This window comes from Nesoenas mayeri (genome assembly GCF_963082525.1).
Source record: "Nesoenas mayeri genome assembly, chromosome: W".
NCBI classification, from domain to species: Eukaryota; Metazoa; Chordata; class Aves; order Columbiformes; family Columbidae; genus Nesoenas; species Nesoenas mayeri.
In genome coordinates this window covers 14,619,318-14,763,496 of record NC_137553.1, presented here as the reverse complement: position 1 = coordinate 14,763,496, position 144,179 = coordinate 14,619,318, and the positions used below count along the sequence as shown (strand labels likewise).

General features: G+C 41.0%; 2 protein-coding genes across 4 annotated transcripts in view; one reads left to right on the top strand and one right to left on the bottom strand.

The window, feature by feature from the left end:
• Nucleotides 1-30,526: 30,526 nt before the first annotated feature.
• Nucleotides 30,527-96,131, bottom strand: LOC308051373 (zinc finger RNA-binding protein-like). Its single transcript, XM_080361770.1, has 20 exons — nucleotides 95,993-96,131; nucleotides 94,903-94,987; nucleotides 77,718-78,000; nucleotides 75,128-75,272; nucleotides 69,138-69,356; nucleotides 67,608-67,852; nucleotides 66,440-66,631; nucleotides 64,810-65,110; nucleotides 62,748-62,935; nucleotides 60,207-60,326; nucleotides 52,979-53,124; nucleotides 52,422-52,584; nucleotides 50,605-50,810; nucleotides 50,212-50,362; nucleotides 48,592-48,733; nucleotides 41,912-42,009; nucleotides 41,006-41,101; nucleotides 33,849-33,960; nucleotides 33,640-33,737; nucleotides 30,527-32,869 (listed from the first exon to the last, which is right to left on the bottom strand). Exons 1-20 carry the CDS (start codon nucleotides 96,027-96,029, stop codon nucleotides 32,690-32,692), a joined length of 3,207 nt encoding a protein of 1,068 aa, XP_080217896.1. The 5' UTR covers nucleotides 96,030-96,131; the 3' UTR covers nucleotides 30,527-32,689.
• A 38,803-nt stretch (nucleotides 96,132-134,934) lies between these two features.
• Nucleotides 134,935-144,179, top strand: part of LOC308051446 (activated RNA polymerase II transcriptional coactivator p15) — a 19,312-nt gene continuing 10,067 nt past the window's right edge. For 2 of the 3 annotated variants that reach the window (XR_013923503.1, XM_080361881.1), the window contains exons 1-3: nucleotides 134,935-135,033; nucleotides 135,587-135,659; nucleotides 137,185-137,304. Coding sequence is in view for 2 of the 3 variants with exons in the window: in XM_080361881.1 (XP_080218007.1) it covers nucleotides 135,588-135,659; nucleotides 137,185-137,304 (192 nt within the window). In the remaining variant the exon portion in view is untranslated. Of the gene's footprint in view, nucleotides 135,034-135,569; nucleotides 135,660-137,184; nucleotides 137,305-144,179 lie in introns of those variants that run through there. The other variant, XM_080361882.1, reaches the window with a different exon arrangement.

The window sequence follows — 144,179 nt, the reverse complement described above, 5'->3', positions numbered from 1 at the left end:
TCACCTCGTAGCGCAGTCTGAGGAATCTCGCTGCCAAGCATCTCCTCAAGCTTTGGTGTGCCATCCCGCTGCTCATCACTGACTGGTCTGGTACTGGTCTGTGGCGGCTTTTGTTTCCATTAAGTAGCTGCAAGCTTGGTGTATATGATCAGAACTTGAGCTGTATGTTGTAAAGATTTCAGCAAATTTAACTTACTAAGTAACATGAAGCAGACAGTATATTAAAATCACACAACTATATAATTTTAAGTGATTTGTTCTATTTAAAATGCATTTACTTAAGCTAAATTATTGATATGAAACTTAAATTGGGCTCCTCCACTGATCTGTGAGTAGTAAAAGATCATTGCCATATATCATGCTTGTTTAGTAGAGAGAGCTTAATGTAGTCTTACCCAGACTTTCATATTTATGGAATAAAGTGGTTGGCTTGTAGTCAAGTTGGATACAGTGGGAATGGTATGCAGGAGACTCCTTGCACCCAGGACTTCTGGGTGCTTGCTCTGCTGCTGCCGGAGCAGTGCTGAGCTTTGCTGGGGAATTCAGAAACCCGCAAGGAAGCAGAAAGGCACACTGAACACTGATAAGTTGTGGGTGCAAGGACAGAAGTTCTACTCATCAAGCACACAAGGTCAGTAAAAAAATTAGTGTGATGTATGTGCTTTTTCTACAGACAGCTGCAAGTCACTTGAGCGTATTTACATTTAACTAATCTCCTCGCCAATCTTGCGCTACGTTCCCATACAATCATCTTCGTGGCTCTGCGCTGGACTCTCTCAAGCAGTTCCCTGTCCTTCTTGAACTGAGGGGCCCAGAACTGGACACAATATTCCAGATGCGGTCTCACCAGGGCAGAGTAGAGGGGGAGGAAAACCTCTCTCAACCTACTAACCACACTCCTAATACACCCCAGGATGCCATTGGCCTTCCTGGCTACAAGGGCACAGTGCTGGCTCATGGTCATCCTGCTGTCCACCAGGACCCCCAGGTCCCTTTCCCCTACGCTGCTCTCCAACAGGTCATTCCCCAACTTATACTGGTATCTGGGGTTGTTCTTGCCCAGATGCAAGACTCTACACTTGCCCTTGTCAAACCTTCCTTGATAACCTACGGCTTATCCATGGAGAAATGATGATGGCTCACACATTTTATTTCCAGTTAGCCCTCAAGGACAATTGGTGAAATTCTTAATAGATACGGCAGCACAAATTTCAACACTAACACAAGATGCTGAAAGGCTGGGGGTGCAATCCGGATGCCAAAGAGTTAAGATTACCGGTGTTAATGGAGTGTTGTGTGTCAAACTGCTAAGATTAATTTATGGCTTCTGGGTGAGAAGCATATGTTTTCTACTCACTTTGCAATCAAATACCATCATGAAAATATCTTGGGGTATGATGTTTTGAACAGACGGACCTGGTGCTTACTGAATGGCAGTGTGTGGTCCTTGAGTTCAGTTGTTGAACTTAACTCAGATAAAAGTCGGGAGGTGTGTGGGAATAGCACAAGAGTGGTGAGGAAGAGAATTGTAAATATGCTCAAGCAACTGCAGCTGGGGTGTAGAAAAACACATAAATCACATAAATCTCCTTAGATTCCCTCTACAGACAGCAGAAGAAATAGGCTCCTTCTGAAAGTAATTGGGGTAACCAAATAAACTCTTTGTTCAGAAACAGCCTCAACAGACTGCCTGGTGCTCAGAGCACCTTGGTAAACCAGCTTGGCCAGGCTTAAGTTGGCTTTTCTGAGTAACCTACTTCCCTGCCTTTTGCCTTTATGCTCCTTCTATAGTCATCTACTGCTTCTTATTTATGTACTTATATGTTAACTTTTCTGTTATATTCATGTGTATTCTCTGTCGTAGTTTAGCCGTAGCCCCGGCCCCAGCTGGCAGCTAAAACCACGTGCGGCTCGCTCACCCCTCCCCCACCCCCAGTGGGATGGAGGGGAGAACCAGAAAACCAAGGCAAAACTCGTGGGTTGGGATAACATGAGCTGTCTTCCTGTCGTGGGGGAGTAATTTAGGGTTCTGCTTGCTGCAGAACAATGTTTAGATTTCTTAAAGAGAAGCGCGACCTTAAAGAGTTCGGTGGTGGGTTTGCTCTATTATTTACTGCATGGGGGAGATATACCAAACCAGATATCGCTTACCTTCTTTCCAGGCGCATGTATTCGTTCACGAAGCAAACCTTCAGGCGTCTTCCCTCCCTGAGGACTGTTCGCTCCAGGGGCTGTGTTTTGAAGCTCCGGAGCCAAACTCTCAGGCGATGCATATATCCATCATGATGCAAATGTTCAGGGTTCAGGTTCAGGGTTCTTCTTCCCCTGATAACCGTTCGCACCTCCACAAAAATTACACAAGCAGGCAACCCAGAGGGCTATAAAGGCCCACCTTGTGCAAGCGACGTACACCCACCATCCTGAGGACGACTCTACTCACCAGCCTCACCGCATGAACTGAACAAGACAACAGAGGATGCCACACATCACTGGAAATGAGACCACGAACTCCATCACACATAAAGCGGAACCATAAGGATGGTGAAATCTTTCTCTCTCTTTCCTATACTTCTATTCTTTTGCTTCCCTTTTTATAATATAGTAACATAAGATTTACAGCCCTGCATATGCCACAAACTTTTTTTATGTTTACCAATTGAACCTACAATAAGGTAAACCCTTCTGCCCCCAAATCATGTGCTAATTGGGCCAAGCCGCAAAATAAAAGCCTTTTGTTTACCGACCTTAAGTACTGTGTGTACTGTTTTCCAACCAAGGGGACCCACGAACCTGAGTCACTTCTCCCCCCCCCCCCCCCCCCCCCCCCGCCCCGACTCATACCTCTGGGCAGGACGTGACATCTTAAATCTTAGAGGTGCGGGAGCAGGCTGTCCCCACGTGCTGAAAGATGAGCCAACAGGGAAGAAAAACGGCCTGGCTGAATAGAGAGCTTTAACTGGAACTCAGGAATAAAAGGAGAGTTTATAACCTTTGGAAGGAGGGGCAGGCTACTAAAGAGGATGCTGTGAAGTTATGCAGGGAGAAAACTAGAAGGGTCAAAGCCCAACTAGAGCTGAGCTTGGCTAGTGCTATAGAAGGGGACAAAAAATGCTTCCATAAATACACGAGCAACAAAAGGAGGGCTAAGGAGAATCTCCACCCTCTGGTGGATGTGGGGGGAAACATAGTGACAGAGAATGAGGGAAAGGCTGAGATGCTAAATGCCTTCATTGCCTCAGTCTTTAATAACAGTAAGACCAGTTGTGTTCTAAGCACACAGCCCCCTGAGCCAGAAGACAGGGACAGGGAGAAAAACGAAGCCACAGCAATCCAATAGGAAATGGTTAGTGATCTCCTACATCACTTAGACACACACAGCTCTATGGGGCCATCCAAGGGTACTGAAGGAACTGGTGGAGGTGCTCACCAAGCCACTTTCAATTATTTATCAGCAGTCCTGGCTAACCAGGGAGGCCCCAGTTAACTGGAAGTTGGAAAATGTGACTTCCATCTACAAGAAGAGCCAGAAGAAGGATCTGGGGAATTACAGGCCTGTCAGTCTGACCTTGGTACTGAGGAAGGTCATGGAGCAGTGTGGATGGGTTTCTATTAGATGGAGATTTGTTTTTGAACTAGCCAGGCCCAAAGGAATTTCAAGGCCACCTTGGAAAGCTGAAAACAGGATCTGCTGTGGAAGTAAAACAGTTCAGCAGCTACAAAGCAGCAACATGATGTAAATCAACAGACCTATCAGCAGTGAGACTCGGGTGCGTGGACAGCTCGTGAACATAGACAATATCCAATCAATTAATGCATGCTTGGAGCGTGGACGCATGATCAGGAAATAACTGCATATATAAGGAGGCTTGTTTCTGTAATAAATTGTCTTCGTTTGAATTCACACTGCATTGTGTGGAGTCCATGATTTTTCACCCTTGCAAGTGGTGACCCTGACATGATTCGCAAGGAGAATTTACAGCAAGGGGATGACTGCTGCGAGGAACGAGCCCTGGCTGGAGACGGCGTGGCTGGACCGTGACTGGGATGTGGTCTTCGGGCTGCGTGCCTCCCGATTGATTGCTATGGAAGCAACGGAGGAGGAACAGAGGATCTGACATCGTTGCAACGTTGCACCCAAAGAGGTGAGCAGCTGGGGGAGAGAGGAGATGGGGCAAAATATATCTAAAGAAGAAGCAGCAATGCTGTGTCTTCTCTCGCATATCCTCTCTAAGAGAGGGGTGAAATATGAAGAAAGTAACATACGTAGACTGTTAGTTTGGTGTAGAACTAATGGCTACCCGTCAGAAACCGAGAAGGCTTTTAAACTTGAACTTTGGGACGATATAGGGCAGAAACTATGGGATAAGGTCAGCAATGGAGATAAAGAAGCTAAATCATTAGCAACTACATGGAAGCTTATAATTACTACCTTAAAAGATTTTAAGGCTGAATGGTCTGCTGCTGCTGGAATTTTTGCAGCATTGCAGCCTGATAAGAAACCTGAAAATCACTATGAAGTTTACCCGGTTCATGTCTTTGATACCTTCCCTATTCCATCCCCTGCTGTGCCTTCGGCACTCCCAATGGTTCAGGAGTCCAGGGCGAGGGGAGGAAAAATGCCGAGTGGGTGGCATCCTATACCATTACCCAACCCTGGTGAGAACAACAAGTCCAAAGGATTGGAGTCAGACAACTTGCCCAAAGAACCTGTGAAAGCTGAGAATGCTAAGGTCGTACACAAGTGTACTATCAGTCCTTTTACAATTTTGTATCCGCCTTTACTGCCTCTTAATCCTCCAACTTCCACGAGAGAGCAGAAGGAGTCACCGGATAAGAACTGGACAAAAGAACTGTGTGAAAGATAAGATCAGCTAATAGCGAGTTGTAAGAGCGAGATAAGGACTCAGCAAAACAAGTCGATTCAAAGTGAATCACGCTAAGCCATTTATTACAGAAACAAGTCTCCTTATATACGTAACTATATTCTAATCATGCGTCCACGCTCCAAGCATGGATTCGTTAAATGAATATCGTGGGCTGTCCGTGCTCTGGAGTCTCGCTGATGATACGTCCGATGATTCATGCCACGCCAGGACCCCGGTGATTGTGGAACGCCCCTCTTTCTCACAGCAGATTCTGTTCTCGAAGCGGCCTTGAGATACCTTTAAGCCTGACTAATTCAGCAACAGATCTTTATCTATCAAGACCCGTCCACACTTCCCCCTTTCTTTTCCTGAATTAGTCAGGCCCCTTAAACCGCACGGTGCATCATTTTTGAAATATACTGCAACATAGAACACGTGATTAACAACATAATTACAATTACATATAATGCAGTTAAACCTCACTTAATAAGATCAAACAACTACCTGCCTATTCTTAAAACCTTAATTCTACTATGACAACCTTATTAACACACTATTTTAATAGAGTCAAAATAACCAGACAAGTTAATACAATATATTCTCTTAAATTCCTAAAAAATCTATAACTGCGCAGTTTATAGGGTAACATACTTAATACCATCAGTATATACTAATAATTGAATTAATATCTTAAAAGTTATCTCAACCTATTTAAAAGATCAATAGCTTAACCTTAATATCCCTTCTAAAACTTTATCAGTTGCTAAACTTAGATTACTATGGTAGAGATATCTCATAATTTTACCTTATCTATGCATTAACTATCTAATCATAATATCACCCTTTTGGATCTCCTGCTGATTGTTCAAATTGCCATTCTCCACAGAAGGTACACCACCTGCTTGCTAATAGGCTTCTAGACCACCAGGTCTGCGAGCATCTGTAACACTGAATTAGGATCCATGGTTTACATCTGAAACAGTCCTCACAACTTATCTCCCTCCTGTCCATCTGCATCCGTTGAATCTTTGTTGAATCCACTTCAGTCCTCGGCCTGTAATGACACAAACATAACCTTTTCCCCAGGTTATCAATTGATGTGGCCTTTTTAATCGACTAGTGATTTGACCATAACTAATGTAGGTTCTTTCTGATTTAGCATGGTTTTGGGTCATACTTGCAAAGTATTTCATCACATACAATGCTTTTGACAATTGTTTTTGTGGTGTTTCCCCTACTTCCCCCCTTTCTTTTAAAAACAAACAAACAAACAAACAAAAAAAGTTCAGAACCAGATATGTGCCTTGGATCTTGACTACGTACTCAAAATCACAAATCAAATTTAGAGGTTCCTCCTTAAAAAGCTCTAAGTAATGTAAAGCTGTGCCAAGTTCTGCTAATTGGGTTGAACCTTCAATAATTTTTACAGAATGACGACAATTGTTATCTTCACACCAAACCACTACAGCTTTATGAGACTTCCCAGAACCATCAACAAAAACTTTGCAAGTATGTAGGATCAGACCAAATACAAGTATGGCCTATGACCTGATGTTAAAGGCTTGCAGGTTCTGCAGCAATTTACATTTAGGCATGCCAAAAGCTGTGCTGTTAAGAAAACCAGCTAGTGCAATTTATAAAGACATAGATTACAAATAAAAAAACAAAATAAATCAGAATTAAATTTCACAAATGGTACATATATGACAAAAGGATCATGGCCTATTAAGGCTTAAATTCATTCCCTGCATTTTCTTGATTAGAGTGACAATTGGTATATAACAGTCGGTATATCAGTTTGCTAGCAATCTCATCATACTGTCCCACAATAGCCACAGGTTGTTTCTATGTTGTAGCTATAGACAAATCTGCAAGTCCAATCAAATGCAGTCAGCCTGTAAGGTTGTCATAAATTTATTCCTCAAAGTTTCCAGCTCCATTTTAGCTGTCATATTTATTGGATATTGTTTTCCCTTACCGGATCGAAGTCCTGTTTCAGTTCTATCAGTGTAGTGTTTGCTTTATCGAAACATTGGCTGTTCATACTAGTGGAAATAGAGCATTCAAAATTTCCTTGGAGATTTCTCACTTGAAGCAAGCAGATCTGCACCATCCAAGCAGCTTCTTGTAGGCCATGCAACTAAACAGAATTCTCAGAAAACGTTATTTGAGCTTACAATTTACTTAACAAATCCTAACCTAAGAGAGGTATAGGACTTTCTGGCAACTACAAGAATTCATGTATTAAAACTTTGTTCCAAATTTGGCATGCTATTGGTCTCAAAAAAATGGCCTTTCTTTTGTTCTCTCCCATGACCTCAAAAACTAGCATGGTGAATTTACTAAGAAGTCTCTTACAACTAATTACCACAGAATAAGTCTATCAACAAATTTTTGGTTTAATTTTCCAGTTTCATTAGAACTATGGGTCTGCTAAGGATGCCTTTAAACTTCACCCTCAGACTGCTCCATTCAGTATTACATCGCTGCAGTGGGGGGGAGAGAGAACCCCCCTCTCACTGCTTTAAAAGCAAGCAGCCAGGTTTTTCCTTTTTTTTTTTTTTCTTTCTCTTCTTACTGCAGTTCAGATCTAACCAAGGTCACGCAGCTGGCTGGTACGAAGTGGGAGGCTCTGGGAAACTTTGCAGTTACAATGAGCTGCACACAGGCCTGGGATGTTTTCCTCTTTTGTTTTTCCATTTCATTCCAGCCATAATACACTTTATATGCAATTTCAAGTAGCTCAGCAATAGTTACATTCCTTAGCTCCATTTACCTTTTACAATTTAGAGATGTCAAAAAACAGTATAAACCAGTATAATAAACATCAATCCATTAGTCTATTTTCCTATATCTAAATCAGTTAATATTCTAGCAACTTTTAAATACAACCTCTTCCAAATTCACATCTATCATAGCATTTTAACAATTTAAATGCTTTTCTATCAATATAAGCAATTACTCTAATGTGTAAGGATGCATCCTAAGGGGGAGCAAGGTGGAATTTTAGCAGTGGAACCGGTTCCCATTTTGTAATTATCTCCCCAAACAAGATTCTTTTGGTACCAAATATGAATATGCAAACTAAAATACTGAGCTCAGATGTGAAAACCAAAGACCCAGTTCAAATATGCAGATGGATCACAGTCACACTAATTTAAGACAATATCTCAATTTCTGCATTGCACCTTTGGGCCGCTTACTGCTCAGCCAGGTGGAGGTACCTCTGGGTCTCCCTGACAAAAATAGTCAGTGTGCGCTGGAGCCCATTGGCACTCGCCCCCCCGCCGCCGCAAGCTAGACTGGGCAAGGCTTCTTTATTTTTTTCTGTTTTGTTTGTTTGCTTTGTTTTGTTTTGGTTTTTTTTTAGTGTCTCATCTGGTGCGCTACAGTTGTTATTCCAAAACCAGGATTCTTTACATGGTGTGCATACAAGAAAGCCAAATTTAGTGCACCGACATGAGAGACAGCCTGTCACAGAGTTGCGCAAGTCTGAATGCTGGAATAAAGGTAGCATGTTGGAGAGAAAAATAACAGCCACTACACGCAAAATTTTACGATCACATTCACGCAGTAAAGAACTAAATTACTCATGATCTTCTGAATTATCACAAAATGCACATTTTGAGTCAACGGATTCTCATGATTTAACCGACTGTGAACTTATCGTACCATATAGCACAGACCTACCAAAATTGCAACATACTTAAACAGATACCCACAAAGAAAACAGGTTAATAAAGAAAGCATCTTGCAGACATTAACAAGTTTTCTGTGACCTGTGTGTTATCAGTGAATTCTCTCTCAGCTTGTTAAAGTTCAAAGCACCCCGTCTGTAAAACTGTCTGAAATGATTTAATGATTTCTTGTAGGGATTTATTTTGTCCTGATCTTCTGGCCTCAATAAACAACATTAATCGCAACAAGATTCTATTTTCCAGACACTTTTCCCAATCATTTAAGTTATACCGCAGCCATCATTAATTACAATATTTTACAAGATCTTCCTTCCTTATAATTCCGAGTGCTTTCCTAAGTTTTAAAACACCTCCCAATACTGATTTTTTAGGAACACAACTGAAAACAATTATTCCTGATCCCATCTTGCAAGTAAAAACCTTGAGAAGGCGGGGGGGGGGGGGGGGGGGGGGAGGGGAAGGAGGGGGAGGAAGGCACAAGCGGGGAGAAGGTTTTACGGCGCACTTAAAAACAACTAGCAAAACAATTAACTCACATTCCTGACAAGCTGCTTGATTTTCAGAGAGGCAATAAACAGGAGCACATAATATGTACTGTAAAACTCGCAAATAACATGTTGATAGCAAACATTAGCATTCTCTACTGCTAATCTCAACACTAGTGCTTCCTTAGCTTCTAAGTTTTCAACCTGCTTATTGATGGCCTCTTGAAGATGGTCAATAAATTGCATGTAATTCTCATTGGGACCCTGATTAATAGTTGCAAATGATTTGGCTGCTTTGTTGGTTTCAGGCACCTCTCTCATAGCTTGATATGCAAGATCTGTTGACTGCCTCAGGATTTCAGAAACTTATCGTGTCTGTAGTTGCGGTGTGTCAATTAGTGTCTCTTCCAGGAGTTGTGGGATACCTGCCCCTTGCGACGAATCCCCATTGTTCTGTCCTAAATGATCTATAGCTGTTATATTTCACACAGTTCTTTTGACAAATTATCTGACTCCAGTTCCTTGGACTGCTTGGTCTCTTTAGGGTCGTGTGATGGTATCGGAGGCCATCCACTCGGTAATTTTCCTCCCCCCGCCACAGACTGCTGTATCAGTGCCGCCGGCACAACAGGGGATGGAGTGGGGAGGGGGTCAAAAGACACGATCCGGTAAACTTCACAGTCATTTTCAGGTTTGTTATCAGGCTGCAACGCTGGAAAAATTCTGGCAACGGTAGTCCGCTCAGCCTTAAAGTCTTTTAAGCTGGTAATTAGTCGCTAGTGATTTAGTTTCTTTATCATCTCCATTGCTGACCCTATTCCATAATTTCTGCCCTTTATCGTCCCAAAGTTAACGTTTAAAAGCCTTCTCGTTTTCTCCCGGGTAGCCATTAATTCTATACCGAATTAATAGTCTACATATGTTACTTTCTTCTTATTTAAGTCCTCTCATAGAGAGAATAGGCAGGAGGAGTTTAACTATGTCTTCTTCCTCAGAGGATATATTTTGCCCCATAACTTCACTCTTCCCTCCTCCCGCTCCCAGCCGCTCACCCTTTACGGTGACTTCTTCAACAATTAATGCGGAACGTCCGTACGCCTCCACCCGGTTCTCAGTCCAGCTGATCCGCCTCCGGCTGGGCCGCTCCAGGCTTTTCCCCAACTTCAGTGGTACGCCATTCAGAGTATCACGTCGGGGTCACCATTTGTAAGAGCGAGATAAGGACTCAGCAAAACAAGTCGATTCAATGTGAATCATGCTAAGCCATTTATTACAGAAACAAGTCTCCTTACATACGTAACTATATTCTAATCACGCGTCCACGCTCCAAGCAGGGATTCGTTAAATGAGTATCGTGGGCTGTCCGTGCTCTGGAGTCTCACTGATGATACGTCCGATGATTCATGCCACGCCAGGACCCCGGTGATTGTGGAACGCCCCTCTTTCTCACAGCAGATTCTGTTCTCGAAGCGGCCTTGAGATACCTTTAAGCCTGACTAATTCAGTAACAGATCTTTATCTATCAAAACCCCTCCACAGCGAGTGAATCCAGCAGTTGGCAATGCGGTCATGCTGATCGTGATGGGAAAGGGGTGCGCCTGGGGACTCAGTTTATAATTGGCACACCACAATTACAGACGCTATTAGTTTCTGAAATCCTGAGGCAGTCAACAGACCTTGCATATCAAGCTATGATAAAGGTGCCTGAAACCAACAAAGCAGCCAATTCATTTACAACCATTAAACAGGGTCCCAATGAGAATTACATGCAATTTATTGACCATCTTCAAGAGGCCATCAATAAGCAGGTTGAAAACTTAGAAGCTAAGGAAGCACTAGTGTTGAGATTAGCAGTAGAGAATGCTAATGTTTGCTATCAACGTGTTATCTGCGAGTTTTACAGTACATACTACCTGCTTTTCTGTATTGCCTCTCTGAAAATCAAGCAGCTTGCCAGGAATATGAGAAGAGCAGGACAAAATAAATCTCTGTAAGAGATCATTAAATCATTTCAGAGAGTTTCACAGGCGGAACAGGTTGAACTTCAACAAGCCGAGAGAGAATTAACTAATAATACACAGGTCATAGAAAACTTGCTGAAGTCTGCAAGATGCTTTCGTCATTAACCTGTTTTCTTTGTGGGTTTCTGTTTAATCATATTACAGTTTAATATGCCTTTGCCTGTTATATGGTACAGTAAGTTCACAGACTGCTAAATCATGAGAATCCGTTGACTCAAAAATGCATATTTTCTGATAACACAGAAGATCATGAGTAATTTAGTTCTTTACTGTGAGAATGTGAGGATAAAAATTTGTGTGTAGTAGCTGTTACTTTTCTTTCTAGCATGCTAGCTTTATTCCAGCATCCAGACTTGCGCACCTCTGTGATAGGCTGTGTCTCATCTCGATGTACTAAATATGGCTCTTCTGTATGCACACCAAGTAAAGAATCCTGGTTTTGGAATAACAGTTGTAGCGCACCAGATGAGACGCTAATAAAAACCTTGCCCAGTCCAGCTTGCTGTGGCGGCGGGGGGGCGGGTGCCGATTGGGCTCTAGCACACACTGACCTGTTTTATCAGGGAGACCCAGCGGTACCTCTGCCTGGCTGAGCAGTAACTGGCCCAAAGGTGCAATGCAAAAATCGAGATATTGTCTTGAATTAGTGTGACTGTGATCCATCTGCATATTTGAACTTGGTATTTGGTTTTCATATCTGAGCTCAGTATTTTAATTTGCATATTTATATTTGGTACCAAAAGAATCTTGTTTGGGGAGATAATTACAAAATGGGAACCGGTTCCATTACTAAAATACCACCTTGATGCCCCTTAGGATGCATCCTTACACATTAGAGCAACTTTTTGGGGAAATACTCTGATAAAAGAAAACTTGAAATGGTATTGTACTCAAATGTGGCTTAAATGTGGAATTCTGGGTTTTAGTGCTGTATTGCAATTAATGTTGTTCTGCAGAACTTAGGAAAAAATTGGATGAACTACAGTACTGTAAGTTAATTTGCTAATTTTGAGACCAGAAAAGAATTTAAATTGTTAAACTCTGATTCACACTGAAAACAAAACAAAAACACAATCAAAGAAACAAAAAACCCCACAACAAAACAAAACAAAACCAAAACAAACAACCAAAAAACCAAACCCACGTAAATGCTATGATGGATGTGAACTTGGTATTGTATGAGGTTATATTTAAAAGTTGCTAGAATATGAACTGATGTGGATCTAGGAAAATGGAATAATGGATCGATGTTTAATACACTGTTTTTTGACATCCGTAAATTGTAAAAGGTAAATGGGGCTGAGGACTGTAATGACTGTTGAGCTATTTGGAATTGTGTATAAACTGTATTATGTTTGGAATGAAAAACAAAAAAGCAAAATATCCCAGGCCTGTGCTTGAACATAAATTTCAGGGCTGTGTCAAGCCGAAAGATAAACTCAGCTCATTGTAACCGAGGAGTTTGCCAGAGCCTCCTACTTCGTACCAGCCATTATGCCAGCTGCGTGGCCTTGGCTATATCTAAACCACAGCAAGAAGAGAAAGAAAAAAAAAAAAAAATAGAAAAACCTGGCTGCCCACTTTTAAAGCGGCAAAAGGGGGGTTTTCTCTCCCCCCCACTGCAGTGATGTTGTAATACTGAAAGGAGCAATCTGAAGGTGAAAATTAAAGGCATTCCTAGCAGATTTGTATTTTTAATGAAATTGGGAAATTAAACCAAATATTTGTTAATAGACTTATTCTGTGGTAACTAGTTCTAAGAGACTTCTTAGTAAATTCACCGTGATAGTTTTTGAGATTGTGGGAAAGAAAGAGAGAAAGAGAGAAAGAGAGAAAGAGAGAAAGAGAGAGAGAGAGAGAAAGAAAGAAAGAAAGAGAAAGAAAGAAAGAAAGAGAAAGATCATTTTTTAAAATCCAATGGAATGCCAAATTTGGAACAAAGTTTTACCATATACATTCTTGTAGTTGCCAGAAAGCCCTATACCTCTCTTGGGTCAAGATTTGTTAAGTAAATTGTAAGCTCAAATAACGTTTTCTGAGAATTCTGTTTAGTTGCATGGCCTACAAGAAGCTGCTTGGATGGTGCAGATCTGCTTGCTGCAAGTGAGAAATCTCCAAGGAAATTTTGAATGCTCTATTTCCACTAGTATGAACAGCCAATGTTTCGATAAAGCAAACACTACACTGATAGAACTGAAACAGGACTTCGATCCGGTAAGGGAAAACAGTATCCAATAAATATGACAGCCAAAATGGAGTTAGAAACTTTGAGGAATAAATTTATGACAACCTTACAGGCTGACTGCATTCAATTGGACTTGCAGATTTGTCTATTTATAGCTACAACACAGAAACAACCTGTGGCTATTATGGGACAGTAAGATGAGAAGGCTAACAGACTGATATACCGATTGTTACTCTGATCAAGAAATGCAGGGAATGAATTTAGGTCTTAATAGGCCATGATTCTTTTGTCATATATGTACCACTTGTGAAATTTAATTCTGATTTTTTTTATTTGCAATCTACATCCTTGTAAATTGCACTAGGTGATTTTCTTAACAGCAAAACTTTTGGCATGCCTAAATGTAAATTGCTGCAGAACCTGCAAGTCTTTAACATCAGGTCACAGACCATACTTTTATCTGGCCTGATCCTACAGACTTGCACAGTTTTTGTTGATGGTTCTGGGAAGTTTCGTAAAGCTGTAGTGGTCTGGCGTGAAGATAACAATTGGCATCGTTCTGTAAAAAATTATTGAAGGTTCAACCCAATTAGCAGAACTTGGCGCAGCTTTACATTACTTAGAGCTTTTTAAGGAGGAACCTCTATATTTGATTTGTGATTCTGAGTATGTAGTCAAGGTCCAATGCACGTATCTGATTCCGAACTGGTTTTTGTTTGGTTTTTTGTTTGTTTGTTTTCTTTTTTAAAAGAACAAAAAGGGGGAAGTGACTGCACTACTCCATATGACAGACTGAGCAAAGCATTGTATGTTTTGAACTTTTTATGCCTCCTCCAAGGGTTCGATATTCCACCTATGATTCGCCATGGAACAAGTTTAAAAGGTCATCTGACAGACCTTAGGGAAAATCAGTGTCAGGTCAAAGTGCGCAATGGTGTTACAGGTGAATGGGAATGTCCTTTCCAATTAATAACTTGGGGAAAAGGTTATGCTTGTGTCATTACAGGCCAAGGATCGAAGTGGATTCCTGCGAAATGGGTCAAGTCGTGGCTGACTAAAGACAACAAAGATTTAACGGGTGCAGACGGACAGGAGGGAGATAAGTTGTGAGGACTGTTTCAGATGTAAACCGTGGATCCTAATTCAGTGTTATAGATGCTCACAGACCTGGTAGTCTAGAAGCCCATTAGCAAGCAGGTGGTGTACCTTCTGTGGAGGATGGCAATTTGAACAAACAGCAGTAGAGCCAAAAGGGCGATATTACACTTAGATAGTCAATGCAAAAATGAGGTAAAATGATGGGACGTTCCTACCATAGTATCTACTGCACTCTTTCTCCCTAGTCTAGCAGCTGGTAAAGCTTTAGGAGACATATAAAAGTTAAGCTATTGGTCTTTTAAACAGGGTAATCTAACTTCTGAGATACTAACTCAATTAATAGTACATGTTGATGGTATTAGGCATGCTACTCTACAAAATCGTGAAGTTATATATCTTTTACTTTTAACACTAGGTTATGGTTGTGAAGAATTCAAGATAATGTGTTGTATTAACTTGTCTGATCATTCTGAATCTATTCATAGTGTTTTAGACAAACTAAAACAGCACATCGAGAAGACTGTTGTAGTAGATTTAGGGTTTGACAAATGGTTTAAAAGCTTGGAAATAGGTGGGTAGTTGTTTGATCTTATTAAGCAAGGCTTAACTGCATTATATGTAATTGTAATTGTCAAGAGTGATGTTCCCCAGGGCTCAGTATTGGGGTCAGTTCTGTGTAATCAGTGGTTTGGCTGAGGGGACTGAGTGCACCCTCAGTAAGTTTGCAGATGGCACCAAATTGTGTGGGAGTGTTGATCTGCTTGAGGGTAGGAAGGCCATACAGAGGGATCTGGACTGGCTAGATCAATGGGCTGAGGCCCATTTGAGTTTCAACAAGGCCAAGTACTGGGTCCTGCAGTTGGGTCACAACAACCCCTCACAACTCTACAGACCTGGGTGTGTTGATTGAGAGCTGACTGAACCTGAGTCTGCCCAGGTGACCAAAAAGGCTGACAACATCCTGGTGTGTATCAAGAATCTTGTGGCCAGCAGGACTAGGGAAGTGGTCATCCCCCTGTACTCGGCACTGCTGAGGCCGCACCTTGAATACTGTGTTCAATTTTGGGCCCCTCACTACAAGAAAGACATTGAGGTGCTGGAAAGAGTTCAGAGGAGGGCAACGAGGCTGGTGAGGGGGGTCTAGAGAACAAGTCTTATGTGGAACAGCTGAGGCAACCGGGGCTGTTTAGCCTGGAGAAAAGGAGGATCGGGGGAGACCTTATAACTCTCTGCAGGTATCTGAAAGGAGGTTGTAGCATGGAGGGTGTTGGTCTCTTCTCCCAAGTAGCAAGTGTTGTCCCAAAACCAGGATTCTGTCACCCAGTGTGGAAAAAAAAAAAGCCAAACTGTAGCACACAGAGACAAGATATTGTTTGTTACAGAGTTGTACAATCCTGGATGCTGGAATAAAGCCAGCATACCAGAAACAAATGTGACAGTCATTATTTACAAAAACTTAGCACTACATTCACACCCTCAGGGCAAGTCCTAAGAGCCAATTGGTTACACATTTGCATATTGCATTACATAATCCTTTTAACATATAATGAGCAACATTCAGCTAACGGACACTATATCCAACAGTCTTGAGATGTGTTAAAGCAAGACTCGACTAATTGTGCGGGCCTCAAAATGTCTAAAGCTGCAAGGTCAGTAGTGTCTGTAGTTTCTGATTAGGTGTTTTGCAAGTCTTTCTTGTCTTTGTTAGAGGAGCAGACTGACCTAAAACTGAAAGGCATCAGCACCTGGTGCTAGAATCAGGGAAGCATCAGCGATAATCATAGGGTAAGGATATATTTCATGATATATGGATATATAGAGTATAAGTGCCGGCGAATATGGATCTCGAGGTAGCCCTAGATTTATTGCAGTGCTTTTTAGAAAAGCGGGGAGTAGATTGTATCAAGCATTTAACAGGGTTAGTAACGTTAGGTAAAGTTAAGGGTTGTTTTCAGAATCCGGATTCTCTTTTTGATGTTAGTGAATGGCGAAAATTAGGGGATGTGTTATGGGATATGGTTATAGATGATGATAAATCAGCAAAGAACCTCAAAAGACTATTAACTTGGTGCAGAGGCAATGGGTATCCTGCTGACCTGTCAGGAGTTTTTCAAATAGAGACTTGGGAAAAAATGGGAACTGTGTTGTGGAAGGCAATTAGTCACTGTGAAAAATATATTCTCGGCCTTGTAACCACCTGGAAACTGATAATTACTACAGTGAAGCAATTAAAACCTGAAAAGACTGTTACAAGCATTAGTGACTCAAAACTTGAACTTTGGGACAATATAGGGCAGAAATTATGGGATAAAGTCAGCAATGGAGATAAAGAAGCTAAATCATTAGTAACTACGTGGAAGCCTTTAATCACTACCTTAAAAGATCTTAAGGCTGAACGGTCTCCTGCTGCCGGAATTTTTGCAGCATTGCAGCCTGATAAGTATCCTGAAAGTTGCTGTGAAGTTCACCGGGTTTGTGTCTGCGATACCTTCCCTATTCCATCCCCTGCTGTGCTTTCGGCACCCCCGATAGTTCAGCAGTCTGGGGCGGGGGGAGGAAAAATGCCGAGCGGGTGGCCTCCTGTACCATCATCTAACCCTGGTGAGAACAGCAAGTCCGGAGGATTGGAGTCAGACAACTTGCTCAAAGAACCTGTGAAAGCTGAGAATGCTAAAGTCGTAAACAAGTGTACTATCAGTCCTTTTACCAATTTTACCAATCTGCTTTTACTGCCTTTTAACCCTTCAACTTCCACGAGAGAACAGAAGTCGTCACTGGATAAGAACTGGACAACAGAACTGTGTGACAGATTAGATCAGCTAACAGCAAGTGAATCTGACAGTCGGCAATGCAGTCATGATAATCGTGACGGGAAAGGGGGTGCTCCTGGGGACTCAGGGTATAAAACTTAGAAGTTAAGGAAGCACTGGTGTTGAAATAAGCAGTAGAGAATGCTAATGTTTGCTATCAACGTGTTATTTGTGAGTTTTACAGCACATATTAAATGCTTCTGTGTATTGCCCCTCTGAAAATCAAGCAGCTTGTCAGGAATGTGAGTTAATTGTTTTACTGGTTGTTGTTAGAATTGTTTCTTTGTGGTATAAGTACACCGTAAAACTTTCTCTCCACTTTTCCCACTCACGCTGCAAGCAGCCCTGTGCTTTTCCATGGGGTCAGAAATTACTGTTTTCAGTCATGTTCATAAAAAATCGGTATTGGGAGGTGTTTCAAAACATAGGGAAGCACTTGGAAATATGAGGAAGGAAGATCTTGTAAAATATTGTAATTAATGGTGGCTGCTGTATAAGTTAAATGATTGGGAAAAGTGTCCGGGGAATAGAATCTTGAAGTATAACACCTTGTTGCAATTAATGTTGTTTTTAGGGCGAGAAGAGTAGGACAAATTAAATCCCTACAAGAGATCATTAAATCATTTCAGACAGCTGAGAGAGAGTTAACTGATAACACACAGGTCACAGTAAACTTGCTGAAGTCTGCACAATGTTTTCCTTATTAACCTGTTTTCTTTGTAGGTATCTATTTAAGCATATTATAGTTTGGTAAGTCTTTGCCTGTTATATAGTACAGTAAGTTCACAGACTGTTAAATCATGAGAATCGGTTGACTTAAAAAGTGCGTTTTGTGATAGTACAGAAGATCATGAGTAATTTAGTTCTTTACTGCGTGAACGTGGTGTTAAGATTTTGTGTGTAGTAGCTGCTATTTTTTTTCCAGCATACTAGCTTTATTCCAATATCCAGACTTGCGCAACTCTGTGACAGGCTGTCTCTCATCACGGTGCACTAAATTTGGCTTTTTTGTATGCACATCAAGTAAAGAATCCTAGTTTTAGAATAACAGTTGTAGCGCACCAGATGAGACACTAATAAAAGCCTTGCCCAGTCCAGCTTGCTGTGGTGGCGGGGGGGGCAGGTGCCGGTTGGGCTCCAGCGCGCACTGACCTATTTTGTCAGGGAGACCCAGCGGCACCACTACGTGGCCGAGCAGTAAGTGGTTCAAAGGTGCAATGCAAAAATTGAGATATTGTCTTGAATAAGTGTAACTGTGATCTATCTGCATATTTGACATTGGTATTTGGTTTTCACATCTGAGCTCAGTATTTTAATTTGCATGTTTATAATGGGAACCGGTTCCATTGCTAAAATTCCGCCTTGCTTCCCCTTAGGATGCATCCTTACACATTAGAGTAATTGCTTATATTGTTATCTAGTAATTTTGAGACCAGAAAATAATTTAAATTGTTAAACTCTGCTTTGAAAACAAACAAACAAACAAACAAACAAACAAAACCAACAGAAACAAACAAAAAGAAACACCTAAATGCTATAATGGATGTGAACTTGGTATTGTATGAAGTTATGAAGTTGTATTTAAAGGTTGCTGGAATGTGAACTGATTTGGATCTAGGACAATAGAATAATGGATTTATGTTTATCATACTGGTTTTTGACATCTGTAAATTGTAAAAGGTAAATGGAGCTAAGGAATGTAACTATTGCTGAGCTACTTGGAATTGCATATAAAGTGTATTATAGTTGGAATGAAATGGGAAAACAAAAGAGAAAAATATCCCAGGCCTCTGTGTAGGTTGTAACTAAGAAGTTTCCCAGAGCCTCCCACTTCGTACCAGCCATTATGCCAGCTGCGTGACCTTAGTTATATCTAAACTGCAGCAAGAAAGGAAAAACCTAGCTGCCCGTTTTTAAAGCGGTGAAAGGGGGGGTTCTCTCTCCCCCCCCACTGCAGCAATGTAATACTGAATAGAACAGTCTGAGAGTGAAGTTTAAAAGCATCCTGAGCAGACCCGTAGTTCTAATGAAACTGGAAAATTAAACCAAACATTTGTTAATAGACTTATTCTATGGTAGCTAGTTGTAAGAGACGACTTAGTAAATTCACCATGCTAGTTTTTGAGGTCATGGGAGAAAACGAAAGAAAGGCCGTTTTTTGAGACAAACGGAATGCCAAATGTAGAACAAAGTTTTAATACATGAATTTTTGTATTTGCCCAAAAGTCCTATACCTCTCTTGAGTCAGGATTTCTTAAGTAAATTGTAAGCTCAAATAACGTTTTCTGAGAATTCTGTTTAGTTGCATGGCCTACAAGAAGCTGCTGGGATGGTGCAGATCTGCTTGCTGCAAGTGAGAAATCTCCAAGGAAATTTTGAATGCTCTATTTCCACTAGTATTAACAGCCAATGTTTCAATAAAGCAAATACTACACTGATAGATCTGAAACAGGACTTCGATCCGGTAAGGGAAAAAAATATCCAATAAATATGACAACCAAAATGGACTTAGAGATTTTGAAGAATGAATTTATGACAACCTTACAAGCTGACTGCATTCGATTGGACTTGCAGAATTGTCTGTTTATAGCTACAACACAGAAAAAAAAAAAAAACAAACAAACCTGTGGCTATTGTGAGACAGTATGATGAGATTGCTAGCAAACTGATATACCGATTGTTACTCTGATCAAGAAAAGCAGGGAATGAATTTAAGTCTCAATAGGCCATGATCCTTTTGTCATATATGTACCATTTGTGAAATTTAATTTTGATTTTTTTTTTTATTTGCAATCTCTGTCTTTGTAAATTGCACTAGCTGATTTTCTTAACAGCACAGCTTTTAGCATGCATAAATGTAAAATATAAATTGCTGCAGAACCTGCAAGTCTTTAACATCAAGTCACAGACCATACATGTGTCTGGTCTGATCCTACATATTTGCACAGTTTTTGCTGATGGTTCTGGGAAGTCTCATAAAGCTGTAGTGGTTTAGTGTGAAGATAACAATTGGCATCATTCTGTGAAAATTATTGAAGGTTCAACCCAATTAGGAGAACTTCGCGCAGCTTTACATTACTTAGAGCTTTTTAAGGAGGAACCTCTAAATTTAATTTGTGATTTTGAGTGCGTAGCCAAGATCCAACGCACGTATCTAGTTTCTGAACTTTGTTTGTTTGTTTGTTTGTTTTTTAAAAAAACAAAAAGGGGGGAGAAGTAGGGAAAACATCACAAAACCAATTGTCAAAAGGATCGTATGTGATGAATCACTTATATGTATGTGGTGCAGCCCAAATTTGCCCTGTGATGAAACACTTATGTGATGAAATACTTTGCAAGTATGACCCAAAACCATGCTAAATCAGAAAGAACCTACATTAGTTATGGTCAAATCACTAGTTAACGGTCAATGGAAAAGGCCACACCAATTGATAACGTGGGGGAGAGGCTATGCTTGTGTCTTTACAGATCAAGGGCCGCAATGGTTGCCAGCACGAAATGTGAAACCTGTGCTATCTTCCTGACAATGATTGCTGCAGCTGTTGCCTTTTGGATGCCTGCAGAGACAAAGACTAACATGTGGATTACTTTAGCCAATATGACTGACTAAGACTCTATATGCCTGGCTATAGTATCTCCAGAAAAACCGTTCCACACATGCTTGGTTGGCATCCCCCTTGTTGACTACAGCAGCAGCACACAGCTGTTTCAAAATAGTGGTTGGTGCAGAGGCATTGCAACAAACTGTAATAATACTAACATGGCACTTTGGATTAACTGTCTCCCGGAAATAGACATTGAACCACAGGAACTGGAACTGTTGGCATCTATGCCCATGGATGCTTGTATCCAGCCGGTTTGTGAAAAGTGTCAGAACAATATACAAGAACATGAATGGATAAAACTGCAAAATGTTAATGCTACCCTTGGTGACTACAGAAATGAAACTCGATGGTGTAATGCCTCACAGAAGAATCCAAGGGATGTCATTGATAATGTGGGACAGCGACCCCAAAACCTCCTGTATGGTGTATTCTTGATCTGTGAAGATAGAGCCTGACCAGGAATTCCTTCTAATGCTGTTGCAGGACTGTGTATTTTGGGACTAACTCTCTTAACGCCCAATGTGACTATGATAATAGATCACAGAAGAGCAAGATGAGAAAAACACTTTTTGCGTGTATATGAGTCAAAATGTGATGATAATGTAGATTTTTGAGGATCAGGGTTAAGGGTTTTAGGATCTCTTGTATCTGGTGTTGGCATAACTAAAGCTTTAAATACTTTAGAAAAATTAGGATGCTGGCTAGTTAAGCAAACTAACAGAACTTCTAAGGCTTTAAGTGGACTTTTTGTTAGATGTAGATTCTGTAAGACATGCTACACTGCAGAATACAGTCGCAGGAGACTTTTGTTATTAGCTCAAGGACATGGGTGTGAAGAATTTGATGGTCTCTGCTGTATGGACCTAAAAGATAAATAGATTTCAATCCATAAGGAAATTCAACAACTTATGGACCACTCCCAAAAGATTCAAAAGGATATGGGGTTTTTCGGCCTAGAAAGTTTGACGAAGTGGCTGGGACTGGGAGAATGGGTCAAAGACCTTTTGCAAAGTCTGTTAGCTATTGTGGTTATTGCAGTTATTGGGCTTTTGTGTTTGAGCTGTGCTTTATCTTGTATTAAGAGAACATTTGAGCGCACGTTGGGACAAGCTCTGCTCGTACAAAAAGAAAAAGAGGGAATTGTCAGGAAATGGCTCAAAGATAATGGACATGAATCCATGGAACAATTGTACGATCAGAGCTTGTTCTGATAGAGATAAGTTGGTAGCTTGACATGACTCAGGAGCTTAGCATAACTAGGCCCCAGCAGAAATTGCTGATCTTAAGAGAAACGGCAAGGGCACTGTGACCTTGACAAGTTTCCTAAACAACTTTGAAGAAGTGAGAGCTGAAAGAACAAGGAACTTGCATAGCTAGCTAACCGCAAGTAGGAGGACCATGCAAATGTAATCATTAGAGCTTAAGCCAATTAGTAAGTGACTAGTAAGCATAATTAGTGTAACCTGTATAAATATGTGCTGTTATCGTTAATAAATCGAACTATGCTTTATCACTCATATTGAGTCGTCTCAGCTTGTTCCTCCGCCGCTCGCACAAGCATATCCCCTTCCCCAGGTTATTAGTGACATAGGACCTTCCCATTGTTGTGTTATCGGATCAAACACACTAACCTTAGGTACATTTTCAGAAAAATCTTTGACATTTTTGATATGGTGCATAACAACAGGTTCCATTTCAGTCTCACTTTTAGGATTAAGCCAGTTCAGCACAAACAATGCCTTCATCAAAACCTCTTCTGGAACCACACCAATTCCCCCTTGTTTTTTCAAAATGGACAAAAGGTTTTTCAAGCTGCGGTGTGCGTGCTCAATAATTGCCTGGCCAGTAGAATTATAAGGGACTCCGAACAGGTGTTGTACCTTCCACTGGACGAGGAAGGTTGCAAGTGTGTCAGAACGGTATGCGGGGCCATTATCTGTTTTGATCTGTGTAGGAACTCCCATGACGGCAAAAGCTTGTAATAAATGATGCTTTATTGCTTTTGCATTTGCTGAGGTCAAAGCTGTAGCCCACAACAGTCCTGAACAGGTATCTACGGACACATGAATGCACTTCTGTCAGCCAAACAGTGCAAATTCAGTAACATCGGTCTGCCATAATTGGCCGGGCTGCAGGCCCCGAGGATTCACTCCCTTTTGTTGCAGAGGCACTATGCGGGCACAATCAGGGCAAGCTGTGATAATGGATCGAGCTTGTTCCTTGGTAAGAGTAAACTGGTTTTGGAATGCTGCTGAGGATTGATGGAAGAATTCGTGAGCTTGTCTGGCTTGTTCAAAAGGAGATACATCTGTCACTGCCACGAGTTTGTCTATAATGTTGTTTCCCTCAAGTAGCTCACCTGGTAGGTTAGAGTGGCTTTTTATAAGCACTGTAAATACTGGCGCTGTCCTATAGTCTAACACGTTCCACAAATCTAATAATGCCTCAAACAACAAGGGGTTGGAAACTCGCTGCAAAAGCGCTCTATGTATTCTCCGTACAACTCCCACAACATAAAGGGAATCTACTACCAGATTAATTGGGCAGTTATGCCATTTTCGTAATGCCACTATCACCGCTTGCAACTCTAAAATTTCCACGAGAAGAGGGGCTTCGGCCTTTCATGGCAGGCTTAAGTGCTGCAGCCAAGGCTGCACTGTGGGCCTGAGCATGTATTTTTGCCTTTTCTGCTTCCTGTTGCAAAATCGGTACCCGTTCTTGAGAGATCCGGAAGCTCCTGGCAGCCCTTGTGAGAGCAGCTGACGTGGATTGGTCATTACCGCGGCGAGGGCGGGTGATTTAAAAGCCGTCGTAACTCAACACCAGCACTCAGTTCCTGAGATCAGCTGATCGGAGGCAGCTCGGGGGGGGTCCCGATTAAGTGAAATCTTCTAGGTACAGAGAAGCCTTTTTTTTGTTTTTTTTTTTGTTTGTTTTTTTTTGTTTGTTTGTTTGGTTTTGTTGTTGTTGTTGTTGTTGTTTTTTGTTTTTTCTCTTAATCGGGCACTTTCGTTCTCAAGAGACCCGGAAGCTCCCGGCAGCCCTTGCGAGAGCAGCTCACCTGGAGTGGGCGTTACCGCGGCGAGGGCGATCACACCCCCACCCCTCGTCTTGAAAAAGCCTCAGGGAGCTGCCCACCAGGTGCTGGAAGGGGCAATTGGGTTGTGGCACGGGTGAGTAGCACCCACGCTGTGCTGCAGCAGTGGGTGTGGTAACTCGTGCACTAGGGTGTAGAGGTTGTCACATTTTGCTAGTTAGACTCTCTCACCTATTGCCACTGTCTCATACTGTTGCTGACCATGGTCTCGACCAGAAAGAGAGCTTGTCTCAAGAAGACTGTAGCAACTCAGACAGTCTGCCCCAAACCGTGGCTATTCAGGTTTCTGGCTGCAGGGAGTGCCAGAGCCTGCTGCTGCCGGATGACGATGGCCAGCATCCCACCTGTGTGAGGTGTGAGCAGGTGCACGATCTGCTCTACATGGTTGCGAAGCTTAAGGAGGAGACTGAGATGCTGAGGACCATCAGGGAGTGTGAAAAGAAAATCAACTGGTGGAATAACTCCCTGGCATGCCACTCAGGGAGGCTCCAGGGGGATACTCCCCAAAAGGTGATGAACCCCTTGACCTGTCGGGCAGAGGGAGAAGACCTGAGACAGCCCCTCCTCTGTCGCTGTCAGGCAGAGGTAGGGGAGAGAAAAGATGATGAGGATTGGAATCTAATTCCAGTTTGGGGCCATGGGCAACCCCCCTCCCTACCTGCTTTGCTTCCCCAGGTGCCCCTCCATAACAGGTTTGAGGCCCTGGACAGGCTGGAGAGTTGGGCAGGGAAAAATTTAATGAAATATAACAAGGAAAAGTGTAGAGTCTTGCATCTGGGTAGGAACAACCCATTGACAGCAACTGGCAACAATTAGTAACTGTAATGCAAAACTTAACAAGACTTTAGCAGCAGAACTTACAATGGTATTACTTTATATGTTTAAGAAAAAGGAAAAGAGAGACAGAAGAGGAAAATTAAGATATCAGAAAGAGAAAGGGAGAGACAGAGAGGGAGAGTAAGATGTCACCACTTCACAGGTGCATCTGTCCCGTGACGACCTCTGGAGGGGCGAACGCATTGAAGATTTACACGCCGCCAACCTGTATCATACATGAGGTTGTTTTATAACCCAGTTCATTTACATGCAAGATAGGAGAAGGTGGTTTGTCTCCTCCCTCCACTCACTCTTCATGCTAATTAGGAAGACTCTTCTGGAAATGGGTCTGGGATCTTCAAACTAGGGGAAAGTATTGACCAGAAGTGAGTTGTCTTGCCTGTCAGGGGTAGCTGTTGGTTCGTGGTTTCTTCTGGTAGTTGGTTGTCTGACAGATGGTTCATCTCTATCATCCCAATTAGGCCATAAGACCTTTTCCAGTGAAACTGTTAATTGTCCTTATCTTCCAAGGTGTCTGCCTCCATGTCCATAAAACTTTGGGAAAGATAAGATGAGGTGTCATCTGTCTCTTCCTCCCAAAGTAACAAAAAACAGATGTTTAAGGCATAACAAGGTCTTTGTTCTGCTAAGCATGGGGGGAGTGCTTCAAGGTTGTCACAGCTCCTCAGGAGTGAGGTCCAGTTCCGCCCCCTCCCGTTCCTGTTTTCCCCGTTTTTCACATTCCCTGCCGATTGCCTCCAACCCGTCCTTAATTGCATCTGACGTCTTTTTATATGCTTTTAACTGCAAAGCTGTGGAAACATGCTGCAAAAGCACTCTATGTATTCTTCGTACAACTCCCACAACATAAAGGGAATCTACTACCAGATTAAATGGGCAGTTATGCCATTTTTGTAATGCCGCTATCACCGCTTGCAGCTCTAAAATTTGAACTGATCCTTCAGCTACAACAATCTGTGAATGCCACTGACCATTCTCAAACCATACAAAACCTTCTTTGTGTGAGCGACTGCTCACATCTGTGAAAATGGTTATCGCATCTAATGGACGCTCACTAACAATTGACATAGGCTCCAAGGGGAGGTTGGTTTTAAATACGGGATGCGGTGGATAATGATTGTCCACCTGCACCGGAATCCAGGTAAGAGCTAAGGCAAGATCGTCATGTTTGAGAAGGATCTGTTGAAACAGATTGAGAGAAATGGGGATCACAATTTTAGCAACACACAACCCAGACAAGGTCAGATATTGGCTTAGTCCTTTCACTACCACTTGGGCAATGGCTTCCCACCTCTGAATGATGGTTTTTTGTTTTTGATTGTTTAGAAATATCCATTCTAATACTAACAATGGATCCTTTTTTTCCCTACTCCACTGGGCCAAAAGTCCTGCCACCTCCTTATTGGTATTATATCAGGCCACGAGAAGAAGGGCCTCGGCTTGTCATGGCAGGCTTAAGGCTGCAGCCAAGACTGCAGCGTGGGCCTGAGCATGTGTTTTTGCCTTTTCTGCCTCCTGTTGCAAAATTGGTACCGTGTAAAAGCTTCCACTGTCTCTGCCAGAGAAGCAGTTTTTCCCAAGCTGGCTAATATCTGTTTGCATTAGGTATTTGCATTCATCATGGCCAAATCTTTCCCCACAGCAGCTTTTGCCTCTGGAGTCAGGTTAGGAGAAGCTTCTATAGCTTCTTTTAAATGGTCCACAAACTTCATATAGTGTTCCCCAGGGTCCTGCTTTATCGTAGAATAGGGTGGCACAGGGGTACCTATATTTGGTAATTCTTTCACTGCCGCCAGGGCAAGCCCTTGCGTTTGATGTAAAATCCTTGGATGAAGCACACCGTCTGCATATTGTCCATGACCCAGTAATTGTCCATGCTAGCTAATCGTAATGGATCATCAGCTGGTAAATTAACTTTTTCTAGTACTGCCAATTCCACCTTCCCCTGCCACTCGTCCAAGAACATCAGATACCCCATTGGGGGAAGTAATAACTCCATCAATGCCCAAATATCTGTCGGAGTTAGTACCTGCCCCTTGAAAAAGGAATTGATTAGCTGCATCACATGCTTATTATCCATACCATACTGCATTACTGCACTCTGCAGCTGCTTAACTGTTTTCCAATCAAAGGGCGACCACTGCCATTGTCCCCTATTAGCTATACACACCGACATTGCTGTAATACTGCCAGGTAACATGATCCCTTCAATGGTTGCATCCCTAATTATCCCTTGCCAGCATTGTCCTGCATTATAAGAGTGATCTCGAGGAATATCTCTACCCTGACGCACAGGAGCATCACCCAAATTGTCATCACTGTCACTACTATACAATTCCCTTGTGTTTCCCTGTGGATCAGTGAGTAGACGCATATCCGCGAACCGATCTGCTGACCCAGTCTCTAGCCCTTTTCCATATCGCGCTCGCAAATATTCATCTGCTTCCCTTGTTGACCACATCCCATCTTCTACACATTGCTTTGTCCATGTTTGTATTTGCTCCTTTTTCATTTGGAGCTCCTCAGGAGTGAGGTCCAATTCCGCCCCCTCCCGTTCCTGTTTTCCCTGTTTTTCACATTCCCTGCCAATTGCCTCCAACCCGTCCTTAATTGCATCTGACGCCTTATTATATGCTATTAACCGTGAAGTTTTCCTTGTACCCCCATCTAGCCGCTTCATTGTTTTTAACACTTCTTGCATCTGCGTCTCCTGCTGTCTCAACAAGTCCTTCAGGCTCTGCAAGTGTCCCTCATGCTGGAAGTCAGGGTGATTTTGTTGTCTGTTGCGGTGATCCATGGGCTCTTCCGGAAGAGGTACATCAGCTGAATTAACTTGTCCTGGGTTGTTGAAACTTGCTGGTTGCTGCCGTTCATCGTCAGAGGCAGGTAATGGCTCAAAGGGCACAGAGGGTATAAACGACTTGCCGCCTCCCCAAAACTCCAAGTCTGATACGGGGCATACCAGCGGCGTTGGCTTTTCAGAGTTCTCAGAGGAGGCGCAGCTCGCAGTGGGCAGCTCTCGGGGAACGGCACGCACGTCTGGCTCCCCTGGAACTTCCTCCATCAGCAGCCTGATCTCCCGCCACGGTCCGGCGAGATCGCAAGCCTCGCGGCTCCCCCTTGTGACAGCCTCCCATAGTTCAGTCCCTATTGCCTCCCATATATCGGCAGAAAAAAGCTTGTCCGTAGCTCGAAAACACCCCTTCCGTTGTGCAAATTGTAGGAGACGCTCGACAGTGTCTCACTCCAAGTTTCTTTCTGTTCGTGCAGCCAGCTGCAGAATATCTTTCACTATTGCTTTTTCTTCCACGGATGCCGCATTTCCCATGCCCCCTGATTCCCTGTAGGCCTACTTTCCGCTAACGTTTGTGATTCTCATGTAGAAACAAGAGTCTTTTTGTTTCCCTTTTAGTGATTAAGTAACCTTTTACTGTAGAAAGTGTGATTTATTTTCTCTTGGTCAGCTATTCCATCTTACATTTTTTAAATACAGGAAACTTCAAAAATACAGAGGTTTCTTGATACCGTTCTATGTTTCTTTGGATTTAGGATGTCAACATGAAGTAGGATTGATGTAGAATATATGTGAAAGTATTTAAGCGAAGCTGAGCCTCTAAAAGGCTTTAAACTATCCTGCAATAAATTAATCACTGGCTTCGGAATAAATATAAATGGCCCTGGCTTTGCAAAATAGTTTAAGAAAACATACGTATTAAAGAGGATGACCCTTAATGAGAATCCTTGCTAATGTAGATATGTTATGTTAAGGCTGCATTAAGTGGGAAAGTGTGCACTATGCAGGATAAAAATCCTCAGCAATAACTGCCAATCAGATATCCATGAAAAACATTGAACTTTACCCTATTAGGAACTTTATACTTGCCACATATTATTACGGCAGCATTTCTTAAAATGCAAACTCTCAAATATCAGAACCAATAACTATAAATTTTCTCAGTACTAGGAATATATATACACATTTGCACATTTTCATAAAGCCAAATGAGAAAATGGAATAAAATGGGAGAATACAAATTTACATGTTTACAGAATTAAGCCTGATTTTTATTTGGATGTAAATCAAAACCATTGTGATAACACCTGTAGATGAAAGTCCTTGGGATTTTTTTCTTCCTCAAAAGACTAGATGTCTGTTTCTTTTTAAAAAGGCTGAAATACCACACCTCAAGAAAACAGAACTCTTGAGAAGATTTATAAAAGAATCCTTCAGAAGAAATCAAATTTGCTAGCTTTTTTGGCTAGGAAGCTGTAAGCTTACAGCTTTCAGAGTGAGAAAAACAAAAGGAAAACAGATGTTTTGGATGAATCTGTCACTGTACTTTGTAAATCTATGATGTAAGTGGAAAAAATACAGATTGTCAATTATGCCTCCTCATTTTGTTTGTTTGGGTTTTTTGTTTGGTTTTTTTTTGGTGTGTGGTTTTTGGGTTTTTTTTTTTCTATTACTGGTGCTATGTTGATAAAATCCTTTTGGGTAGTCCAAACAAGTCTTAATTGTTTAATAAAGAAATGAATTTGGCATTGTGTGAATACTTAACAGATTAATCATCAGCAGATATTCAACAAGCAACAAGAATGTTAAATATACATACAAATTGTTATAGGAATATTTAAATTGATTCCAACTCTCAGAAAGATGCTAGGTACAATAATCTTAAATGCTATTAAATCACTTCTGAGTAGTGAAATAGGTCTAAAAATAGAAGCAGCAAATGAACCCATCACATTCAAGTTTTATAAGATTATCAGTTCATATAGAGTTTTATAACAGGGAAAGAAGTTGATGGACTGTGTCCAAAAGACTTGCTTTTGTGGGAATATAACGGGAGACTGGCGAGGAGAATTGTAAACACACTCAAGTGACTGCAGCTGGGGTGTAGAAAAACACATATATCACACTAATTGTTGTTTGGCCTTGTGTGCTTGACAAGTAGAACCTCCATGTTTAAGATAACATAGGCCTGTGAAAAACTTAAAGGTACCTTATCAAACATGCCTGAGATTCCTGCTTTGTTGTGAGAAAGATCAAAGCACAGCAGAAAACTATGCCTGCTTGAATCCTTGAAATACAGGTGAAAACGGCAGGTTCACATATTTTCTAGCAAGGACTGAGCTCTGTGGTGCCTGCGTTCCTGCTTGTATGCCTCTGCCCAGGTGCTTGGGTGCTTTTTCAGAGATTCCCTGGTTTGCGAGGTACTGAAAATAAACTGACTTTTTGCATTTCATCCATGGTTTTTGGTTGTTCCTGTGACCTGCCTGTGTCAGTTCACATAGCATTTCTACCAATGTCTATATACAGAAACCACACTGCTCACAGACAGGACGTACTTAAAAATTAGGCTGACAAGTCAAAGCTTAAAAAATATTTAAAACAGAACAGCTCTTATTTTACCAAATTGTTCCTCTAAAGTGAGTACTGAGGGGAAAATTCTTGCTTTGTACATTTCTCTTTTGTGTATTATGACTGTAGTGTCTGGCACTTTGAGATTTAACACACAGTGTTGCTGAAAAAAAAGGCAAACACTACTTATTAGTAAACTGCTAGCATTATCAAAGCATAGGATATTATAATGATTACTTGTTTGTAAATTGATTTCTTGATCTTAGATTTGTCTTCCTAAGTGTACAATGTAATATTTTAAATCAAAGCTAGCTCTGTTCTTTTTAAATCTTTGTTTTTCCATTTTTCTTAGCTTAACAAGAGTCAGAAGTTGCATAGTTAAAATAGTCCATTAAAATGGGCAGGAAAACCAGAAACAAACTGCGAATTCACTCTTCACCACACAGCACAAAAATCATGGTCACAGCTTCATATTTAATGTGGAATCACTTTAAGTATACAATAGTTCAAAAGATCCAGAAACTGGTTAAGAGTTAAAAGCCAGTAGAACAAAAATACATCTTTGACCTTTTAAATGCTAAATTTAGGCTCACATGCCTGAATAGGCAAGTTTGCTTTATGAGGAAAGAATCTTTGGTATGGAGATGAACTAGCCACATGAATAGCACTTGTAGCTTTCAAAATAAATAGTAAGGGCTAACTACATACCATGGCAGCAAGATATCCTCTTCAAAAAAGACTAAGAACAAGCTATACATCAAGGCTGGACAACAGAAACTAGCATAATATTTTTGAAGTAGTTTTAAAGCACATGTTAATTATTGTATTTTTGATGCTGAAACTGGTAAGAAATCTTTCCTACAATGAGAAAGCTTTCCTTTTATTTGCTAACCACTAATAAGAAAATTGCACTCTGATGCTTGAAGAATACTATTTTAAAATATTTTATTTAAGACTCTCTCTATTTTTCTAAAATATTGTCTTTTAATTCCACTGGCCCATGCTGTTAGCAGTAGGTGTTGCAAACAAAAAAAATCCCCCGACTCCAAGAGCTATTTATTAAAAAGGTCAAAGATAAATTCAACCTCAAAATGGAACAAAAGGGTTTTCTACAATAAATTGTACCAGAAATAACAAATTATCTTGGTCATTTGTGATACTCTCCTACAGCATCGATAAAGTAGTTACCAGACTGTTGTGTTAATCTGTGCATTTTATGAGTTTGCAACAAAGCATAATACACATTGAACAGAATTAATTAAATTTCAGTTTCCAGCATATAATGAATTTTAGTCATTTAATACATTTTAATTTTTATTTGCGTATTCAGCTGTAGTGCTGTGACAAATCACACTTATGTACCAGAGCATACATTAACAGTAGGATGTAATTTTACTACACCACTGCTATATTTAGCTTTTTCAAAGAGACGTAAGCATACACTATGGCCACATCAAATAATTTTCTGTTCTGTTTTGTTGGGGTTTTTGTGTTTGTTTTTCTCTCCCTTTGATAACCTTTACTTTTTCAGTAATACTTCTTAATATTTGAATTATTGAAAAAAAAAAATCACAGAAAGTTTATACAGGAATAGCTATAAGCAATAACCTCACAGGCACTGATATGACAAACATTTATTTTAAGGGCTGAGAGGCATTAATATCATATAGAAAAAGCTGACTGAAAAGAACTACTAGCTTTGTCTATATGGGAAATGCCCACTTGTATGTTGAGAAAAAAAATTTATAAAGTTATTTTTTGGCCTTGCTATGTCACAAAGTCAATTGTACAAAGACCTATGCATTTAACCTAAAATGATAGTTTTAAATGCCCTTCTATTAAAAACAAAATCATCATGCAAAACTTTGATTATGCATCTGCTTTAAAACTGTTGCAAGACCATACTGTATATATTAGCTTTTATACTGCTAATGCACAACTAACAGCAAACTTGATTAGATTAACACAAATTTGTCTTAATTACACCATTATATCACACTAAGGATACAAATGCCACAAGACTGGCAAAAACATTTAATTCTGAGCACTCAAATGGCAGGATAATTATCTGTTGTAACATCTTCGCATTTAGGAAAAAAAAAACCCACATAATCCTGCAGTCTCACTTTACAAAATAAAGTTCTGTAAAATATTAATTGAGAGGGGAACAGTTTATACTTTCTAACACAGAGTAACTTAGAACTAGTGTCAAAAGCAAACAAAAAAACTTCTAAATAAAAAGTCAAAATACACATAGCAACAGAAGCAAATGCTCCATTAAATGCAGTCAAGATAAGACAACGAACTTGTTAATAAAAAGACAAAAAAAAGAAGAAAAGTTACTGAAGTTAGCAACACATTTAAAGAAAATGCAATGAGGAAAAAAACTCAAATTATTTTTTCCAATGACAGGAGTTTCCATTTGCAATTTTTCCATCCATAATTTGTCTGATACAGTACATCCATTAAAATATTCAGAATCTCACACAAGAGCTAGATCATTCTCTTCCAAATCTAATTACCGAGTTGGTTTTGGACATTTTAAGCAGACATTATGTCCATTTAAAAGCAAGGCAACAAATGGACTTGGGATCACCTTCAATATTAGCACTGATGGTAAACATTTTTAAAAGTTATCATAATCTTTTTTGTCTTTTTTTCCCTCTGCTTCAAATCCATCAACCCCATCGCTGTCCCTTCTCCTTTTACGATTATTATGGATGTTGAAGCGTTGATTCACCTGTGGTAACGGATCCATTCCTAAAACTTTGTGTATTTGACGGAATGCAAGGAGTCTCAATGCAAACTAGAAAAAGGGTAGAAAGAAGATATTTCTGTTAGAAACAAATGTCAATTTTGAGTATCTTGTCAAACAATCAATGAAGAACATTAGTGGTGTATGACATTATCCTTAGCTCTTTATTATCCCCTCTTCCTTCTCCTAACAAAGTCAACACAATAAAATGTATATGTCACATTTGCTGCTTCTGTACAAAGTAAATCATCTTAGATTAAAAATAAATACATATGTTTTAGCTGCTGGACTTGCACTGAAGCAGCCAAGGCTTGTCACATGTCCCATTATGCATTAGTAATCTTTAGCAAAAGGACTGAATTAAGAGGTAGAGGCAGTAACCTCTTAAGCTAAAGCTTGAATGGTCAATACTGTAAGTTGATACAATATATACTAAAAATTAAGCTTACACAGATTTATTTATAATATATTAAATGCCAATGTAATTTTAAATCTAATAACATACTGCTGTAGAGTGAGCATCTTTACAGATATATATAGATGGGAGTGCTTCAAACTTTTCAGGAAAATATGTTAATTTTAGTGCAAAAATGAACACTACTATACATCCTCTGTTGTGACATTTTCATTGCCTAGCTTAAAACTGATCATCTGAAAGACCGGACAATAGTCTAAGAAAGGAAAATTCATGTCTACCATATAGCTCCATTACAAAAACAAACAAACAACAACAACAAAAAACACAAACACACACAAAAAAAATCCACCTCAAAAAAACCCCAGCCATCAAATTTAGCTAATTCACACATAATTTTCCTTACCTGCGCACTTGAAGTAATATCCTCTCGTTGCTGATCTGTCATTACAGCAAGTGTATCAAAAGGATCTTTCTCACAAGGGTCCAGAAGCCCAGGACCACCTACAACGGTTAGGCAAATTAGTAGTACATCTCTCCCTTATTTCAAATATGAGTACAGATTTCACAAGAGTTAAGTCTATAGTATACACACACTGATCAAATACAACTTGCCTTTAAGGATGATTCCTGAAGATATACACTCAAAAACTCTTCTCAGTGCATCCCCAGGACTCTGTGGTCCAGTAGCGCTGCTAATTGCTTTTTCAACAAGCAACTCCATAGCCTAGACCAAAAATAAGAAAACCCAGCCATTTTAGAAGATTGATTAAAACAAACAAAAAAGCCACAACCGTTGTTCAATACAGAACTTTTGATACTGGAATTTTGAAGAACATTACATCACAAAACGCTTTCAGTTACAGAATGACAGAATGGTTTGGGTTGGAAGGGACCTCTGGAAATCATCTAGTCCAACTCACCTACTAAAGCAGGGTTCACCTAGAGCAGATTGCACAGGAATGCATCCAGGCAGGTTTTGAATGTCTCCAGAGAAGGAGACTCCACAACCTCTCTGGGCAGCCTATTCCAGTACTCTGGCACCCTCAAAGTAAAGAAGTTTCTCCTCATATTCAGATGGAACCTCCTATGCTTCAGCCTGTACCTGTTGCCCCTCATCCTATCGTTGGGCACCACTGAAAAGAGTCTGGTCTCATCCTCTTGACACCCACCCTTGAGATATTTATAAGCATTGATAAGTTCCCCTCTCAACCTTCTCTTCTCCAAGATGAACACACCCAGCTCTCTCAGTCTCTCCTCATAAGAAAGATACTACAGACCCCTAATCATCTTCACAGCCCTCCACCGGACTCCCTCCAGTAATTCCTTGTCTTTCTTAAACTTCGGAGTCCAGAACTGGACACAGTATTCCAGATGTGGCCTCACCAGGGCAGAGTAAAGGGGGAGGATAATCTCTCTCGACCTGCTGGCCACACTTTTCCTAATGCACCCCAGGACACCATTGGCCTTCTTGGCCACAAGGGCACACTGTTGACTCATGATCAGCCTATTGTCCACCAGAACTCCCAAGTGCTGCTCTGTACTGCTGCTTTCCAGCAGGTCCACCTCTAACCTGTACTGACGCATAGGGTTATTTCTCCCCAGATGCAGGACCCTACACTTGCCCTTGTTGAATTTCATCAGGTTATTCTCTGCCCAGTCCTCCAGCCTGTCCAAGTCTCTCTGAATGGCAGCACAGCCTTCTGCTGTATCAACCCTTCCGCCCAGTTTGGTGTCATCAGCAAACTTGCTGAGGGTGCACTCAGTCTCTTCATCCAGGTTGTTGATAAACAGGTTGAACAGGACTGGACCTAACACTGACCCCCCGGGAACCCCACTAACTACAGGCCTCCAACCAGACTCTGCACTGTTGATCACAACCCTCTGAGCTCTGCCATCCAGTCAGTTCATGATCCATCTTACCATGCATTCATCCAGCCCGCACTTCCTGAGCTTGCCTATGAGGAGGTTGTGAGAGACAGTGTCAAAGGCCTTGCTGAAGTTAAGGTAGACAACGTCCACTGCTCTCCCCTCGTCTACCCATCTAGTCATACCATCATAGAAGGCTATCACAGTATCACAGTATGTTTGGGATTGGAAGGGACCTCAAAAGATCATCTAGTCCAATCCCCCTGCTGGAGCAGGAACGCCTAGGTGAGGTCGCACAGGAACATGTCCAGGTGGGTCTTGAATGTCTCCAGAGAAGGAGACTCCACAACCTCCCTGGGCAGCCTGTTCCAGTGCTCTGTCACCCTTACTGAGAAGAAGTTTTTTCTCAAATTTAAGTGGAAGGTTGGTCAAACATGATTTCCCTTTGGTGAACCCGTGCTGACTACTCCTGATAACCTTCTTTTTCTCCACATGCTTGGAGATGACATCCAGAATGAGCTTTTCCATCACCTTTCCAGGTGACTGGGGATGGGGTCGTGGCCAGCCTGGCTGAGAGGTGAAGCCAGAGACAAAAGAAACAAAAGGAACCCTATAAGAAAGTAACAACCACTGAGCAATCGCCGACACGTGCATGCAGAGCGTGTAGACAGTTCATGCAGCCTATCACGTTATTGTAGAGCGTATGCTGTAACCAATCACGCTGTTGCAAGGCGCGTGGACAGGGGAGCTTTGGTATAAAGCTAGCCCGGTCAGACAATAAAGTGAACTCTGTGAACATCATATTAGTGTGTCAGGTTCCGTCTCTCGCATGGAAAAGCAACATTTGTTGAGCAAGACTTTCTCCTCATGAACTCGTGCTGGCTGGGACCAATGACTGCATTGTTGTTCAGATGTTTTTCAATAGAACAATCTTTTCCATGATTTTGCCAGGAACAGAATTGAGGCTGACAGGCTTGTAGTTGCCAGGGTCATCCCTGTTGCCCTTCTTGTAGATTAGGGCAACGTTTGCCAGCTTCCAGCCTTCTGGGACCTCTCCAGATTCCCAAGGGTGTTGAAAAATCACGGAGAGAGGTCTTGCTATGACATCAGCCAGCTGGATGACATCAGCACCCTTGGATGAATCCCATCAGGCCCCATCGACTTGCAGGGATCTAGCTGGAGTAGCAGATCCCATACAAGTTGCAGACTGATTGGGAGTTTATTGTTCTTGCAGCCATGGATTTACAGCCCAGGGTTATGGGACCCTCCAAATCCATCTTAGGTGTTGAAGACCGAGGTGAAGAAAGCATTAAACTTCTCATCTTTGTCTATGTCCCTGTTGATAAGGTGACCATGCTCATCAATTAATGGGCCAATGTTATTTCTAGTTTGCCTTTTGCCATTAATATATTTTAAAAACCCTTCACAGTGCTGGCCAGCTTCAATTCTAAATGAGCTTTGGCAGCATAAATTTCCTCACTATAATGGCAAGCAGCATCTCTGTAGTCCTCCCATGTTGCCTGACCTTGCTTCCATGGACCATGTAATTTCTATTTTCGCTGTTTTTCAAGAAGAAGATCCCTGCTTAACCAAGCTGGCTTTTTGCCCTGCCTGCTAGATTTTCAGCATTTTGGAATGGCCTGCCCCTGTGCTCTTAGTAGGTGGTACTTAAAAAATGACCAACACTGATGGACCCCAACACCTTCAAAAGCTTCTTCCCAGGGAATCTTACTAAGTACTTCTCTGAGCAGCCTGAAGTCTGCTCTCCTCAGATCTAGTGTTAAGGTCTTGCTGGAAGTTTTCCTCCCATTAGCAAAGATTTTAAACCTGACTTCTTCGTGGTCGCTGTGTCCAAGGCAGCCACCGGTCACCACTTCTCCCACGAGACCCCCTCTGTTAGTGAGAATCAAATCTAGGAAGACACCTTTCCTGGTCGGTTCCCTTAGTACCTGCACCAAGAAGTTATCGTTCAGATGCTTCAGGAATCTTCTGGACCTGTTGCTGCCAGCTGTGTGATATTGCCAATTGACATCTGGCAAGTTGAAGTCCCCCATAAGGACAAGGGCAGATGATTTGGAGGTTTCAGTTAGTTCCTTAAATAATAACTCATTGGTGTCATCATCCTGGCTGGGTGGCCTGTAATAGACACCCACAACGACATCTGCTTTATTTGTTTGACCCTTAATTCTTACCCAATGGCTCTCAACTTTGCAGTTGCCAACTGCCAGCTCCATGCACTCCAGCCCCTCCGCTACAAACAATGCCACCCTCCACCTCTCCTACCCTCCCTATCCCTTCTGAATAGCGTGTAGCCATCCATCATGGCACACCAGTTGCAGGACTCATGCCACCAAGTTTCATTAATGCCAATTATATAATATCCCTGCGACTGGGCCAAGGCTTCTAGTTCATCTTGCTTGTTCCTCATGCTGCATGCATTACTGTAGAAGCACTTCAAGTGTGTTTGATTATGCCCTTCACCTCATGGCACAATCTGAGGAATCTCACTGCCAAGCATCTCCTCAAGCTTTGGTGTGCCATCCCACTGCCTGTCACTGACCTGCCTGCTACCGCCCCCTTCCCCCTTCCAATCTAGTTTAAAGCCCTGTCAATCAGCCCTGCTATCCCCTAAGCAAACACCCTTTTCCCCTTCTGTGAGAGATGCACTCCATCAGGTGTTAAGAGACCTGGTGAAGGACTGACTATCCCATGGTTGAAAAACCCAAAGTTCCATCGATGACACCAGTCACTTAGCCATATGTTGATTTGCTGGGCCTGCCTGTTCCATTCTGTATTCCTGCTCACTACTGAAAAGACAGAGGCAAAAAAAATCACTTGAGCACCTATGCCATTGACCAGCTGCCCCAAAGCTCTGAAATCCTTTTTGATTTTCTTAATACTACTTTTGCCTATCTCTTCCCTGCCAACATTAAAACCAATAGCAGGTAATAATCAGAGGACCTTACCAGCCTGAGGAGTTTTTGAGCTACATCTCTTACTTTGGCCCCAGGGAGGCAGCAGACTTCCCTATGGGTTGGGTCAGGTCGAGATATCGGGCTTTCTGTTCCCTTCAGAAGGGAGTGACCTATGACAATTACCCTTCTTTTTCTCTTTACATGTGAAGTTTTAATGTGTTTGCTGGGTTTCATGTGGGGCATGGGCTGCATAGAGGACCCCTCCTTCCTAGAAGGGTCTTCATCAGCAGCCTCAGCTGCTTGCCCATCAAGTTCCAGGGCCTCATACCTGTTTTATACAGGCACCTGGGAAGGTGGGGCAGACTGAGGGTGTGTTTGCCTGCCACCCCAAGCTGTAACCCATTTTCATTCACCCCAGTCTTCTGGGTTGCCCCTTACAGCCTGGTGGCGAGAGGGTAGGGGGTCTTTTGTATCTGGTGCCATGGTTGTTTTCTGCTCCTGTGCCAGGGATGGCAGACTGTGAGTCCACCACTCAGTCTCCTTTTCTGACTCTCTGATGCTCCTCAGCCTGGTCACTTCCTCTTGAAGCTGTCACCAGGCTGAGCAGCTCCTTCACTTGGGCACATCACCCACAGGTAAGCTTGTTGCTGCCATCAGTCCCTGAGCAGAAACTCGGGCACACTCTGCTGCCTGGGACCTGGACAGCTGCATCTTCCCTCCCAAGCTCAGTTTGGATGGCTGCATCAGTTCTTGCAGCCAGGACTGTGAGGAATGCTGAAGGTACTGCTCTTCTCTGGGTGGATACCATGCCTCCTGCTGTACTTAGCTCCTTGTTAGTGGGTTGTAGCCTTTGTTTGAAGTAGCAGTGTCCTCCCTGCTCACCCTTGCCACTCGAACTGCCTCACCCCTGTTTTCTGGCCCTGTTTGCTGTGCTCCTGGTTGCCTGCACTCCCTAGGGGACATTTAAATATCCTGGACACGTCCCCACCGCGTCAGCCTCTCACACGAGATCACCTGGTTTCCAGGTGGTCCCTCTGCCTGTCTGCGGATTTGCCTGGCCCTGGGTCTGCCCCTCTTTTCTCCTTGATCCGTGCTCTGTAGCAGAACTTACTGTAACTGCCACTGTGCTTCTCACTCGCTCGTCGCTGACTGACAACTACTACAACTACTTAGGCTCTTTTTGAAAAGCTCTGGCATCACTTTGGCTTCTAATAGGCTTCTAGTATACAGGTCAGGGGAAGTTCTGTATCCAGAAAAATATATTTTCGATCTACGAAATTTCATCCGTGACTGTCAGAAATCACATTAATTTAAAATCACCAACAGGCCAAAAGAACAACTGACTACACAGACTTACTTCAGTGTTGATTCATGTCACTGGCAATGCATCAGGTACCAGGAGCAAGCCAGGAAGTACTTTTGGAAAGAACTGAGACACACTGCTTCGTACCTCTCTTCCCTTCTGACTGTGTCTTAGAATAGATATTGTGAGAAATAAGAAACAACATTCCTTGTTCTTCATCTGTGTGCCTGCTGTATGTTGCAATAGTTCTAAGGATGTTTTTCTAAAGTGTGCCAGGGTTTATTCCTTGGCAACTCAGTATCATAGTGATATTGAGAGTGCTTACACACTTCTTAGCTTCTTTTAAGGGTGTTTCAAAAAGATGGACCCAATTTCAAGCAGTATATTTCACAATGGCAACATGTTACATTTACATCTTGCGAATGACTGAGGCTAGGGGCTGTTTATGCACTGGGAGAGGCATCTAGCAGTAATCATTTGAAACTCTATGCCCCACCCTTTCAAGTGGTAAGAGATTCATTCATGGGCAGTTCATGGTTGCAGAGATACAGTGATTTCAAATTGGGTCCATCTTTTTGAAACACTCTGTATTCGTACAGTGTATCTTTCATGAAGTGTAGCATGGAAACTGGAACTTTTTTTTTTTACTTTAAATATTTAAAAAACAGAAATAACTGCTCTACAGTTTTTTTTCCAGAAGCAATAAATATTATCAGAAGTAATTTAATAAAATTGTCTGCAAGCTTAGTACAGTTGTAAAACATTTCTATTTTAAATAATGCCAACTACTGTAACTGTCTTGACAATGTTAGTGCTCTTCCTGCTGAAACTGAAAAGTCTACATTAGGAAGTAGAACAGTGCAACAGGATTTGGTCTATGAAACAAAACAGTCAGAGCTGAGTTTACCTCCACACATATATATGTTTCAGACTAACTTTGTCCAGTCTGGAGATTGAACATCTGTTAATATTTGGAGCACAAGTTGCACTCCTAGAGAGCATCATTTAAGCCAGTCAATATAAAAAGAATGCTCCAAGAACACTTGGCTGCAAGAATTAATAGAGGTAACTGGGTACAACCTAGAGATCTGTTTCTAAGTGACACTGATTAAAATGCTACTGGTGACACATCCACGGACTAGTACTGTGGTATTTCATCTTGCAGAAAGGATATATTGATGATTGCAGGAATTACTGCAATTTCTTCTTTCAAGTAGCCTTTCTGTTACCACAGAACTATCTGGGCACAGCTGACATTATTTTCAGTTTCAGTTAAGTCCAAGCAATTCAGAAGAGGTGGTTAAAAAAACCCCAACAGATTCTTTTTTACAGAGTAAAGGAAAAAATGCTAAAATCTAGAATAAGAATGCTACCCACAAAGAATTGAAAAGAACAAGAAAATTGCTTTCAAAAAAAATTCCAGCACTAAATGACAAAACCTCAGAAAATTAAATTTTTAGAAGGAATCTGGATAATTTGTTGGAAAACAAAACAAAACCAAAACAAACCACAAAAAAACAAACAAAAAACAAAACACCACAGACAAAAATCACCACAACCCACAAACAAAACCCTGCATTACTCCTTGAAAAAGTCTACATTTTAAAACTGTAGTAACACTTTCCTATGCTTTACTTGCAGTACCATGTGCATTAAAAAGACTAATTCAAAACAACATTACTCACCCAGCTTGGAAAATCAGACCAAGTTGGAACCCGTTGACAGAGGTCACGAAGTATACGTATGATAACCACACAGGACTGCAGACCATTAGCTCTAGCCTTGAGAGCAATACAAAATCAAAACAATTAATCCCAACACCTACAGTGAATAGGATTTGTTGAAAGACTAAAACACCACTGTTCAATGGAAGCTCAGATACATAACTGAAACAAATCATTCTACAAATTTATTCCATGAGCTGCCATTTACAGCAGTATTTTATACAGGGTTAGTAATTTAAGGTGGTGGAAGTCAAAGTGCACAGGTTATACAAGAATAATATTTCTTGATCCCCTGTACGCTTTGACCCGTGTTCACTTGTAACAATCAATACAGTATGTTTCTATATTAGAAACAAAAAGAATAAAGGTCTATGGAATAGGTACAGAGACTGAAAGGTCAAGGGAATCTGTTTGGTTTCTTTATTGTGCCTTTGCCAGAATGCAGTCACTAAACCAAACAGTTGCTTCTCGCCTTTCATTCCCTACACTTCATACACTTTAAGAAATAGGGAAAAAAATTAAACACAAAGCTTTAAACACACATTCCATTATTTAAAGCAAAGTTACTCTGCAGCCTTATGGAATATATAACAAATATACAACATATGATCACCCCAAGTGAGTCAAGCTTTTAACATTGCCTTCTCGATGACCGGAAAAAAAAAAATCATGTCAAATGAGCAAGAACAATTGCACGAAGCAGTTCCTCCATACTCAACATTCTATATTCAAATTTAGGGACCAGAAAAATATTAAGTATTATTAGCATGAACAACGGTGAGTGTTTTCACACAGTTAAACATTTATATTGCAACTGAACTAATCTCTCATAAGGCTACAAGAAGAAAGTAAAATGATGTTCCGAACCTGGAACCACTTAGCGTGGCGTAGAGCAGCCAGAGCGTCAAGGCATTTTTGCCTGTCCAAGATGTCCAGTGGGTCTTTCACCATACCCGAAGTTACATCTAAAATGGATTGAATTGGCAAAATGCAGTGAGGAATGGGTGTTTGACCAGGTGAGCAAGACACTTCCTTAAAGTAGCTTCAATGTCACACATACCATTTGAAGTTTAAACACTTGAACGACAAATGTAAATGTTCAATAAAAGCCATTCAATTAGGATCAGGGCATCAACCCAGTATAAAGATCAAGAGCATATTATACTTTAGCTCTCGGATTATTTTCAAATGCATTGCAGATTATGCAATGCATAGTACTTCTTTATTGAAGCTAACACTGGAAAAACACATATCCCCTAAAATTAAATACTGAAGGAAGGATGGTTGGACACAGTGTACCAGCACAGAGAACACAAGACAGAAGGAACACAAAAATCCACTTTAACCAAGTAGAAACATTCAAACATAGTTTCTTGACAATTTTAATGGTCACATGTTATTTGGGATCTACTCTTTAAAAGAAAAAAATCTTAAAAGTACTAGATGTTTGGTAATTATGTGTGTGGCAGGTGCACGTGCCCCTCCCTCACCCCCAAACACCAGAAACTTCTAAACCAACAGATGACTATGGTCATGTATACATCCCTTGGTTGACAGACAGGGCCTCTGACCAATGAAACACCTCAGCTGAGAGAAGTTTCTAGACCACTACCATAAATGACCACAGATCAGATTCAGCTAGGTTATAAATGGAGCCTGCCAGAGACCCCCTTTGAGTGGGTCTTCCTTGGAGCAGTGGGTCTGCAAAGGCTCTCCTCCTTAGACTGGGACACCATCTAAGAAACATTCCTTAAGGACTGAAACACCTTGCCTTACTGGTAAGCAACCTTCTGGGTACCCTTGAGAGTCCTCACTAAGTGGGAAGATGGACATTTGAATCATCATTCTATGGTTGTGGGATCACTTGAGTCTGAACCTGTTGTGTAGTAATTCAACTCCTAACCGGTATTTGAATCTAGTTTATAATGTTGTCAGAGCGCTGAATAATTTTGGATAAACCCCGTTTCTAGTTGGTTTTCTGCTAAACAGTTCTGTTTAGAATAAAGTCTGTTTGGAGCTTATTGCCTGCTTAAATTGATTTTTGGGGTGCCTCTGCGACAATGTTATTTTTATCATACCTTAAAAATGGAAATTATTTTGCTTTAAAAAAAATCTGACTGAATGTGAAATGCTCTTCAGTATTAGATTTCCATTACTTTCTAGTACCCTCTTTCTTACTCAGATAAAGTCTTTAGTCCATGATATACATTCTCCAATATCATTTAGGATGCAAGGAAGGATCTGAAAATGAACTACTTAAGATTCAGCAGGAAAAAGAAAAGCAAATAATAGTTTAAAAAACAAGCAGTATGCCTGAAAGATAAAGAGAATATAGTAAATCTTGTATATCTAAATGTTCAGAAAAGGCTTGATTAAAATTCCAAGCTGATTGCTTTGTTACCAAAAAAGAAGAGACCACAAAGCCCTTTTGGAAGTGGTTTAATCAGTGAAACTGGAACCACTGAACAATATGAAATGGTATCTTCAGGTTACTTAAAAATTGTAGGTGTTATAGTTGAACTAACTTTTGCAAACTGTATCCAAGTTTAGGAGAACATTAAAGTAGCAAACTTTAAAGATTAACCAACCTTGTAGCCATAGAATCTTTGTATAAGCAGACTTTGTAACCATAGAATCTTTGTACTTAGTAACCATACCCTATTCTTAAAATTGACATAGATTTATGACATATTCTTTTAAAACAGGTAACTGAGAAATAACTGATAAACATGCGAATGTTACTTAGCATCGCTTAAACAGATAGCTTGTGTTAGAACAGGTGTGGAACATGCTAATGGTTGTCAAGAATTGTAATGAATATGTATGTGACCAAATTGTATAAATATGGTGTAATCTGAATCAGTTGTTGAAACCAGCTTTGGGTGCGAACCCCTGGTTTCCCAGCGCTGAAATAAAAGCACCGCATATAACTACGTCCGTGGTTATGTGTCTCGTTTGGTAACATAGGGATATAATGCAACAATCAGCTTTAAAAGTTCTTTGTTTTACTAATTATGAAAATGGCTACTTTGACTAGTGACAAAATACAGGGTGTTTCAAAAAGATGGACCCAATTTGAATGGGTAATGTGTAAATGACACACCGTCTCAACATTGGATAGGTTGCATGGGACCCCAAGATTTGGCCCTACACTCTTGATCCCCAAGATCCCTAGACATTACACCCTGCAACTTGTGGGGATACATCAAAGACTGTTTTTGTGCCACCATTAGCAACTAATCTGGATGACCTCAAAAACAATCACAGCAGCAGTGACCTCAGTGGAGGGAACATAGAGCATTTATAAAAAGGTTACTAAAAGTTGATAACTCATTAAAACGTTTGTAAATTTTTGTGTAATTGTAACATGTTGCCATTATGAAATATACTGCTTTGAAATTGGGTCCATCTTTTTGAAACACCCTGTATATTGGTAGCATAACTGGTGATACACACCAGATAAGACAAAAGAAAAAGCCCTCACTCAATGGCACTCACTTCACAGAAGCTGGCTGTATGGAGCAATATAGTTGACTCCAGCAAGATATAAATTTAGGTAAGTCTGACAATAAAATAAATAAATAGATATTTTGAGTCTCATGAAACATGCCAGCAAGGAGAAACTTCTAGGGATGCTGCAAAGGGACGGCTCTGAAACCACCTATTCATACACAAATTTAAAATAAATAGTAAGACACTTTACAGAGAACTAAAGAGCTATGAATGAACATGGTGCTACAGCATTGCAATAGAATCATTAAACTTAATCTGAAGTACTACATTCAGATTTGGGTATTTTTTTAATAGGATAGTCCCATTGCTCTACACAGGACTAAAAGGGGGAGGGATTTCAAAATAAGAACAAAGCTGAGAAGGACATAGATATCTTCTCACACAGATATTCAAACTTATGGATTATATGTTAAAGTGGAAATAAAAATTGCACTAGCAAGGCATTTGCAGAGCAAATGAAGACATTTAAAACAAAAAAACCCAAACCTATACAGGATAGGTGCCAGGTGAGATAACTGATGAAACAAGTACAATTAAGATATAAAAGACAAGGAGTACATTTAAAGAAAACCCACAGCAGGAAAAATGAGGTGAAGTAAGACTGAGAAATAAAAATATGAGCCTGCTGGGTCTAGTAGCCCAATCAGTCAATTTTTTTACATTCTTCTAAAACTAATATGCAAATAGGTGACACTGTGTAAACTTTTATCATAATAATTCACTACAATATTTGAAGCTCAAATTACTTCTAGCTCTAAAAAAAATCAATTTAGAAAATAATTTTACTAAAAAGAATTACAGTTTAAGTGCACAGAAAAGAATCTTAGTGCTGGAAATGTCAATCTAAAATGTGCTACTAATAGATATATGAATACTCTTGAAATTTAAAAATACTATCAAGTTGCAAGGCACCTATTGCATTGACAATACTTTGACTGAAAAATCATAAAGGAAACTATTGTAATACTTAATCTGTGGATTTTTGCATCTGTTTCACATTTCAGGATTAACCCCTTAAAGACTATAACTAAATTCAGATGCCTAACCTACCACCCTGTTAAGCTAAGACAAAAATACTGAATTAAATTTACAAAACACAAGCATGAATATAACTATATAACTTAATTTATTACTAGTCTAAATATAAGGGGTTAATCTTCAGTTAGACATGCTGTGTCCACACTATCTCATCATTAAAAGTTAACAGGTATATTGATTTTGTTAAGTTTTATTATGTGAAATACTTTTTATTCAGTCAACTATTTCAAGACTAGTGTGAACACTGTTTAATTCTAAGAGAGAGACAAAGACAAAAAAGAAAAAAACACACATAAAATAACAGTAGACGCTAGGACTATGCATCCAAACCCCCTCCTTTGTAAAGCATGGCAGGTGTGACACTGAACTTTAGAAAACCTTGGTCAAAAATCCTTCCAGTGTCTCAGCAGCAACTCCTGACAGTAATCAAGTCCCTCTGCTAGAAGGCTTTGGACCACAGCTGTTAGCTAAGGATAAAAAAAAAGACACATGCACACACATATATGCGTTTATAAGTATGTACACTTTGTTTGCTAAAGGAAAGATTCCACAGCAGAGGTTAGAACACTTTGAATATATTGGATTTGTTAAATTGTCAAATGCACGATACTGTAAGGAACAGCAGGTATGCGGTTAACAATTTTATTTCACGCTGTATTTTTTTTTAGCCTTTTATCGTGTAATGGGATTATTAAACATCAAACATTATTCTACTCCACATGCAAGTCTTAGTCTTATCTTTACTCAAACTGCTTCTTCCAATAAAGCCTTATCACCTGAACTAGCTCCCCAAGCAGGCTAAAAAAAAATAATGAAAACTTTAAACCAGTGTAAGACACAGAGCATGAGAAGCTGCAGCAAGAAAAAACACAAACACATACTATTACTCTACAGCAAATAAGCAGTAGTCTTCATAATAAGGCCTTCTTTGCTGCAATAATTTGCAATTAATCTATTTGCTCTAGTTTCAAAAGTGAACTTTTCTGCACATCTATTTTATACTGCTCAATGTCTTGAGGAGAAATCTAACTTGACTTTGCATGTCTAGAGGCAGTACTGCATTCAGCAGTGAATAAACTCACAATGATAATTTTAACTCAAATGTGGGTCAGACAAAAATACAGATTTGTTTCCTTTAGGTGGCATAAATTAAGGGATTGATTGTAGTAACTTTAAATTTGTTTTCATTTTAGTCTATATCATAGAATTTTAGGCCAGAAAATTGAAACTGAATATTGTGCTAGGAATCAATGTTGCACTTTTGCACAGTACATTAAGAAATAAACATGGTGTTTAAGGGTAACTTCATTTAATAGTTAACATAATTTAATAATCAAATCTTTTAAGTTAAAGTATTCTTTATAAAGGTAAATAATATGTGAAGTCTGATTCAGCACAGACAAACCAAGAGTCATGTTACACTTTGTCAAAAAAACAAGCAGAATTGGTTGGGTGTGACAGTACATGTACAAAGCCTTTTTAGCTAGGAATAATATGCGCAGCTTAAAAATCATGTACAAAGCACTCCTAAAAACTCTTCAGAAGTCATCCAAACTAGAGAATGTATCTTGAAATTTTTCTTTCTGATTATGTAGGATGACTTTGTTAACACAGCTTGCTTACAGTACACTAGTTATAGCTACAGAACATTTACTAATACAATATAAAAGCCTGAAGTATTTCAGAGGACATGTAAGATGAGATGAAATAAAAAGGGCTCTGTGGCTTATATAAGTACATATATACACAAACACATGTATACATACACACATACAGTTTTTTTTCAACCTGTATATGAGAAGTGTTAAGATAGCCCCAGATTTCCTATCTATAGGTTCACTGTCAAACACCAGAACCCTGTTTACCATGATCTCTTTCAACTATGAAAATACAAGATTAAAAGGAAACAAAAGTTAATTTTATCTGACCCGTAAACAAAAAGAACCAATGTACTGCAGACATTAATCATGCTTGTTGTCTTAAAAGCTTTTGGAGCTTTGAAAAGTGTTACAGAACAGACCCTAAAGCAACACTGCTGGCACCAGAGAAGCTGGTGAACTTCAGAAACATAATTTGAATTACAAGTTCCACCTTCTGCTTCAGCTCAATGACAAAGCCATTTCTAATTGTACTAGTCTGGGCTTGCCAGTTGGATAGAAGACTGTAATACCAGGAGCCTAAATATCCTCAAAAAGTACTCCAGACCAAAATGCAACCTCAGAGAACTGGAAAAACAAAACAAAATAAACAAACAAACAAACCCCCCCCACCCCCCAAAAACCAGTCTTTTAAATTTACAAGTACTGTTAACTGTTATGATCAAAAGTATTATAAAAGGGCATTTTAAGTGGTGCTGCTATTTGGAATGTGTAAGTCAGGGGTGTCAAACCGGGGGGGGGGGGGGGGCACATCAGCCTCACAGTTGCCTTCAAAGGGCTGAATGTAATTTTAGGACTGTATAAATGTAACTAGTCCTACATTTATACAGTCCTAAAATTACATTCGGCTCTTTGAAGGTAACCATGAAGCTCATGTGGCCCCCGGTGAAAATGAGTTTGACACCCCTGGTGTAAGTGATGGTAATACCAGTCCAGTTTCAACCCCAAAACCTGTGTTTTTTTCTAAAACTATACAATCTTTCTCTTAGGGGAAGACTGCTCTAGAAAGCCAGTTTATAATCGCTTGCTATAAAATACTTAGTTGTCCACATAATTTTATAAGAGGGGAAAAGAAAAAAAGAGTCAAGTTTGTACCTTTTCCAGATAGCTGAGGTTGGACATAAAGTTAAAGTTTAAAAATAAATAAACACATCAAATAAGCATTTATTTTAACCAACTGTTCTCTACCAAGATTGGTTGTTGAAAAACAAAGTTTCAATCAAATACATTAGTTGTGCTAGCAGGTTGCCTTCTAGGACCTTAATGCTATCTTAAGCAGAATAGATAAACATATAAAAACAAGTGAGAAAGAAGTAACATCTTTAATAACTTCCCAACCTCCATCTCTCATGTTCTCCTCCCGAATGACTGGAGATGTCAGTGTGATAGTAACTTGCATTTTGGGTTCCACACAAGAATTTAAAATTATTGCTGCTTCTGGGACTGCACATTTGATATCGTATTTCTCAGGACTTATTACCTAAATATTGAGAAACAGAAATTTCTATTAGCAGATGGCCAAGAAAAGTATGGGGAAGAAAACAGATTTCAACATAGTCTTTTTAACAGAAAGACAGAAACACAATATAAATTATATGAAGCAGATACCTCTGTACTCAAAGAAACAACACTATACAATTAAGATATATCTATATGGACTTGCATATGGTTTCCAAATCATTAATGAAAATACACAGCAGTCACCAAGCATGCAAAAGAAAAAAAAACTACCTATAAAGGAAATTAATATGCTAAGTAAATTACATAACAAGAACCTTAACAGTGTTTGAGATAAAGAAAAGCCTCTGTGCCACTTAAAATGCCAGTTGGATATGTTTCTTATTGGAACATAGGAGCATTTAAAAAGCACAAAGATGTTGTGGTTCTTATTTGAGCTCACAGTTACAGGATGGGTACTGCTAGCCATATTCTATACTTGGCTATCACAAGCTCCTCTGATGAGAGCAAAGGGCAAGATCAACACCAGGGGGAAAAAAATGTAAGAATAACAAGGTGGTTATTCAGAATGGCTTCTTGCAACTAAATTTAATAATTCTAAATACCCTCAAAATACCCGCAAACTAGAAGGACAAATGACTTCTCCACAACACCAGACTGAGATGTGCATTTTTAATTTTTTTTCTGTTCAGTTATTTCAAACAAGAGCAAACCCAGGATTATTTTCTAATTAATCTGATCCTGCTAATGCTTCTAGCATGCCACTGATTCTGCTGAGCATTTTACCAGACTGCACTGAAATACTAATGCTATGACAAGCATTCTATAATGATGGCAGATGGACTTTGTTCAATAGAGAGCACTGGAGGTAAAGACTTTATTCTGTACTTTCATTTATTGTAGAAATACAGCAAACGGTTTATATGAATTCTGCTGAATGGTCTAAGACTGCATATACTTTTTAAGTGCCAAATTAAAAACAACAACAAGAACAAACCAACCAAACAAAACAAAACAAAACCAAAACAAACAGAAATCACATACACAAAAAGAAACCACAAAACCACAAGACTTAGTTAACTAATTGTGGGACTACAAAGCACTGACATAAAAATTGGAAACAAGACATAAGTACAAACAGACTGGCATTAATGGAAAACTTTGACCTTCAGGCTGCACAAATTACCTCTATTGCTGCTGGTAACTGGATAATAGTCTTTCTTCTGCTCATTTTATTTCCCAGTTAAATTAAATATATTAAATGATGATCGATATTGCACCACTAGTATGAACACCTAGACACTTGAATAGACACAATATACAGAAAGCAAAACATGCAGCATAGTCCCTGAATTCAGACAGAAACACTCAGAAAATGAAAAGAAACTGAATCTGGGCTATGAAATGCAGCACAGTCAGCCCTGCAGGCATTTGACTTGAGAACAGATTTTTACAGTATCTTTAAAAAAAGCCAAGTCCAAAAATCTAAATTCTACTTACTGCAAGTTGTTTGGGAAGACCTTCAGCAATATGACTGAGTAACGTCTTTGAAGGCTTCTCAGCACATAACAAAACAAGATTGACGTTTCGGTCTCCATGGAGTAGCAAACCTTTAGCCAAAACGCCTACCCGTAAAACTCCTTTCAAAGCTCTGTGAATTATAGTTAAAAGTTGCATTTAAAATAATATAAAAGCCATAAAACTAATCCTGAAGATATAAAAGTGAAATAAAGTAGGAGTATTCCATATACTTGATGCCATAGTTACATATGCCATATCAAAACCCAAAGAGAACAGAATCCCTGGAAGCACTGATAACAGTGCAAGGAAAACCATCAAATGACTTCAGAAACAAGTGATTAAATTCTTAAAAATAATAATAAGAAAAAATACCTGTCTTTACTGCCATCTCTTTTGTCATCTCCCTCTTTGCTCTTGCTTTTTTCATGGTCAGTCATATTGTCAGAAACAAGTTTCAAAGCACGCTCAGTAATAGAAACAATTTTTTGGACTGCTTGAAGTTCCTCCTCTGTTGGATATATAGCTGCATGTTTGGTCATCACATAGCGGTCATCAGAGGAGTCAGGGCGGCGTAGAGGCTAAACAGACGAAAAAGCACATTTCTGAAATTTGGGTACACTTCCAAGTTCACAGATGGTATGTGACCAAAAACCAAACATGTGGCTAAACAACAGAATATTCAAACCTCAAATCATTGAAATGCAACAAAAAATGAAGTGTCCTTAACAACTTACACTGGTCACAATCAATCACGTCTGAAAAAAACATGAAATGTATAAAAAATAAACAAATTATGAAACCTCCCCAACATAAATATCTAATATCTTTCTGTTAACTGGGAAATACTTGTATACTGCAGCAAAATAAAGTATTCATGATTGCTTTCATAGAATCACAGAAGAATTCAAACAGGAAGAGACCTCAGGAGGTCCACTAGTCCAACCTCCTGCGCAAACCATGGTCAGCTATAAGACCATATCATGTTGCTCAGGGCTTTATCCAGTCAGTTCTTGAAAACCGCCAAAGACGGAAGCTGCGCAATGTCTTGTGTGAAGAAAAAAATAAATCCTGTATTCAGTCTGAACCTCTTTTGTCCCAGCTTAAGCTGGTTGTATCTTGCCCTCTCACAACCATAAAGAGCCTGGCTCCATTGTCTTTATAATGCACAGATATTAGCTTCAGTGCAATGTGATATCCTTCTCCATGCTGACCAAGCCCAGATCCCTCAAGTCTCTCCTCACAGGGCACACAGTCCAGACTCCCCACACTGAACCTGCTATGGTTTATCAGTATCTTTCTTGTACTGGAAAGCCTAAACCCAAATGCAGAATTGTAGTTTGGGTCTAATGAAAGCTGATCTCTTCCCTTTATCTGTTGATTATGCTCCTGTTAATATCACCCAGGATGCTGTTGGCTTTCCTTGCTGCCAGGGCACATGATTGGCTCATATTCGGCTTGCCACCTGCCAAAAATCCCAGGTCCCTTTCAGCAGGGCTGCTACCCATCACTCCCCAGCCCCTCAGTGCAAGGGGTTATACCTTCTCAAGTGCAGCATTAGGTATTTGTCCTTGCAGAATTCTATAAAGTTCCTGTTGGTCCATTCCTCCAGTCTGCCTAGGTCCCTCTGGATGGCAGCCCTGCCCTCAAAGTTATCAACTGTTCTCCCCACCCCAAACCAATTCAGTTTCATGTCAGCTGCAAGCCTGATGAGTGTGTACTCACTCCATCACCTTTCAGGTCACCGATAGGTGCTAATGAGACAAAACCCAGGATAAACCCATGCGGTACTGCACTTGTTACTAACCTCCAGGTAGAGTACAACCCACCACTAACCATTATCCACTGGGACTGACGATCCAACCACTTTTTATCCATATGCTTGTCCACAATTAGATAAAGTATAATGCAATTAAATAAAATAAAAAGTAGTACACAAATCCAGAGTGACTTGTATTTCAGAAGAAACAATATTTGTCTTCAAGGCATCCTTTCATGATATAAGCGGACTTATTTTGGAAGGTGGGCTTATCTAGACAGTTTCATCAGTATATAATTTTTTCTTTACTTTTTCCAAATCATTTAAGAAACACTGGAAACAACTGAAGTAGCAGTGAATAATTTATAGTTCTTAACTGTGCCTCCTGTTAAGTATGATTTTTTTTTTTTCTCCCTCAAGTTAAGAAACTCACAGCTGGTCCTTGGGGCTGAGGAGGCATTCCTGGTCTAACTCCCAGCAGGCCTAGAGGTCCCAGAGGACCATGAGGATATCCTCCATCTGGTATTCTGTGACGGTCATCCCAGTGATGCTGTTCTTCCTCCATTCTCCTCCAGTACATGTCCTCTTCATATCGCCTGAAGTGCATCAATCAAAGTATTCTTTTTATATAGCAGTTAATACTTCCAACCATTTTAAGTAAGTTCTTGGATGCCCTCACTAACTAATTTCTAGTAGTCATGAGCAAATACCAGTGAACTCCAGAGGGTAACTAAAATGAATAGCTATTTTGAAAGTGGGACTGAATTTATAACATATAATTCTACTAAGTCTACATTCCTCAGAGAGACTGAACAGTAACAAACAAAAACAAATAAAAAATGCAGAGGAATAATGACAACCTAATTTAAAACAAGACAGTACAGAGTTCCTAAAACAACTATTCAAAATAAGTAACTCTACCGAAGCAGAGTTAGATTTAGATAATCTGACTGAAACTTTGCCTCATTCTTTGATAAAAGAATGCATTACCTCATTTCCATTCTCCAGCGTTCTTCCTCTTCCCGCCTTCTCCAGTATTCTTCTTTCTGCATCTGTTTCCTCATCTTCTCTTCTTGAATTTTTCTTGCTCGAATACTGGGCTTCACTTCTACTTGTAAGTCCGGGTTTACTTTTTTCTAGTTCAGAAAAATAATGAATGAAACATTGGTTTGCCTCTTGTCATCTCAAGGTTACAGAGTTCTTCTGACATGTTTAACACACACTACTGGTCTACAATAAAATCAAGGGGAGCAAAATGCAGTTTTAGAACTGCACTGAATGAACAGCTGAAGAAGAAAAATCTGTGTCCAGTGTTTTAAAGAAATAGCAACATATTACAAATAGCATGAATTCTCTCTTCAACTATATGAGAACAAAGCAATTTAAGATTAAAACGTTATATGAAATACTAAGTAATTTGCTGTTCATTCTGTAACAGGATGACAACTCTATAGTATGGAAAAAAAAAAAATGATCTTAACTATAGCGTGCTTCCTGATGCCCTGTTCCTGAAGGGTCCTTCATACAGGGGCATAATCATGAGTTACTGAATACATTCTTCTGGTAATTTTTTATCTTCTTTCATGCCCTTTCTAATTATGCAGGCCCATTGTATCTCCTGTGACCACACGTAGATTCTTCCTATATAATCTTATAATAATCAAAACGCACACCATGAGCCAGTATAGGTATTTCCATTCATGAATAAAAAGCCTAAAACACTTGTTTCTCAAAGGGTTTATGTGGTTTATCCTGCCAAAAACATTGAGCGCTACTATTTTACACAATTTGAAATTCATGGTAATCAACATAAAGCATCTACTGTTGCTTGCATGCATTGTGCAATATTTTAACGTTGCAAAGATTGCCTGAAAGCAATGTTCAAAATGTTAAAAAAAAAAACAAACCAAAAAGCAGTTTCAGTTTGCATTACTACTTTAAAAACTATACTCTCTAAGAAATATATTTCTCTAGCTTTTTTTAATATGCTGTTTACTCAAGAGTACCTACCTTTAACTAGTCTTTAAATGTAAAATGTATAATCAGTTGTGGGAACAGCAGGACGTGCGGTTCCAGCCACTTGGACGATAAAGGGAGATCAAAACTGACATGACCATCCAGACGGTCAAAGAAGAAATAATACTAACATGATTAAATCACAGCAATTAGTTAAAACATAAAGGGCCTTGGACAAGTTGTACAGAAATATGTTCTTCATGACTGTGAGGAGTGATAGCCCAGGCTGGTGAGAATGATATCTTGGGCCAGAATACTGCCCCCAAGGACGTGTGATGTATGAACGTTGTTGGGCCTGGGCTGTGAATGAGTGGGTTGGAACAAGATATGCATGAGAACATGACTGAAAACAGTCACAAGATGAGTGTGGTGTGTTTGGAATAACAATTATTGAAAAAAAAACATCCTGTCTAACCTCTTGGTCCAGGCCTGCATCTGTAAACCTAAAAACTGAGAACTGTTAATTAAAGAGGGCTCAACTCAGCTCAGCTCTGCCTGGCTTTGCTCTCTCTGCTAACAAGAACTCTGTGTCTGTGCGTCTCTATGTGTCTCTGTATGCATCGTTCTCATCGCCACAAATGGTGCCCTTCGTATGAGTGTCTGACCCCTGTGAGGCTCTTCATCAAGCGGTGTGTGTGACAGTGACCACGTAATCCAACGGGTAAATTTTTTTTATGACCACAAATCCTTCAATGCAATGGGGACAGCAATCCTCATTGAACGAGTGAGTTGCGGGATTGCGTTAGTAATAGAACAAGCTGCTTCTCCTGTACATAAGCTATATCTGCGAGTTTTACAGTACATATTATGTGCTTCTGTGTATTGCCTTTCTGAAAATCAAGCAGCTTGTCAGGAATGTGAGTTAACTGTTTAACTGGTGGTTGTTACAGTTGTTTCTTTGTGGAATTATTTGTGTAAGTGCGCTGTAAGCCTTTTCTGCCACTTCTCCCGCTTGCACTGCAAGCTGCTCCGTGCTTCTTCCTCCTCTCCCGCTCTTCTCATGGTTTTTACTTAAGAGATGGGGTCGGGAACAACTGTTTTCAGTCGTGTTCCTAAGAAAACAGTATTAGGGTGTGTTTTAAAACATAGGAAAGCACTTAAAAATATGAGGAAGGAGGATCTTGTGAAATATTGTAATCAATGGTGGCTGCTGTGTAAGTTAGATGACTGGGAAAAGTGGCCAGAGAACAGAACCTTGAAGTATAATACTTTGTTGCAATTAATGTTGTTTTTAAAGAGAGAAGAGCAGGACAAAAATAAATCTCTACAAGAGATCATTAGATCATTGCAGACAGTTTTACAGGCAGAACGGTTTGAACTTGAACAAGCTGAGAGAGAATTAACTGATAATCCACAGGTCACAGTAAACTTGCAAAACAGTCTGCAAGATGCTTTTCATTATTAACTTGTTTTCTTTTAGGTATCTGTTTAAACATATTACAGTTTCATTAAGTCTTTCCCTGTTATATGGCACAGTGAGCTCACAGACTCTTAAATCATGAGAATCCATGGGCCCAAAATGTACATTTTATGATGATACAGAAGACCATGAGTAATTTAGTTCTTTACTGCATGAATGTGATAAGATTTTGTGTGTAATAGCCATTACTTTTCTTTCTAGCATGCTAGCTTTATTCCAGCATTCAGACTTGCGCAACTCTGTGATAGGCTGTGTCTCATCTTGGTGTACTAAATTTGTATCTTTTGTATGCACACCGGATAAAGAATCCTGTTTTGGGGATAACAGTTGTAACACCCCAGATGAGACGCTAATAAAAGCCTTGCCCTAAAGAATGGCAGGGGGGCAGGTGCCAACTGGGCTCAAGCGCGCACTGACCTATTTTGTCAGGGAGACCCAGCAGTACCTCTACCTGGCTGAGCATTAAGTGGCCCAAAGATGCAGTGTTAAAATCAAGATATTGTTTTGAATAAGTGTAATTGTGATCCATTTGCATATTTGAACTTGGTATTTGGTTTGCATATTTATATTTGGTACCAAAAGAATTTGGTTAGGGAGATAATTACAAAATGGGAACCGGTTCTGCTACTAAAATACCACCTTGCTCCCCCTTAGGATGCACATTAGAGTAACTTGGGGGGCAATCCTCCAATAAAAGAAAGTTTGAAATGATATTGTATTAACTTGTGGCTTGAATGTGGGATTCTGGGTTATAGTGCTGTATTACAATTAATGTTGTTCTGCAGAACTTTGGAAAAAATGGGATGAAGTACAGTACTGTAAGTTAATTTGCTCTTATTGTTATCTAATAATTTTAAGACCAGAAATGAATTTAAGTTGTTAAACTCTGATTCACATTGAATTTATGTGCTAGTTAGAGATATGGGAAAGAAAACTAAATGCTGTGCTGGATGTGAACTTGGGAGAGGTTGTATTTAAAAGCTGCTAGAATATGAACTGATTTGGATCTAGGAAAAGGAATATAATAGAATGATGTTTAATATGCTGTTTATTGATATCTGTAAGAAACTGCAAAAAGTAAATGGGGCTGAGGAACGTAACTATTGCTCAGCTAATTAGAATTGCATATGAAGTGTATAATAGCAGGAATGCAATGGAAAAATTAAAACAAAAAAGCAAAAAGAGCCCAGGCCTGTGCTGTACAGCCTGAACATAAATCTCAGGCCTGTGTCAAGCTGCAAGATAAACTCAGCTCATTGTAACTGAGGAGTCTGCCAGAGCCTGGCAGCTCCCACTTGGTACCAGCAATTATGCCACCTGCGTAGCCTTGCCTGTATCTAAACTGCAGCAAGAAGAGAAGGAAAAGAAAAAAATACCACTTATTCTGTGGTAACTACTTGTAAGAGACTTCTTAGTAAATTCACCGTGCTAGTTCTTAAGGAAGGAAGGAAGAAAGAAAGAGAAAGAAACCATTGTTCGAAAACAACTGAATGCCAAATTTGGAACAGTTTTAACAGATGAATTTGTGTATATGCTGGAAAGCCCTATACCTCTCATTGGTCAAGATTTGTTAAGTAAATTGTAAGCTCAAATAACATTTTCTGAGAATTCTGTTTAGTTGCATGTCCCATAAGGAGATGCTTGGAAGGCACAGATCTGCTTGCTGCAAGTGAGAAATATCCAAGGAAATTTTGGATGCTGTATTTCCACTAGTATGGGCAGCTGAAGTATCTGGTAAAGCTAACACTACACTGATAAAAATGAGACCGAACTGAAACAGGACTTTGAGCTGGTAAGGAAAAACAATGTCCAATGAACACAAAAGCCATAACGGGGTTAGAGACTTTGAGGAACAAGTTTATGATAACCTTACAGGCTGACTGCATTCGATTACACTTGCAGATTTGTCTATGTATAGCTACAACACAGAAACAACCTGTGGCTATTGTAAGACAATATAATGAGAAAGCAAACAGATCGATATATTTAGAATGGATTCCCCCCCCCCCCCAATTCTTTCCGTCAAACTATTACTCAGCCTCTATAATTGACTGTTACACTGATCAAAAAAGGCAGAGAGCAGATTCAGGTCTCAGTGGGCCATGACCCATCTGTCATGTATGTACCATTTCTGAAATCTGATTTTTATATGTTTTATTCACAAATTTGTCCTTGCAAATTGCACTAGCCGATTTTCTTAACGGCATAGCTTTTTGGCATGCCTAGATGTAAATTGCTGCAGAATCTGCATGTCTTGGACATCACACCACAGACCATACTTGTATTTGGTTCAATCCCACATGCTCGCACAGTTTTTGTTGATGGTTCAGGGAAGTCTCATAAAGCTGCAGTGGTCTGGCATGAAGATAACAATTGGTATAATTATTGAAGGTTCAACCCAATTAGTAGAACTTGGTGTAGCTTTACATTCCTTAGAGCTTTTTAAGGAGGAACCTCTAAATTTGATATGTAATTCTGAGTATGTAGCGCATCCCCTCCGCCTTTCTTAAAGAAATCTCACAACAGCAGTTCTTTCAAATGTTTGTATCATTGCAACTGCATTACAGCATTGCAGACACCCACTGTTTGTTACTCATATACACTCTCATACCACTTTACCAGGTCCCATAACAGAAGGAAATGCAGTTGCAGACTCTTACACTGCAGCTACAGTCTGCTTCCAGTCTGCCAGGGCATCACACACTTTCTTCCATCAAAATGCTGCTGCTTTTAAAAAGATGTTTGATCTGACACTCGAACAAGCAAAACACGCACTTTGCTCTTGCCTGGAATGTTAAGGCCTTATTACAAGCTCACTCTCCCTTGGAGTTAACCCTCACGGGCTCACGGCTAATGCCATTTAACAGACTGATGTTACATGTCTCATCTTTTAGCCGTTTGAAATATGTACATGTTTCTATTGATATTTTTTCAAGTATGCTTTGTGCATCTGCTCATACTAGTGAAAAAAGCAAGGATGTTCAGTGCCGCTGGACCCACTGCTTTGCTATGCTGGGTGTGCCACAACAGATTAAAACTGACAACGGTCCTGGCTGCACTGCCAGATCCATGCAATATTTTTAATAGCAATGGGGTGTGTCGCATGTCACAGGTATCCCACATTCTCCCACTGGGCAGACTATTATTGAATGGGCACATTCCACACTGAAACAGATGTTATTAAAACAAAAAAGGGGGAATATGATGCCCCAAGAACAATTAGACAATGCAACATATACTTTAAACTTTTTGAGTCGTACTATGCCTCCCTCCTCTATCGCAGCAGTGGAAAAACACTTCTGTGTTCCAGATTCACTGTCTCAGAGACCAAAGGTTTATGTTGGGATCCCCTGCACAACAGTCAATGGAAAGGGTCTGTAATCACCTGGGGGAGGGGATATGCATGTGTTCTTCTTCCAACAGGACTGAGGTGGCTTCCTGATAAATATGTTAAACCTTACTATGAGTTGGAAAAAACACGACACAGAACCCAATGCCAGAGATGCAGCACCTGTCCCTGCAGCAGAGGGCAACAAAGAAATGGAAGAGACTGAAGGAAGAGGCCAGTGATGTTACCTGGGGGCAGCTGAAGAAGTTACAAGGAAACATAGCACTATGATGGCAGCAGCAGGCCCTCTCACTCCAGTTAACACCTTCTTAGCCTATTTGGCTATCGTCTCCTGCAACAGTGCAGTAAGGTTGTTTTGAGATCATGAGTTTTGGCATGATTCCAACTGTAGAGGGAGAGCATGTATATTGGGCTTACATCGTGAATCCACTGCTTTTTAGACCTATTACATGGTGGGATCCTAAAGTTCCTCTCTCCAACAATGACACGCACTGCGTAGGTGGTGGGTGGATACCACCAGCAGGTCAGTTGCTGGAAAACAAGGATTGGATCGGATTAAATTTAATCAAACCCAACAGTATTTTGTTGAGATGCCTCCTGTATGTGTTTCTAACAAACCAATTAACTATTGTTTCATGATGTCAGAGAAGTTTTATCAACTTGTTTTATCAACAACAAGAGAATGGAGGGGTAGTTCAAGGCAAGTTTTCACTGTCTACAACTATCTGACAGAAGGTTGCAGCATGGAGGGTGTTGGTCTCTTCTCCCAAGTAGCAAGTGACAGGACAAGAGGAAATGGCTTCAAGTTGCACCAGGAGAGGTTTAGGTTGGATATTAGGAAAAAATTCTTCACTGAAAGGGTTGTCAGGCATTGGAACAGGCTGCCCAGGGAAGTGGTAGAGTCACCATTCCTGGAAATGTTTAAAAGGCATTTAGATGAGGTTCTTAGGGACATGGTTTGGTGCTAGAATTAGGTTATAGCTAGACTCAATGATCCTGAGGGTCTCTTCCAACCAAAATGATTCTATGATTCTATGAATGTTCTCTCAGGCCAGAACACCACCCCCCAAGGACGTGTAATGTATGAATGTTGTTGGGCCTGGGCTGTGAATAAGTGGGTTGGAACAAGATATGCATGAAAACGTGACTGAAAACAGTCACAAGATGAGTGTGGTGTGTTTGGAATAACAATTATTGAAAAAAACATCTTGTCTAACCTCTTGGTCCAGGCCTGCATCTGTAAACCTAAAAACTGAGAACTGCTAATAAGGAGGGCTCAACTCAGCTCAGCTCTGCCTGGTTCTGCTCTCACTGCTAACAAGAACTCTGTGTCTGTGCATCTCTGTCTATGTGTATGCATCATTCTCATCACCACAATCAGTCAGCTGACATGTGGTGGACTTTCAGATAGAAGCATCAGCATTTCTACTAACCTTATACTGAAGTCTGTGCCGCCTCCCTTTTAAGTGCATCTCCTTGGCATTAGGATCATTAAAACTGCATTCACAAAGTTTACAATGAAAGCGGATCACCTTTCCTTCATCATTTCTTACCTGGAAAATAAAGTTATAATACATTTGGATTTTTTTTTTTTTTAAAGCTGATGTAAAAATTGATCTAATTCAGTGACACTAGATGATGTCTATCCATCTGAAAACATGCAAAAAAGTTCACACACTAACTAAAAGAAGGCAAAAATAGAACTTTCACAATTCTGACAGACATGCTATTGTGTCTGGTAATGAACAAAGTTCTTCCATTCCAAACAGTCCACAGCATTAAACTTGAGCCTGGGCATACTGCGTTAAATAATTACAAACCTGTAAATGATGAAAAATTTACAGCAAACTTCATCCACGTATCTTATGCCACCCACATGAAAAATCCCCCACTGAGCTCAAAAAAATATGCACAATACAAAAATGTAAACATTTCTGCAAGCCTTTGTAGGCTCAATACCTTGTCACTCTTGGAATTACAGGCCAGTCAGCCTCACCTCAATCCCTGGGAAGGTGATGGAGCAGCTAATCCTGGAAACCATTTCTAGGTACATTAAGGACAAGAAAATCATCATCAGTAATCAGCACAACTTGAACCAAGGAGAAGTCATACTTGTTCAACTTCAGCAATGAAATGGTTGGCCTGGTAGATAAGAGGAGAGCAGATGATATTGTCTACCTGGACTTCACTAAGTCCTTTGACACTCTCACCATAATATTCTCATAGACAAGCTATTGATTTATGAGCTGAATAAGCATGCAGTGAGGTGGATTGAAATCTGGCTAACTGGCAAGGGTCACAGGATGGTGACCAGTAGAATTAAACCTAGTTGGAGGTTAGTAACTACCAGTATACTCTAGGGCTCAATAGAATCATAGAATTATTTCAGTTGGAAGAGACCCTCAGGATCATCGAGTCCAACCATAATCTAACCTAACTCTAGCACTAAACCATGTCCTAAGAACCTCATCTAAACACCTTTTAAACACCTCCAGGGATGGTTACCACTTCTCTGGGTAGCCTGTTCCAATGCCTGACAACCCTTTCAGTGAAGAATTTTTTCCTAATATCCAAACTAAACCTTCCCTGGTGCAACTTGAGGCCGTTTCTCTTGTCCTATCACTTGCTACCTGGTGAAGAGACCAACACCCTCCATGCTACAACCTCCTTCCAGGTAGTTGTAGACAGCAACAGTTGTCTCCCCTCAGCCTCCTTTTCTCTAGGCTAAACAGCCCCAGTTCCCTCAACTGCTCCTCATAAGACTTGTGTTCCAAGCCCCTCACCAGCTTCATCGCCTCCTCTGCACTCTCTCTAGTACCTCAATGTCCTTCTTATGATGAGGGGCCCAAAACTGAACACAGTATTCAAGGTGGGGCCTCACCAGTGTCAAGTACAGTGGCACAATTGCTTTTCTAGTCCTGCTGGCCATGCTATTCCTGATGCAAGCCAAGATGCTGTTGGCCTTCTTGGCCACCTGGGCACACTGCTGGCTCATATTCAGCTGGCTGTCAATCAACATCCCCAGGTCCCTTTCTGCCAGGCAGCTTTCCAGCCACTCTTCCCTGAGCCTGTAGCACTGCCTGGACTTGTTATGATCCAAGTGCAGGACCTGGCCCTTGGCCTTCTTAAACCTCATACAATTGGCTTCAGCCCAATGATGCAGCTGGTCCAGATCCCTCTATATAGCCTTCCTACCCTCCAGCAGATCAACACTCCCACCCAATTATGTGTCATCTGCAAACTTACTAAGGGTACACTCAATCCCCTCATCCAGATCATTGATAAAGAGATTAAACAGAACTGGCCCCAATACTGAGCCCTGGGGAACACCACTCGTGACCAGCCGCCAACTGGATTTGGCTCTGTTCACCACGACTCTTTGGGCCTGGCCCTCCAACCAGTTCTTTATCCATTGCACAGTACACCCATCCAGGCCATGAGCTGCCAACTTCTCCAGTAGAATTCTGTGGGATACGGTGTCAAAGGCCTTGCTGAAGTCTAAGTACACAACATCCACAGCCTTTCCCTCATCTGCTAGTTGGGTCACCTTGTCATAGAAGGAGATCAAGTTGGTCAAACAGAACCTGCCTTTCATAAACCCATGTTGACTGGGCCTGATCATATGGTTCTCTTGGATGTCCCATGTGATGTTACTCAGGATGATGTGCTCCATGACCTTCCTCACCACCAAGGTGAGACTGACAGGTGTTTAGTTCCCCAGATCCTCCTTCTAGCCCTTCTTGTAGATGGGCATCATGTTAGCCAACTTCCAGTCAACTGGGACTTCCCCAGTTAGCCAAGATTGCTGATAGATAATGTAAAGTGGCTTAGTGATTAGGTGGCCCTGCTTCAGCAGGATTGGAGCCCCAGATGACCTCCAGAAGTCCCTTTCAACCCCAACCCTACTGCGATTTTCTCATGTTCAATAGATTTTGACTAAAATAGTTAAATAATCCACATTTTCATCTCAATACCTCCTCCACGTAGTCATGGCCCACTGGCTGGACATCAGTTTGCAAGGTAGCAAAACTCATAGGAGTCACTTGTTCAGCTGCTGTGTCTGGTTTTACTTCTTGTGTTTGTACTGTAGCAGCAGTTTTAACACTTTCAGCTGATTTCATTTCTTCCAGTTTACTTCCTGTTGCCTGAAGCTTATTACCACCTACAAATCAAAAAAGTTAAAACTCTAACTTTCATAAAATGAGAATATGATTGCATATAATACACAAACTGAAGAGTTTATTTGCAAGTATCAATGTTCTGGCAAAAGCATTATCAATCTTAAAATTAGTTAAAATATTTTAAAAATAAACTTTAAAAAAACCTTTTTAAGTGTAACGAAAAGTTAAGCAGTTTTTTTTTATTTTAGCAATAAAAACTTTTGCTTTATATAGCTGCAATTTTCATCATTCATTTTTATGCTTTTTCAAAAGAGATAGGACTGAATGAGAACAAATCAGCAAACATACTTCCATCATATCTTATTTTTTGTCATCAAATTATTTTTATAAATGGATCTTAAAAAGTACTTCAAAACCTTATAATATTTGTATTAAGAAAGACAGTATATTCTCAGTGTTGCAACTGCATAGGTCTTTCCTACTCTGATAGCTTACTGTTGAACAACTGTTTCCTACCTCTAAAGTCTGTCATGCTTATTTCAAAAGTTTCCATTGTTAAGATTTCCAGTGTTAACAAGGATGTTTTAGTTGCCCAGTTATCAACTGCCAACCTACTGCAGGTTGCTTTAACAGTCCAGTCTAGTCTGTAAACTGAAATTCGGACCAACTAGACTATAAACTGCAATATTCCAACAGCTACTATTAGGTTGGTGCAAAAGTAATTGCGGTTTTGGACCATGAATTTGAAATCATTATAATTAGGCTCAAACACATCTTTATTAATCAAAATAAGAACCATTACAGACAATACAGTTTTGCCAATGAGAAATAGGCTTGTTTATTCCTGTAGTGTAAAAATCTGTGCTTTGGGATTCAACGAACACTTGGAAAGCATTTTCTGCATCCTGCTGATTGTGGAAGCGCTTTCCCTCCAAAAACTTGTTGAGATGCTTGAATACATGGTAACCAGTTGGCGAGAGGTCAAGTGAATATGGCAGATGAGGCAAAACTTCGTAGCCCAATTAATTCAACTTTTGAAGTGTTGGTTGTGCAACATGCACGACACAGTAACACTTCAAAATTACATTTTTTTTTAATTTTTCGGTCAGCTCCTGAAGCACCCACTTAGAGCTTTTTCACCTTTCTAATTTGCTTCAAATGCCAGACGACCATGTAAAGGTCAACACTGCGTCCTTCGGCAACTTCTCGTGTAGTTGTAAGAGGATCAGCTTCAACAACGATTGCTCTTAATTGGTCATTGTCAAATTCCAATGACTGGCCACTATGCTCCTCTCATCTTCAAGGCTCTCGTCTCCTTTGCAAAACTTCTTGAACCACCACTGCACTGTATATTTGTTCGTTAGCAGTTGTTGGGCCAAATGCCTTGTTGATGCTGTGCATTGTCTCCACTGCTTTATGACCTATTTTGAACTCAAATAAGAAAAATGGCTTGAATTTGCTTTTTGTCTAACATCATTTCCATAGTCTAAAGTAAATCTAAAATAAACAGCAAGTAAGAAGTCAGTAGCAAAGAAACAAAGCGAGAAAGGTGCATTAAAATGATGTATGATATAACCACATTTCTTTAAGAATGTATTCCAATATCTAACAGCAAATTCCAACAAAGCAAAAAACGCAATTACTTTTGCATCAACCTAATACATAAGAAATCAAAGCTGGGAGGCTTCTTATGAAGGTGGGAGAAGCTTCCAAGAGAGGTCAGGTGGAGACAAAAGGGCAGAAAACACTATAAATTGTGAAGCAAAACTTTTACATACATTCTTTTTTTCATCTATCAGAATTTTCTTAAACACAACAGCTGCACATGCAGTGAGTTAATTAAATATATCTGTATTTGTTGCATCGAGATTTAAAAACAAAATAGAATAGGTTAGGTTTCAAAATAAAGACTGACTTCTGTACTTGCCAACAAAGTTTATTTTTGGTGTAGATATTTTCTTTACAGCTATATTAGCAGCAGTTGCTGATGTTTTGTTGTTGGACACCATGTTAAGTGGTGCATTTGCCATGGAAGTAAGAATTTTCACTGCAGAAGATACAACAGAGGAGTTCACAGTGCTGCTGCTAATTGCTATATTTGAAGCAGAGGCAGTTGGTTTGGAAGCAGATGTGGATGTTGAGGAAGTAGCTTGGGTAACCACATTTGGTTCAGTTGAAGGAATAGGCTTGCCAAGTTTTGTGTGCAACTTTACTACCTATAAGAATAAAGAGAAAATCATATTATGATTTCCCTGGAATAACCATAAAAATGAACTTATACGTTATGAAAGTTTTAACAGAAACATCAATATCACTAAAAAATAAAAAAAAAAATATCAATATAACTAATAAGTGTTTTTTGTAAAGAAGCAATAAATCTGAGACAAGAAAAAAGGACATGTAAAAGTTCTTGTCATCTGTAACAGGAAATAGTTATCTCAAATTATTTATTTCCGTTAGAAATTTAGACACTTACTCCAAAAGCTGTGTAGACAAGAACAGAAAGCCAATAAACTCACAAGCCAGTAAAACTCAAGGAAACGTTCTGCTCAAACTGTTTCAAATTGTTTCAACGTGACTATTTTGTTGTCTGGTTGCTTTTTTTTCTCCCTCCAGAAAGTGTAGCATATTGAACATTTTGGTTCCAAATCATATTTTAAAATAAGAGTTATTTAATTCAGATTCAACAACACTGTCTCTTTTGATCACTGCATTTAAAAAGTATCTATATTCAAAGTTTTTCCGGGTTACCTAGCAAAACTGAAGATATTCCTTAGACAAAGGTTTTCTTTTCTCTGTATAATATAATACTCTATCTTTTATTGACACTAATCTTTCCAGAGTTATGAGGAAAATCTGTAATATCTAAACACACATTCTACACTGCCATGCCATTTACTACTGTATGGCCAAATTTAAAGCACAGGTCACAGGGTTCACAGTGCAGCCCACAGTCTTTATTTCACAATGCCCACCTAACTGCACCCAGACAGTAGGGAAAACATGCTTAACAAAACTCTTCCAAACGTACTCATTACAAAGTCTACTACAGGACATCGTTCCTCGCTCCCATATGCCAATTTTCTTTGCAAGATATACCAAAAAGTGATGCATAATAGTCCTGTCCCTTAGCACTGACTCAGAGTTTCAAAGCACACTGAGAGCTTCACAGCACCAGACAAATAAGAAGAATGTCAAGAAAAGTCTTGAAAAGAGTTAGGGGGCACAAGCATGCTATTGCATGTCCTCATTGATGCTTTTCCCCATCTTACTCTACACCTTCTTCCTACAATTTACATACTTTGTCCAATACATCCTCTTCTCATTGAGGCCATGGCAATATTTTTCCCCTCTTTCTCCCAACGAGGTCCTTCTAATAGTGAGCTTAAAAATAAGTTTGAATCGAAAACCAGAACTAAACATCTTTAAACAAAATAATTCAAATTATATTGTTTCCACGTATTTTCTCCTCTCCAAGATGAGATAAAATGATGGAAAGAAATATATGACTGACTTGTATAATAAGGACAAGAGAAAGTTCTTACTTTCTGATGCTTGGCTCCACGGATATGGGCAGCATAAGCATCTGCTCCTGTACAAGACACATCACAAAGCTCACAGCGCAACTGATTCTGAGTTCCACGAGCAGAAGTGCTGCTGTTATTGGTGTTCTGGGAAGCTTTTAATGCTGCTTCTTTCTTTTTGTGTTTCTGACCTTCTAAGTGTTCTTTATAAGTCTGTTTAAATTAACAATACACGCACAATAAGCTGTCTTTGTACTGTTCATTCATCACTCGTGAATACATGCAATACAGAACATAACAAAACATGCTTTGTATGATAAATACTTCCTACACTGAACATTTCTTCTATATGACATACTCTAAGGCATAAGCAAGCCACTTTTAAGACCAAGAAATTTTCTTCACCACCAGGATTCCACTTCGAGGTAATACAATATGGTCTCTACCTTTTCACTTCCTCAATCAAGTACCGGTCAACGGATATTACCATTGAAAGCTTGATAAAAGATCAGAAAACTCTGTCTCAGTTGCAGTTTTCTGCACTGCATTGAATTACTTTGATTTTGAATTTTCCTCAAAATGCAAGACCACAGTTATTAAATGTATCCAGAGAACTAAAACAATAAATTCAAAAGGTGGTAGCGCATAAAGCTGTGCTGAAAATGAAATGCAGAAGTTGCTATTGGTTCCTATACCAATACAGGCAATCTATAGTGCAGATAGGGTGGGAAATAATGACAAACTTACCTAAAGAGCAAGAACTGTTTTGCCAAACACACAAACACTCTGCATCTACTTTTTATGCACTTGTACCCACTGTGAAACTAAACTGTGATGCTGGAATACAATGAAGAATAAATTTTCAGGCTTACCATTCACAAAGTTTTTTTTTTTTAGAAGAAGTATTTTCTAGGAAGTTTGCTATGCTAAAAAAGCAATTCGAATTCAAAGCTTAGAATACTTCTGGACTCCAAAGCACAGCTGAAGATTCTCTGTACAAGTTAAGGGGATACATCTTTTTGTCTTCTCATAGGACCCTGTTCTATAATAGCACACATTTTCATTTAATTATTCCTTTACTAAAAGTACAGAATCAGGTATTTAAAGTTAATATTCTTAAAGGGGTTGTCTTTTTAGCTGAAAAAATTATGACTAAAGTGTATAGCAGAATATTACATAATACAGGTACCTGTGGTCCAGCACAGCTGATCTTACATATATCACAGTAGTGGATCTGGGGTGGTTTGGGAGGTTGCTTTGGTTTCGGTTGCTTATTTTGGAATGGTGCCTTTTTAGTAAAGGTAGTCCCTGTCCAAGCAGCTGTTGCAGCAGCTGCAGCAGCTGCAGCCACTGCCTGTTTCTGTTGCTGCTGCTGCTGGTAATAGGACGATGCAGCTGAATACGCTGCAGCTTCATAGCCTGAATAAGACGTACCTCAAAGATTAAAATAAAATAAATGTTACATCACTGTACATCGTGTATCAATTACATAATACACTAATTCCAAGCATGTTGCATAATAGAGTTGGGGGGGTGCAAGGCAGGATATAAATGATTTATTGAGTTAGGCAGTCTGAATTTTTCTTGATGTTTCATAGTACACAAATACATAGCATACCCACTTGTATCAGGAATATATTTGATTTCAGATAAATCTTTGTAGACACACAGTTATGTTAGATACATCAAAGCATCCCTAAAGCATATGTGAAATTTCCTGGTATATCTGGTAAGACCGCATATGATGTAACAAGAATTTTAATAACAGATTTATCAAAAGCCACTTAAAGTAAGCAGTCTTACAGAACCAGATTTACTGTTAAAGTCCCAAAATGAAAAGGAGGACAGATATTACGCAGAGGAAAAGAGAAAAAAAAAAGAAGATAAAAGACAGAATGGCTAGTGCTATTAGATTCTATTTCAGTGATTTAAATTGTTTTAGTACAGAGAAGCTGCTTACCCACTAAAACCTCTGCAGCACACCCTGTCTACACACTCCTTGATTTCTACTATCAAAGTTTAATAAATCAAGGAAACTGGGCTTTCATGTCTTTGAGCCAGTTTTCCCATAAACTTTCTACATCTACTGGTTCAACTATTTTAATCCTCTGGTCAGGCTCTGTTTCAAGGAAGTCTTAAAATCCATTTTTAAATGTAAAACAAACAAAAAATGTTCAAGGTACCTATAATATGCCAGTTGATTACCATCTGGCCATAATATTAATATCTTTTCATCTTAAACTGCTTTTTGAATTTCTCATGTTTGAAGGAAAGTCTTTTTTTAGCATTCTCCTCCCATTTTGGGTCAAGACAACTCAAACTTAGAAGATTTATATTAGACTGCTCCTCCTTGTCTCTGTAACTGCTGCTCGATGGCAGGATGTTCCCAGTTTCCCTGGGTTATATTTATGTGGATGTGTTTGCTTATTTTTTCTATCTCCATCCTTTCTCTCGAAACCTTACAGTAAGCCACAAAACACAGTGCACACATAGCAAAGCAGACACTTAGTATATTCTCACATGTAACAAAATAGACATATACAAACAAACTACTTTTAAAGATACATCAAAATATTTTGCCATTATAATGATTTAACTGGTTGATACTTCTCAGTAGACTATGATATAATTGCACACAAACTGCTCAAATTCTGAATATTTAAATCCTCTCTCGTAAAAACTGCAAAGATCCCAGCAACATAATATGCAAAAATCTTACCAGAGTAAGTAACAGCTGTTGCACTGTATGTTGCACTTTGAGTATAGGATGGAACAACAGTAGCCGCAGCTGCTACTGGCTGCACAGTAGAGGATACTGGATATATAGAAAATGTAGTTGTTGCTGGACTTGGGGTTGCAGGTTTTATAGCTGTCACTTGTCGTGTTTGCTGGGCTTGGGTATACTGAGTTGCCCCTTGGCTATATCCTGCTTTTGGAGCTAATTAGGATAGAAAATAGAAATGTACAAACATTGATATGTTTTAGTTGAATGAAATGCAAACCATAGTAAGAGATGCTTAATGATATGCTGGGGAATAAACAAATAACAAGTGTTTTTTGTTTTAGTTTGGTTGGTTTTTGCCACCTCGTGGTGGTGTGTGTTTTTTGGTGGTTTTTTTTTGTTTGGTTTTTTTTTTTTTTTTTTTTTTTTTTTTTTTTTTTACAGTAATGGTTATGCATCACCAACCATACATCGCACAAGTAAGCCTCAGACTTATTTATATATTTTTAACTGTGCTGCCATGTTTTTAAATAACCTTCTCTTGGAATGGTTTTACCAGAGTACACTAAATCAAAATACATGTAAACTTTCCTATTACTTCTAATTATCATAAAAAACCCACCACTGACTTTTTGAACCTACAAGTACATTTTGAGTGTATTTAACTATCTTTGAAGTTTAGATTGTTATTATTTATAGCAATGTCAGAAAAATATTCAAGTTATAGGCAAAGTAAATTTTCACAGAATCACAGAATGGAGTTGGAAGGGACATCTGGAAATCATCTAGTCCAACCCACCTGCCAAAGCAGGTTCACCTAGAGTAAATCGCACAGGAACGCGTCCAGGTGAGTTCTGAATGTCTCCAGAGAAGGAGACTCCACAACTTCTCTGGGCAGCCTGTTCCAGTACTCTGGCATCCTCAAAGTAAAGTAGTTTCTCCTCATATTCAGATAGAACCTCCTATGCTTCAGTCTGTGCCTGTTGCCCCTCATCCTATTGTTGGGCATCACTGAGAGGAGTCTGGTCTCATCCTTAACATATTTATAAGCATTGATAAGATCCCCTCTCAGCCTTCTCTTCTCCAGGCTGAACAAACCCAGCTCTCTGAGTATTTCCTCATAAGAAAGATGCTCCAGACCTCTGATCATCTTCACAGCCCACCAGTAGACTTCCTCCAGTAATTCCTTGTTGCCATGAAAGCGGCTGATCTCGCAAGAAAGGCTGATGCGGAAGATGTGTTGCCAGGACCAAGCAGGGGAGATTTAAATGCCCTCCCAGGGAGTGCAGGCGACCAGGGCCAGCAAACGGGGTTGAAGCAGTTAGTGCAGCAGTTTGCACAGGCAGTTTAAGCAGGCAGGGAAGCTCAAGTGATTTACCTCACTTGGTGGTTGTCACCCTCGCAAAAGTATCCGACCACAGTATCCACTCAGGGCAAAGGTAAATACTTTGCACTTAACAGCACAGAGGTAGCAACCCAGACAGAGCTGCCATGGGAACATGCAGCCACCCAGACCTCAGGCTGCAAAGCATGTCAGAGCCTTTCACTGGTATGGAGTGGTAATAGAGAAAACAGTTGTGTGAGGTGTGAGCAGGTAGATGACCTGCTCAGCCTGGTAGAAGAGCTGAGAGAGGAGGTGGAAAAGTTGAAAAGCATCAGGGAGTTGGAAAAGGAAACCGACCGGTGGGATCAAGCTCTGGTCACCCAGGGGCAAGTAAGGCCAGCAAAAAAGAAACAAAGACCAAGGGAGTCCCATCTCCTCCCCTTGCCTGACTGAAGAAGGCAGGCCAAGGGAAAGGAATGAATGGAAGCAAGTCTACACTCGGGGTGGCAGGAGAAACACCCCTCTATCCACCCCACCTTCTCAGATGCCTCTGTCCAACAGGCATGAGGCTCAGGATGTAGAATGCATCAACCAGAGGAATAAGGGGAAATGGCAGCAAGTTCCTGCTCTGTGTAGAAGAAAGAGGATTCCTAATGTGACTACGCCACCCTCCCAGGTTCCCTTGCAAAACAGGTATGAGGCCTTGAAAGTAGAACCAAACAATAACACTGAAGGAGGCGGTTCCACTAAGTTGGAGGTGCCACAGAGGATAAGTCACCCCCTGCACCCTCCATCAAAACAGATCCCACCAAGGAAAAAAAAAATAAAAAAATGCAGGTTGTGTTGTAGGAGACTCCCTTCTAAAGGGAACAGAAGGCCCTATAGGCAAGCCGGACCCACTTGTTAGCGAAGTCTGCTGCCTCCCTGGGGCCAGCATTAAAGACGTAAAAAGGAAACTTCCTGCCCTGGTTAGGCCCTCAGACTACTACCCACTAATAATTTTTCAGGTAGGCAGCGATGAAAGCAAAAAGGGAAAACTGAAGATGATCAAGAGAGACTTCAGGGCCTTGGGATGACTGATCAAGGGTTCAGGAACACAAGTAGTGTTCTCCTCTATCCCCACAGTTCCAGGGTACGATGAGAAAAGACACAGCAGATCAATACCTGGCTGCAGGACTGATATCGCAGGCTGAATTTTGGGGTTTTTGATCACCGGCCAGCTTACATGGTACCTGGCCTGCTAGCAATAAAGGGGATCCATCTGTCTCAAAATGGGAAAAGGATCCTGGGGCAGGAGTTAGCAGGACTTCTTAAGAAGGCTTTAAACTAGATTTGAAGGAGGAAGAAACCAGGTGTGGCAGAGGCATGCCCAAGGGTGACATGCCAGCATTAGAGGGTAGTGCTAGTGAGGCCCTTACGTCTGCCATCCCAGTGGAATCAACGGCTCAGCTGAAGTGCATCTATACGAATGCACGCAGCTTGGGCAACAAACAGGAGGAGCTGGAAGCCCTTGTGCAGCAGAGAAACTATGATTTAACTGCCATCTCAGAAACATGATGGGATGACTCCCATAACTGAAGTGCTGCAATGGATGGTTATAAACTCTTCAAAAGGAATAAGCAAGGAAGGAGAGGAGATGGGGTAGCCACGTATGTTAGGGAGGGTTTTGATTGTATGGAACTTGAGGAGGGTGATGATAGGGTTGAGTGTCTATGGGTAAGAATCAAGGGGAAGGGCAACAAGGCAGACATCCTGGTTGGGGACTGCTACAGACCACCCAACCAGGATGAAGAGGCAGATGAAATATTTTGCAAGCAGCTGGGAGAAGTCTCCTGATTGCTAGCCCTTGTTCTTATGGGGAACTCCAACCTACCAGATGTCTGCTGGAAATACAACACAGCAGACAGGAAGCAGGCTAGAAGTACATGGAAGACAACTTCCTAACACAGCTGGTTAGTGAGCCTACGTGGGAAGGAGCCCCACTGGAGCTGTTGTTTGTAAATAGAGAAGGACTTATGGGCAACATGTCAGTTGGAGGTTGCCTTGGGTATAGCAACCATGAAATAATTGAGTTTACTATCCTTGGAGAAGTTAGAAGGGTGATGAGCAGAACTGCTACTTCGGACTTCCCAAGGGCAGACTTAGGCCTGTTCAGAAGGCTGGTTGGTAGAGTCCCTCGGGAGGCACTCCTGAAAGACAAAGGAGTCCAGGAAGGCTGATCTTTCTTCAAGAAGGTTATCTTAGAGTCACAGGAGCAAGCTGTCCCCATGTGCCAGAAGGCAAGCTGGCAGGGAAGAAAGCCAGCCTGGCTGAATAAAAAGCTGCAGCTGGAACTTAGGAATAAAAAGAGAATTTATAACCTTTAGAAGGAAGGGGAGGCCACTCAAGAAGAATACAAGAATTTTGTGAGGTTACGCAGGCAGAAAATTAGAAGGGCCAAACCCCAACTAGAGCTGAGCCTGATTACTGCTATGAAAGGCAATAAGAAATGTTTCTATAAATATATTAGCAACAAGAGGAGGATAAAGGAGAATCTCCATCCCCTGATGGATGCAGAGGGAAACATAGTGACAGAAGATGAGGGAAAGGCTGAGGTACTAAATGCCTTCTTTGCCTCCATCTTTAATAGTCAGAACAGTTATGCACCAGGTACTCAGCCCCCTGAGCCAGAAGACAGGGATGGGGAGCAGAATGAAGCCCAAACAATCCAAGGGAAAATGGTTAGCAACCTACTACGCCACTTGGACACCCACAAGTCTATAGGGCCAGATGGGATACACCCAAGGGTGCTGAGGGAGCTGGCAGAGGTGATCACTGAGCTACTTTCCATCATCTGTCAGCAATCTTGGCTAACTGGGGAGGTTCCAGTTGACTGGAAGTTGGTGAATGTGACACCCATCCACGAAAAGGGCCGGAAGGACAATCTGGGGAACTACAGCCCTGTCAGTCTGACTTCGGTGCTGGGCAAAGTCACAGAGCAGATCATCTTGAATACCATCACACAGCACATCCAAAAGAACCATATGATCAGGCCCAGTCAACATGGGTTTATGAAAGGCAGGTTCTGTTTGACCAACTTGATCTCCTTCTATGACAAGGTGACCCAACTAGCAGATGAGGGAAAGGCTGTGGATGTTGTGTACTTAGACTTCAGCAAGGCCTTTGACACCGTATCCCACAGAATTCTACTGGAGAAGTTGGCAGCTCATGGCCTGGATGGGTGTACTGTGCAATGGATAAAGAACTGGTTGGAGGGCCAGGCCCAAAGAGTCGTGGTGAACAGAGCCAAATCCAGTTGGCGGCTGGTCACGAGTGGTGTTCCCCAGGGCTCAGTATTGGGGCCAGTTCTGTTTAATCTCTTTATCAATGATCTGGATGAGGGGATTGAGTGTACCCTTAGTAAGTTTGCAGATGACACATAATTGGGTGGGAGTGTTGATCTGCTGGAGGGTAGGAAGGCTATATAGAGGGATCTGGACCAGCTGCATCATTGGGCTGAAGCCAATTGTATGAGGTTTAAGAAGGCCAAGGGCCAGGTCCTGCACTTGGATCATAACAAGTCCAGGCAGTGCTACAGGCTCAGGGAAGAGTGGCTGGAAAGCTGCCTGGCAGAAAGGGACCTGGGGATGTTGATTGACAGCCAGCTGAATATGAGCCAGCAGTGTGCCCAGGTGGCCAAGAAGGCCAACAGCATCTTGGCTTGCATCAGGAATAGCATGGCCAGCAGGACTAGAAAAGCAATTGTGCCACTGTACTTGACACTGGTGAGGCCCCACCTTGAATACTGTGTTCAGTTTTGGGCCCCTCATCATAAGAAGGACATTGAGGTACTAGAGAGAGTGCAGAGGAGGCGATGAAGCTGGTGAGGGGCTTGGAACACAAGTCTTATGAGGAGCAGTTGAGGGAACTGGGGCTGTTTAGCCTAGAGAAAAGGAGGCTGAGGGGAGACAACTGTTGCTGTCTACAACTACCTGGAAGGAGGTTGTAGCATGGAGGGTGTTGGTCTCTTCACCAGGTAGCAAGTGATAGGACAAGAGGAAACGGCCTCAAGTTGCACCAGGGGAGGTTTAGTTTGGATATTAGGAAAAAATTCTTCACTGAAAGGGTTGTCAGGCATTGGAACAGGCTGCTCAGGGAAGTGGTAGATTCACCATCCCTAGAGGTATTTAAAAGGCATATAGACGAGGTTCTTAAGGACATGGTTTAGTGCTAGATTTAGATTAGGTCATGTTTGGACTCAGTCCTGAGGGTCTCTTCCAACTGAAATGATTCTATGATTCTTAAACTGGAGAGCCCAAAACTCAACACAATACTCCAGACACAGCCTCCCCAGGGCACAGTAGAGGGGGAGAATAACCTCCCTTGACCTGCTGGTCACACTTTTCTTAATGCACCCCAGGATACCATTGGCCTTCTTGGCCAGAAGTGCACATTGCTGGCTCATGGTCAGCCTGTTGTCCACCAGGACTCCCAGGAACAGCTGCTTTCCAGTGGGTCATCCCCTAACCTTTACTGGTGCATAGGATTTTTCTACACTTTGACAAGAGTTATATGTCAAAAAAAAAAAATGGATAATGTGAAATATTCAGGAGACATATTTTTAAGTTATTAAAGTAGTATACAGACTGTGTATAATGACTGGTGTTTAAATCATGTCACCCACCTGTCTGGTAGTATGATTCAGCTACTGAAGGTTGAGGCTGGGCAGCAGCAGCCACAGCTGCAGCAGTCCCTGTCAGTTGTTGATAGTATTGCTTGCTGTCATAAGCTACAGCTGGGGCAGTAGATCTAACATAAGAATATGAATCCTAAAAATTAAAAAAAGCAAATTTCTCCTTAAGTATACATCTGGAATAATAAAAATCATTAGTAGAGTCAAAGAATTTTCTTCCATTCTACTACAGTAGATTTAAAAAAAAAAAGTTACAGAAATGGTATATACTAATATATGCATTAAAGAAATTAAATTCATGTTTATAGATACTTCAGGCCTGAAGACAACTCTGGTGGCCTTCTTTAGACTTAATATAGGAATTGAACTCATGCTACTAAATCACTTTGACTTCCAAATTATTTTTTGTTACCAAAAAGCAACTATTCTCACTATTTTTTCATTATGACTATCAGATTACATTCCTGTAAAATATGAAGGAAAAAAACACCACAGATCTCCATAAACCACAATAAATTCACAAGTTCACAAACATGACCCTTTATTGGCTTTAAAAATCCTATCATCAACAATACTTTTATTGGTTATAGTTTTTAGAGTATGAAAGCGATACTTTTAAATCCTTCTTTACTTTTTGGTATATCAACTGTTCCAGTGGGGAACCATATCTGGTTTATAAGGGCAAGGCAAGTAGCCCATTCAAAACTTCCAGAACTCAGAAAATGGTTAGGAAGCTTAGAAGGGAAGGGCTTGGAAGACACCATATGCATGTACATATATACTCCCATCTATACCATATTTACGGTAAAGCATAAAGAGTTGATCAACTGAGTGGTAGCAAGGCATGAACTACATTAGCCAAACTGTAGTAATGTACACAATTTATTTTTATTTCAAAGAAATATAACAAAAAAATCTCTTTTCCATCCAACCTGTCTAAGTAGAATTATTTTTCTTAAGTTCAAGGGACTCTCTTCTGTCTGAATGCATCTAATAACTGATTAGTTTAATAACCTTGTAACTATGAGTAAACACGCTACTGGAAAGACTCCTACGTTTCAATTCATTATCATATGTAACAAATTACAAAGGCCATACAAATTAATTTATACAGCAACAGTATAGTCCTTTTAAAAAACCAAAAATACTAATTAGAATCTAGATAATACCCTGCTAAGTTTAGGACTAAAAAGTTAAAGAACTGTTGCGAGGGACATACTATTTCAATGTCCTCTGTCTCATAGTAAATGCACACTTTAACTATGAGCCATGCCATAAGAGTTTGAGAACTCTTGTGCATAAACACACCAGCCTAGAAATAGCCACTGAAGACTGACTAATAAATGCTAATGTAGCAAAAAATAAAAATACAAATAAAGCTCACATTTCCAATGGGAAATTACCTGGCCATGTAAAATACCTCATCTTTCTGCGTCTAAGCTGTTTGATTCAACCCAATGGGCTAAGGTTACTGATGTGCATATACGCTTGCATTCTGTGAATCTAGATAGACAAGAAAAACTGCAACTTCTCACTCTTAAAAGCTGAACAGGAGTAAACACTTATGTTAGATAAGTCCCAAGAAAACCTGTATAGACTGAATTCTTCCAACTGCAAAACTGATGCAGCACTCTGATTTGTACTGCTAAGTTTCTTTATTCCTGAACTGAAGAGGAATACAAGACACTGACAGGATGTTGTTTCGTATGACATTTAAGCTAGCTTAACAATGAGAAGTTGTCTGAGGTACCATCACATTTCTCCTCACAGCTCTACACAATACCACCTTCATCTCTTGCATTGGTACCACAACTGTGCCGAACCAAGGAAATTCTGCAGAAGCCTGTCAATCCCATGGAAACCTGCTACTACTTTTTCGGTTGGTTAGTTTTCTGTGGGATCCTTATCCTGAACTGACCCACCCAAATACTGACAACTACTAGATTCAATGCAAGGAAGTGTCAGCACAGGTCGGGGCAAGATGAAAACACACAACACTTCTCTTTTGTAGAAGCCTGTAGCCACACAAGGTTAGGCAGTGGTCTCACAAAAGGTACCCCAAACCTACCCAAAGGGTAGTTCATCTCCTAGGGTAATCTTCTATCCTCTTACATTTGGTATCAGAGCTCCTGTGGCACCCAGGAATCTTACAAGGGAACTATTTCCATCTCCCTCTAAAAACTTTTATTGGAACAGTTTTTTTCCATCTAAATCAGTTCCGTGATCCAGTTTACCACATGCCACTTGAATATTTAGGCTAGCTGAGACAAATATTTCAGCAGTAGTTCACAAAACCATTTGGAGATAAATGTCAATTCACTGCTTACTGTGTGACTGTCTAAATCTTAGCTCCTGCAGTATTACTGCTGATTATCCTCTATACGTGCCATATGTGACCGCAGTCACTTCACATTCTGTCAGTTTTAGCTACTAAGTAATTTGAGGTGCATTCAGACTTTGATTCACAGAAGACATAAATATAAACACATTCTCTTATCCAAACAGGCCTCCTCCTTTTAGCATATTAAAAAAAAAAGTTTTGGTGTTTTGGTTTTTTTTTTTTTACGTAATTTTAACACACCTGGTAATTCTGCGTAGTGACAGGAGGTGGTGGTGGTGGTGCTTCTTGTTGCCTCTGTGTATAGCCATAATCTGTAGCTGTGTGCGCTGCAGGATATCCTCCATAAGCACCAGCTGTTGCAGCAGCTGCAACAGCTACTGGAGCAGGCCTGGCTACTGCAACTGTAGCTGCTGCTGGAGCATAGGCCGCAGTAACGGTGTGCGCAGCAACTGGTGCCTGGTGGACAGTGTAGCTAGCAACTGTAGTTGGATGGGAATAAGCTACACCTGAAACTGGCTGCTGGCTATATTGGAAAAAGACAATAAGTAAATTATTAGATTAATTCAACATACTAAGCTAATGCCTAAACATTTCAATATCCCAGATTTGATTAATACTTGTCTGTTCTACAAAGAGACCTGGAGCAGCTATCATACACTTTAATGTCTTTTATTACCTCTCTTCCACTCCCATTAAAAAGGCTGTATAATTTTGAAGTTTCTGTGGATATAGACATATCACGCAGGTGATTACTTTCTTCTTAGCAAGAGGGGGTTGTTGTGTTCCATTGCTTGAAAAGAACCCAAGTTTTTAATTCAAAATAACACAGAAGTCTTACACTGTTATCTTTTCACAACCAATAAGTTTCTAAGTGGTTTAGTAGTTCTTCAATAAAGCTGTCATACCTGTCAAATTTAGAAAAATACTAATTTTCTGTGAGAGCTCATTACTGACTTGCACTTGCATGATGTTTTTCAGTAAACCATATTAAAGTAATAAGATTTTGAAGACTTTCACAAAAATTAGCTACGAACTCCTAAATTTAAGGCAGAGGCACTTTAAATACATACCTCTGATAAGGGACTTTTCCCACAAAAATTTAGAGTTATAAAAGCTGGCCCCACTCACTCATACAGAAGTCCACTGCCTCACAACATGATACATCAAAAGAACAGATAGACTGAGCAAGAAGACTTCTAACTAGAGGTCTGGCAATCTTCAGACACATGCTGAGACTAATCTGTTTCTCTTAAATTTGCAGATAAGACATTAATATGAAGCTATTTACTAAGAATGAATAAATATTAACAGTAGAAATAAAAAATGATGGCTTCAAAGGCTTAATTATTTGAACTGAAACTAGTATTATTGTCCTATACTGATCTGTAACAGTGCATTATTATTTAAAGCCTACAGTAGTTATTTTTCAACAAATAAAGTGAACAGGGCAAAATATCACTATCTGGAACAATGATATGAAATGGGAATTGAGTGATTATTCTGAATTTTTTAATATACTTCCTGCACTGCTTTTCAATAATATTTAAGAATCTCTATAGGGTTTCATATCTCCATAGCACTACTAAAAGATAATTCAAAACAAATTCCATACCTAGGTAGTACCTCCTATTTTTCAGAATAAAATAGAAAACTGAAATCTCACTTGAAGCAAACATATTCAGTGGTAAAGTGGAACTGCAGCATGGTTATGCTCAAAACCAAAAGGAACAAGAAGTTACAGTATTTTTTTTCCTAAAGACTGCAATGTTCTCTGATATAACTACCAGAAACTATTACTTTTGCAAAAGAAATTTTTATAACTCGCTTGCGTTTAGTATTTTTTTAAAGAAAAACTGATATTGTCATTTTAATTACAGCAGAAACATACAGACAAAATGTTATTATTGGACTTACATGCCTGGACTCCACCTTCTTCCCATCTTAGTCCCCTGATTGCTTAAAAGACCACTTGCATTCCATCCAAACTGAATTGAGTTGTACTCACAATTATGTTTCATTTTATTTTCAGCTTCTTAACGTAACAGTAGAAGGAATAGACCTGAACCACTCTGGTGTAGCTCCCACTACTGCTTGAAATAATTCCTCCTACTTGACATATATAGGTAGTTTCTGTGTTTTGTTAGTTTAAGTTGAGAAATCAGACTCCATCAGAAAATTCAGGAAGACTGTTTTATGATGGTAAAAGTGAATGACAATCTCTAAAATTAGGCTGCATTATCTACATATATAAAAGCACAGAAGTGTAAAATACTCAAAAGTTCTGAGATACTTCACATTATCACATGTATCTACTAAAAAAAAAAAAAATAAAAATTGAGAACACAGACTATTTAACTCAGACCGCACTTGAACACATCAACAGTCTAATACTGCCAATGAGGAAATGTCTTGGTCCATCCTATCCTCACTTCTTCCCTCCTCCCACATACCAAACCTGGCTATGCCATCCTAGTCCATCCCTAGTGCTAGTTCTGCTACTTTCCAAGCTATTCAGTGCACTGATTAAAATAATTAATCTAGCAAGAAAGTATGAGTTTTTTTTTTTGCTGGGCTCATTTTCTAACATGGTAGAAATGTTAGAAACATTGGAGCCCACAAAACAGTCTGCTGAGTGCCAGAACCCACCTAAGTTATACGTACAGAAGCAGGGGAAAAAAATGGGAGCAAAAGAACAGGGACCTGTCCTGGAAGTGTTAATTTTTGCTCTTCAAGTTACTTAAGTTACTATTAAAAATACGATACAGTGTTCACAACACACTGAGGTAACAGTATTAGTTTATCAAAGAAAATGCTTTGTTCTCAGAATACATATAAAGTTGCCTGACAGTTTTCAGTATTTAATATTGTGACATGCGGAATAAACTCTGTGACCTGGTTACAACTGGATTGTCTTCTCCTTATGTGCTGGAGGCTCCTGTTATCTCATCCACCAAGGATGCAGGCTCCTGTTATCTCTGTTAGTTAAGCTGATCCCATTGTATACATTCTTAACTTGTTATGGAGTTACACAGTACACTGCCATCTACACAGTAAATTTCTACTAAACTGTATATCAATTGTAAAGAGATTGTGATCATTATGAGCAAGACTATTAACAAGATTCCACTACAGACAGTTTCATTTCTTCTGTGCTATTTTTATATCAAACTTCCTTATCATGGTATAGAATTAACAGCCCAAATCATTTGATTTCTAAGGCTAAAACAGTTTTATGACCATGTTTACTTTAGCAAACCTGTTGCCCTTGCTTCCGCAACATCATGCAGAGCTAGTTATCAAGTTTGCAAGACTACAAGAAAAATATTCTAGAATTGACTGCTTCTTCCTTTTAAAAAGTAATATTACGCTATGTTACAGAAATACATGGTGACACCTTTTCTGAATTTATGATGTTTCTTTTTCTCCCCATGGTCTTACCAAGACCCTTTTAACATTAAGATGATCAGACACTTTCATGTAATTAATTTATATCAAAATATTTTTGTGCCAACATCATTTAACTTACAAGAGTTTTTAAACCTTGTTTGGTGATTAGTGCTGATAGGAACAGCTATCCTGTGTCTTTACAAAATGGAGTGCAACAGACTTTCGATAAAAGGAGAGAAGCTCGGTTTAACCAATCAGCTAACAGGGAGCGTTGGTGGGGAGACATACAGGGGGTGTTGCTGGGGAAATAAAAAAGTGGATCAGCCCTCTGAGTACCTCAGCCAATGGGGAAAGGAGGGGGATCACTTGCAGTTGGGGAATTTGGATAAATAAGGGGCTGTGTCCTCCCTGTTTTTTTGGAAGAGACCACATAGGGATATGCCTGATGGACTCCTCCCCTTTATTTGAATAAATCTTTTTTTTTTTTTTGCTCCTCTGTTTCCTTTTCTAAACATTTACCTCTAGCAAAGCAAATTTCCAAACAGTGCCTCATCACATTTGCTGAGATGAACTTACCTCCTGCCAGACTATTTTGCCAGACTCCCTATTCCTCTGATCTTTAGTGCAGTTGTTCTTTGCACCTATCCTAGTATTATGTATTCTTCTTTCTTGGCTACAGATGGGAAGAACTGTATGCATCATTTCAGATGAGGTTTCAGCTGTTGCTACCCAATCTGCTCCAGGCTGCTTTCTTTCCAGTCTAGCTTCCTCAGAGCAGCTTCCTGTAAAGGCACCTGTGTTTGACAATATTGCCCTGGCATCAAATATCAGGACACACCATACTAATACAAATACTAAGTAAGACTCAAGACTAACCCCTAGGGTACTCCACTGCAATTATTCTTAATTGATAATCACTCTTCTAGTTCTACTAACCACTTCTACCAGTTCCTTCTCTATAATTCTTTTACTAATCTCTACCTTAAGTAACAATTTTCCATACTGCACCACATCAGGTATTTCAACTCAGTCCCAATAAAGATGACTCCAAAAGACTCAGGCATCTGATCAAGTTATTAGAGCAACAATGAAATACAGTATGCCAGCTGAGCTATAGTAACAAACCACATGAATGTTCTTCACCAAAGAAAGTAGTTCAGTTTAGCTTAATCCCCAACACAGAGGGAAAAAATTGAACCAAATTACAAGCAGATAGAGAAGCTGATTGACCTCATAACTTAGCGAGTTTTCTTTGTAGGTCAATTCTTCTCTTCCTCCAAATAAATTCTAATATCCTTATGATCATATTTGAATTCAAGGAATACTAGCGTTCTTCATATGAAAAGATACACAGTCCAACCGGCTTTACTAACTAGGCAGAGCTTAAAAATCACAGAATAATTTAAGCTGAAACAAAGATTTGGAAGTCATCTGTTCTAACCCTGTGCTCAAAGCACAGCTAATTTCAAAGTTATATTAGGTTTTTCAGGGCTTTGTGTCCAATTAGGTTCCAATCATCTCCAAGAATGGAGACTGCAAGACTGTTCTAGACAATCTGTTCCAGTGTCTGAGCACCCCCACTGTCAAGAAATTTTTCCTTAGTTTATAAATGATTGAGTTTCAAAAGCAAATGAGTTCTAGACCAATATTTACTTAAAGCAAACCCAGTTTGTGAACATTCAGTTCAAGGTAAGTTCATATTACAATTCTTACAGTGTTTTAACTTACTATCAAAATTAAACACCATTCTTTAAGAAGTTACAGGCAAAGGACTTCCAATCTTATTCTGCTGTATTGCTCTAATAATACCTCTTCTGCCAGAGATTTTCATTGAAAAAGAATGTATTTAATTCATACCACACCTATTTCTTTAGCTGATCACAATAGTAACAGTGCTTTCCCATCGAGCTTGCTTGATTTTGTTTTCTAGGAATAACCCACACTCTTCATACCCATATTCCAGCTCAGATTTCTATTTCACTGTGTTTTCACAGCCAGTTTACAGTCTACATGTTGCACTCAATTGTTCTGCTCCAGGTTCTGTAGATGTTTCACTCAACTACAGAAAGTAATTTCCAGCACCTTACCTAATGTTTTTTTGTCTTTCCCTATCTACCTTGAACTGCTACATGCATATCCCTATTTTCCCCTGCTCTTTGCTTCTTCCTCCCAAATAAGCTTGTTTCTATTCAAAAGTTTTACACCCCAGTGTATACCTAGCTTGCACTCATCTTACACATCTTACCTAAGGAACCTCAAAAGAATTCTTTACACACAGTTATTGTACTACAGTGAATGAGAAAAGTATTTTTTGTAAAACATCTTTGACTCAAATCTCTGAATGACAACTATACTAATTTCTACTGACATTAGTGATGGAAAATATTAATCTTTATGATGCATTAGTATCAAAAAAAGTGCCACATATGAAATACCACTATGATATTAAACCTAGATAAGACTGACTGCAGTGAGCTTTCTCCACACTAATCTCCAATTCCATGTCAATCTGATTTTCTAGGGAGTAAAGGGCCACACTAACAGTCTTGCAGAATTCATCCCAGAGCAAAGGCCACAGCAAAAATTAGCCTTGTCCACATTGCCATCTGATGTATGAAACTCCTTTCACCTGCAGACAGGTGCATATTATGTCCAGCTTGCAAAGTATTAAAGCAAAAGAGTAACATTGCAGTTACTTTGATGGTATCAATGTTTAATATTACTGTGTACACTCAGAACTGTGATTCTGAAACAGCATAACACGTTAAAAAACTATTTTCCATTTGCAACTTTTAAGTCCTCATTCCAAAACACTAAGGCATCAATTTTGCCCAATTCTACACCATGAATTAAGCTATACTATAACTTATAAAATCAACTAAACTATAGTATAGCTTAACAAAAAGTATTACAGATAGATAATTAGCCTGGAAAAGTCCCACCTGAACACTTACATTTGGCTAAGTGGTATTAAAGCACCAGCAACAAAAACTCCATGCCCTGAGAACAAGATCTCAAAATGGTGTTAGCCATCATTACTCTACATTAGTTATTAAAATAACTAGATTAATTATTTCATATTTCTCTTAGGTTTTTTTATTCCCCTTTTAAAAAAACTAAATATTCAAGAAGCAATTAAAAATCTTTTCTGAACTGCACAAAGATCTTCAACAGGGAAACCGTAGAAGTGTTGTTTACACAGAAAAATAAATAGGGCTTCCAAAGTGAAAAAAGATGGCACCACACCTAAAATGATTTTAAGTCAGAAGCTGGCTAGGAGGCAGAAAGTGCAGATCAATAGCAATTAACAAATTATTGGTGTCCACTTACCAAAACATTGTTCTCCAGTTCTAAAACACACAGGTGTTTCTAATTTAAGTAGATATTTAATCTATGTTCACAGAAGAGCAACATTTTTCCACACAAAAAACAAAAGAGCTTAGATGAGAACTTGTACTATAATTAGATCTAAAATAGAGAATCTCACTTGTTAGTTACTTCTTTCTATTAGGTTGGTGCAAAAATAATCGCAGTTTTGGACCGTAAATTTGAAATCATTATAACTAGGCTCAAACACATCTTTATTAATCAAAATTGGGACCATTACAGTCAACACAGTTTTGCCAATGAGAAACAGGTTTGTTTATTCCTATAGTGTAAAAATCTGTGCTTCAGGATTCAATGAACTCTTGGAAAGCATTTTCTGCATCCTGCTGGTTGTGGAAGTGTTTTCCCTCCAAAAAGTTGTTGAGATGCTCGAATACATGGTAACCAGTTGGTGAGAGGTCAAGTGAATGTGGCAGATGAGGCAAAACTTCATAGCCCAATTTTTTCAACTTTTGAAGCATTGGTTGTGTGACGTGCGGTTGGGCATTGTCATGGTGAAGAACGAGGCCCTTTTTGTTGACCAATGCCAGGTGCAGGCATTGCCGTTTTCGGTGCATCTCATCGATTTGCTGAGCATACTTCTCAGACAGAATGGTTTTGCCAGGATTCAGAGAGCTGGAGTGGATCAAAGCAGCAGCAGAGACCATGGCCTTTTTTTGGTGCAAGTTTGGCTTTGAGAAGTGCTTTGGAGGTTCTTCTCGGTCCAACCACTGAGCTGGTCATCACCAGTTGTCATATAAAATCCACTTTTCATCCCACGTCACAATCTGATTGAGAAACTGTTCATTGTTGTTGGGTAGAATAAGAGAAGATGACACTTCAAAAAGAACATTTTTTTTTTTTTTTTTAAATTTTTGGTCAGCTCCTGAAGCACCCGCTTATCAAACTTTTTCATCTTTCCAGTTTGCTACAAACACCAGATGACCTTAAAAATGGTCGACATGGTAGATGCTGAGTTCTTCGACAACTTGACAACTTCTCATGTAGTTGTAAGAGGATCAGCTTCAACAACGATTGCTCTTAATTGGTCATTGTCAAATTCCAATAACTGGCCACTATGCTCCTCTCATCTTCAAGGCTCTCGCCTCCTCTGCAAAACTTCTTGAACCACCACTGCATTGTATGTTTTTTCATTAGCAGTTGTTGGGCCAAATGCCTTGATGATGATGTGCATTGTCTCCGCTGCTTTACGACCCATTTTGAACTCAAATAAGAAAAATTGCTTGAATTTGCTTTTTGTCTAACATAATTTCCATAGTCTAAAGTAAATATAAATAGCAAGTAAGGAGTCAGTAGCAAAAAAAACATAAGGTGAGAAAAGCACATTAAAATGATGTATGACATAACCACATTTCCTTAAGAATGTATTCCAATATCAAAAAGTAAATTTCAACAAAGCAAAAAAACACAATTACTTTTGCACCAACCTAATAGCAAGGTCTGGATTTCTTGTGATTTTTCAGCCTAAGAATGACAGAGAATTAAGAGCATTTAAATTTAAGAAACAAATACTAAATTTTCTTCTGGAGAACACTTTGCTCTTGTCCTTTTTCATTTCCAGCTATTGTCCTTTGCTAGTAAAAATGTGTTAAGATTTGGTTTTGGTGTGGTGTTTTTTGGGGTTTTTTTGTGGGGTTTTTTTTGTTTTTTGTTTTTTTTTTTAATAAATTGAAGGTAGAAAGCTTTATTTATTACACATTAACAATATCAAGAAAATGCAACACTGATATAATGCTATTGATTTTGCCAGGTAGTAACTTTACGTGACTTAAGACTACAAGATATTTATTTTCCACATTAGGATATTTGTGGAGCAAATAATGGATTAAGAAACTAAATAAGGTATCCATAGCAATTACTGTCAGAGGAATACACTTTCAGAAAAACACAGTATATTTCCATATAAGATATATAGCACCTAAAAGGTATATATAGCAGAAAATACATAAAAGATTCACTATAAGCCTTGCTTTTCATCACACTGATTGCATAGGTTTGACTGAAAGTGAGTTCATTTTCTTAATGCAGTTTGTTAGAGAATAGACTGCCTTTGCTTATTGAATTATTGGTTATACTGCTTTATGTAGAACTTGGTTAGAAACTGCTAATATAGATTTCACTTAGCATAAGTAAGTTTGCTTAGCTTCTGCAAGCTGTGAACCTTTGAAACTTTCTGCTTCTTAAAGTGAAAAAAAGGCCTGAGAATCTTCAAGCTACAAGGGGAGCTGTGTCCCTGGAGATAAGTAAAAGAACAGAACTGCACCTAACAGAAGACAAAACAGAACGATGTTTTGACTATTGTCAATAACTTATTTTCTTCAGCCACAGGTGCAAAATGGCAACTGAAGGTCAGAATTTTAATTGACGGCCTGCCTGACAAAAATGAAGAGATCCAATGAAGAACAGGGAAACTCCAGACTTTAATTTTGCAATTGGCCTGGAGTGACACACAGGGAGTGAGGGCTTAGATTGCAGGGGGTATAATTGCTTAAGTTCTCTTTTCTGCTGAAGGTCCCTCTTCAGGAGGCACCTAGCTCATAGCTGCTCTATGCTGTGCCTTGCAAATAAATTATTTTAGAAGAATTTCTGGAATCCATGCCTGAGTCCCTACTACAGGAAACCTTGTGAGAAGGAACTTCTCTAACAAGTTAGAAACTTTTCTGTAGCTAGCATGGCTGTTGTTTCGATTTAGTTTGAGAACAAAAAGATAACACCTTGAGACACTTTCCAGTGCTTTTGAGTTGGAACAAAGAATGTAAGAACTTACTGTTAGTCTTCATTGTTGTCTGGAAACCATGATGTTTCTGAGCTCTCTGCCTGCTGGTGTGAGGCAGCTAAGAAGGGAGCATAGATAGGGCAGACCTTGACTGATACCCAGACTGATCAAGGATAATATTCCATGCCATTAGCATCATGCTTCATATTTCAGCAGATTCAGGTTTTCCAGCTAGGAAAAACCATTCCAGTTCTGCTCCATTTCAGTTGAGTTCCATTTGGGAGTTTCCTTTAGTTCGGCTTTTTGCCATTCTACCATTTTGCAGTGGGCCTCCAGGCCTTTCTGCCTTTTTCTCTCTTTCCCCAGGAAAACAAATCAGAATAGCAAAAAATACAATTCTGCAGTTTTTCTTTCATGGATATGAAGGCTGAAACAAGTATGACTTAAAACTGAAATCTTCAGTTCCTAACCTAGGAAGAGGCACTACTGAATAAATAACTGGTCAGATGAAATTTCAGGTGTGTTAATGAAACCTGGGTAGATTAAAATAAAAACTTTTTTTTTAAAAAGCTTCTTTCTCCTAAACACACTTGACAATAAACAGCATAAAAAGCTGAAGTGAAATATCACACTACAGTAAGTTGTATTTTAGAAGAGACTTATAGACTTCTGTTTTTCTAGAGCCTGTAACTCACTATAGACATAAAATTTTGAAGACTGAATTTATCATTTTAGAACTCTAATGAAAATTATTATTTTCTATTATTACAACTTTGTGAACAGAACATTGTTTGTAATGCAATTCACTAGACCTGAAGGCATGCACATGTGCAATCCTCTCCTGAATTCAGTTAAATTTTAGCAGTTCCTGGTAACATATTTTATGGTTTAACTACACACGGCCTAAAAAAGACTTTTCTCTGTACTAATTTTGAGTTTTCCTTCCTCTCTCTTGTTTCTAAAGACATCCTTGCATCACTCCATTAAAAACAAAAAATACCAATTGCGAATGGATAGCTAAACAATATACTATCAAGAACTTACCTCAAAGATTGATATCGTGTTTTCAATACACCCTTAATGTTCATCTTCACATTTAGTCTCACTAATTGATTGAAATCCAGTCAAATTCTGCAATGTCCTCCTCACCTAACATCACAACATAACTGCAAGTGTCTGTAACTGATGCAAATACATGCTCTGTGTCTACCTCCCTTTACTCAGTTGCACACAATGGATAGCTCAATGCTTCCTTTGTTATCAAAACATTGATTTTATTCAAGTCTAGTTAACAACCATGTTTACAATGATAACACAAAACAAAAAGAACTGAGCTTGAGATGTTACATCTGCCTGAAAAAGCATCAGCTACTAACATTTTCCCTGACAAAAATCACAGAATCAAAGAATGGTTGAGGTTGAAAGGGACCTCTGGACATCATCTGGGGCTCCAATCCCACTCAAGCACGGCCACCTATAGCCAGTTGCCCAGGACCATGTCCAGACAGCTTTTGAATATCTCCAAGAAGGGAGACTCCACAAGTTCCCTGGGCAACCTGTGCCAGTGCTCAGTCACAAATGTTTCCTGATGTTCAGAAGGAACCTCCTGTGTTTTGGTTTGTGCCCATTGTCTCTGGTCCTGTCACTGGTCACCACTGAAAAGAGCATGGCTCTGTCCTCTTTGCACCCTTCCTTAAAGTATTTATATACATTAATAAGATCCACCCTGAGCCTTCTCATCTCTAGGCTAAAGAGTCTCAGCTCTCTCAGCCTTTCCTCATAGGAGAGAAGCTTCAGTCCCTTCATCATCTTTGTGGCCCTTTATTGGACTCTCTCCAGTATGTCCATGTCTTTCTGGGGAGCCCAGAACTGGACACAGGACTCCAGGTATGGCCTTACCAGTGCTGGGTTAAAGAGGAAGGATTAGCTCCCTTGACCTGCTGGCAATACTTTGTCTAATGCAGCCCAGGATGTCATCTGCTGCCTTTGCTGCAAGGGCACATTGTTGATGCAAGTTCAATTTGGTGTTCACCAGGACCCCCCAGGTCCTTTTCTGCCAAGCTGCTTTCCAGCTTTGTGGCCCCCAGCATATACTGGTGCATGGGGCTGTTCCTCCCCAGGTGCAGGACTTTGCACTTCCCCCTGTTAAATTTAATGAGGTTTCTGTCAGCTCATTTCTCCAGCCCATTAAGATCTTTCTCTGGATGGCAGTGCAACCCTCTGGCACATCAGCCACTGCTCCCAGTTTTGCATCATCAGCAAACTTGCTGATGGTACACTGCCCCATCATCCAGATCATTAATGAAGATGCTAAACAGAAAAAATGCTAATACTGGCAAGTTCTCTATAAAAGGAAAGAAACTTCACTAGTATGGAAAATTGTATTAAATCCTTTAAATAGTCTATGTTTTCTGCATTAAGTTACTACTTTGCTTTTCTAGGTACCAATAACGTAACTACACTTTAACCTACCATTGTTGCATTCAAGCAGCAGACAAAATTTTACACATAATTTAACACCCCAGAGTTAAGCCTACAACCATCAATCCATTTTGAGGTTACAACTACAAAGGACATAACTACACCTTTAACAGAAAAGCTTCCCCAAGTGCTCAGTTAACTAAAGACATCAGCCTGTAGCATATTTAAACTAGTTGGCAGACTTCCCTCCTGAAAATGACAAAGACTCCTCTGATTAGTGAGGCACCTTTCCTCCCCAGTTACCACTACTTCCTCTGTCTCCCCATCATTAGTCAACTGCAATACTGGCATACAGCGCCTGTTAACAAACCCAGAGCCCCTTGCTGCCTTTCTAATGTTGACATATCTCCTTTGAGAGTGGGACCTCACTGATTTGAAAATAAGTTTATCAAAATATTTTTTTAAAAAGCAGTAAATTACTGAAGGCTTCTTGTGTACATTAAACATGCTGTTCTAGCTTATTTAAGATGGCACTTAAGACTAACATAGATTGAACTAAGGGGAATCAACACCATGCATCTCAATCATATTCAGTGAAGTCCCTTTTGCTAAAAATGCATATCCTTTAAGATGCAATGCAACTCAAGATAGCATGGGCATAAAATTCACAGAAGGAAAGCATATGGAGTTTTTTTAGACTATGATATATGTACATCCATTCTACAATAAAATTTTAATGACTTTCATTCCCCATGCATTTTAGAATGGGGTGCATATAACACAATACGGTAAGATGAATAAATGTTTTCCTTAAGTTTAAATCTAGTGGCAAATTTTCACTTCAGAAGCCTTAAGTCCCACTCTTCCTGTTGTCCACCAGTACAAGTCTGAATTATGTTTAGTGATACTTTAAGCTTGGGCTAGAAGGCCTGTGTGGATTACAGCCCTAACACATCTGAAAGACTGAATACTTTTGAAATCGGTATCTAGTTAAAGAATTGGCAACTGGGACAAACACTGAAGACAAAAGTTAATTAGAAGTACTAGCAAATGTGAAACAACACTCCACCCCCAAACAATTCTCAGTAGCCAACTTATCCATCCACAGCATTTCACCTTCCTTTACTCTTCTGCACCAGTCTCTAATATCCTGTAACATCACACAATACACTTGAATGCCAAACTAGCTATAACTGCAAGAGTTCACTTCTGTATACCTGCCTAGAAGACTGCATCTTAAACTCATAGGTACTGTGATTGGCTCTGACCCTTGCTGACAATTGCCTTTATCTGTGAAGGCTCACCACACTTAGTAATATTCACACTACTTGATAGCAATTCAAAGTTAATAAGTCACTCCTAACTACCCAAGAATCTCTCATCTGTGACCCATCTCATTAGAGCAAGGACACAGTATGAACATCACTACGATGAAACTCAGACATTCAAAGATTCTTTACCTTCTTAACAGAAACCAAAATCTTAACACAAGGTTAATTAAATGAGGCTACCACATTTGCATACTTCTCTGTCCAAACATTTATCAACATCTCTACTGCTCCACCAGCATCCCCACATTTCAGGCAGCCAACTTGAAAATAAAAGCATAACTATGCCTCTTCTCCAGCCCTGAACCAAGAACTCTAACACATGAAAGACAAGCCAATATTAGCTTGCTCATTTCAAATTTAACAAACACACAGTGGTTCAGGTGGCCTACAGAGCACACACATACAAAGTAAAGAGGACTAGTATCACCAAATTCCACATTTATTTCAGGCTCCTAAACAGATGGATTAATACAGTTACTTAAATAAGTAACAGATGAGTTTTCCATTGCTTGCAGGTTTATAACCTTAGGCCCCAATACAACCACTACCACAAAATACAAAGGTACTGCAGTATTCAGAGACATTTCCTGTATTGGTATTTTCATAAATCTAATGCTTCTCTCATTAAGTCATGATGTTATTACTGGGTAGTGCACACAAAAAATTCTGAATGAGCAGGGCAGCAGGAAATTTTATGCAGTGACAACACTAAAAGGAAAAAGAATGCTTCTAATCCATTATTTACAAGTTTAAAGGCCACTTAACTCTTTTGCTGCCTTTTGATTAACTATGAAATGAGTTAAGATTTCAAATGTATTTTATGAAAACTAGTATTTATGAACTAATAAAAACAGACATCTATTCCCTTTCTCATCCAGTCAATTCAGGGAACTATACTGCTTACACTGTTACAACACTAAATACATTATTGAATCCTGCACCCACTACCCATGAATTTCCCAAATCCAGGACCTAACATCTGAGCAGCTACTAATCTGGCCTTTATAACTGCTTCAAATATCAGTATTTAATGTTAAGACTATATTCCTTGGATAAATTTTAATTTATCCTTCATATGAAAGATGAGGGAATATTTAAATGATTCACCATGGCCACACATAAAATAGAATCACAGTGATTTCTATGCCAATAACAGCTTTGTAATCTTTTCAATTGTTGATTTTAAGAAGCTATTTCCTTGAATCCAATAGATCTAATACATAGTCCCTTCACTACTGTATGAGTATTGCACAAGAATGGCAAGGAGGCTCATTGTAAATACACTCAAGTGGCTGCAGCTGTGGTGTAGAAAAAGCACATCACACTAATTGTTTTACTGACCTTGTATGCTTGACAAGTAGAACCTCTATGTTAGATAACATAGGTCTGTGAGAAACTCTAGGACACCTTATCGCTATGCCTGAGATTCCTGCTTTGCTGTGAGAAAGCGAAAGGCTGCGCCTGCTTGAAGCCTTGAAATACAGGCAAGCGCAGTAGGCCCAGTGATCTTCTACCAGGGATGAATTCTGCAGCACATGCATCCTCACTTTTGTCACCTCTGCCCAGGAGCTTAGGTGCTTCTTTGGAGATCCCCTGGTAGGGAGGTAACTAAAATAAAACTTGCTCTTTGCAATTGCATTCTTGTGACCTGCGTGTGTTCACAACTACTATTAATGCAAATTAGAATATTGTCATTTTGAGAAATTGGAATTCCAACAGGGTTTATACTGGTCTACAACAAGTCTAGAATTTAATACAGAAAACCTTCACTACACACATCTTTCAAATATTTAATTAGTATAGCAGATCTTGCTCCTTTTAAATTATTTATCAGGAACTATTTATATTTAGGCTCTCTTCTTTCTGATGCAAAGTTGTATTTATTTTTTTTTTCTTCTGCATGTCTCCAGCTAAAGGTTTAAGTTTCATACTTTGAGATATTCCAATAAAGACCTATATCCTAAAAAGAATTGCACAGATTTTTTGCACTTAGCTGAAGTGCTGAAATCAACAGGAGTCTATATTTTATTATTAGGGAGCACTGATTGAGATTCCTTTAAAGTTGAAGCCTAAAGTTATCCCAGTGCATCAGAATTTTTGACAGCCATTTTGTCAAGAGAAAACCCCCAAAAATATGACTAATAATGTGTTCATTATGAAAGTTTCTGTTACTTGCTATAAAAACTACAGCATTGGGACTTCTAAATGGCATATATAAAAAAACTAATGCCTTCAGTTTCAAGTGCCTGATTTGCCCTCCTAAAACAATTTTCTGTTTTAAGCAACTTTTTAAAAATCCATGAATTAGTTCTGTGGACAGATTTTTTTTTTTTTTTAATAGACTTATGAGTCTCACCTATGTATTAACTATGCAGATAAACATACATTTGTATTCTCTATTATCCTAGTTTCTAATGACACAGGAATTTTGTTATTTTACAAACTGTTACTTTGAATACTGATAACAATCTTGGAGGACTTGTTGCAATATTATCTCTTTTATTATCTTCCCCTGCCACCACCATCTCTTTCTCAAATATACTGAACTAGAATATATATTTTGTAGTACTCAATAAACAAGCTACTAAGGACCTGCCAAATCTGCTTCATAAAGGTGAGCTCATTTTTAGACATTTTCAGCAAATCCTGTGTTTTCTGCTCAAAATATAAATTTCATTCTTATGAAAGGACTGCTTTAACACTGATTGCTGGATCTCTTCACTTTCAGATGTGATAAATATACAAACCATTTATAGGATGCAGAGTCTTTTACTGATTCACAAAAGTTTATTATCAAAGATTATTTACTTACAAAATAAAATATTCCTTTATGCTACTTAGAAACTCCTTTATCTCCCATGACAACCCAGTTTCAAATTTCACTATAACTGTCAAGTAAAACAAACATACTGTGAGCACCTAATCTTAAAATAACAAGAAGACAGGCTGAAGTTAATTCTCTCAAACTATTATACTTTAAATTAAAATTAATGCACTTTACATCCATTTCCAGGAAAGAACAAATAGAAAGAATAGATTTGGAGTCATTCCAAGATCCCCATAAAACTGTACATTCCTAAAACTGTCAGCTATGCAGTTTTGATTAGCTAGTTAACAGTAGCACAGACCTGAATTCATTTCTTAATAACCTCTCATATATTTGCTTTATTCTTCTGATTTTCCCATTAACCAAGGACTCCGGAGTCAAGGCAGGTCTTAATTACAGATTTATGAAGCTAATAATGTAGAATCAAATGTGGGCTTCAAGGTGCTACTCCAATACAAGCCAAATATGTTAAGACGTTCCCGACTACATCAGTTTTCTGCCAAATTAAGTAAAAGGGAGATAACAGATGCTACCAATTACTTTTTAACACTCTGATACACAATTTGGATGCACAAGTACAAAGATACAAAGATTTAAGGGAGTATGTCTATCCAAGATGTACAGTTACAGGTACCTGAGCTCCACTATAACACCTGCTCCTGGTCTTAAATATCCAAGTAGGAAATCTCTTAAAAAGCTGCTTGGCCCTGAAAGTACCTTTACTAATTTCTGAGAGACATTAATTATAACATTGCTTCAGTGGAATTAGACAGTCCCCTATATTTTCCCCCATATGTATGAGACAGTCTTCCTGTATTTTATCCATCCAATCTCCCATAGGTTGGGTTGGTATTATTTTAACCTATGTTAAAAAGCATTCTGTCCTCCCACACACACAGGAGTAGGGCAAAAACTTGAGGAGCAAGCCCCATCGTCCCTGAAGCTGAAGGGCCCGGGGACAGTAACTCACTGATGTTGTTGACGGCAAGTGACCATTTTAATTTAAGGGCCTCAGGACCTGATGCTGCCGCTGATTCTCCTCCTCCGTGGTGCCCAGCTCCACCTCCCCACCCTCACACCACTGGGGATACAGGGAGACCCCAACCAGGAGAATATGAAAACACAGCACAGCAGACAAGCAGGAGGGTCCCAAGCACAACCCTCCCAGAAGAGCTGGGTGCAGAAAAGGCCCCCACACGGAGCGGGGGATGGGAACAGTCCTCAGCACTTAACCCCGAGGGGGCAGGAAGATCCCAGTCAGGGACACAGGACCGGAGGCGAGGGGAGAGGTGGCTCTGGCACTGGACAGAGGGAGAGGAGGGGCGGGGCAGAGCAGGGAGGGGTCGCAGCGGTTACCTATACTGGGCAGCAGCCCCACTATGGGTGAAACCAAAGTAGTTGCCAGTGGACATTTTGGCATCTTCTCCCAGCCGGCTGGGTACTGTGGCGATGATAACCAAGAGACAGCGGTGGTAGTCAGGGCCATAACAGGAGGCCCAGCAGGAGAACGGAAAAGGAGAAAATGAAGGAAACAGACAGACGAAAGACAGAAAGAGCGCACGAGCGCCAGGTCAGACATGCCGCCTAAGGAGCCCCCTTCCCCATTTCCCCCGCCCCGCGCGCGGGTCGGGTAGCATTTCCCCCCCCCGCTTCCTCCCCTCTTTCTCCTCCTTCTCCTCCCGCCCCTCCTCTTTCTCTCCTCCCCTCTTTCCCCCCCCCCCTTCTCCCCTCTTTCCCCCCCCCCCTTCTCCCCTCTTTTCCCCCCCCCCTTCTCCCCTCTTTTCCCCCCCCCCTTCTCCCCTCTTTTCCCCCCCCCCTTCTCCCCTCTTTCCCCCCCCCCTTCTCCCCTCTTCCCCCCCCCCTTCTCCCCTCTTTTTTCCTCCCCCTCTCCCCTCTTTCCCCCCCCTTCTCCCCTCTTCCCCCCCCCTCCTTCTCCCCTCTTCCCCCCCTCCTCCTTCTCCCCTCTTCCCCCCCTCCTCCTTCTCCCCTCTTCCCCCCCTCCTCCTTCTCCCCTCTTCACCCCCTCCTCTTTCTCCCCTCCCCCCCCCTTTCTCTCCCCTCCCCCCCCCTTTCTCTCCCCTCCCCCCCCTTTCTCTCCCCTCCCCCCCCCTTTCTCTCCTCTCCCCCCCCCTTTCTCTCCTCTCCCCCCCCGCCTCTTTCTCTCCTCTCCCCCCCCCTCTTTCTCTCCTCTCCCCCCCCCTCTTTCTCTCCTCTCCACTCCCCCCTCTTTCTCTCCTCTCCACCCCCCCCTCTTTCTCTCCTCTCCACCCCCCCCTCTTTCTCTCCTCTCCACCCCCCCCTCTTTCTCTCCTCTCCACCCCCCCCTCTTTCTCTCCTCTCCTCTCCTCTCCCCCCCCCCCCCCTCTCTCTCTCCCCCCCCCCCTCTCTCTCTCTCCCTCCCTCCCTCTCTCCCCCTCCCTCCCTCTCTCTCTTTACTCTTACTTACCATAGGTGAACGAAACTACCGGGCATATAGGAATCATGAGCCCAAGCTGACAGCGACAACAGCAGCTGGATTCTCACCCTCTCCTCACCGCCGCGTGCGCTTGCTCCCTTCCGTACACACACCTACGGCAACAGCAGCGAAATACGGCCGGGCTAGGGCTGTGCACACACGCACGATATCTGAGGGACTGCCGGGAGTTGTAGTCCGCCCCATGACTACGTCCCTTCCCCCACGCCCACAAAAGAGCGCGTTTAGTACTGCGGGAACTGTAGTCACCCTTGAGACACGGATCTTTATGTGCGGGATGTAGTCTCCCTTTCTGAGGCCTATGTGTGGGGGAGAGCTGTATTCATAGGAGCACTGCACATGCCACCTGCCTTCCCCCTTCTGTTGTCCTAAAGGTGGGATTGTTACCTAGTATACAGACCCATTTGTGAGAAATGCAGTTGTGATTCGTGCTGAAATGTTTAATGTTTACAGATATAACCAAATGAGGCACGGGGTCTGAACCTGGAAAAAGGAAAAGGTGATTAAGTTCTATGTAAAAAGCTATGAAACTTGTTTATGCAGTTATATTGATAGAGGGAACTAACATTTTAAGAGTTAACCAACCACATAATAAGGGCCTACTAACAAACTAACACTTTAAGCCACATAATGAATATCTAGTTTAGAGCTGTATGTAACCAATTGTGTTAAGAAAAAAAAAGAACCTCCTTGAATGCCGAGATAAGAAGTTTTACAGCACCAGTTGTAACCTTGAGGAGACAAGATAGCTAAGAGTTACAGCAAAAAGGGGGTGCCAGTCTGATTTCAGTCGACTTGGCAGCTTGGGTTCCAGCCAATTCATCATAATGAGCCAAAGGTAAAAAGTTCACTGTGACAAAGCTGAAGGAGCCTTCATCCAAAGACCCTCAAAGATCCCTCTTCAAAATCACCAAGTGACACTGCGCAGGCGCAACAGGGGAGGGTCAAGGAGGAGACTATGAAAATGGTTATCTGAGACTCATTTTAATAAGAAGCAGGGAAAGGTTATGAATATGTATAGGCATTCCTGGGGTTATTATGAATATGTAATGCTAGTACGCGGCTGAGGAAAACATGCAGGCCGACCCAGTGTGAGTGATAAAGCATGATTCAACTTTATTGCCCGAGATAGCGCGTATTTATACCAAATACCATAATAATGCATACTTGTCTCTATCTAATAGGCTAAGCACTAAAAGGTTACATTCACTTACTCCATCTACTTGCAGTTAGCTAACTATGCACATTCTGCTCTCTTCTGACTCCTACTTTCTCAAGTTGTTTATCACTTCTTCAAGGGGATGCTGACCCTGCTTTAATCAGTACTTTTCCATTTCTCCTTTTCCCACGGCCTACTAGTAAAGCAATATAAGGCCTACTTATGTCAACTAGAACGGGCTCTGCTCATACAGTTGCTCGGTGGACTCATGTCCATGCTCCTTGAGCCAATTCCTGATAATGTAATACCTTACTGTATTTAAGCACACCTCTTATTGTTAGAAGGTGTGCGTGTTGGGTGGAGCAAATCCCCCGTGCACCCAGCGCTGTTTTGCTTATGCTCTAATGAACATGGATTTAAGGAATACAAGGAATTGGATTAAATGTTGTTTATCCATAGAAATAGCGTAAGTTATTGTCCTGGTTTTGTTAAAAACAAGTTTCTCTTTCAGTGAATTTTGCCTGTCAGCTAAAGCCTTCATATTAACTGCATTTTCCTGGAGAACCAGACACATGTTTTGGTAAACCTAGCAATGGAATGCAAACTTATTGATAAGCATGGATAGACATCTCGCGAGAGGGGCGACGAGAAACAAGTGACCAAGAAACTGACCAACTGTGTATAACATTCCATTCACGTGAATACTTCACATAAAAGTGGGAGATCACGAGGATCTCGTCCCTTTTTATCTTCTGCTTATGGCCGACATTAGGAGAGGACCTTGCTAGTCGTCCCTGCAAACTGAGGCCTAGTGAGAGACTGAATCCAGCTCTGGTTGGCTGTGGAGTCTAATCCAGGACTTTGGGTGCCGGCTCTGCAGTTGCTGAGACTTTCAAGATTGGTTTTGTATATTTTGTATTATTTTCTCTATTCTTATTAGTAGCATTAGTAAAACATTTTTAATTTTTTCCAACTCTCTTCTCTCTGTTCTTCTTTTCCTCCCAATCGCCTTTCCTTAGTGGAAAGGGAGGAGAGGGAGGGGTAAAAGGGGGAAGTGGGGGGGAAAGAGGGGGTTAACAATACATCTGCCAGGGTTTTATTGTCACCCCGCAATCTTAACCCTCGACAGATAATTGGCGCCCAACGTGGGGCTAGAGAAAGGGGTAAATCTGGAGATTTTTGGCTTTTCTACTGCTCTGACGTACCTTTCAATTTTCTTGGCACGGTGCCAACTCATAGAGTTGTGATACTCGCGCGCCTGTTTGCTTCGGATATTATTTAGTTGTGTTAAGGCAAAGTGAATTACACTGATTTAAAGATGTTATGGCATAAGTTGTATCAGTTATTTTCTACATTGTGCTCACTGATTCCATATCTGTGTTGGGCCTTCTTTTTAAATCGAAGTATTCATTATATAACAACAAGGAACTGGACAATGCTCATGGTGATGTTGTGTGGTTTGTCACTGGTTTATTTCATTATACTGCAGCCGCCAATGAATTTCTACTCGCTTCTGCTTTATCTTGAAAAGCCTCCAGGAGAGATTAAAGAGCAGTACGGCTCTGTGTTCGCTAATTGGTCGAGCGAATCTTTAGAAAGGCTGACTAACAATACTTTCGTTTTTTCGCTAGGACAGTTCGCAAATGTTTTAGAGAGCTTTGAATATCCTTGGAGTTTTGATAGAACTGTGATGGTGTTCTCTGATTTGCTGAATGTGTGTCAGTTTGTGCTTCTGTTAAGAGAAATGGCGTTTAACAGGAGGTTTGTGTCTCTTTTTAGTCCTGAGATTTGTGATGCGTCTTCGGAAGCTTTAGCAAAAAGCACTCCTGGCCACTCGAGAAAGAGCAAAACAGCGAAAGCAGCCACTGCCCCCCCAACGGCGGCTTTGCAGGCTGAAGCTACAAGTCCTCCGCAGAGTTCCTCTGCCAAGGTCGCTGATGATAACATTACTTCTGCAGCCTTAAAGGCAGCCCCCTCTTCTTCACACATTGGGCACTGTTGCTGCTGTAACCATAGTAATCACTGTGACAGTCATTCAGACTCTGGAAATGAATCAAATGATGGTAAACCCATATCAGCATCAGTAGCTGGTTGTAAGAAAGTCACTAGAAAGACTACCCGTGCAGCAGATGATGGCACAGGGCCAACATCAACCCAAGGGGCACCATCAGGACAGGGAGGAGATGAAGTGACCACCACTCGGTCCTTTTCTCCAGGTGAGCTGAGAGATCTGCGAAAAGACTTTAGTCGTCGTGAAGGCGAGAATATTTTAACCTGGCTGCTCCGATGCTGGGACAATGGGGCAGATACAATTGAATTGGAAGGTGGTGAAGCCAGGCAGCTGGGATCTCTGTCAAGAGATTCCACCATTGATAGGGCAATTTCAAGAGAGTCTAACGCTACTACTCTCTGGACCCGACTCCTGGCACCTATGAAAGTAAAATTTCCCTACAAGGAAGATTGTATATCTAAGTTAGGGAAATGGAATACTATGGAGAAAGGTATTCAGTTCCTGAGAGAATTAGCTGTGCGAGAGATCATCTATTTTGGACCAAACAGCCAAGAGGGAACAGACCCAGATAGAATCAATTGTTCACGACCTCTGTGGCGCAGATTTGTACAAAGTGCATCACCTGCATATGCGAAGTCATTGGCAGGAATGCTCTGGTCATCTAGAGGTGGACAAGATATTACTGAAGTGATTGAGCAGCTCCGTGACTTTGAGGACAGCCTTGCTGGTTCTCTACGAGCTTGTGTCTCTGCCGTAGAGAAACTATGTGAAAAATCTGATGACCGGTTTGAAAAGCTATTGCAAGAAATCAAAGAACTCAGAGAAGACACATACCATTCATGACCTGCACAAACCTATGTTTCAGCTGTTAGGAAAAGGCGTTTCCAATCTCGAGAGAGAGGACAGAGGCAGCCCACAAAAAGAGGTTCACTGTGGTTCTTCCTACATGAGCAGGGAGAAAACATGAATAAGTGGCATGGGAGACCTACCTCAGAACTTCAAGAACGAGTACGTGAGATCAAAGGAAAAAGTCCTAGGAAGGTGGCTGCTCCAGTTTACAAAAGGAGCAGAAGAGATTCTGATGCTCTTGAAGGAACCTCTAATTCACACCCAGAGACTGTGCAAAACAGAAATGAGAGGTGCCCTGCCTCCAACCAGGTGGAGGAAAGGGATAACAGAGTTTATTGGACTGTACAAATACGATGGCCTGGTACAACACACCCCCAGGAGTACAAAGCTTTAGTGGACACTGGTGCACAGTGCACAATAATTCCTTCTAATTATAAAGGAACTCAATCCATCAATATTGTTGGAGTGACTGGGGGATCCCAGGAACTGACTGCTGTAGAGGCTGAAATGAGCCTAACTGGAAAAAACTGGGAAAAGCATCCCATTGTGACTGGTCCAGATGCTCCATGCATCCTTGGCATAGACTACCTCAAGAGAGGGTATTTTAAGGACCCAAAAGGGTATAGGTGAGCATTTGGTATAGCAGCTGTGGACACTGAGAAAATTGAACAGCTGTCTGATTTGCCTGGTCTTTCAGATGACCCTTCTGTTGTAGGACTGCTGATGGTTGACGATCAGCAGGTGCCAATTGCTACCACGACAGTGCATCGCCGGCAATATCGCACCAATCGAGACTCTTTGATTCCTATCCAGAAGTTGATCCGTCAATTGGAAAGCCAGGGTGTGATCAGTAAGACTCGCTCACCTTTTAACAGCCCAATCTGGCCAGTGCGTAAGTCTAGTGACGAGTGGAGACTAACTGTGGACTATCGTGGCCTGAATGAAGTTACGCCACCACTGAGTGCTGCTGTGCCTGACATGCTAGAACTGCAATTTGAACTGGAGTCAAAGGCAGCTAAGTGGTATGCTACAATTGACATTGCTAATGCATTTTTCTCTATTCCTGTAGCAGCAGAGTGCAGGCCACAGTTTGCTTTCACCTGGAGAGGCATCCAGTACACGTGGAATCGCTTGCCCCAGAGGTGGAAACACAGTCCTACCATCTGCCATGGACTGATCCAGACCACGCTGGAGCAAGGTAAAGCTCCAGAACACTTGCAATATATTGATGACATCATCGTATGGGGCAACACAGCGAAAGAAGTCTTCGAGAAAGGTGAGAGAATAATTCAGATTCTTTTGGATGCTGGTTTTGCCATAAAACGAAGCAAGGTCAAGGGACCTGCACGAGAGATCCAGTTTTTAGGAATAAAATGGCAAGATGGCCGTCGTCAGATCCCAATGGATGTGATCAACAAAATTGCTGCACTGTCTCCACCTACTAATAAAAAGGAGACACAGACTTTCTTGGGTGTTGTAGGTTTTTGGAGAATGCATATTCCTGACTACAGCCAGATTGTGAGCCCTCTCTATCGAGTGATTCGTAAAAAGAACCAATTTGAGTGGGGCCCTGAACAACGACAAGCCTTTGAACAAATTAAGCGTGAGATAACTCATGCGGTGGCCCTCGGAGCGATTTGGACTGAACTAGATGTTAAAAATGTGCTCTACACTGCAGCCGGAGATAATGGACTTACCTGGAGCCTCTGGCAGAAAGCACCAGGAGAAACCCAAGGTCCACCCTTAGGTTTTTGGAGTCGAGGATACAAAGGATCTGAGGCCCACTATACTCCAGCTGAAAAAGAGATACTGGCAGCATATGAAGGAGTTTGAGCTACTCCAGAAGTGATTGGTACTGAAGCACAGCTCCTCCTGGCACCTCGACTGCCGGTGCTGAGCTGGATGTTCAAAGGGACGGTTCCCTCTCCACATCATGCAACCGAAGTTACGTGGAGTAAATGGATTGCAATGATCACGCAACGAGCTCAAATTGGAAGTCCCAACCGTCCAGGAATCTTAGAAGTGATTACAGACTGGCCAGAAAGCAAAGACTTTGGGATGTCTCCAGATGAGGAGGAAGTAAAACGTGCTGAAGAAGCACCACCGTATAATACTCTTTCAGAGACTGATAAGCAGTATGCACTGTTCACAGATGGATCCTGTCGTCTTGTAGGAAAACATCGAAGGTGGAAAGCTGCTGTGTGGAGTCCCACACGACAAGTTACAGAAGCCACTGAAGGACAATGTGAATCTAGTCAATTTGCAGAAGTGAAAGCCATCCAGCTGGCTTTGGACATTGCTGAACGAGAGAAGTGGCCAATACTTTATCTCTATACTAACTCATGGATGATAGCAATGCAGAGTACAGGGGAAGGATCACTTCCCTTGTCCTGCTGACCACGCTATTTTTGATACAGGACAGGATTCCATTGGCCTTCTTGGCCACCTGGGCACACTGTTCGCTCATGTTGAGCTTCCTGTCAATTAGTACATAACATGCCCTGCTAAAAAGTCTGTCGCCATCTTTCTTACAGGCCCCTTTTAAGTACTGAACGGCCACAATAAGGTCTCCCCAGAGCCTTCTCTTCTCCAGGCTGAACAACCCCAACTCTCTCAGCCTGTCCTCACAGGAGAGTTGTGTCACAGAGGTGTTCCAGCCCTCTGATCATCTTGGTAGCCTCCTCTGGACCCTCTCCAACATGTCCATGTCTTTCCTGTACTGAGGGTTCCAGAGCTGAATGCAGTACTCCAGGTGGGGGTCTCACCAGAGCAGAGGGGCAGAATCAGCTCCCTTGACCTGCTGGTCACGCTCCTTTTGATGAAGCCCAATATATGATTTGCCTTCTGGGCTGCAAGTGCACATTGCTGGCTCATGTTCAATCTCTCATCTACCAGTACCCCCAAAGTCCTTCTCGGCAGGGCTGCTCTCAATCCCTTCATCCCCCAGGGTGTATTGATACCAGAGGTTGTCCCAACACAGGTGCAAGACCTTGCACTTGGCCTTGTTGAACCTCATTAGGATCGCATAGGCCCCTGTTGGAATGATAAAGGACTCAGCATTCCGATTCAATGTGAATCACGCAGAGCCATTTATTACAGAAACAAGCCTCCTTATATACGCAACTATATTCTAATCACGCGTCCACACTCCAAGCATGGATTCGCTAAATGAGTATCGTGGGCTGTCCATGCGCTGGAGTCTCACTGATGATACGTCCGATGATTCACGCCACGCCAGGACACCGCTGATTGAGGAACGCCCCTCTTTCTCACAGCAGATTCTGTTCTCAGCTTCTCGAAGCGGCCTTGAGATTCCTTTCAGACAGACTAATTCAGCAACAAATCTTTATCTATCAAAACCCCTCCACAGTTCCCCCTTTCTGTTCTTGAATTAGTCAGGCCCCTTTAACCGCACGGTGAATCATTTTTGAAATATACTACAACACAGAACACGTGATTAACAACATAATTACAATTACATATAATGCAGTTAAACCTCACTTAATAAGATCAAACAACTACCTGCTTACTATGACAACCTTATTAACACACTATTTTAATAGATTCAAAATAACCAGACAAGTTAATACAATATTTTCTCTTAAATTCCTAAAAGATTTATAACTGCGCAGTTTATAGAGTAACATACTTAATACCATCAACATATGCTAATAACTGAATTAATATCTTAAAAGTTATCTTAACCTATTTAAAAGATCAGTAGCTTAACCTTAATATCCCTTCTAAAACTTTATCAGTTGCTAAACTTAGATTACTATGGTAGGGATATCTCATAATTTTACCTTATCTATGCATTGACTATTTAATCATAACATCACCCTTTTGGATCTCCTGCTGATTGTTCAAATTGCCATTCTCCACAGAAGGTACACCACCTGCTTGCTAATGGGCTTCTAGACCACCAGGTCTGTGAGCATCTATAACACTGAATTAGGATCCATGGTTTACATCTGAAACAGTCCTCACAACTTATCTCCCTCCTGTCCATCTGCATCCGTTGAATCTTTGTTGAATCCACTTCAATCCTCGGCCTGTAATGACACAAACATAACCTTTTCCCCAGGTTATCAATTGATAAGGCCTTTTTAATTGACTGGTGATTTGACCATAACTAATGTAGGTTCTTTCTGATTTAGCATGGTTTTGGGTCATACTTGCAAAGTATTTCATCACATACAATGCTTTTGACAATTGTTTTTGTGGTGTTTCCCCTACTTCTTCCCTTTTTTTTTTTAAACAAACAAACAAACAAACAAAGTTCAGAACCTGATATGTGCCTTGGATCTTGACTACGTACTCAAAATCACAAATCAAATTTAGAGGTTCCTCCTTAAAAAGCTCTAAGTAATGTAAAGCTGTGCCAAGTTCTGCTAATTGGGTTGAACCTTCAATAATTTTTACAGAATGACGCCAATTGTCATCTTCACACCAAACCTTTATGAGACTTCCCAGAACCATCAACAAAAACTGTGCAAGTATGTAGGATCAGACCAAATGAAAGTATGGCCCATGACCTGATGTTAAAGACTTGCAGGTTCTGCAGCAATTTATATTTAGGCATGCCAAAAGCTGTGTTGTTAAGAAAACCAGCTAGTGCAATTTACAAAGACATAGATTACAAATAAAAAAAATTAGAATTAAATTTCACAAATGGTACATATATGACAAAAGGATCATGGCCTATTAAGGCTTAAATTCATTCCCTGCATTTTCTTGATTAGAGTGACAATTGGTATATCAGACTGTTAGCATTCTCATCATACTGTCCCACAATAGCCACAGACATATAGACAAATTTGCAAGTCCAATTGAATGCAGTCAGCCTGTAAGGTTCTCATAAATTTATTCCTCAAAGTTTCTAACTCCATTTTGGCTGTCATATTTATTGGATATTGTTTTCCCTTACCGGATCGAAGTCCTGTTTAAGTTCTGTCAGTGTAGTATTTGCTTTATCGAAACATTGGCTGTTAATACTAGTGGAAATACAGCATTCAAAATTTTCTTGGAGATTTCTCACTTGCAGCAAGCAGATCTGTACCATCCAAGCAGCTTCTTGTAGGACATGCAACTAAACAGAATTCTTAGAAAACGTTATTTGAGCTTACAATTTACTTAACAAATCTTAACCTAAGAGAGGTATAGGACTTTCTGGCAACTGTAAGAATTCATGTATTAAAACTTTGTTCCAAATTTGGCATTTTATTGGTCTCAAAAAGTGGCCTTTCTTTCGTTCTCTCCCATGACCTCAAAAACTATCACGATGAATTTACTAAGAAGTGTTTTCCAACTAGTTACCACAGAATAAGTATATTAACAAATTTTTGGTTTATTTTTCCAGTTTCATTAGAACTACGGGTCTGCTAAGGATGCCTTTAAACCTCACCGTCAGACTGTTCCATTCAGTATTACATCGCTGCAGTGGGGGGGAGAGAGAACCCCCCTTTCACCACTTTAAAAGTGGGCAGCCAGGTTTTTCTATTTTTTTTTTCTTTCTCTTCTTGCTGCACTTTAGATATAACCAAGGTCCTGCAGCTGGCATAATGGCTGGTACAAAGTGGGAGGCTCTGGCAGACTCCTCAGTTACAATGAGCTGCACACAGGACTGGGATATTTTGCTCTTTTGTTTTCCCATTTCATTCCAACCATAACACACTTTATATGCAATTCAAAGTAGCTCAGCAATAGTTACATTCCTTAGCTCCATTTGCCTTTTACAATTTACAGATGTCAAAAACCAGTATAATAAACATAAATCCATTATTCTATTTTCCTAGATCCAAATCAGTGACTATTCTAGCAACTTTTAAATACAACCTCTTCCAAATTCACATCTATCATAGCATTTAGGTGTTTTTTTGGTTGGTTTTTTTTTTTTTTTTTTGTTTTTTTTTTTTTTCAATGCAGAGTTTAACAATTTAAATTCTGGTCTCAAAATTATTAGATAACAATATAAGCAATTACTCTAATGCATAAGGCTGCATCCTAAGGGGGAGCAAGGTGGAATTTTAGCAGTGGAACCGGTTCCCATTTTGTAATTATCTCCCCAAACAAGATTCTTTTGGTACCAAATATGAATATGCAAACTAAAATACTGAGCTCAGATATGAAAACCAAACACCAAGTTCAAATATGCAGATGGATCACAGTTACACTAATTTAAGACAATATCTCAATTTTTGCATTGCACCTTTGGGCCGCTTACTGCTCAGCCAGGCAGAGGTACGTCTGGGTCTCCCTGACAAAATAGGTCAGGGCACGCTGGAGCCCAATTGGCACCCGCCCCCCCCCACCCCGCCGCAGCAAGCTGAACTGCGCAACGTTGGGTTTTTTTTGTGGTTTTTTTTTTTTGTTTCTTGTTTGGTTTTTTGTTTGTTTGGGGGTTTTGTTGTTGTTTTGTTTTTGTTTTGTTTTTGTTTGTTTGTTTGTTTGTTTTTTGTTGTTGTTGTTTTTTGTTGTTTTTTTTTTTTAAGTGTCTCATCTGGTGCGCTACAGCTGTTATTCCAAAACCAGGATTCTTTACATGGTGTGCATACGGAAAAGCCAAATCCAGCACACCGAGATGAGACACAGCCTGTCACAGAGTTGCGCAAGTCTGAATGCTGGAATAAAGGTAGCATGCTGGAGAGAAAAATAACAGCTACTACATGCAAAATTTTACCATCACATTCACGCAGTAAAGAACTAAATTACTCATGATCTTCTGTATTATCACAAAATGCACATTTTGAGTCAACGGTTTCTCATGATTTAACAGACTGTGAACTTATCGTATCATATAGCAAAGACCTACCAAAGTTGCAACATGCTTAAACAGATACCCACAAAGAAAACAGGTTAATAAGGAAAGCATCTTGCAGACTTTAACAAGTTTTCTGACCTGTGTGTTATCAGTTAATTCTCTCTCAGCTTATTGAAGTTCAAACCATTCCGCCTGTAAAACCGTCTGAAATGATTTAATGATTTCTTGTAGAGATTTATTTTGTCCGGCTCTTCTCACCTTAAAAACAACATTAATCGCAACAGAATGTTATACTTCAAGGTTCTATTCTCCGGGCACTTTTCCCAATCATTTAACTTATACAGCAGCCAACACTGATTTCAATATTTAACAAGATCTTCCTTCCTTATAATTCCGAGTGCTTTCCTAAGTTTTAAAACACCTCCCAATACTGATTTTTCAGGAACACAACTGAAAACAATTATTCCTGACCCCATCTTGCAAGTAAAAACCTTGACAAGAGGGAGGGAGGGGGGGAGGGGGAGAAGGGGAGGAAGGCACAGGGCTCCTTGCAGCGTGAGTGGGAAAAGCAGGGAGAAGGTTTTATGGCGCACTTAAAAACAACCAGTAAAACAATTAACTCATATTCCTGACAAGCTGCTTGATTTTCAGAGTGGCAATACACAGGATCACATAATATGTACTGTAAAACTCACAAATAACATGTTGATAGCAAACATTAGCATTCTCTACTGCTAATTTCAGTGCTAGTGCTTCTGTAACTTCTAAGTTTTCAACCTGCTTATTGATGGCCTCTTGAAGGTGGTCAATAAATTGCATGTAATTCTCATTGGGATCCTGATTAATAGTTGCAAATGATTTGGCTGCTTTGTTGGTTTCAGGCACCTCTCATAGCTTGATATGCAAGATCCGTTGACTGCCTCAGGATTTCAGAAACTTATTGTGCCTTGTCGAGGGTTAAGATTGCGGGGTGACAATAAAACCCTGGCAGATGTATTGTTAACCCCCTCTCACCCCCCACTCCCCCCTTTTGCCCCTCCCTCTCCCCCCTTTCCACTAAGGAGAGGCGATTGGGAGGGAAAAAGAAGGACAGAGAGGAGAGAGTTGGAAAAAATTAAAGATGTTTTACTAATGCTACTAATAAGAATAGAGAAAATAATACAAAATATACAAAACCAATCTTGAAAGTCTCAGCAACTGCAGAGCTGGCACCCAAAGTCCTGGATTAGACTCCACAGCCAACCAGAGCTGGATTCAGTCTCTCACTAGGCCTCAGTTCGCAAGGACGACTAGCAAGGTCCTCTCCTAATGTCGGCCATAGGGAAAAAAGGGAAAAAAGGGAAAAAAGGGAAAAAAGGGAAAAAGGGACGAGATCCTCGTGATCTCCCATTTTATATGAAGTATTCACGTGAATGGAATGTTATACACAGTTGGTCAGTTGTTCCTCGTCGCCCCTCTCGCGAGATGTCCATCCATGCTTATCAATAAGTTTGCATTCCATTGCTAGGTTTTACCAAAACATGTGTTTGGTTCTCCAGGAAAATGCAGTTAATATGAAGCTTTAGCTGACAGGCAAAATTCACTGAAAGAGAAACTTGTTTTTTAACAAAACCAGGACATTCCACCCCTTATAATATGCCATTCACTGAATGCTTAACCTTATCAATACAATCTATCAACACAATCTAATTAATCACTACTACTATATATATATATACACATATGTACATATATACCCAGGAGTAATTAATCTTAATCAGTGGACCATCCTTGAGAAGTTCATTTTGTCACAACAGTTTCCCAGGGCAGGAAAAATGGTACAAGTGCATTTCATGACCACTGTTTGTGGGTTAAAGACATCAACTTCGGAGAAGTTGTCAGGCGCCACTCGAAGAAGCTAGCTCTGGTTTCAACATCACTGTCTTGATCTGAAAGACACTTATTAAATACTGTTAGTACGACAATTCACATTATGCAGTTCAGTACTGAATATTTTCACCTAAGCTCAAATCCCCTTGAGGTACACACTGAACTTCTCCATCCTTAAGCATCACCCACCAAGTGCTGCCAGGTCCCTGGGCAAAAACAATCCCACGAATGGGCTTGCCTTTGCCTGAGGCAGGAGTAACCCAGACTGCCTTTCCTAACATGTTTTTCATGTGTACTACAGGGACTTTATCTCCTTCTACAGTCCGTAGAATTTCTGATTGGGCAGGCCCGGCTCGATTGGTTGATCCCCTGGTGTTGACCAACCAAGTGGCTTTTGCTAAATGTGAATCCCAGTTTTTAAAGGTTCCACCACCAAGTGCCTTTAGTGTAGTTTTTAGCAAACCATTGTACCTTTCAATTTTCCCAGAGGCTGGTGCATGATATGGAATATGATATACCTACTCAATACCATGTTCTTTGGCCCAATTGTCTATAAGACTGTTTTTGAAATGAGTACCATTGTCTGATTCAATTCTTTCTGGCGTACCATGTCGCCAAAGGACTTGCTTTTCAAGGCCCAAGATAGTATTTCGGGCTGTAGCATGAGGTACAGCATATGTTTCCAACCATCCAGGGGTTGCTTCCACCATTGTAAGTACATAACGCTTACCTTGACGTGTTTGTGGAAGTGTAATATAATCAATCTGCCAAGCTTCTCCATACTTATACTTTAACCATCGCCCCCCATACCATACAGGCTTTAACCGTTTTGCTTGTTTGATTTCGGCGCAAGTTTCACATTCATGAATAACCTGTGAAATAGTGTCCATAGTTAAATCCACCCCTCGATCGCGAGCCCATTTATATGTTGCATCTCTACCTTGATGCCCTGAAGCATCATGGGCCCATAGAGCTAGGAAAAGTTCACCTTTCTGTTGCCAGTCCAAGTCCACTTCAGCTACTTTAATCTTAGCAGCTTGATCTGCTTGTTGGTTGTTTAGATGTTCCTCGGTGGCTCGACTTTTAGGCACATGAGCATCTACATGACGAACTTTCACAGGCAGGCTCTCTAGCCGAGCAGCAATGTCTTGCCACAGTGTGGCAGCCCAAATGGGTTTACCTCTGCGCTGCCAGTTACTTTTCTTCCATTGCTGTAGCCACCCCCACAAGGCATTTGCTACCATCCATGAGTCAGTATAGAGATAAAGTATTGGCCACTTCTCTCGTTCAGCAATGTCCAAAGCCAGCTGGATGGCTTTCACTTCTGCAAATTGACTAGATTCACCTTGTCCTTCAGTGGCTTCTGTAACTTGTCGTGTGGGACTCCACACAGCAGCTTTCCACCTTCGATGTTTTCCTACAAGACGACAGGATCCATCTGTGAACAGTGCATACTGCTTATCAGTCTCTGAAAGAGTATTATACGGTGGTGCTTCTTCAGCACGTTTTACTTCCTCCTCATCTGGAGACATCCCAAAGTCTTTACTTTCTGGCCAGTCTGTAATCACTTCTAAGATTCCTGGACGGTTGGGACTTCCAATTCGAGCTCGTTGTGTGATCAATGCAATCCATTTACTCCACGTAACTTCGGTTGCATGATGTGGAGAGGGAACCGTCCCTTTGAACATCCAGCTCAGCACCGACAGTCGAGGTGCTAGGAGGAGCTGTGCTTCAGTACCGATCACTTCTGAAGCAGCTCGAACTCCTTCATATGCTGCTAATATCTCTTTTTCAGTTGGAGTATAGTTGGCCTCAGATCCTTTGTATCCTCGACTCCAAAAACCTAAGGGTCGACCTCAGGTTTCTCCTGGTGCTTTCTGCCAGAGGCTCCAGGTAAGTCCATTATCTCCGGCTGCGGTGTAGAGCACATTTTTAACATCTAGTCCAGTCCGAACTGGTCCAAGGGCCACCGCATGAGTTATCTCACGCTTAATTTGTTCAAAGGCTTGTCGTTGTTCAGGGCCCCACTCAAATTGGTTCTTTATACGAGTCACTCGATAGAGAGGGCTCACAATCTGACTGTAGTCAGGAATATGCATTCTCCAAAAACCTACAACGCCCAAGAAAGTCTGCGTCTCCTTTTTATTAGTAGGTGGAGACAGTGCAGCAGTTTTGTTGATCACATCCATTGGGATCTGACGACGGCCATCTTGCCATTTTATTCCTAAAAACTGGATCTCTCGTGCAGGTCCCTTGACCTTGCTTCGTTTTATGGCAAAACCAGCATCCAAAAGAATCTGAATTATTCTCTCACCTTTCTCGAAGACTTCTTTCGCTGTGTTGCCCCATACGATGATGTCATCAATATATTGCAAGTGTTCTGGAGCTTTACCTTGCTCCAGCGTGGTCTGGATCAGTCCATGGCAGATGGTAGGACTGTGTTTCCACCCCTGGGGCAAGCGATTCCACATGTACTGGATGCCTCTCCAGGTGAAAGCAAACTGTGGCCTGCACTCTGCTGCTACAGGAATAGAGAAAAATGCATTAGCAATGTCAATTGTAGCATACCACTTAGCTGCCTTTGACTCCAGTTCAAATTGCAGTTCTAGCATGTCAGGCACAGCAGCACTCAGTGGTGGCGTAACTTCATTCAGGCCACGATAGTCCACAGTTAGTCTCCACTCGTCACTAGACTTACGCACTGGCCAGATTGGGCTGTTAAAAGGTGAGCGAGTCTTACTGATCACACCCTGGCTTTCCAATTGACAGATCAACTTCTGGATAGGAATCAAAGAGTCTCGATTGGTGCGATATTGCCGGCGATGCACCGTCGTGGTAGCAGTTGGCACCTGCTGATCGTCAACCATCAGCAGTCCTACAACAGAAGGGTCATCTGAAAGACCAGGCAAATCAGACAGCTGTTCAATTTTCTCAGTGTCCACAGCTGCTATACCAAATGCTCACCTATACCCTTTTGGGTCCTTAAAATACCCTCTCTTGAGGTAGTCTATGCCAAGGATGCACGGAGCATGTGGACCAGTCACAATGGGATGCTTTTGCCAGTTTTTTCCAGTTAGGCTCATTTCAGCCTCTACAACAGTCAGTTCCTGGGATCCCCCAGTCACTCCAACAATATTGATGGATTGAGTTCCTTTATAATTAGAAGGAATTATTGTGCACTGAGCACCAGTGTCCACTAAAGCTTTGTACTCCTGGGGGTGTGTTGTACCAGGCCATCGTATTTGTACAGTCCAATAAACTCTGTTATCCCTTTCCTCCACCTGGTTGGAGGCAGGGCACCTCTCATTTCTGTTTTGCACAGTCTCTGGGTGTGAATTAGAGGTTCCTTCAAGAGCATCAGAATCTCTTCTGCTCCTTTTGTAAACTGGAGCAGCCACCTTCCTAGGAGTTTTTCCTTTGATCTCACGTACTCGTTCTTGAAGTTCTGAGGTAGGTCTCCCATGCCACTTATTCATGTTTTCTCCCTGCTCATGTAGGAAGAACCATAGTGAACCTCTTTTTGTGGGCTGCCTCTGTCCTCTCTCTCGAGATTGGAAACGCCTTTTCCTAACAGCTGAAACATAGGTTTGTGCAGGTCATGAATGGTATGTGTCTTCTCTGAGTTCTTTGATTTCTTGCAATAGCTTTTCAAACCGGTCATCAGATTTTTCACATAGTTTCTCTACGGCAGAGACACAAGCTCGTAGAGAACCAGCAAGGCTGTCCTCAAAGTCACGGAGCTGCTCAATCACTTCAGTAATATCTTGTCCACCTCTAGATGACCAGAGCATTCCTGCCAATGACTTAGCATATGCAGGTGATGCACTTTGTACAAATCTGCGCCACAGAGGTCGTGAACAATTGATTCTATCTGGGTCTGTTCCCTCTTGGCTGTTTGGTCCAAAATAGATGATCTCTCGCACAGCTAATTGTCTCAGGAACTGAATACCTTTCTCCATAGTATTCCATTTCCCTAACCTGGATATACAATCTTCCTTGTAGGGAAATCTTACTTTCATAGCTGCCAGGAGTCGGGCCCAGAGAGTAGTGGCATTAGACTCTCTTGAAATTGCCCTATCAATGGTGGAATCTCTTGACAGAGATCCCAGCTGCCTGGCTTCACCACCTTCCAATTCAATTGTATCTGCCCCATTGTCCCAGCATCGGAGCAACCAGGTTAAAATATTCTCGCCTTCACGACGACTAAAGTCTTTTCGCAGATCTCTCAGCTCACCTGGAGAAAAGGACCGAGTGGTGGTCACTTCATCTCCTCCCTGTCCTGATGGTGCCCCTTGGGTTGATGTTGGCCCTGTGCCATCATCTGCTGCACGGGTAGTCTTTCTAGTGACTTTCTTACAACCAGCAACTGATGCTGATATGGGTTTACCATCATTTGATTCATTTCCAGAGTCTGAATGACTGTCACAGTGATCGCTATGGTTACAGCAGCAACAGTGCCCAGTGTGTGAAGAAGGGGGAGCTGCCTTTAAGGCTGCAGAATTAGTGTTATCACTGGCAACCTTGGAACTCTGCGGAGGAGCTGTACCTTCAGCCTGCGAAGGCGCCGTGGAGGGGGCAGCAGCTGCAATGGCAGCTTTCACTGTTTTGCTCTTTCTCGAGTGGCCAGGAGTGCTTTTTACTAAAGCTTCCGAAGACGCACTGCAAATCTCAGGACAACAAGGAGACGCAAACCTCCTGTTGAACGCCATTTCTCTTAACAGAAGCACAAACTGACACACATTCAGCAAACCAGAGAACACCATCACAGTTCTATCAAAACTCCAAGGATATTCAAAGCTCTCTAAAACATTTGCGAACTGTCCTAGCGAAAAAACGAAAGTATTGTTAGTCAGCCTTTCTAAAGGTTCGCTTGACCAATTAGCAAACACAGAGCCGTACTGCTCTTTAATCTCTCCTGGAGGCTTTTCAAGGTAAAGCAGAAGCGAGTAGAAATTCATTAGCGGCTGCAGTATAATGAAATAAACCAGTGACAAACCACACAGTATCATCATGAGCATTGTCCAGTTCCTTGTTGTTATATAATGAATACTTTGATTTAAAAAGAAAGCCCAACACAGATATGGAATCAGTGAGCACAATGCAGAAAATAACTGATACAACTTAAGCCATAACATCTTTAAATCAATGTAATTCACTTTGCCTTAATACAACTAAATAATATCCAAAGCAAACAGGCGCGCGAGTATCACAACTTTATGAGTTGGCACCGTGCCAAGAAAATTGAAAGGTACGTCAGAGCAGTAGAAAAGCCAAAAATCTCCAAATTTACCCCTTTCTCTTGCCCCACGTTGGGCGCCAAATTATCTGTCGAGGGTTAAGATTGCGGGGTGACAATAAAACCCTGGCAGATGTATTGTTAACCCCCTCTCACCCCCCACTCCCCCCTTTTGCCCCTCCCTCTCCCCCCTTTCCACTAAGGAGAGGCGATTGGGAGGGAAAAAGAAGGACAGAGAGGAGAGAGTTGGAAAAAATTAAAGATGTTTTACTAATGCTACTAATAAGAATAGAGAAAATAATACAAAATATACAAAACCAATCTTGAAAGTCTCAGCAACTGCAGAGCTGGCACCCAAAGTCCTGGATTAGACTCCACAGCCAACCAGAGCTGGATTCAGTCTCTCACTAGGCCTCAGTTCGCAAGGACGACTAGCAAGGTCCTCTCCTAATGTCAGCCATAGGGAAAAAAGGGAAAAAAGGGAAAAAGGGACGAGATCCTCGTGATCTCCCATTTTATATGAAGTATTCACGTGAATGGAATGTTATACACAGTTGGTCAGTTGTTCCTCGTCGCCCCTCTCGCGAGATGTCCATCCATGCTTATCAATAAGTTTGCATTCCATTGCTAGGTTTTACCAAAACATGTGTTTGGTTCTCCAGGAAAATGCAGTTAATATGAAGCTTTAGCTGACAGGCAAAATTCACTGAAAGAGAAACTTGTTTTTTAACAAAACCAGGACATGCCTGTAGTTGTGGTGTGTCAATTAGTGTCTCTTCCAGGAGTTGTGGGATATCTGCCCCTTTCAACGAATCCACATTGTTCTGTCCTAAATGATCTATAGCTGTTACATTGCATAGGTCTAATCTTGCTTGAGTTTTTCATGGTTCTTATCTGATCTCGGGGCAACCTGTACACATACTTAACTTTCCAAGAAAATTGCTTCAAACTCTCATCCTCTTCCAAGTCATCAGATAACACGGACTTGAACGATGCTGGAGAATCATTAGTAACAGGGGGGTTCGGAACATTGCGCATTCTCGGCAATACTTTCTAGCATCATAATTATTCGTATAACCTGAATCCCCAAGTGCATCCCCTTTCCCGTCACGATCAGCATGACCGCATTGCTGACTGTTGGATTCACTCGCTAATAGCTAATCTGATCTTTCACACAGTCCTTTTGCCCAGTTCTTATCCGGCGACTCCTTCTGCTCTTTTGTAGGAGTTAGAGGGGTAGAAGGTGGTAAAGGCAGACATGAATCGGTAAAAGGACTGATATTACACTTATTTATGACTTTAACCTTCTCAGCTTTCACCAGTTCTTTTGACAAATTGTCTGATTCCAGTCCTTTGGACTTCTTGATCTTTTTAGAGTCGGGTAATGGTATAGGAGTCCATCCACTCGGTAGTTTTCCTCCCTCCGCCCCAGACTGCTGTATCATCGGGGGTGCCGACAGCACAACAGGGGATGGAGTGGGTCAAAAGACACGATCCGGGTAAACTTCACAGTCATTTTTAGGTTTGTTATCAGGCTGCAACGCTGGAAAAATTCCGGCAACGGCAGCCCGCTCAGCCTTAAAGTCTTTTAAGGTGGAAATTATAAGCTTCCATGTAGTCGCTAATGATTTAGTTTCTTTATCATCTTCATTGCTGACCTTATTCCATAGTTTCTGCCCTTTATCGTCCCAAAGTTAACGTTTAAAGGCCTTCTCGTTTTCTCCCGGGTAGCCATTAATTCTATACCAAATTAATAGTCTACATATGTTACTTTCTTCCTATTTAAGTCCTCTCATAGAGAGAATATGCAGGAGGAACTTAACTGCAGCTTGTGCTTCAGAGAACACGTTCTGCCCCATAACTTTACTCTTCCCTCCTCCTGCTCCCAGCTGCTCACCTTTTTCCTTTGCTGCGTTGACGACTTTATTCCCGGGGCGTCCTTACGCCTCCGTCCAGTCTTCAGTCCAGCTAAAGCCGCTCCTGGCTGGGCCGCTCCAGGCTTTTCCCCGATCGTAGTGGTACGCCATTCAGAGTATCACATTGGGGTCATCATTTGTTGGAACAATAAAGGACTCAGCATTCCAATTCAATGTGAATCACGCAGAGCCATTTATTATAGAATCAAGCCTCCTTACATACGCAACTATATTCTAATCACACATTCACGCTCCAAGCATGGATTCGCTAAATGAGTATCATGGGCTGTCCATGTGCTGGAGTCTCACTGATGTTACGTCCGATGATTCACGCCACGCCAGGACCCCGCTGATTGAGGAATGCCCCTCTTTCTCACAGCAGATTCTGTTCTCAGCTTCTCAAAGCGGCCTTGACATTCCTTTGAGCCAGACTAATTCAGCAACAAATCTTTATCTATCAAAACCCCTCCACAGGCCCCCTTCTCAGGTTTGTCCGGGTCACTCTGGATGGCATCCTGTCCCTCAGGTGTGTCAACTCACCACTCAGCTTGGTGTCATCTGCAAACCTGATGAGGGTGCACTTGATCCCCCTATGTAATTCATGAAGATATTAAATAGTACTGGTCCAAATACAGAGCCCTGAGGGACACCACTTGTCACTGGTGTTCATCCAGACATGCCATTGACCACTACTCATCAAATCCATATCTCTCCAGTTTCCAGAAAGAAGGATGTTGTGGGAGACCACATCAAAGGCTTTACAGAAGTCCAGATAGATGAAATCCATAGTCCTTCCTTTGTCCACTGATGTAGGTACTCCATTGTAGAAGGCCACTAGGTTGGTCAGGCAGGACTTGCCCTTGGTGAAGCCATGCTGGCTGTTCTTAAGTTACCCCTCTGTCCTCCATGTGCCTTAGCATAGCTTCTAGGAGATTCTATTCCATGATCTTCCCAGGAACAGAGGTGAGGCTGACAGGTCAGTAGTTCCCAGGGTGTTGGAACAATAAAGGACTCAGCATTCCGATCCAATGTGAATCACGCAAAACCATTTATTACAGAAACAAGCCTCCTTATATATGCAACTATTCTCTGATCACGCATCCACGCTCCAAGCATACATTCGCTAATTGGATATCATCTATGTTCACGAGCTGTCCACATGCTGGAGTCTCACTGCTGATAGGTCCGTTGATTTACACCACGTTGGGGCCTTGTTATTTTGGAGTTGCTTCTCTCCCACGGCAGGTCCTGTTCCCAGCCTTGAAATTCCTGGCTGGTTCAGTAACAAATCTACATCTAACAGCAACCCCTCCACACCAGGGTCCTCCTTTCTATGCTTTTTAACAATGGATGTGATGTTTCCCTTTCTCCAGTCACCAGGGTCTTCATCTGACTTCTCAAATATCATGGAGAGTGTCATAGCAACTACATCAGGCAATTCCCTCAGGACTCTGAGATGCATCTCATCAGGTCCCATAGACTTATGCATGTTCAGATTCTTCAAGTGGTCACGAACCTGATCCTCACAGTAGGAGGGACTTTGCTCCCCCAGTCTCTGTCTTGCAGTTCATTTTCCACTTGAGGAGTGTGGGAAGAGAGCTTTCCAGTGAAGACTGAGGCAAAGAAGTTGTCAAAGTGCCTTTCTGTGAAGAAAGCAGCTATTGAGTGAAGACATTTAATGTGGGGGACTACGGAGGGTCCGTGGATTCCCTGACAGAGGGAACAGAGATTGACCTTGAAGATATTAAGGCATACCCATGAGAAAGAAAGGAATAAAAGAGTATCCAGAGATATTAAGGTGTACCCATGAGAAAGAAGGGAGTAAAAGAGTAACATTGACGATAGCAAAATTAGCCAATGATATGTAACTATTGCAGCCTGTAACCAAAGCAAAAAGACACATGAGCTGGTAAAGAATATATAAAAAAGTGTTTGTGGCAATAAATGGCGACTGTTGTTTGTACATAAGAAGAACTTGATCTATGTCGTTTGTCCGTCTCAATCACAACATATGGTGACCCCAATGTGATTTGAACACGCCAACGTGATATTGCATGAAAAAGAGGACAGGAGAAGAGCTGTGATGGCTGGTGTTGAGCCATGGAGACAGAGCCCAGCGTAGCTGAGAGAGCAGTGGGGAGAGCTGCCATAGATCTGGATCACTGAAGAGTCACCGATACCTGAGTATTAGGTGAGCCACCGGGAACATGGGAGGGAACCTCTCTAAAGAAGAGGGTATTATATTATTTATATGGAAGATGCTTCTCAAGAAGAGGGGCATTAGCCTTCTGAATTTGACTTTACAAAAGATGTTACTATGGGGCATAGCACTACCTAAGGATACAAAGAAACTGAACTGTTAACGACATGCCACATGTTGCTACAGACTTTAGGAAGATTAAGAGAGCAATGGGAACAGGCAAAGACAGTGGAGGGGGATGGCTTCCCTGGGCTATATTTGGAAGAAAAAATGAAAATGTGCACTGTTCCGAACCCTCCTGTTACTAATGTTTATCCAGCACCATTCAAGTTTGCGTTATCTGATGACTTGAATGAGGATGAGGGTCCGCAGCATTCTCTGAAAAAGTTAAAAGGAAAAGGAGTATGTGTACGTGTTGCCCCGAGATCAGATAAAAACCATGAAAGACTCAAGCAAAATTAGACCTATGCAATGTAACAGCTATAGATCATTTAGTATGAAACTATGGGGATTCGTTGAAAGGGGCGGGTATCCCCCAGCTCTTGGAAGAGACACTAATCGTCACACCAAAATTACATCTGCGATTAGCTCCTGAAAACCTGAGGCAGTCAGCAGACCCTGCATATCAAGCTATGATAAAGGTGCCTGAAACCGATAAAGCAGCCAAATCATTTACGACTATTAAACAGGGTCCCAACTGAGAATTACATGCAGTTCATTGACCGTCTTCAGGAGACCATCAACAAGCAGGTTGAAAACTTAGAAGCTAAGGAAGCACTAATGTTGAAATTAGCAGTAGAGAATGCTAATGTTTACTATCAATGTGTTATCTGTGAGTTTTACAGTACATATTATGTGCTTCTGTGTATAGCCTCTCTGAAAATCAAGCAGCTTGTCAGGAATATGAGTTGTTTTCCTGGTTGTTGTTACAGTTGTTTCTTTGTGGTATTGTGGAAGTGCGCTGTAAACCTTCTCCCCACTTTACCCACTCGTGCTGCAAGCAGCTCTCTGCTTCCACCCCCCCGCCCCCCACCTTCTCAAGGCTTTTACTTATGAGATGGGGTTGGAAATGACTGTTTTCAGTCATGTTCCTAAGGAATCCGTAATGAGAGGTGGTTTAGAATATAGGAAAGTACTTGAAAACATGAGGAAAGAGGATCTGGTGAAATATTGTAATCAGTGGTGGCTGCTGTATAAGTTAGATGACTGGGAAAATTGGCTGGAGAACAGAACCTTGAAGTATAACACTTTGTTACAATTAATGTTGTTTTTAAAGCGAGAAGAGCAAAAAAAAAAGTAACTGATAACACAGCAGTCATAGATGTTTTCCTTGTTAACCTGTTTTCTTTGTAGGTATCTGTTTAAGCATATTACAGTTTTAATAAGTCTTTGCCTGTTATATGGTACAGTAAGTTCACAGACTCTTAAATAATGAGAATCCATGGACTCAGAATGTACATTTTGTGATAATACAGAAGACCATGAGTAATTTAGTTCTTTACTGTGTGAATGTGATGGTAAAATTTTGTGTGTAGTAGCTGTTACTTTTCTTTCTAGCATGCTAGCTTTATTCCAGCATTCAGACTTGCGCAACTCTGTGATAGGCTGTGTCTCATCTTGGTGTACTAAATTTGTCTCTTTTGTATGCACACCGAGTAAAGAATTCTGGTTTTGGGATAACAGCTGTAGCACTCCAGATGAGACACTAATAAAAGCCTTGCCCAGCCCAACTTGCTAGGGCAGTGGGGGGGACAGGTGCTGATTGGGCTCCAGCACGCACTGACCTGTTTTGTCAGGGAGACCCAGCAGCACCTCTACCTGGATGAGCAATAAGCAGTTCAAAGGTGCAGTGCAAAAATTGAGATATTGTCTATAAGTGTAACTGTGATCCATTTGCATATTTGAACTTGGTATTTGGTTTTCATATCTGATCTCAGTATTTTAGTTTGCATATTTATATTTGGTACCAAAAGAATTTTGCTTGGGGAGATAATTATAAAATGGGAACCAGTTCCACTACTAAAATGCCACCTTGCTCCCCCTTAGAATGCATCCTTACACATTAGAGTAACTTTGTGGTCTGAGTTACAGTGCTGTATTGCAATTAATGTTGTTCTGCAGAACTTTGGAAAAAATGGGATGAAGTATGGTACTGTAAGTTAATTTGCTCTTATTGTTATGTAATCATTTTGAGACCAGAAAAGAATTTCAGTTAAACTCTGATTTGCATTGGAGGTATGAGGAATTAATGGCACGGACTCTCAGTGTGGGTGAACCAAGAGTCCTTTTATTTCCGCACGGCACTTACATTTATACTTAGTAGCTGTTGTACATGTGTTTAACTTTCTATTTTAATTGGCTTATGCCAGCTGTTCACGTGCTCTAAGTTATCTTCCGATTGGTCTACTTAATCTTTCACGCGCTCTGGCAGTTTGGCTAACACATTGTAAATATCTTTTCTTGTACAAAACATTCTGGTTTCTCATTCTATTTTGGTCAAGGTCGTTCCAGTAACTCAAGATGATTGTTTGTAAGATACTCCTCAATTCCCCCTTTTTGTTTTTTCCATAGACCTTTCATGTTGGCTAAAGTAATTCAAATATTAGTCTTTGGTTGAGACAGAAGCCAAAAAGCATTGCTTATGTCCAACAATACTAAGACGATGCTTACTACACAATGTAATACCCACAAGATCATTGACATGCTGTACAGATGATCAGAGAGGCTACGTTACGTTGTCCCAAAGGGTTGGGACTAGTCAATTGTGGATCATCCTCGTTGTTGTCATCTAGCTGAATGTCAGATAGAAAATCGGTGTCACCACCAGGTGCCGCTTCTGCTTCTTCAACTGTTGACTTGAGCTTCTTCAGGAATGGTCTGACACAACATGCAGACACCCACTGCGAACCTTGTTCTATAACAACACAAGCATAACCTCTCCCCCAGGTTATCAATTGATATGGCCCTTCCCATTGACCATTAACTAGTGATTTGACCATAATTAATGTAGGTTCTTTCTGATTTAGCATGTTTTGGGTCATACTTGTAAAGTGTTTCACCACAGGGGGAATTTGGGCTGCACCACTTAGATATAAGTGATTCATCACATACAGTGCTTTTGACAATGAGTTTTGTGGTGTTTCCCGAACCTCTCCCTGTTTTTGTTTTTGCAAAAAAACATTTCAGAATCAGATGTGTGCGTTGGACCTTGACTACGTACTCAGAATCACAAATCAAATATAAAGGTTCCTCCTTAAAAAGTTCTAAGTAATTTAAAGCTGCGCCAAGTTCTGCTAATTGGGTTGAACCTTCAATAATTTTTACAGAATGATGCCAATTGTTGTCTTCACGCCAGACCACTACAGCTTTACGAGACTTCCCAGAACCATCAACAAAAACTGTGCAAGTATGTAGGATCAGACCAAATACAAGTATGGTCTGTGACCTGATGTTAAAGACTTGCAGGTTCTGCAGCAATTTACATTTAGGCATGCCAAAAGCTGTGCTGTTAAGAAAAGCAGCTAGTGCAATTTACAAAGACATAGATTGCAAATAAAAAATCAAAATTAAATTTCACAAATGGTACATATATGACAAAAGGATCATGGCCTATTAAGACTTAAATTCATTCCCTGCATTTCTTGATCAGAGTAACAATCGGTATATCAGTCTGTTAGCAATCTCATGATACTGTCCCACAATAGCCACAGGTTGTTTCTATGTTGTAGCTATAAACAGACAAATCTGCAAGTCCAACTGAATGCAGTCAGCCTGTAAGGTTGTCATAAATTTATTCATCAAAGTCTCTAAGTCCATTTTGGCTGTCATATTTATTGGATATTGTTTTCCCTTACCAGATCGAAGTCCTGTTTCAGTTCTATCAGTGTAGTGTTTACTTTATCAAAACATTGTCTGTTAATACTAGTGGAAATACAGCATTCGAAATTTCCTTGGAGACTTCTCACTTGCAGCAAGCAGATCTGTACCATCCAAGCAGCTTCTTGTAGGCCATGCAACTAAACAGAATTCTCAGAAAACGTTATTTGAGCTTACAATTTACTTAATAAACCTTGACCCAAGAGAGGTATAGGGCTTTATCTGGCAAATATAAGAATTAATCTGTTAAAATTTGTTCCAAATTTGGCATTCCATTGGTTTCAGAAAATGGGCTTGCTTTCTTTCTTTATTTCCCATGATCTCAAAACCTACCATGGTGAATTTACTAAGAAGTCTCTTACCACTAGTTACCACAGAATAAGTCTATTAAAAAAATTTTTGCTTTAATTTCCCAGCTTCATTAGAACTATGGATCCACTGGCGATGCCTTTAAATTTCACCCTCAGACTCCTTCATGCAGTATTACAGTTCTTTAGCAGTAACATTGCTGGGGGGGGGTGCGGGGGGGCAATAAAACCTCCCTCTCGCCCCCATCTGAGATGGCAAGATCTTCAGCCCAGTATGAAAACAAATCAGTTCAAACTCCACATCAAACCAACCTGGTTCCATTCCACACTCACATCAGTACCACTCTGACCCAGAGAAGCACTGAGCACTCTGACTTTCCAAAGCTGACCAGTGTGAAAAGACTGACTTCAGCAAGGAGGTAAAATGATGAGCTCTCTCCCCAGATGTGCCAGAACCTAAGAAATAAGATTGAAGCAAAAAGAAACAGCACCAACAATCCCTGATTCAAAGCCGAGAAGCAACACAGTGCCACAACAAGGATGGATAACACCACTTCAGGAAAAAGAAAGAGCGGGGGGAATAAAGTCCCCTTTCTCTGCTTAGCAGCGGGCAACCAGGTTTTTCCATTTTTTTCTTTTCTTTTTCTTCTTGCTGCAGTTTAGATATAGTCAAGGCCACGCAGGTGGCGTAATCGCTGGTACCAAATGGGAGGCTCTGGCAAACTCCTCGGTTACAATGAGCTCAGTTTATCTTTCGGCTTGACACAGGCCTGAAATTTATACTCAAACTGTACAACACAGCCCTGGGATATTTTGCTTTTCTGTTTTCCCGTTTCATTCCAACCATAATACACTTTATATGCAATTCCAAGAAGCTCAGCAACAGTAACATTCCTTATCTCCATTTACCTTTTGCAATGTACAGATGTCAAAAAACAGCATATTAAACATCAATCCATTATTCCATTTTCCTAATCAGTTCATATTCTAGCAACTTTTAAATACAACCTCATACAATACCAAGTTCACATCCATCATAGCATTTAGGGTTTGTTTCGTTTCTGTTTTTGGTTTCTTTTGTTGGTTTTTTTTTGTTGTTGTTGTTTTAGGTTGTTTTTTTTTTTTGTGTGTGTGTGTGTGTGTATGTGTTTTCTTTGCTTGTTTGTTTGTTTGTTTTTCCAATGCGAATCAGAGTTTAAAAATTTAAATTCCTTTGTAATCTCAAAATTAGCAAATTAACTTACAGTACCGCACTTCACCCAATTTTTTCCAACGTTCTTCAGAACAACATTAACTGCAATACAGCACTAAACCCCAGAATTCCACATCTAAGCCACATTTGAGTACAGTATCATTTCAAGTTTTCTTCTTTCAGAATATTTCCCCAAAAGTTACTCTAATGTGTAAGGATACATCCTAAGGAGGAGCAAGGTGGTATTATTTTAGCAGCGGAACTGGTTCCCATTTTGCAATTATCTCCCCAAACAAAATTCTTTTGGTACCAAATATATATATATGCAAACTAAAATACTGAGATCAGATATGAAAACCAAATACCAAGTTCAAATATGCAGATGGATCACAGTTACACTTATTCAAGACAATATCTCGATTTTTGCATTGCACCTTTGAACTGCTTATTGCTCATCCAGGTAGAGGTGCTGCTGGGTCTTCCTGACAAAACAGGTCAGTGTGTGCTGGAGCCCAATCGGCACCTGCCCCCCCACCGCCGCAGAAAACTGGACTGGGCAAGGCTTTTATTAGTGTCTCATCTGGTGTGCTACAACTGTTATCCCAAAACCATGATTCTTTAAATGGTGTGCATACAAAAGAGCCAAATTTAGTACACCGAGATGAGACACAGCCTATCACAGAGTTGCATGAGTCTGAATGCCGGAATAAAGCTAGCATGCTAGAAAGAAAAATAACAGCTACTACACACAAAATTTTACCATCCCATTCACGCAGTAAAGCACTAAATTACTCATGGTCTTCTGTATTATCACAAAACGCACATTTTGAGTTCATGGATTCTCATTATTCAACAGTCTCAGAAAAGAGACTCAGAAAACTACAGGCCAGTCAGCCTCACCTCCATCCCTGGAAAGATGATGCAACAGCTCGTTCTGGATGTCATCTCCAAGCATGTGGAGTAAAAGAAGGTTATCAGGAGTAGTCAGCATGGGTTCACCAAAGGGAAATCATGTTTGACCAACCTGATAGCCTTCTAAGATGGTATGACTACATGGGTAGGCAAGGGGAGAGCGGTGGACGTTGTCTACCTTGTCTTCAGCAAGGCTTTTGACACTGTCTCTCATAACATCCTCATAGATAAGCTCAAGAAGTGTGGGCTGGATGAATGCACAGTGAGATGCATTGAGAACTGGCTGGACGGCAGAGCTCAGAGGGTTGGGATCAATGGTGCGGAGTCTGGTTGGAGGCCTGTAGTTAGTGGGGTTCATCAGGGGTCAGTACTAGGTCAAGTCATGTTCACCCTGATCATCAGTGACCTGGATGAAGAGACTGAGTGCACCCTCAGCAAGTGTGCTGATGATGCAAAACGGGGAGCAAGGGTTGACACACCAGAAGGCTGTGCTGCCATTCAGCGAGACCTGGACAGGCTGGAGGACTGGGCAGAGAAGAACCTGATGGAATTCAATAAGGGCAAGTGTAGGGTCCTGCCTCTGGGTAGGAATAACCCTAGGCACCAGTACAGGTTAGGGGTGGACCTGCTGAAAAGCAGCACTGCAGAGAAGTACCTGGAATTTCTGGTGGACAACAGGTTGATCATGAGCCAGCAATGTGCCCTTGTGGCCAAGAAGGCAAATGGAATCCCGTGGTGCATTAGGAAAAGTGTGGCAAGCAGGTCAAGGGAGGTTATCTTCTCCCTCTACTCTGCCCTGGTGAGGCCGCATCTGGAGTACTGCATCCAGTTCTGGGCTCCCCAGTTTAAAGAAGACAAAGAATTACTGAAGAGAGTCCAACAGAGGGCTGTGAAGATGATGAGGGGTCTGGAGCATCTTATGAGGAAAGACTGAGAGAGCTGGATCTGTTCAGCCTGGAGAAGAGTAGGCTAAGAGGGGATCTTATCAATGCTTATAAATATCTCAAGGGTGGGTGTCAAGAGGACGGGACGAGACTCTTTTCAGTGGTGCCCAATGATAGGATGAAGCAACGGGCACAGACGGAAGCATAGGAGGTTCCATCTGAATATGAGGAGAAACTTCTTTACTTTGAGGGTGACAAAGCACTGGGGCAGGCTGCCCAGAGAGGTTGTGGAGTCTCCTTCTCTGGAGACATTCAGAACTCACCTGGACACACTCCTGTGCGATCTGCTCTAGGTGAACCTGCTTTGGCAGGTGGGTTGGACTAGCTGATCTCCATAAGTCACTTCCAACCCCAACCATTCTGTGATTCTGTGAAAATATATGGAGTGATGAAGTGCAAATCATGTGGCAGAGAGAAAAGGCAGAAAAGCTTTAGAGAAATGTTCATTAAATTATCACAGACAAAAATGGCAAGCTAGCATTCAGAGAAACAGATCCTTGACCTTCATTTCATCAGTATGAACTGAGATCTCCAAAATATGGTGAGAAGAAGAAAGCACCAAAGAAGATGTAGTGTCACCAATCCTACTAGTTTACTTTTGTGTCCAAGATGCCCATCTCAGCTGCTACTACAGGACTGCAGGACTGTAGTTGAAAACACGAGGAAAACTCTAAATCTTTTGTACCTCCTCTATCAATCACTAAAACTGAGCAAACATAGCTTGTAGCTGTAGACAAGATTTCTTAGAGGCAACCTTCCAGTTTATTTAAAAATCTGACTCTCAGTTGGCCTTTGTGTGAGCACCAGAGAATTAACGATTTCCTACACAGTAAGTACAGAACACCTTAACAAAAACTGCACTTTTGTTTCCTGAAATGGTAGTTTAATACTTAATGCTCTCTTTGTAAAAGCCCTAGATAGGAAGAGTTTTTAAAAATCAGTATAAGAAATCTGATGCTGTCTTCTCACCTGGAAATTATTTCACATAGCTACACCGAGACAAGACATCCGTTCACTTATAACCTTCTTATTTTAAAGTGAAATTACATTTTTAAGCAGTGAATAAAAAGACCAGATGTTTTCACAAAGGTTTTAAGTGATTAAAGCAAAAAAGTGTTACCTTTTAACAATAGAGTTTAGAGTGATCAGTGACTATATCAACAGAAGTATTAATAAAATAATTGATTTAATCATACATAGAAGTTATCAGTGTTTATAATACCAAATTGCAGCAGGAAAAAAAAAAACACCACAATAAACTCCCCCCAAAACAAACAAACCATGAAATAACAAAATCCAATGCCCCAACACTCAAGCATAACGCAAAATTATGCAAGTGTTAATGCAAACTGTTAGTAATGTGTTGCTTTTTCCATGCGAGACACGGAACCTGACACACCAGTGTGATGTTCACAGAGTTTGCTTTATTGTCGGACTGGGCTAGCTTTATAGCAAAGCTGCCCTGTCCACGCGCCTTACAACAATGTGATTGGTTGTAACTCGTGTTATACAATAACGTGATAGGCTGCATGTACTGTCCACGCACTCTGCACGCGTGTGTCCGGCAATTGCTCACTCATTGTTACCTTCTAATGGTGCTCCTTTAGTTTCTTTTGTCTCTGGCTTCACCTCTCAGCCAGGCTGGCGACAACCCCATCCCCCCGGGGCAGGGAGGGGGGCTCTGCCACTACATCTCCCCCTCTTTTATTTAATATAATATTAACAGTACGCCGTATCATGCTTTAAAGACAGTGCAAAATACACGGTAAGAACATTAAGGCTAACACAATTACAGTTAACAAGAACAGACCTGTTTTCAATATTCCTTTTAACCAAACAAGGCATCCAACCCAAAAAACCCAACATCTTCTGTTATTTTCTTGTTCTGCAAATCTTTTATCTTTTTATCTTTTAAGTTCAAACAACACATACAATCAAACTTTTCATAACTGTGACCATGGCCAATAATGAAAAATTGCTGCTCTGTTTTACAAACTGCTATTCTCAACATTGGCTACATCCATAGCTAAAAGCAATAACACCTCTGAGGTTAAGGGTCGTCATTATTGCAATCGGTTTCTTCTTTGTTAGCTAGCCAAGGTCTCACCCACTTTGCTGGGATCCATGAATTTTTGTGGTTACCTGTAGAAACACAAGCATATCCCCTTCCCCAGGTTATTAGTGACAAAGGACCTTCCCATTGTTGTGTTGTCGGATTAAACACACTAACCTTAGGCACATTTTCAGAAAAATCTTTGACATTTTTGATATGGTGCATAACAACAGGTTCCATTTCAGTCTCACTTTTAGGATTAAGCCAGTTCAGCACATACAATGCCTTCATCAAAACCTCTTCTGGAACCACACCAATTCCCCCTTGTTTTTTCAAAACACACAAAAGATTTTTCAATGTGCGGTGTGCATGCTCAATAATTGCTTGGCCAGTAGAATTATAAGGGACCCCAAACAGGTGTTGTACCTTCCACTGGATTAGGAAGGTTGCAAGTCTGTCAGAGCGGTATGCAGGACCATTATCTGTTTTGATTTGTGTAGGGACACCCATGACAGCAAAAGCTTGTAATAAATTACGTTTTACCGCTTTTGCATTTGCTGAGGTCAAAGCTGTAGCCCACAGCAGTCCTGAACAGGTATCTATGGACACATGAATGTACTTTTGTCGGCCAAATGGTGCAAATTCAGTAATATCAGTTTGCCATAACTGACCTGGCTGCAAGCCCCGAGGATTTACTCCCTTTTGTTGCAGAGGCACTATGCGGGCACAATCAGGACAAGCTGCAATAATGGCTCAAGCTTGTTCCTTGGTAAGTGCAAACTGTTTTCGGAGTGATGCTGATGATTGATGAAAGAATTCGTGAACTTGTCTGGGTTATTCAAAAGGAGATATATCTGTTACTGCCACAAGTTTGTCTATAATGCTGTTTCCCTCAACTAGACCACCTGGTATGTTGGTATGGCTTTTTATATGCATTATAAATATTGGCGCTGTCCTATAATCTAACACGTTCTACAAATCTAACAATGCTTCAAACAAGGAATTGGAAATGCGCTGCAAAAGAGCTCTATATATTCTCCGTACAACTCCCACAACATAAAGAGAATCTGCTACCAGATTAACTGGGCAGTTATGCCATTTTTGTAATGCTGCTAAGCATATTGAGGGCAGTTTCTTTTAATATGTCCTGTCTGTACACAAGTAAAACATGCTAGGCCACAAGAAGAAGGGCTTCGGCCTTTCATTGCAGGCTTAAGTGCTGCAGCCAAGGCCGCAGCGTGGGCTTGAGCATGTATTTTTGCCTTTTCTACCTCCTGTTGCATAATCAGTATCCGTATACAAGCCTCCACCATCTCTGCCAGAGAAGTAGTTTTTCCCAAACCGGCTAATATCTGTTGGCATTGGGTGTTTGCATTCATCATGGCCAAATTTTTCCCCACAGCAGCTTTTGCCTCTGGAGTCAGGTTAGGAGAGGCATCTATAGCTTCTTTTAAACGGTCCACAAACTTCATATATGGTTCCCCAGGATCCTGCTTTATTGTAGAATAGGGTGGCACAGGGTTACCTATATTTGGTAATTCTTTCACTGCTGCCAGAGCAAGCCCTTGCGTTTGCTGCAAAATCCTTGGATGAAGCACTGCCTGAGTGGCACTATCCGCATATTGCCCACGACCCAGTAATTGGTCCATGCTGGCTAATCACAATGGATCATCAGCTGGTAAATGAACATTTTTTAATACTGCCAATCCCACCTTCCCCTGCCACTTGTCCAAGAACAGCAAATATCCCATTGGAGGAAGCAATAACTCCATCAATGCCTTAATATCTGTTGGAGTTAGTACTTGCCCCTTGAAAAATGAATTAATTAGCTGCATCACGTGCTTATTATCCATACCATATTGCATAACTGCACTTTGCAATTGCTTAACCGTTTTCCAATCAAAGGGTGACCACTGCCTTTGTCCTCTGTTATCTATGTGCACTGGCATTGCTGTAATACTACCAGGTAACATGATCCCTTCAATGGTTGCATCTCTAATTAGCCCTTGCCAATGTTGCCCTGCATTATAAGAATGATCTCGAGGAATATCTCTACCCTGATGCACAGGGACAGCACCCAAATTATCATTACTGTCACTGCTATACAATTCCCTTGTGTTTCCCTGTGGATCAGTAAGTCGACGCATATTTGCAAACCGATCTGCTAACCCAGTCTCCAGCCCTTTTCCATATCGCGCTCTCAAATATTCATCTGCTTCTCTTACAGACCACATCCCATCTTCAGCACATTGTCTAGCCCATTTTTGTATTCGCTCCCTTTTAATATGGAGCTCCTCAGGAGTGAGGTCTAATTCCGCCCCCTCCCTTTCCTGTTTTCCCCGTTTCTCACATTCCCTGCCAATTGCCTCCAGCCCGTCCTTAATTGCATCTGATGTCTTTTTATATGCTATTAACCGCGAGGTTTTACTGTTACCGCCATCTAGTCATTTCTTAGCTTTTAGAACTTCTTGCATCTGGCTCTCCTGCCGTCTCAGTAAGTCCTTCAGGCTCTGCACGTGGCTCTCCTCCTGGAAGTCAGGGCGATTCTGTGGTTCTCCATCCTGGTGCTCCATCGGGTCTTCCGGCAAAGGCACGTCAGCTGGATTACCTTGTCCTGGCTTGTTGAAACTTGCTGGTTGCTGCCGTTCATCGTCGGAGGCAGGCAATGGCTCAAAGGGTGCAGAGGGTATAATTTGCTCTCTGCCCCAGAACTCCAGATCTGATACGGGACCTACCAGCGGTATTGATTTTTCAGAGTTCTCAGAGTGGGGGCAGCTCGCGGTGGGTGGCTCCGGGGGGACGGCACACAACTTTGGCTCCTCTGAGACTTCCCGCATCAGCTGCCTGACCTCCCGCCAGGGTCCAGCAAGGTCGCAAGCCTCACGGCTCACCCTTGTGACCGCTTCCCATAGTTCGGTCCCTATGTCCTCCCATGTACTGGGAGAAAAAAATTAGTCCGTCGAATGGACACACCCCTTCTGCTGGGCGAATCGGAGCAGATGCTTTAACATGTCTTTTTCAAAATACCTTCCTGTTCATGCAGCCAGCTGCAGAATACTTTTCATTATTATTTTTTCTTCCATGGATGCCGCATTTCCCATGCCACCTGCTTCCCCGTAGGCCTACTTTCCGCTATTCTTCGAGCGCTGGGCTGGCGTCGCCCACCAGGTGGCATTCTTCCTCGCGTCTTCACATCTCAACGATCTTGCTTCGATACGAAGTATCACGTCGGGGTCACCAAAATGTTGCTTTTTCCATGCGAGAGATGGAACCTGACACACCAGTGTGATGTTCACAGAGTTCGCTTTATTGTCGGACCAGGCTAGCTTTATAGCAAAGCTGCCCTGTCCACGCACCTTACAACAATGTGATTGGTTGTAACTCGTGCTATACAATAACGTGATAGGCTGCATGTACTGTCCACGCACTCTGCACGCCTGTGTCTGGCGATTGCTCACTCATTGTTACCTTCTAATGGTGCTCCTTTAGTTTCTTTTGTCTCTGGCTTCACCTCTCAGCCAGGCTGGCACAACCCCATCCCCCCGGGGCGAGGAGGGGGGCTCTGCCACTACACTAATGTAACTAGAAGGCAGCTACAGAAGGAAAGTGTCTGATGAGGGAACAAACCCATTACAAAAATCTATTTAAGAGCTCAGAAAGTGAACTGTGAACTATAACCTTTGGGTAGATAGATGACTCACTCAGAAGGTAACATAAAAAATTTGCTTTGGAAAATTAAGGCTTCTTCCCCACATTTCTAAAGCCAACATCTTTTCTTAGTATCATCTTCTTTCTTCTTTTCAAACTCAACTACGAGAATAATTCTTAAAAGAAACTCATCATTACAGAAACACATAACATGACATCCCCACTCCTAGTAAACACTCCCTTCCCCCCCTAACCTGTCATTTGATAATTCAGCTGTAAAAATAAACTTGGTGCTTACTTTGGAGGAAACACTGCCAGTGGGAGAGATTAACTCATTAAGATCTATCAGAAAATTCTCTTTTAATGATTTTGATTTTTTTTCAAGGCTGAAGGACTTGATTCAAAATGCATTAAAAATTGTTGATTTGAATGTGATGCTCCTAAAATATTAGCATTCTTTGTGTACCAGGTATTGACCTATAAAAAAGCAAAGCGGATAGGGATTACAAAGACCTGAACTGCTGTTACTATTCTAATATGAAAAGTTAGTACAAGTCTTGAAGAAAATAGCTATGTTTTCACAAATTAATATTCCATATGTGGTGACTATATAGTGTGGAATAGTGGTGTTTTGTTTTGTTTTTTAGTTAAGCATTAAGTATTAAAAGATCATCTGTTCATCTTCCACAATTATGTGGCTTGACAAGCTTTGTAATAGATAATGGTCAAGGTTGTTGAACAAATCGAGTAGGGTTCAATCATATTATGCATATCGTTGTAAGAAGTAATTGCGCTTGTGCAAGTTTCATTATATTTTGTAAAAAATAGTAGTTAAGCCAATGGCCGGATGCCGGGCCCCAACCAAGCCAACGGCCGGATGCCGGACCCCAACCAAGCCAATGGCCGGATGGTGCAACAGATAACAGAGCGCCCAGATGGTGCAACAGATAACAGAACTCCAGAGGCAGAAACACCAAGCGACACCCAGCAACATCTTTCACTGTCGACTAGCCAACCAGGAGCTAACTCGTCAGGATGTCCCAGCGCGTGAACAAGTGTATAACATATATAAGCACATACGAAAAGTTGAGTTTTGTGCCGTTGGTGGAACTGAGCTTCCCCCGGTCACCCAGTGCTGTTTTGCCTAATTACTGCTTGCTTTAAATTTGCTTGCTTAATAAAATTAATTAATTGGCTCAAAGACTCATCTTCATTTATAACAGCTTGATATTTGCACAGTGCTGGTGATTACTATATTTACATACATGTGATTTACTGGGCTTTGATTCTGTGTAAACAATCATAGTTTTATTTTTCAAAGGCCAGGCATGTAGCCAGAATTGCATATTTTTCTATTTTTCTTTTTGTTTAGCAAGATAATAACATGAAACAGGCTATTTCCAATAACTAATTAAAAGAGTGAACTTTTAATTTCTGTTATTAACTTCATGTTTTCCTGCTACTGCAAAACAAGCGGCTGAAAGGACAGAGACAGATACAAAAGTGATGTCTCTGATCCCAGATGGCTGTCTCCTTGAACCAACATCAGTAAACTACAACAAAGAGGATAATAAATTAATAGAAGATTTACAAGCCAAATTAGAACCAGGGTCCAAACAGGCTGTCACTGCTGATGGGAGAATAGTGGTACCTCGCAATGTGTTAGGAGAACACAACAAAACTCATTGGGGAGGTGATGCTCTTTACCAAAATTTGATTAAAAGAATTGTGGGAATAAATTTGTATACTACTGTGAAACAAGTCACCCAGCAATGTCAGATATGTCTAAAAAACAATCTAAATACTGTGAATAGGGTACAGATAGGAACAATTGGGAAGGGAAATGTGCCAGGACAACACTGACAAATAGATTTTTCTGAACTCCCTAGAAAGGGGGGGGTATTGGTATTTGCTGGTATTAACAGATCCCTTCTCAGGTTGGCCAGAAGCATTCCCCTGCTGAACTAATAAAGCCAGAGAAGTAACTAAAGCCTTGTTAAATGAAATCATACCCTGATTTGGGGTGCCTGCTGTGATGTCCTCGGATAGAGGGCCACATTTTGTTGCACAAGTAGTGCAGCAAGTCAGTAAAGCATTAGGGATTGATTGGCAATTGCATATTCCCTACTGGCCTCAAGCAAGTGGGCAGGTAGAGAAAATGAATCATATGATTAAAGAGCAATTAAGGAAAATCTGTCAAGAAACAAATTTGAAGTGGAATCAGGCATTACATTTAGCATTACTCAGAATTAGAGTCAAGCCTCGGGCCAAGGAAAATTTAAGTTCTTTTGAAATTCTTTATGGTAGGCCCTATTATGCTAAATACCAGGGAGAAGATTTAAATCAACTAGGAGAAACATATTTATGTCAGTATATGATAGCTTTAAGTAGACAGTTAAATAAAATAGCCAAGCAAGTGCTTGAAACTAGAGCCAGAGGGTTAGACCAACCAATTCACTCTTTTAAGACAGGACATTGGGTTTATGTTAAAGCTTTTTCAGGTCAACTCCTGGAAGAAAAGTGGAATGGACCATTCCAGGTGTTGCTGACAACCTTTCCTCGATTGCCTCGATTGGCGTGATGTGGAGACTAGCCCCCCCCCCCCTTTTTTTTTTCTGGCACCCCAGCCGGGATTGAGGTGGTAGGAATGAGTAAAAAAAGGACGCGTCCTCTTTAAACATCTCCCCCGCCCCCTCCCACGTGTTGTAGAGCAAGGGCGCGGATTCTGCGATGCGTCACTTCTGTTTCCTCTCGTAGTGTAAAGGAGCTGCGTGCAGGGGAGGATGTGAGTATTTGGGTTTCCCTTTGTGTCCTGTGGGGGTCGCTGTAATTTTCCTCATCCTCTCCATCCACTTCCTAGTTGTCTAGGGCTCGGCACCTCCCAGCCTGGAGCAGGAGAGGCGCGCTGGCTAACCGTGTGGTGAGGCTTTCCCTTTTCCTCGAGTGCCCGCTGTGCCCTGCGGGAGGAACGCTCCGCTGTGAAAGGGGCCTGGAGTGGGAGGAAGAGCCACTGCCACGGGGGGGAAAAGGATTTGAGCGAGGGAGAAAATGGAGCCGCTAAGCTCTGTTCCCCGCACGCCGGGATTTAACCCTGCTCGCTGACGACCCCCGACCCTTTGTGTGTGTGTTGCCTTTTCTCTTCGTCGTTAGTGACCTGCACCCCTCTTGTTGCTGTTCTGCTCCAGGAGAACCTGGGCGTCCTTGCCCGCATCCCCCTATCGGGTTCTTGTTCCTTTCCCTTGGGGGAGGCAACACGAGCAGTAGAAAAGAGGAAGAGGGGAAGAAAATGGCGGCTGGGATCCGCCTACCTGGCGTTTCTAGCTCGTACTCGCTTGTCTTTCTCATTTTCCTTTCCCTTGTCCTCGCTTGGCCAGTCTCGTTCCGCCCTCGCTCTCCCCGGTGTTTCAGTATCTCCTTATACTTTGCTTGCCATCTTCTCCCGAGGAGCACCCAGCACCTCCTATTTTTTTTTTTTTTTTTCCTGGTGTCCGCCCCCACCTTCCTCCATATTGTTATTCCCTCATTCTGATGCGGGCTCTGGGGTTATTCTCTGCTGGTGCCTACGTGCCCCGTATATCAGACTTTTCCTGTTTGGCTTCCCGATTTCATGTCATTGCTGTGTTTATTTTTGCATTCTGTTCCAGCTCTTCTCTGCCTCCATCTTGCATTGTGGCTTGTGTGCTTCCCAGACCCTGTTTCATTTTCAGTACTACAGCTTCTGTCGTTGTGCTCCAAACAATTACGACAGAATTTGCCTTGCTTTAGAACCACATTGATCCATTAGCATTTTTCAGACTCCGTTTTTTCCTTTGCAATTTTAAAAATTGTTATTTTTTCTTTTCTGCAGTATGCTTCTTTAATCTTTTATTAGCCTTTACTAGCTGTAGTTTATTTTATACTTTCTCCCTGTGGTGCTTATTTTTATTCTGAAAGCAGAAATAAGCTATTTATTTCTTACAAAGAGTTTCTAGTAGCAGGCAAGATGTACAGCTGCTATATCTAACCACATGTTTGCATACTAAAGATGGGGAAGCACACCTGGCAGCATGCATTCAAGGAAAGTTGAATATCCACTTGCATGGTAAATAAATAGACTAGTGACTGATGTGGTAAAGCTGTAGTGGAAATATTAATTGCAATACTATAGTTCACTGTGAGATGCTTTTTCAGACTTCTGTATTATTGATGGGAACTTTAGCTACATATATGACAATTATGCAGCTGTTGCTTGCAAATTCAACTAGGTGAAATGCCTATGTATGAATAAAGATAATGCTGGAGCCTTAATCTTTTATATTTACTAATATAATATTGAGAATTCAACTGGAGGACAGTATTGTATTGTATTTTTTACATTATGGTTTCTGCCATACCCAGGGGTACGTGAAACTGGTGAAAAACTGTCCCTTTGTAAACAGTTCAGAATCTAAAACACATTTAAGGCAGTTCCAACAAAAAGGGGAAGGGATATAAGAGGGAAGGGTGTTTGAGATGACATCTACAACATGAAATAAAGCTTATATGGAAAGGCAGCATTTTGAATGAGACTTTAAAAACAGGTTTGAAGATGTGTTTCTAGCCATAATGGGACATATCCATTGTGTAGTGTTCTTATGTTATATTTCTCTTCCTAGAATGCCTAAATCAAAGGAACTTGTGTCTTCAAGCTCATCTGCCAGTGATTCAGATAGTGAAGTTGACAAAAAGGTGAACATTATATGCAGTTTATAACTACTCTGTTAACTCTTATATTTCACGCTGGGGTTAAGGAATTAGGTGAACATTATGTCACAAAATACATGTCATTTCATATGATTTATCGGACATTTACCCCACCCCCCCACCCCCAAAGCAACAAAACAACCCAAGATTAGGATTTGGGTGGATGCTTTTTGCTTTGCAGTAAACCTTTTTCTTAAGTTGCATTTTGCTTTCTTCAGGATTTTCTGTATGATATATCTAGCCACGAGCTTCCTGGAATTCTTTGCTGCTTTGTGGCAAGTGATAGAAGGCTTCTTTATAAGCTGCCCATGCTGGCAAGAATTTGGACTAATTTTAAGGACACTCCCCCCAGCCCCCCTTCATTTTGGTATCTGGATTACTTGCAAGTCCAAAACAAAAACCTCCTGTTGCCCTGTCATCCATGTGCCTCTTGCTTATATTGTTCACCTGTTCTTTTTCTCTGTTTCGGATACTTATATTTACTGTAATACCATCTGCTAGTTTCTCACTTAAAAGCTGAACCAGCCTGAATGTCTTTGAATTTATAATTTTAATGTTAACTGTGTTAAATGTGTAAAACTAGTGTTATCATTTTTAGTATTTATTTAATTTATAATTTTGTATAAATGTGCTATTCATTATGAACAACCTGAAAACAGTAGTGAATTTATTTTTTTAAGAAATGGTAGGTGGTAATGTAGATATCAGGTCTCTGAGTGCAGTATGTGAAGAGACTTGATTTACTTTACTGAATTGGTTCAAATGTGACTTGGTTTCACTTAACAAGTTAGGTGTTTTTGTCAAATCTTTATATAAGAGAAAATAGTCAGTTGATTTTTTTTTTTTTAATTTTAATTTATTTATTTTTGTTGTTAGTGAAATGTATTCCTGAAAAGATACCCCCTTCCTCCCCCCCTCCCTGTGGCAGCCTCCCTTATTTGTTGGAATTGTTTGTATTTAAAAAAAGAGGTTATCTACAATATGGTTCTAATGGGTGAGACTAAACACCAAAACAAACAAAAAACCCCACCACCACCAAAACAAACAAAAAACCCCAAAAACCTCCTCTGTTGGATTTGATTTCCAGATCCTTCATTCTCTCATCTAATTTTTTTTTCTTTTTTAGAAGAGTTGTTAGTTGTCCTGCATTTTTCATTGCACTCAGTGGAAAGGAAGGTGAAACTTCCATCAGACTTAAAATTTTAATTAAAACTACTGAACCGACAATATTACTGTGCAAAAAGAGTAGTCTTTTTGAAATGTATTTTGATCTAATTAGGTTTTTTTTTAAAGACAGTGTATTATGGTAAACTTTGCTAGGAACAGAAATAGGCTTATTTGAAGATATATATATATATATTTTAATTCCAGTCTAAATGTACGGTATTGGATTCCTGCCTTTACAGAAGGAAAGTGATAATGTGTATCGCATAGTAGTAGTTTGTGACCTCTAACGTAAACGTTTTGTAACTTGTAATTCATGCATTTCGTTTTTTATTCTTGTTCTAAGGCAAAGCGGAAAAAGCAAGCAGCTCCAGAAAAGCCTGTAAAGAAACAAAAGACTGGTGAAAGTTCAAAAGGTGCAGCTTCATCTAAGCAAAGCAGTAACAGAGATGAGAATATGTTTCAGGTAAAATTGATAAATGTTATTATAGTCTGGTTAGGGTAACCATTTGCATCGTATTCAGTATAAATTTTATGAGGCCATCTGAATATCTTGATAGCATTGTGCTTGGTCTCCTGAAGGCCTTGGCCGAAGGGGATTATGATGCTAATATGCAGATGAGTTGTTCAGAAAATGTGTTTTCAAATTTCAGTAGAGTAAAAGAATCTGAGTTGTAGCAATTGATTCTAACCCTTGTGTCTTTGCACATGGTAATTCTCTGAGTAGTCATTTTGTCTATAAATACAGCACTTGCCATGAGTATACTATAAATGTTAGATCAGGACAGTCTCTACATGGAAATGTCTTTTTTAAACAGGGCTCTTGAAATAAAGGTTCTTGGAAACCAAATTATGGTCTCTTTGTTCCTATTGAATTAGGTCAAGGGCATCTTGGCTTCTTTCTTATGAGACAGTGTCTTGGAATAAATTTTGTTTGTTCCTTTTTGATGCAGGTTTTTCTTGGAGAACATCCAAGAAAGTGCAGTTTTTGATATTGTCCTTATTTATAAGATGGGGTGGATTTACATTTTTTCAGTAGCAAGAAGCATTTATGAGTTCAGGGTACTGCAGTTCCTGGGGTTAGCAGAGGCAGTAGCAATGTGTGCTAAAAGCTGTACAAGACCATATATAGCTCGGAATTACCTATTTTAGAAGCATGGATCAAGACTTATATCTGTGACTAGCTGGCTTGAAAGGGGCAGGGGATAGGAAAGGCACTTAAATTCTTAGAGATTTTTATTCTTAAGTTTGTTAAAGCAAATCTGGCCAGGGATGTCAAAGGCAACAAGAAAGGCTTCTTCAAGTATATCAGCAGCAAAAGGAAGGTTAGAGAAAATGTAGGTCTGCAGCTGAATGAGGAGGGTGCCCTGGTGACAGAGGATACAGACAAGGTAGAGTTACTGAATGCCACCTTTGCTTCTGTCTTTACTGCTAAGACTGGCCCTCAGGAATCCCAGACCCTAGAGACAGAAGAGAAAGTCTGGAGAAAGGAAGACTTTCCCTTGGTTGAGGAGGATCAGGTTAGAGATTGTCTACACAAACTGGACATCTACAAATCCATGGGCCCTGATGGGATGCACCCATGAGTGCTGAGAGAGTTGGCAGATGTTATTGCAAAGCCACTCTCCATCTTTGAAAGGTCTTGGAGAACAGGAGAGGTGCCTGAGGACTGGAGGAAAGCAAACATCATTCCAGTCTTCAAAAGGGATGACTCAGGAAACTACAGGCCAGTCAGCCTCACCTCCATCCCTGGAAAGATGATGCAACAGCTCGTTCTGGATGTCATCTCCAAGCATGTGGAGTAAAAGAAGGTTATCAGGAGTAGTCAGCATGGGTTCACCAAAGGGAAATCATGTTTGACCAACCTGATAGCCTTCTAAGATGGTATGACTACATGGGTAGGCAAGGGGAGAGCGGTGGACGTTGTCTACCTTGTCTTCAGCAAGGCTTTTGACACTGTCTCTCATAACATCCTCATAGATAAGCTCAAGAAGTGTGGGCTGGATGAATGCACAGTGAGATGCATTGAGAACTGGCTGGACGGCAGAGCTCAGAGGGTTGGGATCAATGGTGCGGAGTCTGGTTGGAGGCCTGTAGTTAGTGGGGTTCATCAGGGGTCAGTACTAGGTCAAGTCATGTTCACCCTGATCATCAGTGACCTGGATGAAGAGACTGAGTGCACCCTCAGCAAGTGTGCTGATGATGCAAAACGGGGAGCAAGGGTTGACACACCAGAAGGCTGTGCTGCCATTCAGCGAGACCTGGACAGGCTGGAGGACTGGGCAGAGAAGAACCTGATGGAATTCAATAAGGGCAAGTGTAGGGTCCTGCCTCTGGGTAGGAATAACCCTAGGCACCAGTACAGGTTAGGGGTGGACCTGCTGAAAAGCAGCACTGCAGAGAAGTACCTGGAATTTCTGGTGGACAACAGGTTGATCATGAGCCAGCAATGTGCCCTTGTGGCCAAGAAGGCAAATGGAATCCCGTGGTGCATTAGGAAAAGTGTGGCAAGCAGGTCAAGGGAGGTTATCTTCTCCCTCTACTCTGCCCTGGTGAGGATGCATCTTGAGTACTGTGTCCAGTTCTAGGCTGCCCAGTTTAAGAAGGACAAAGAATTACTGAAGAGAGTCCAGTGGTGGGCTATAAAGATGATTAGGGACCTTGAGCACCTTTCTTATGAAGAGAGACTGAGAGAGCTGGGTCTGTTCAGCCTGGAGAAGAGAAGGCTTGAGAGGGCTTCTTATCTATGCTTATAAATATCTCAAGGATGAGTGTCAAGAGGGCGGGACCAGACTCTTTTCAGTGGTGCCCAATGATAGGCTGAGGGGCAACAGGCACTGACTGAAGCATAGGAGGTTCCATCTGACTATGAGGAGAAACTTTGAGGGTGACAGAGCACTGGAGCAGGCTGCCCAGAGAGGTTGTGGAGTCTCCTTCTCTGGAGACGTTCAAGACCCGCCTGGATGCGTTCCTGTGCGATCTGCTCTAGGTGTACCTGCTTTAGCAGGTGGGTTGGACTAGATGATCTCCAGAGGACCCTTCCAACCCAAACCATTCTGTAATTCTGTAACTGAAAGCCTTTTCTGATATGCAATGTTGATTGTGTGAAAGGGTATGGGAGAGGTACCTAATAAGATGGTCCCAACAGTGAGTAAGGCAAAATAAATGGTTTAGGGCTGTAGTTGTGCAATGTAGTATGCTAAAAAAAAAAAAAAAAATTCTAGAGGAAAAAAGACCTGCTTCACATGCGTAATACAGGATAGTTATTTTTAAGGTATTGTCATGGAGGCACCACCAAAAGTCAATTTAGGCAGACAATAAGCTCCAAACAGACTTTGTTCTTTCCAGAGCTGTTTAGCAGAAAAGCAACTAGAAACAGGGTTTATCCAAAATTATTCAGTGTTCCAACAACATTAGAAAACGCAAGTTTGGATACTGGTGAGGAGTTAATTACTACACAGCTGACTCAAACTCAAGGGTATCAGATCCCAAAACTCTAGAGTGATGATTCAAAATGCACATCTTCCTACTCTGTGTCAAAGTGAGGACTCTCAAGGGTACCTAGATTGCTTACCAGGTCAGCAAGATGTCTCAGTCTCCAAGGAATGTTCCTTAGATGGCCAGTCTAAGGTGGAGAGTCTTTGCATACCCACTGCTCTGAGGAAGACCAACTCAAAAGGGGTTTCCAGCAGGCTCCATTTATGCCCTAGTTGAATCTGAGCTGTGGTTATTATGAGCATGGTCCAGAAGCTTCTCAGCTTCTCTGGACCTGAGCATCTCCTTAGCTGATGACCCTGTCTATTGACTGAGGGTCTGCCCTCCTGCTCCCTTAGCCAGGGGGAGATGAATGTGAGGAGTCACTTTGCCTGGGGGGATGTGACTGTCTTGCACTAGGACCAAGGTGCAGATGGAGCACAAAAGGTACTGAAGAGCCATCAACTGCCCTGTTGAAAGCTCCAGACTTTGTGGGATGGGCTGTGTGTGCATGCCCTCGTGCAACTTTCTCTTGTGTATAGTTGGAGGGAGAGCTTCAATTTAAGATGCTAGCCATCAATGCCTGGACTTCCCAATTGAAGGAAGAATATTTTTAGTTTTGTTGAGGCATGCTTTGATCCATGTAGGAAAAATGAGATAGTATCTTCTACACCTAATGAAGTGAACTGCAGTTAGAACTAAAAAAACTTGCATATAGGCTTTATGCTATGTTTGTAATAGGTTCAGAAATTCCAGCCTTGGGGAAAACGGTTAAAATTTTTAATGCTTTCCTGAAACAAAAACCATGAAAAAGCCACCTGAAAACCATACCCCCCCCCCAAGCAAAAACACCCCCAAAAAATCCCCAAAAAAACACCACCTTTTGAGTAAAAGCAAAAGTCTTATTTGTATGCTCTGTTTTCTTTCAACCTTTTTGACCTAAGATAATAAAAAGTTACGAAGAACAAAAAGGAGAGGGCTCATATTAGTTCATAGAATCATAAAATGTTCTGAGTTGGAAGGGACCTGTAAGGATCATATAGTCCAACTCCTGTCCCTGCATATGACAACTCTCACAGTTCACACCATATGTCTGAGGGTGTTGTCCAGTCTCTTCTTGAACACTGTCAGACTTGGGGCTGTGACACCTCCCTGGGGAGCCTGTTCTAGTGCTCCAGCACCCTCTGGGTGAAGAACCTTTTCCTGATGTCCAACCTGACCCTCCCCTGGCATATCTTCCTGCTATTCCCTCAGGTTCTGTCATTGGTCACTAAAAAGAAGAGTTTGGTGCTTACCCTTATTCCTCCCCTTGTGAGGAAGCTGTAACTGTGATGAGGTCTCCTCTTAGTCTGCTCCAGGCTGAACAAACCAAGTGATTTAAGCTGCTCCTCATGTGGCTTCTTCTCCAAACCCTTCACCAATTTCATAGCCCTCTTCTGGACACTCTCCAGTAGCTTAATATCTTTTTTTATACTGTGGCACCCAGAACTGCACACAGTGCTCCAGGTGAGGCTGCACCAGTGCAGAGTAGAGTGGGACAATCACCTCCTTCAAGTGGCTGGCAATACTGTACTTGCTGCACCCCAGGACAAGGTTGGCCCTCTTGGCTGTCAAGGCACACTGTTGGCTCATGTTCAACTTGACATTGACCAGAACCCCCAGATCCCTCTCTGCAGAGCTGCTTTCCAGCATCTCGTCCCCCAGTCTGTCTGTACAGCTGGGGTTGCCATGTCCCAGATGCGAAATCTGGCACTTGCCCTTGTTGAACTTCATACAGTTGGTGGTTGCCCAGTTCTTCAATTTGTCCAGATCCCTCTGCAGGGTCTCTGCCCTTGAGAGTGTTGACTGTGTTTGATAAGAGCAGGATTCTTCCAGTGTTGATTATAATAGAGAAAAAATATTCTGATATCACCTTGACCTAAACTATCAGTGTTCTTCAGTCTCTGCCTGCCTTTTATTTACTTGACAACAAACGGTTTTTTTAGATTGCTTATTGTGTTATGGAAAGCTTTTTTTTCATGCTACATCAGCTTATGTATGTTTACTAAGATGCAGCTGTTTCAGTGTAGAAATAGCACTGTAGGTCTGAGGATACTTCCCCTCTCTACCCCCTACCCAGGAGAGCATGCTGGAAGATCTAGTTGTGTGTTAATTTTTTATGTATGGTTTTGTTTGTTCTAGAACTATTAGTAATTCTGGAAACTACTTTCTGCTTCCCTATGGGAGTAAAATGATCTCTGTGCAAGTGACTTTGCAGTTTAACTTACAAGTGTGGTTTCAGTTGATGGAAATCAGGCTGTAAAGCATTCATAGGATAGTTAGAAGTCCTGTGACATCCATATTGTGTGGGGGAGTGGCAGCAAATGATGTGAAACTTGGTGGTTTGCTGTTCTACACCTTCTGACTGTGTTCTTAAAGTATACAGCTTCCCTTAATATTGAGCTCATTGTGACTGCTGTCTTATTTTTATTATTTTTTTAAAAAACTAATGTCACGGAGGCACCCCGAGGTTAGTTTAAGGGACAACAGGGTCCAAAACAACTTTTATTAAACTGGTGAGAAACAGGGTTTTAGCACTCCAAAGTGACTTAAATAAAGGTTCGGATATCAGTTGAGGAAAATTATTAAGGGGCAGCAACTAATACAACAGGCGGTCCACAGTGTGCATGCACGTGGCTTCACTCAAAACAATGCCGGAGCCATCCCTGAGTCCTGGAGAAGTACACACTTGCCTAAACATGGTGTGGGATTATTTTCAAAGAGATACACGTACTCGTAGTGAGTACGGGAAGTGTACACTCACGATTGTGCGAGGTTAAATTTATAATACACTCGCAATCCTGCGAGGGTTAATTTACTTACATGTGCAAATGTGCACGGAATACTACACGTGCTTATGTGGAAGCACGGGAGGAAAATACACTCACGATTGTGCGAGGAAATAATTTATACATGTGCTCGTATTGAGCACGGAAAGTTACACGTGCAAATGTGCACGGAAAGTACACGTGCTCGTATTGAGCACGGAAAGTTACGCGTGCAAATGTGCACGGAAAGTACGCGTGCTTGTATTAAGCATGGAAAGTACGCGTGCAAATGTGCACGGAAGGAAAATACACCTGCGTTTCTGCGAGGATTAATTTTACACGTGGTAATATTGAGCACGGAAAGTTACACGTGCATATGTGCATGGAAAGTATAAATATACTCGCAATCCTGTGAGAAGTTTTACTCACACCCGTGGCAGCAAGGCAAGTGGAGTCTCCATCCCGGGGAGGGGGGCTCATGGCAGCAGCATCTTGCTCATGCTCCGAGAGACCCGCGACAATGGGCAGAGTCTCGACGAGAATCCCGTTTTTACATTGGCTGATCAGATCTGACTGTAGGCATTCTAGAAGCTGCTCTGCACCCCCACACTGGCTGTGGGGTGCCCCTGAAGCCTCCAAACATCCCCCACACTGGCCGCAGGCGCCCAGCGGCTCACTGGTGCCTCGGCACTCCCTTCTCCTAATGGCCCTGGCCAGGGTGCTCTGGGACCAAACAAAAGAAGCTGTTAGCCTCAAGTAGCAGAGAGAGGGGGAGATGTGCCTACTCCTTCCATACTGAAGGAGGGAGGGGGAGAGAGGGGGGTTTGCATTCTGCCACAGCTAATTATGAAGATCAGGATACTTATAATTAGAAGGGAATTAATTCAGTATAAGAGACAAAGTGTATTTTATTTATTTACATGTCTTGGTCTTTTTAGGTTTTATAGGTAGCCTAGTATACTTTGGAATTTGTTAAAGGATTTGGGTGCAGTTGAGGTGCAGAAATTTATCTTGCTTCCATTTGTCATGTATTACTAAAGGCCCTAAGGACAAGCATTAT

Excerpts from the sequence above, each read along its gene's own strand:
- LOC308051373 (XM_080361770.1), bottom strand. The coding sequence starts at position 96,029 with ATGATTCCTATATGCCCGGTAGTTTCGTTCACCTATG. Across the intron at positions 48,734-50,211 it reads GTCTTCCCAAACAACTTGCA|GTAATAAGTCCTGAGAAATA; the intron begins GTAAGTAGAATT and ends CTCAATATTTAG. Across the intron at positions 32,870-33,639 it reads ATATTACTTCAAGTGCGCAG|TTTGCATTGAGACTCCTTGC; the intron begins GTAAGGAAAATT and ends CCCTTTTTCTAG.